This window comes from Castor canadensis, chromosome 6 (genome assembly GCF_047511655.1).
Source record: "Castor canadensis chromosome 6, mCasCan1.hap1v2, whole genome shotgun sequence".
NCBI classification, from domain to species: Eukaryota; Metazoa; Chordata; class Mammalia; order Rodentia; family Castoridae; genus Castor; species Castor canadensis.
The window spans coordinates 92945889-93090067 of NC_133391.1; positions in this window are offsets into that span (position 1 = coordinate 92945889).

Below are 144179 nucleotides of genomic sequence, written 5' to 3' on the forward strand. Positions count from 1 at the left end.
ATGTGTCACACTAAGGGGAGGCTGTTTAAGGGAGGGATAGGGCAAAGGAAGAAAACCAAAAACTTGAATGAAGTTTATGTACTCACTCTACAAGAATGAACACAGCAATTTTAAATTAGCCAGGGCCACCATAGAAAGAACTTCCTTCCATAGGGAGGACGGGAAGAAGTGAATCAACTGGAACTGCAATACACATATGCATGGGAAAAACACAAGAAAACTCCCTGTGATGCTTTCTTCAACTGAAACTAGCAAAACTTCATGTTTCTCATTTTATCTTTATCTTTTATGTTTTCTCTTCTATAAAATCAGAGACCAGGAGGGTGGAACAGGTTCTGCTGGGGGTAGGAGGGATGCATTTGGCACTGGTGGGAGGTGGTAGGGAAAGGAGTAAGAGGATGAACATGGTGCAAACAGTGTATACACATGTATGAAAATGCAAAAAATGAGACCTGCTGAAACTGCTCCAAAAATCAAGGGAAGGGAAAGGGGGAGAGAAGTGGAGGAGGGAATTTAAGTATGATATATTTGATATATTGTAAGAATCATTGTAAAAGCTGCAATGTATCCACACCCAGCACAGCAATAAAAAGAAAAAGAAAGAAAAGCTAAAAAAAATCAAATTTGCTAGCATTTTCTTTGATAAACATGATTTTATATCATATTTAAGAAATATTTGCATCCCACGTGAACTGTAAATAAACATGGCGGCCAGCAGGAGCAGCAGCACCACCCAGTAATCAGGAGCAGGAAAGCTTGTAAAAGTGGCGGTGGGAGGAAAACAGCACAGGAGAGGGGGGAAGACCCACCTCACACATGAACTGTAAATAAACACGCAGGCCTGACAATGCGGGGGCAGTGTCACCTTTCCCAGTGCATGGAAAGGGGAAAGCCTGTAGCAGAGGCTCCCGCACAGGAGAACTCTGAACAAACAAAGCCTGTGGGACAAGGTGAGTGCTAAGTCCACCCCAGAGATCTGCAAAAATAACACTGCAAGCTACTGCAGACTGAGAGCAGCAGGCAGACAAACCACAGTTGCAGATACCACGCTCAGAACTGTCTCCAGACTCTTTTTTTTTCTTTTTCTCCCTACCTTTGATGAGAGAACAACCAAATTACACCTGCAAGCTGAAAAACTTACTGAAACTCTATTGCATTTGAACTTGGGACACTAGGTGGGGCTTTTGTGTGTGTGTGTGTGTGTGTGTGTGTGTGCAGTTTCATTCTACTTTATGACTCCCCTTTGATGAGACAACTACAGAACAACATCTGAGACACCATCTCCAGGACTGGAGACTGAGACGGACACCCAAATTATTAAGACTGAAACTGCATTGCATATAAACTTGGAAGTTTTTTGTTTTTTTTTTTAATTTTCTATTTTTCATTTTATTTTAATTCATTTTTATATATAGATATTTCTTTCATTTACTTATTTTTTATTTTTTTATCTTTGATTTTCAATCCTCTCTCTGTCTCTCTAATGTCTGTTCAGCTTACTGTCAATTAGTACACTAACGCTCCCTGTTTAAACCTTTGAACTTTCTTATCTGAAACCTTGTTCTGCTTTCTCCCTCTTGTCTGTGTATTTGTTTTCCCCTTTTCTTTAACTTCTTGCTTTCCATCTCAGCTCACTCTTCCATTCTAAATATTACCATTGTTATTATTACAAGCTAGAAAATACTTAATTGCACACAGTACAGGGACAGTAACAACACCAAAGAAAATGATGGGAAGAAAGAAAAAAACAGGGAAACCAGTTTCCCCACAGCAAAAAATTAGTACAGGAACCAGAGGGGAATGAAGAGAACAGAAACTCAGATACAGACTCCAACAAAATGAAGATAAACTACACCAAAGGACCCAATGAAGCCCACAAGAATAATTTAAAAGAAGACATACTACAAGTACTCAATGAGAATTTTATAGAGATGATACTGGATAGGGTCAACCAAAATGTACAGGAGACACTCAAGAAATTCCAAGACAACAAAAATAGAGAATTTGAAAAAGCAAAAGAAGAAATAAAGGAAACCATAGAAGCACAGTATAAACACCAAACTGAAATAGAGAACACGATGAATAAACAGGTAAATGAACTCAGGACAAAAATAGACAACATTAAAGAGGAAAACTGCCAGGATATGGAAAACCTCAGAAAAAAGAACAAAACAAAACTGCAAAACAAAATGGAAGGCCAATCCAGCAGAATAGAACAAACAGAAGACAGAATCTCAGAACTTGAAGATGAAATGGTAATTAAAGAAAAAACCGAAGAACTATTAATTAAACAACTCAAAACCTGTGAAAAGAAAATGCAAGAACTCACTGACTCCATCAAAAGACCAAACTTGAGAATCATGGGCATTGAAGAAGGAGAAGAGGTGCAAGTGAAGGGAATGTGTAATATATTCAACAAAATAATAACGGAAAATTTCCCAAATCTAGAGAAAGATATTCCCATACAAATGCAAGAGGCCTCCAGGACACCAAACAGACCAGATCAAAATAGAACTACTCCACAACATATCATCATTAAAACAACAAGTTCAGAAACTAAGGAAAGAATATTGAAGGCTGTAAGAGAGAAAAAACAAGTAACATACAAAGGTAAACCCATCAAAATCACAGCAGACTTCTCAACAGAAACATTAAAAGCAAGAAGAGTGTGGGGTGAGATCTTCCAGGCACTGAATGAAAATAACTTCAACCCCAGGATACTCTACCCAGCAAAGCTATCATTCAAAATAGATGGAGCAATAAAAGTCTTCCATGATAAGCAGAAACTAAAACAATATGTGACCACAAAGCCACCACTACAAAAGATTCTGCAAGGGATTCTGCACACAGAAAGTGACACCCAACTTAACCATGAAAAGGCAGGCAGCACCAAACCACAGGAAAAGCAAAAGCAAGAAAGTAGAGAGTAATCTCAACTTAGGTACACACAATCAAACCTTCAAACAACTAAGATAACTAAATGACAGGAATACCACGTACCTATCAGTACTAACGCTTAATGTTAACGGACTTAATTCACCCATCAAAAGACACCGTTTGACAAAATGGATTAAAAAGGAAGATCCAACAATTTGTTGCTTATAGGAGACTCATCTCACTGACAGAAATGAGCATATGCTTAGGATGAAAGGCTGGAAGAAGATTTACCAAGCCAATGGCCCCCAAAAACAGGCAGGAGTAGCAATACTTATCTCTGACAAAGTAGACTTCAAACCTACATTGATCAAACGAGATAAAGAAGGACATTCCATACTAATAAAAGGGGAAATAGACCAAAAGGAAATAATAATCATCAATCTGTATGCACCCAATGTCAACGCACCCAATTTCATCAAACATACCCTGAAAGACCTGAAAGCATATATAAACGCCAACACAGTGGTTGTGGGAGACATTAACACCCCATTATCATCAATAGATAGGTCATCCAAACAAAAAATCAATAAAGAAATCCAAGATCTAAAATATGCAATAGATCAAATGGACCTAGTAGATGTCTACAGAATATTTCATCCAACCTCTACACAATACACATTCTTCTCAGCAGCCCATGGAACCTTCTCCAAAATAGATCATATCCTAGGGCACAAAGCAAGCCTCAGCAAATATAAGAAGATAGAAATTGTACCGTGCATACTATCTGATCACAATGCAGTAAAAGTAGAACTCAACAACAAAAGTAAAGACAAAAAACATGCAAACAGCTAGAAACTAAATAACTCATTAGTTAATGAAGAATGGATCATCAGTGAAATAAAAGAGGAAATTCAAAGGTTCCTGGAAGTCAATGAAAAGAAAACACAACCTACCGGAACCTATGGGACACATCTAAGGCAGTCCTGAGAGGAAAGTTTATAGCCATGAGTGCATATATTAAAAAGATTGAAAGATCCAAAATCAAAGACCTAATGATACATCTCAAACTCCTAGAGAAACAAGAACAAGCAAGTCCCAAAACAAATAGAAGGAGAGAAATAATAAAAATAAGAGCTGAAATCAATGAAATAGAAACCAAAAAGACATACAAAGAATTAATGAAACAAAAAGTTGGTTCTTTGAAAAAATAAACAAGATCGATAGACCCCTGGCAAACCTGACTAAAATGAGGAGAGAAAAAACCCAAATTAGTAGAATCAGGAATGCAAAAGGGGAGATAACAACAAACACCATGGAAGTCCAGGAAATCATCAGAGACTACTTTGAGAACTTATATTCAAATAAATTTGAAAATCTAAAAGAAATGGACAGATTTCTAGATACATATGATCATTGAAAACTGAACCAAGAGGAAATTAATCAACCTGAATAGACCTATAACACAAAATGAAATTGAAGCAGCAATCAAGAGTTTCCCCAAAAAGAAAAGTCCAGGACCTGATGGATTCTCTGCTGAATTCTCACAGACCTTTAAAGAAGAACTGATACCAACCCTCCTTAAACTGTTCCACGAAATAGAAAGGGAAGGAAAACTGCCAAACACATTTTATGAAGCCAGTATTACACTTATCCCAAAACCAGGCAAAGACACCTCCAAAAAGGAGAACTATAGGCCAATCTCCTTAATGAACATTGATGCAAAAATCCTCAACAAAATAATGGCAAATCGAATTCAGCAACACATCAAAAAGATTATTCACCACGACCAAGTAGGCTTCATCCCAGGGATGCAGGGGTGGTTCAACATACGAAAATCAATAAACATAATAAACCACATTAATAGAAGCAAATACAAAAGCTACTTGATCATCTCAATAGATGCAGAAAAAGCCTTTGATAAGATCCAACATCATTTCATGATAAAAGCTCTAAGAAAACTAGGAATAGAAGCAAAGTTCCTCAACATTATAAAAGCTATATATGACAAACCTACAGCCAGCATTATACTTAACAGAGAAAAACTGAAACCATTCCCTCTAAAATCAGGAACCAGACAAGGATGCCCAGTATCTCCACTCCTATTCAACATAGTACTGGAATTTCTAGCCAGAGCAATTAGGCAAGAAGAAGGAATAAAAGGAATACAAATAGGTAAAAAAAACTGTCAAAATATCCCTATTTGCAGACGACATGATCCTATACCTTAAAGACCCAAAAAACTCTACTCAGAAGCTTCTAGACATCATCAATAGCTATAGCAAGGCAGCAGGATATAAAATCAACATAGAAAAATCATTAGCATTTCTATACACTAACAATGAGCAAATGGAAAAAGAATGTATGAAAACAATTCCATATACAATAGCCTCAAAAATAATCAAATGACTAGGTGCTATACACTTCTGAAGAAAGAGATTGAGGAAGACTATAGAAAGTGGAGAGATCTCCCATGATCATGGATTGGTACAATCAACATAGTAAAAATGTCGATACTCTCAAAAGTAATCTACATGTTTAATGCAATTCCCATCAAAATTCAAATGATATTCATGAAAGACATTGAAAAATCTACTGTTAAGTTTATATGGAAACACAAGAGGCCACGAATAGCCAAGGCAATACTCAGTCAAAAGAACAATGCAGGACGTATCACAATCCCTGACTTCAAACTATATTCCAAAGCAATAACAATAAAAAGAGCATGGTACTGGCACAAAAACAGACATGAAGACCAGTGGAACAGAATAGAGGACCCAGATATGAAGCTACACAACTATAACCAACTTGTCTTTGACAAAGGAGCTAAAAATATACAATGGAGAAATAGCAGCCTCTTCAACAAAAACTGCTGGGAAAACTGGTTAGCAGTCTGCAAAAAACTGAAACTAGATCCATGTATATCACCCTATACCAAGATTAACTCAAAATGGATCAAGGATCTTAATATCAGACCACAAACTTTAAAGTTGATACAGGAAAGAGTAGGAAATACTCTGGTATTAGTAGGTATAGGTAAGAACTTTCTCAATGAAACCCCAGTAGCAAAGCAACTAAGAGATAGCATAGATAAATGGGACCTCATAAAGCTAAAAAGCTTCTGTTCATCAAAAGAAATGGTCTCTAAACTGAAGAGAACACCCACAGAGTGGGAGAAAATATTTGCCAACTATACATCAGACAAAGGACTGATAACCAGAATATGTAGGGAACTCAAAAAACTAAATTCTCCCAAAACTAATGAACCAATAAAGAAATGGGCAAGTGAACGAAACAGAACTTTCTCAAAAGAAGAAATTCAAATGGCCAAAAAGCACATGAAAAAATGCTCACCATCTCTAGCAATAAAGGAAATGCAAATTAAAACCACGCTAAGATTCCACCTCACCCCTGTTAGAATAGCCATCATCAGCAACACCACCAACAACAGGTGTTGGCAAGGATGCGGGGAAAAGGAACCTTCCTACACTGTTGGTGGGAATGTAGACTAGTATAACCACTCTGGAAAAAAAATTGGAGGCTACTTAAAAAGCTAGACATCGATCTACTATTTGATCCAGCAATACCACTCTTGGGGATATACCCAAAAGACTGTGACACAGGTTACTCCAGAAGCACCTGCACACCCATGTTTATTGCAGCACTATTCACAATAGCCAAGTTATGGAAACAGGCAAGATGCCCCACCACTGACGAGTGGATCAAGAAAATGTGGTATCTATACACTTGGAATTTTATGCAGCCATGAAGAAGAACGAAATGTTATCATTCGCTGGTAAATGGATGGAATTGGAGAATATCATTCTGAGTGAGTTAGCCTGCCCCAAAAGACCAAAAATCGTATGTTCTCCCTCATATGTGGACATTAGATCAAGGGCAAACACAACAATGGGATTGGACTATGAGCACATGATAAAAGCGAGAGCACACAAGTAAGGGGTGAGGATAGGCAAGACACCTAAAAAATTAGCTAGCATTTGTTGCCCTTAATGCAGAGAAACTAAAGCAGATACCTTAAAAGCAACTGAGGCCAATAGGAAAAGGGGAACAGGAACTAGAGAAAAGGTTAGATCAAAAAGAATTAACCTAGAAGGTAACACCCACGCAAAGGAAATCAATGTGAGTCAATGCCCTGTATAGTTATCCTTATCTCAACCAGCAAAAACCCTTGTTCCTTCTTATTATTGCTTATACTCTCTCTACAACAAAATTAGAAATAAGGGAAAATAGTTTCTGCTGGGTATTGGGGGGGGAGAGGGAGGGGGAGGAGTGAGTGGTAAGCGAGGGGGTGGGAGCAGGGGGGAGTAATGAACCAAGCCTTGTATGCACATATGAGTAATAATAAAAAAAAAGAAATATTTGCTTATGCCAAGATCATAAGACAGTTCTTCCATTTTTTTTCTAGAAGTGTAAAAACTTTAGGTTTTACTTTAAGTTTATAATACATTTTAAGTTAAGGTTTAAATATGGTATGAGTAATGGATTGAAATTTAGTTTTGTATATGTATTTCTAATTGTTCCAGTGTCATTGAAAAATTATTCCTTCCCACTGAATTATCTTTGCAGTTTTTTTTTAAACAAGCTTCCATATTTCCATGGATCTATTTCTGGACTATTATATTCCTCATACCAATTATTTAGTCTTTTGCTTAATACTAAACTGTCTTATCTACTGTAATTCTGTAACAACTCTCAAGGTCAGTAGTGTGTTCAGTTTCCAATTAATTAATCTTTTACAAAAACATTTTAGATAATCTAGGCTTCATACATTTTTATTGAATATTATGATCAGTTTGTGAATTTCTACTAGAAAGCTTTTGTATTGCTTTGATTGGATTTGTATGTTCAATCTGTAATTCACTTTGAAGAAATAACTGACATCTTAACAGTATTAGGTTATCCAGGAACATTATATACCTCTCCATTTATTCTGGTCTTCTATCTTTTAACATGTTCATTACTAAGTATTTCATACTTTTGATGCTACTTTAAATAATCAATCTTAAATTTTCAACTTACATTGATAGTGTATTCAATAAAATTAAGTTCTATATTCCAGATAGTATTAAACTCCATTATTATTTGTCATACCTTTTAAAAGATTCTATTGCATTTTGTGTATAAACAATGATACATTTTATGAATAAAGATAGTTTTGCTTCATTTACAAACTTGATACCTTTTTGTCAGTCTAATAAAGGGTATGAATGGAAAAACTACAGCTTTGTAAGTATTGTACACTTAAGGGTATGGTAATATTGTAATGTTGCTTTAGTCTTTGTGTTCAGAGTTACTGTATATTTTTAACTACCTCCATAGTAGCCATTGCTGGATAGAGACAAATTCTTTTTAAATTTTATTTCATTTCATTGTTGTGCTGGGTAGGGGTACAGTGTGGGCATTTAAAATAGTTCTTACAATATATTATACTTAAATTCACCCCCTCCACTATTCTCTCTTATCTTTCACTCCCCCATTTGAGAAATAGTGTCAACAGATAACTTTTTTCCAGTTACATTGATTCGTACACAGTATACCTTAAGTAGAAGAAAGGTACTTCTCCATTTCAATGAAACCACAAAAAAAGCCCATTTACTTTGCTCTTTCTATTTAGGGATTCTTGGACAATGTGGCAGCCAAATCGGTTAAAATCTGTGTTCTTCTATCTTCCTGTCCTTCTCTGCTTTGCCAGGCCTCATCAGTGAACAAATTCTAAACCACAGGACTACTTGGCTATCCTTGCTCTGTGGTGTTTTTGTTTGAACTCCATGTTCCTATATTGGATATATTCACACACTAAGAGCATACAGTTTTACTTCATGTTTCTTTTAGAGAGAAGTTCTGAAAATATATTTGACAGTGAACAATCTAGGGTTTTATCCAAATTTAATCTTCCAACATCTGTTTCCACTACCTCCTTTTCTACTTTGTTTCCTCTAAATTGTACATTGTCATATATGTGGAATGTATAAAGTTGAGCACATTTTAGGTAAAAACATGTTTTGCATATTTTTGGCATATTGTAATATGCATATACACTCTTCATCCTCTATATTTGTATTCATGTTACAATGTTCTATGAATTTGACCAAATGATACAAAGGACATTAGAATGTTAGAAACATTGTTTTATGTGAAGTTTTCTACCTGATATTTAATATACCATTTCTTGTTAAGGCATTAACTCACATTTTAGCTTGAACCATTATAGCTCGGTATTACATTCTACAAAGGAAAAAATAGAACTAGTAATTTTTAAGACTCCCAATAAAATCTTGTGTTTGTTTTGCTGATTTCATTTTTTTGGTGCTGGTGATTAAAACCATGGCCTCATGCACTGTAGGCACATGTTCTCCCAGTAAGTTATATCCTCAGCCCTAAAATTCTTTTGTGAAAAAAAGAAGTTTGAATGAGTTTATTTAAAAAATGTAATTAAGGGCATATTTTAATACTCCAAAATATGCTATGCCACCTATTGTGTGTATATGTGTTTGTATGTTTCATATTTGATATTCTGAAAAAGAAATTTATTTCAGTTTTGAAATCAGCCCCCTTGTTTGGAGCACACTAAAATAGATTTCTTGTCTTCAAAGTTTGATATGAATTATAGTTTTCTGCCTCTGAAGTTCTCAAAACTGCTCTAAAGTGTTTATTAAATTATGAACCCTTTCCACCTTTGGCATCCTTTATTATTCCTTTTACTTCAATTGAATTCTGAGATAATTGAAAATGTGCAATAACAAGGAAATGAGATATTAGACTGATTTGAACTAATATAAACAAATATTCAATATGCATCTCAAGCATAAAAATCCTTATGCAATCCTTGTTGGGCTCAATTCCTAATTAAATCTTAAAGCTCATTTTCCTATTACATCCCAACGATTTGAATGGCACTTGAGATGTCTCAATGCCATGGTATTTTATATCAATTAGCATTGTTGTTTTCTAATTTATTTTCTTTACTTATGAATTTATGAGTCTAGTGACTTCATATGTATCATATCCTCATATTACCAAATGGCTTTTGAATAAGTTTTCAAATTATTTTCTTTCTGCTTTATTTAATTGGCTACTACTGAAAGCATAAATTTGTGTATGTTACATATGCATGCAAAATTGTATTGTGCAGGTTTTTCTTAAGTAATAGTTGAGGTAATTTTTGATACTCAAGCTTTTTTGCAATTCCTTTATATCTTTTTACTGACTTTTATTGAAAAAAAGTCCTTATAATCAATAGTAAATGACAAATGTTAAATTCAGAAGATTTTATAAATTTATATTGTCCTATAAAATTATACCTAAAAATCATTAAACTTTGAAGAAATATGGAAACTTTAATACATAATGTAAAGTCAGTTAAACCCAAATATATACTAATTTGAGCTCAACAAAGTAGACAAAAATTAAAGATTAATATGAAGAGAAGGAACAGAACAAAAAATGGGGAATCTTAAGATTTACAGCAACAATCTGATCGTCAATATTTTGAAATCATTTTACTATTTTGATTACATCACATATTACCAAATTTTGCTTAATTAATTTTTTTTATGCCTCTGAGTTAATCAAACTTGTGTTAAACACTGTCTTTATCCCAGACATTTTTGTGGGTATGCAAAAAGGAGCCAACAGTGTAATAAGGTAGAAGTTGAGATGAATAACAACTCCACAGTCATGCATTAGAAATATTCCCTGCCTAACTTTTGATGAATCCCTAAGTTTCAGTCTACAAACTCTCTCCTTGAGTAATACTCCTGGTTCCAAACTGTATTAAGGGCCAATGCTAGGCAGTTTATTGACATTCTTTTCTTTCTTCATTGTATCACTTGCCGAACTTTACTATAAATCCTTATTTTAATATTAAAATCCATGATTCTGAGCTTTGAGAAGGCAAACATAAAGATATCTTGCTCACATTTATACATTTTATGCCTAGTACAATGCTTGTGATATGGTATGTGTTTAATATATACTAATTGAATAATGAAAAAAGGGAGAGGTAAACAATTTCATATATATATATATATATACATATATATAAAATAGATATATGTATATATATATATATATATATAAAGAGTGAGAGAGAGAAAGAGAGAGAAAGCAAACAAAGCAGGAATGTGGAAGAAAAGAAAAGAGAAAGACAGAAAAACTAATTTTGTATCAAACACCTCTCGAGGTTTGTTGTGGTTGCAATACTCAATTTCTTTTCAGATAATTCTAATTTATAGAAACAATGGGTGGGAAATAGAGAAGAAACTAAAAATGTTATTCCTCCAATTTAATATGGTGGCGTAAGACTCCTTGAGACAAACATAAATTTGATGTCTAAATCTAGTTTCAATATATTGCTAAGAGTTTGAAGAAGATTGCCAGTAAATCATATCTAAAAACATCTGTATCCATATGTGAGTCAAATAGTTATCTGAGCTGATAAACAAAGAAATTTCAAAATTTTATCTAAAGAAAGTTAAAAAAATAATATCTAGAAAGATTCAAGAATCATTTTAATGTAATAAATTCAATGAGAACATTTAAAATTAAATATTCCCAAGTCAGGAAAAATATATACACATATTTTTTGTGCAATGGTCATTTAATGTTAAAAAAGTAGTTTTAAGTTTTTTCTTTCCTTGGTGATTTTTCTCCTTGAGGCTATATTTTCATGTTTCCTAAGTGAATATATATTGAAATGTACGTTCTAGAAGGATTGCTTATTTCCTGATTTACATGCCACAACTGAATTTTATAATCTTTAAAGTATTTGTTAAATTTGATAGTAAATTTCACTTGTATTTTTGTGTGTTAATAACATGACTATTCTTTTATGTATTGAGTTGGGCATTTTTAATCAGTTTATTTTTAATTTTTATTCATATTGTTTATGTATTTATGTTTCATCAATGAGAATTACCTGTATGAAAAATATTTTCAAATTAAAACTAATCTATCACATTTACTCAGTAATACTTGAACCCATTATAACCATTATATAAAAGTATATGAGAATATTAATTTGATCCAGAAGGGGAAGATTTTGAACCCAACTCAACAAATTAATAAGTCAGCTATAAATAAACTATCTGGATTGCATTTCCATGCTGAACTTTTAATCATTAGTCTATGCTCAAACTATATCATTCTGTATTCAGTAGCTAGAGTATAGAAAATTAAAATAGGAAATTAACATGATAAAACCTATGCAAATAAATCTGTTATTTTTACTGCAAAACAGGGTAACCATTTATGGTGCTAAAAAAAGAGTTGCTTTCAAGCTCTAAGACACTTCTTTTGAAATAATATCTTTGCAATTACAGCAGTAAATGGTTCAAAGTGCACCTACTACATTCAGAGTTCACCAAGCTCTTTACATTTCCCATCTGACCCACATTATATTTATTGGGCTTTAATGACCATGGATCACAACAAATTCAGGCTACTTCAGGAAAGGCAAAATCTCTCCCATTAATAATGCAGCAGTAGAACATTGAACTACTGTCATATAGTTTATGCTGTGATAAAAGTGTTAAAAGTACATTGCTACACAACTGCAAGGGTACATTTGGCAATGATTGTCTTTTAGTACCAGAGGAATAAGAATAAGATGACAGCTCTCATGAAGACAAAACATGAGCTAACAAGTTATGAGTTATATATACATTCAACAGTGTTGTGTATGCACACAACAGTGTGTGTGTAGACATATGCACATGTATGCAGTATACATGTTCTGACTCCAGGTGTATTTATGTGTTTGGGTATGTGTGCATCCTGATGCAATAATGTGCTTATGAATGTATATACATAGATACAGGCCTAAGGAAGGCTTCTAAGTTTGCTAGCTTGCCATTAATGTGCTCATGACTTTCAGTCAGTGGGTAGAGAAGTATGGAAAGGTTATGAAAATTTCTGAGAAAAATATGGGGAGTAGCAAAACGTAAATGTCCAAAACCATTAGCAAACCTTTTAAGATCTACAGTAGTTTGTAGTTCAATGTTAATTTGCCTCAAAGAAATTATATACATTTTAACACAAAACACTGAGTTTTTGTATTAGTTTTTTATTGGTGTGTCACAGACAACCATATTTGGTGTCTCAAAATGGCTCACATTTATAATCTCACTGTTTCTGGTCATCAGGAGTTAAGACACAGCTTAACTGAGTAATTTACTTGGGGTCTCATAAGGCGACATTCAAGGCTTTGTCCAGATGCTTTAACATCATAAGCTTCCTTAGGGAAGACTGTGGTTGTAAGCATCTCCTTTCCATTGTGGAATTAAGCTGTTATTTTCTTTCTTCCTTCCTTGCTTTCTTTTTTATTATTTTAATTATTATTATTATTATCATCATCATTGTCATTATTTAGCAGTACTAGAGTTTGAACAAATCAGGGCCTTTGGCTTGCTAAGCAAATGTAGTACCACTTGAAGCAGACCCCCCAAACATTTTTGATTTAGTTATTTTTCAGGTAGAGTCTTGTTTTTTTTGCCTGGGCAGGGCTTGGACCATGATTCTCCTACGTTCTCCTCCCAAGTAGCTGGAATTACAGGCTCATGTTATCACACCAGCAAAGACTACTGTTTTCTAGTAAGCTGTTGGCAAGAGTAACTCAGTGCACAGTTGTAACCCACAATCTAGTGCCACATAGCCCTCACCATCGGCCAGTCACATGACTGCTTCTTTATTGCCAAGAGGAGAATCTCTCTAGTCTCAGAAACAGATCAGTTGCTCATTTCATTTATGGGCCCACTAAAGTAATCTCTCTGTTGATTACAACTCAACTGATTTGACTTGACTAAAATTCAACCTTAATTTCATCTGGAAATTCCAATTTGTCTTTGCTATAAAGTATAGACTAACCACAGGAGTTACATCATCTCATATTCACAGTTTCTACTGTACTCTGGGCTAGCATTATCCATGTTCTGAGCAGGTACAGCAACAGACTAGAATCTTGAATTCAGCTTACCTCACGGTCTAAGGTACTTTAGCATCCTGTGTTTAGCTTTACCCAATACTTTAAAACAATTTATTATCATAAAGTAATTGCATAAGGGGTTTCATTGTGACATATACAATGTGCATATAGTATAGTTTGATCGAATTCATTCCTCCAATTACCAAGATTGTAATCTGTTTAGGAAATGTTTCCAAATTTCATGTTATATTATCTCTTTCTAACCCTCTCACTTTATCCCCTTTTATCCTGATTTTCACTACATGAGGACTCTTAGGATTGAAAAGCTATTACATAGAATGGTTTTCTGTTGCTTATTTCTTCCAACAACCCCAGCCACTTTTGCACACTGAACCACAGAAGCAGGATGAAGAAAATAAGAATAAGTGCTTTGCCTACAGAGAGACTTGAGATTAAATCTATGTTATTTTATACTTTTAAGATTTGGGGAAAGTTTATTCACTCTTTTTGAGTCTCAGCATCCTTGTCTATCAAAAGAAATCATAGAATTTGCTTTGTGTTATAGCTTGAAGGAGAAATTATGTAATGCATACATAATATAGACTGGAATACATGATACAAGAAAGTGACCAATAAGTGGAAACCTTTGATTCAGGAAAACAAATCCTTTAGCACGGATTCTAGACCCCATACTGCTCAGGCTTTGCATAATTATAGCTTCTATATACTGATTACATATTATATATTACTCACAATTCACAATATATATTTCATGTCATATTACTTTTTTGTGACTACTGAAACAAATTACCACAGTTATTCTCTGAAAGCTCTAGAAGCAACAAGGCTAATGTCAAGGAATTAGGAGGGCTATACCTGCTTTGAAGATTTGGGGGGAGAAACCACTCCTTGCTTTTTCCTACTTGTAGTGGCTCTAGGAGTCCATCTCTGCATCCATGGTCACATAGTATGCTCCTTTTCTTTGTGTCTCTACTCTTTCTTTTATAAGGATACTTGGATTATAATTTTTAAAAAGTCCACCCAGATAATTCAGATAATGCAGGATGATGTCATCTTAAATTCCTTAATTTCATATGCAAATTTTTTTGTAAATAAGAAATCACACATTCTGGGGATTAGGACAAGGATATTGTACCTTTTTTAAGAGCCAATGTTCAGCCTGCTACCAATCACAATCTAAAATTTCAAGTACTACTATTTCAATTTCATAGGAGAAGGAAACATGTCTCCAAAGATCACACAAAGTTTAGTAGGGTGAGTGTGAGGAGGAGGGCTACACATAAATTTCTGACTTTAGCAAAGCTTTTACCAGGAACCTGTAGTTATGCATTAAACTCTGGTACACCCAGCAAATCCTAGAATGCTAGAGCAATCTCATCTTGAGGACATATTTTTCAGTAGACGAAGACAATTTTACTTTTTTTTTTTTCCTTATAAGAGCTTACCTGGCTTTCTGAAAATGTCAAAAATTATTTCTTCTAGCGAAAATTACCCTGAGTGTGGGAGTGAGACTTGAATTGCTCTCAGCTTAAGATGTCAAAGTGAGGGTCGAGTAGATGTCTATCTTGGTTCTTTAATTACAAATTCTCAGAATTTTGTACTAAGAATTATAAAGCAGGGTGAATCACTTCATCTTTGTGATGTTGAATGGTTTGTTCTTGACCCTTAAATACCACAGATTACAATGATCAGAGACAATTTGAAAAGGGAAATAAGTTTAGATGTTTTGAAGAAGTACATTCTTCCACACTTCCCCACCATTCCACTTTTGTCTTGCCTTTCCAACTAACCTGGACATCTCTCCCTTACATGAGGTTTCATTTGTAATTATAATAGTTGGCTAATAAGGCTCAGTTTATTCATATAGAGTTTTAACATCTCAAATCTGTAAATCCAACTGCTCCAAAACGCTAAACTTTTTTATTTCTCACATGATGTCACAAGTAGAATAATATACCTGACCTCAGGTGATAGATTGCAATCAAAACACAAGAGTGCTGAAAATATTGTATAAAATTACATTCAGGCTACACAATAAGGCATATATGAAACACAAGTGAATTTTGAAGAATTTTGAATTCAGACTTTGATTCCATCAGAAGATATCTCGTTATGTATATGAAGTTATTTTGAAAACTTTTTAAATTTGTGAAACACTTCTATTTCTAACTGTTTTGAATAAGGGATATGCAAGCTCTATCTTTGCTAATCAAAATAAATTCTGTTCCTGCTAAGACTATGAATCTTCCCCTCATCCCCAGCAACTAGAACTCATTCTTATTAGTTTGCATTTTATTTTTCATAGTGAATATAGAAATTAATGTACAAGAATTTCACAGCCTAAAACAAAAGTTGTTGAGGTAGGAAAATAACATATTTCTACTTTTAGTTCTGCACTTACTAATTGTGGGACCTCAAGTAAAGGCCAGTAGCTTTATGTGTAAAACGGAGGTGATTACTATTTTTTACTCAAAGCATTAATGCAAATCTAAAAGAACTTAAAAACAGATGTCAAAATATCTACTTTTGACAGAAAACAAAGAAGTGTGCTGTCTAACTAACAAAAAGGAAATAAAAGAATAAGGAAGCAATTGAAATAAGTAAATTTAAATCTATATATAAAATCTGGAGTTTTTCACTAAATCAGGAGGATTTCTACAGTTATTGTTATCTATTGTGAGACTTGGCATTCTCTGCTAATGGCATTGGCATTAGATTATCAAGATTTCAGAAGGATTTTAGTGCTGTTAATGAAACATAAATTTGGTTGCAATGAAAATATTTCATCCTTTAATGCCAGTTCTATGAATTCCAAGAAGTGTCTTTGGAATTTATTCTTACTCTAGACCTCCTTTCCCTTTGCCCTTAGTTTCCAGATGTGTTTCAACACTTACTCTATGTGATTGCTCATCAGCCAGCTCTAGAGAGTTTTAATTCTCAGTCCTTTACTTCAGTGGGTATGTGTTTAAATAGTAACCAAGTGTGCAGGCTTTCTGAGAAGATAGAGATATTTGTGGTGTGGATGTAAGGCAGTTTAAACTCAAATGATTAGTTGAGTTGTCCAGGGACAAAAGGGACTTCTGTTGAATGGATAGAAAAAAGATTGGCCTGCTGTTTTCCACAGATAGCTTGCATTTAAAACACAAAGTAATTAAGTGTTTTAATTTTGATCCCCATGATGATGCTCCTTTTCAGAGCACAGCAGGGAAGATGAACATAATTGGCACCACTTGAAAGGTTGAGTGCCTAAGGTTATAGCAAGTCATCTTTTACAGTTGAATAATGACATTCTTGGTTTAATACCTGCTATACTCAGCTATACTGTCATCTTCTTCTAATTTTGAAGCAGAGAGCATATGACTACTTCCCCTTCAAAAAAGCAGTCTCAAATGTCCAAAAACTGAGGTAAAATATGTATGTCATTTGAGAGACTAATATTGTATTTACCTGGGCAAACACTAAGGCTGAAAGTGTATCTGTATGTGTTTGTTTGTTTTGTTTTCTGAGATCATTTTGTAATTATATGTATAATTTTTATAGTTTTATTTTTCTTGAAAATGTATTAATGGTAAATATTCAAGATTATACGTGGTTTCTTTGATTTCTTAGCAAGCTAGATAATTGATTTAGGTTCCTAACAGAAAAAATTGGATAGCAGAATAAATCTTTTTTCAGTTAATATAGTTATGGTAAAGAAATAGAAAAGAAGACCATCTTCAAAAAAGCAGTCAGTTTACCACAGCACTGACACCTCATTCTAACGCATTGACTAAAAGTGTTTTAACATGCTCTTTATCAATATCTAGTGATTCAGTAGATGAATGAATCTTCTGCATCTTTATTTCTTATCATGTAATACAATATGGAAATTTCTAACCCTGTCCTAGGCTGTCTACCTTGGAGACAGGGTCTACATATTAAATGAGTTAGATTTAATGTTTATGTGAGTATAATTTTTTTGATATATCATCTCTGAATGATTGCTCTGAGTAGCAGTTAGAGTGGTATTAGACTTTAATAGCAAAGATCTGGATTTCAAATCTCACATTTGATTCATTTACCTCACATGCAAAATGGAGATCTTGGTGTTGTTCCTATTTACCCTACAGAAGAGTGATGTAAGTCGAAGAAAGAATGTGCACAGAGAGTCCAGTCAAAATAGCTGAATACAGGTATTCTGCATGTGACTCTGACAGGGCTACTAGTTTTTCAAGGAAAGTGATTGAGGGAGAACCCTGGAAATCAGTAAGGAAGAAAGCAATGGCAACCCTAAACAATACAGGCAGTTGGAAAGATCAAAGCAAATTGCAACTTCAACCCCAGCTCCCTTGCCAAGGGTAATGGGTATAAGGAACCCCACATTGATAGGTAAAGGTAAAGGCGAAAGTGTCAGCAGACCCAATCTCAGAACACACAGACCATTTTAACTGCAGGAGAATTCTACAATCCTTATAGCCTTCAAGTACAGCATTGGGAGTTGGCTGATCTAAGAGTGACTGCTCTGCTCCATGGACCTGCTCCAAAGCTCTGAACCCAAATCACTACAACAGCTACAGCTATACACCATTGTGCCTTAGAGGACACAGCTGACCTCCTGACATTGCCAGAAGTATTGTGCCTGTACACATATAACTGCACAGAAGACAAGTAACTTCAGAAACAGAAGCTACCTTTCCCTACAAGCCCAAGTCCCACAGTACTTGCACTGTCGGTGCTGAGGAAGGTCTCCTCCCCAGCACACAACATTGAGACTGTAGTTACTATTGTAAATTCCCACTGAGTTTCACCTGTCCATCTGTAACATAAAAAGTCTCCAACCATATCCAGGAACTTCAGGAAAGTGGCTACCAAGTGTCCTAACCCATAATACTCAACTGGAGCAACCAATGAAAGTCTCCTTCCTAGCCCATCGTCTTGAGGCTCCAGTTGCCAGTACAAAACCCCAAATATTTCCTGGTAACAAAGCTATAGGAGTTTATTTAGCCTGAAGATGCCCAGTAAGTAACTACTGGCCTAAACATGCCCAGTAAGTAAAAGCGGGATAAAAGCTGTGCACAGTAGCTCATGCCTATAATCCTACATACTCAGGAGGCAGAGAATAGTAAGACAGTGGATCAAGACCAGCTTGGCAAGAAATTTGTGATGCTTCATCTCAACCAGTAGATAGCTGGATGTAGTGGTGCACATCTGTCATTCCAGCTACGCAGGAAGCAGAAGTAGGAGGATCATGCTCCATGCCTGACTGGGGGTAAATATGAGACTGTATTAAAAAAAATAACTACAGCAAAAAGGGCTCAGGGTATGGCTCAAGTGGTAGAGTGCCTGCCTCGCAAACACGAGACTCTGAGTTCAGTTCCACCTCTGTACCACCAACAAAAAGAAAAAAAATAAGCAGGATAAAAGCTTGTCATCCCTGCCTTAATTTTTCATCTGTCTTGTTTATAACTCAATTCCTGCCCAACTCTGTGTTTAGACATGTTAATCATGTAAGGAATACTCATCTAACTCTGGTAATCATCCCCCTTCAAATCTGAAGATTCCAAGATTAAAAAAACAACAGATTGCCAACTGTCAGCTTTTACTGCCTCCTATTCTGGACCCCATGGAATGGTGCTTAAAAATCTCTAGTCATTGTTTTAAAACTTCCAGGAACAGTACAATCTTGCAAACAGATAATCCCATTGATGAGACTATCCCACTAAATAGAAACAATTAGCTCATGGGACTGAATTAACCCCTTCCAAGATCACAGGTCTGATAGATAAACATCCTGTGAAGCAAATGAAGAGTAACCCCTAAACAACCCCAAAGTGGCAATTTACTTGACACTGATAAGGCTGTGTGACTACAACTAAGATGATTAGTCAGAAGTACAGTTTGACAAGCATTGCTTAATTATTTATTTATCTCACCCTCTGCCCTAATTCTTCCTTTAGTTAAGTCAAAAACACATGTCAGTAACCCCAAAGATGGGAAATAAGATGTTGGTCTCCCTGTCTTCCCAGTATGACTATACTGAATATGAGATCACTTTCCTGCCTTTCATCATTAATTTTTCCATTTGAATTCTGAGATAAGTAGCCTGACTTGATACTTTGGGGACCACTCTGAGTCAGGGGTCCTAATGGATGAAGAGAATGTCCCATTTATGTCCTACAGCTCCAGGACTGTGGCTGTCAATATTACAAGCCTTGACCAACCCACCAGAGCTTACCCCACATGACATAAGGACATATACATCATGTCTTGTAGCTCCAAATCCACATATACCAGAACCACAAACCTCAGCACCAACCTACTTAACCTGTGGGATCTAGAAAAGCTCTCCTCTATGTCCCACACTTCCAGGAGTATGTATGCCAGCTCCACAAACCCAAACATGTACAGCGAACCTAGGTAAGGTCTTCCCCTCAGTCCACAGACTTAAATCACAGCTGTAAGTGCCAAAAGCCCTGGTACAGCATTTGTCTGTCCTTGAAACCTGGAGAATGCATCATCTGGGACCCACAGCTCCAGGGAAGAAATTAACAGTACTATATGCCCCAGAACCACCCACAATTATTCCATAAAATATAGGGTAGCCTCTTTTGTGTTCTACAGCTACTGATGTCACCAACACATTCTGTGACTCCAGAACTGGGTCAGATAGTTTCTATATTTGTCCTGGAAAAGACTCTGGATATCCTGTGTCTTAGGGTTAATGGATGCTTGGCATCATTGGTGCTTGCCTTGAGGCACCTTGGCACAGTCCACCCCATACCCTTTATCACTGAGCTCAGCCACCACCATAAGCCCCAGTGCCAGAAGTGATTGATTTGTGGAAGTCTATTGCAACTTCAAAGTCATGTACTTACATTTATAAACTATAGTCTATTCTTGGAGGCACTCACAGACACTTTTGGCATGGATTAAATATGAAGAAATCATATACAGACTACCCTGTTGAGCTCCCCTATAACTAAACACAAACCAAATACCCAAGTGATATCTCATATCCCATGTAAAGGAAAAAAAATTTCCCACAAAATCCACAGCATAAAATTAGAAGAGGCAAATGTTATAAGAACTGTGAAAACATAAAAGGGATACAAGAAACATGCAAAGAAAACATGATATGCTCAAAGGAAAACAAATTTGAAAGAAAGCTATGAAATACCTGAAAAAAAGATTTTAGACTAGTAATTCTAAGGAATTTTTGTGAGATGTAAGATAATACTGGTATAAACAATATAAAGAAAACCAATATATGAAAAATAATTCATAATATAAGTAAGAAATTAACCGAAGAGCCAGCTATCATAAACAAGAACCAATCAGAATGTTTGAATTTAAAAATTCAATCAATGAAATAAAAATGCAATACAGAGGTTCCAGAACAAACTTGATAAAAGGAAAGAAAGAATATCTGAACTTGAGGACAGATATTTTTAATTAACCCAGTCAGATAAAGAAAAAGAAGGATGAGGAGGAAGAGGAGGAGAAAGAAGAAGAGGAGGAGGAGGAGAAAAGATATAAAAGAAAAAACAATTAAAAGAACAAAGAAAACCTGTAAGATTTATGGGACACCTTTAAGTGTATGAGTATTCACATTATGGGAATTCCAGAATGTGAAACAAAAAAAAAAAAAAAGAAAGACATTAAAATATATTTCATTAGGCTACAGCCAAAAACTTCTCAAATCTTTAATGTGATGTGGATATCTATATATAAAAAGCTTAAAGAACTTCAACTATATTCAGCCAAAAAGGGCCATCAACAAAGTTTATTATAGTCAAATTGTCAAAAGTAAAAGACAAAGAAAGCATTCTAAAAATAGCAAAAGCATCAAGTCACAAATAAGGGAATTAGAAACCTTATAGTACCAAAGAGAATAGGATGATATATTAAAAGTTTCAAAAGAAAATATAATTCTTAATATGAATACTATGTCCTAATTTGTTATCCCCTCCATTTTTCTCCATTCTATGTTAGTCCCCTCCTTATAGTGATTTCAACAGGTTTAGAAATTCTATATTCATTCTCAAATAGAAAGTACATCAACTGTATTTGAGGATTTAATGCCTATACACATACAAGTGTCACAATGAAACACCCTGTATAGTTATCTTAAACAAACAAAAATGTCTTTTATCAAAAATGGAGAACAGGAACACAAGTCAGAGCCTGTCTGGGGGTTTGTACCAGTGGGAGGGGGAGGATATAAGGAAAGGGGGTAGGAGGTGAATATGGTAGAAATATTATGTACTCATGTAAGAAAACGGAAAAATGAGACCTGTTGAAATTATTCTAAAAATGGGGGGGGGGGGAATAAAGAATTATGAGGGGGTGAATTTAACTAAGATATGTTGTAAGTACTTTTGTAAATGTCACAATGCACTCCCAGTACAAAAAATAATATGATAAAATAAGTAAAGAAGTAAAACTTTTGATAGTTTAGGGTTTTTTTTTTTTTTTGGTGGTACTAGGGTTTGAACTCAGTGCCTTATGCTTTCTAAGCTGCAGCTCTACCACTCAAGCTACTCTGCCAGCCCAAAACTTGTTGAAATTAAAAAATATATATTACACCATACAAAATTAACCTTCAAAATGAAGGAAATAAGAGCTTTCCCAGACAAGCAGAAACTTAGGAAATTTATTACCACCAGACAACCCCTATAAGAAACTGTTAAGGAAGTCCTATACTAGAGGTGAAGGGATGATATAATCATGAAATCACATAAATATTTGAAACTCACTAGAATAGACATGTAAAAAAGAAAGAAAAGCAAATCTTAGCATGAAATAATTCTATCAAGTCATAAAAATAATTATAATAGTGGAAAGGAATGCAATTAACAAAATCATAGAAGGAATGTCATATCTATCAATAATAACCATGCATATAAATGGCTTAAATTCACCAGTCAAAAGATAAAGGCTAGCTGAATAGATTGTTTTAAAAGACTCATATCCATGCTACCTAGAAAATATCCACTTTACCATAAAAATATACATAAATTAATAGTGAATTATTGGGAAAAGATATAGCACCCAAATCAAAATGAAAAAAGAGCAAGAATACCTGTACTCCTGTCAGATAAAGCAGACTTTAAATCAGAAACTGTAAAAAGATATGAAGAGATGAAAGGTCATTGCTTATAGACAAAATGGATCAATTCAGCAAAAAGATGTAACAATTGTAAATATATATATATGCACCAAACAAGGAACCACACAAATATATGGAGAATATATTATTAGATATTAACTGGGAAATAGACTCTAGTGTAGTTAGAGTTGGAGTTTCAACACTCTACTTTTCTCAAGAAAAAGACCATCCAGACAAAAATATCAACCAAAAACCATCTCAATTGAGCCAAGATGTATAACATGTGGACCCAACAGATATTTATAAAACATTTGGATCAACTACAACAGAATATACCTTCTTCTAATGAGCACAATGGCTGTTCTTCTGGATAGGCCATATGTTAAGCTACAACCGTGATGCAATAAATTTTAAAAAATGAAATTGTTTCTTATATTTTCTCACATTACAATGGATTAAAACTACAAATCAACAAGAAGTGGAAAAATGGAATGAGCACAAATACATGGAAGTTAAGTAACATACTCCTAAGTAAACAAATAAGCAATGAAAGAAATTAAAAGGAAAGTATGAATTTTTAAAAACAATTGAAAATGCAGATACAAGGTATCAAAACTGGAAGAGTATAGCAGAAGCAGTCACAGGAGGGAAGTTTATAATAATAAATGTATATGCCGAAAATTTAAAAAGTAAATAGATCTCCAATACCCTAACAATGAAACTCAAGGCCTTAGAAAAGTGAAAAGAAAGAAAACACAAAATTTGTTGAAGGAAAGAAATAATACTTATCAGAGAATACATAAATAAAATCAAATGTAAAAAAAGCACAGTATAACAGAATAATGAAACCAAGTTGGTCTTTTAAAGAAATAAACAAAATTGACAGATCTTTAAACTAACCAAAAAAATTTAGACTACCCATATAAATAAATCAAAAAGTGAAAGTATACATTACAACTGAGTCCACAGAACACAAAGGATAATAAGAAATTGCTATGAGTAATTATATTCTAAAAACCTAGATAACCTAGAGGAAGAAATGGACAAATTTCCAAACACACACAATATACCAAAATTGAAAGAAAATAGAAAATATAAATAGGCCAATAAGGAATAATGACATTGAAACAGTATATTGGTTAGCTTTCTTTGTCTCTATGACAAAATACCTAAGAGAAATTATTTATTTATTTATTTATTTATTTGATTTTATTTATCTATATTTGTTTATCCACATAAGGGAAATAATTTAAAAGAGAAAGACCTATCTTGGCTAATGATTTTAGAGGACCCACGTTTTTTGTCCATCTTATGGTAGCCAACAAGAGACGCAAGAGAAAGAAAGGGGCTAGGCATAAGATTCAACCTTGAAATGTATGCTTTGAGTTGCCTACATCCTCAATCTACTAGCACATTCTTCAGTGAACACACCAGTGGGTTAACCCATTGATGAGGTTAGTGCTTTCATGATCCAATCATCTCCCAACAGTGCTACAATCAGGAAACCAATCACGTAAGTTTTTGAGGATATTTTATATTCAAACCACAGCAAATAGTAATTTAAACTGCATTCAATCACTTTACTGCTCAATTCTGCAAAACTTTTTTTTTTATTATTCATACATGCATACAATGCTTGGGTCATTTCTCCCTCCTGCCCCCACCCTCTCCCTTACCACTCACCCTACCCCCTCCCTCTAACCCCCCACCCCCTCGATACTCGGCAGAAACTATTTTGCCCTTATCTCTAATTTTGTTGAAGAGAGAGTAGAAGCAATAATAAGAAGGAACAAGGGTTTTTGTTAGTTGAGATAAGGGTAGCTATACAGGGAGTTGACTCACATTGATTTCCTGTGCATGTGTGTTACCTTCAAGGTTAATTCTTCTTATCTAACCTTTTCTCTAGTTCCTGGTCCCCTTCTCCTATTGGCCTCAGTTGCTTTTAAGGTATCTGCTTTAGTTTCTCTGCGTTAAGGGCAACAAATGCTAGCTATTTTTTTAGGTGTCTTACCTATCCTCACCTCTCCCTTGTGTGCTCTCTCTTTTATCATGTGCTCATAGTCCAATCCCATTGTTGTGTTTGCCCTTGACCTAATGTCCACATATGAGGGAGAACATACTATTTTTGGTCTTTTGGGCCAGGCTAACCTCACTCAGAATGATGTTCTTTTTAAACAGAACTAATTCCAATGCTTGTCATATTATTCAAAAAATTTTAAATGTAGAGAACTCTCATTTTTTTTATGAGACCAGCATCATCTTGACACCAAAACCAAAGAACCAACCAAAAAAGAAAACTATAAACTGATATCTCTAAGGACCATGGATACAAAAATCCTCACTAAAATACTAGTAAACTGACTGTGGCAGCATATTAAAAAGAACATACACCATGATTTAGTGGTGCTCATTACATTGATACAAGTATGGTTCAATACATGTAAATAATAACCATTATAGAACATATCAACAAAGTGAAGGTCAAAAAACATATGAGCATTTCAATAAAAAAATAAACATTCAGTAAGATTCAACATCGCTTCATGTTAAAAAAAATCTCAGCAAAGTAGGAACAGAAAGAACATACCTTAAAATACTGAATGCCGTATGTGAAAAATCCAATATCATATTGAATGAGGGAAAACTTATAGCATTTCCCCTAAGATTGGGAATAATAAGGCAAGGCTACCCACTTTTACCACTCTTATTTAATACAGAACTGGAAGTTTCAGCAAGATCAGTTAGCCAAGAGAAAGACAAAAAAGGCATCCAAATTGGAAAAGAAGAGGTTAAATTATTTAAGTTTACAGGTGACATGATTTTATACTCAGAAAAACCTAACCTTAAAAATAAATTTAGTGAAGTTGCAGAATGCAAAATCAACATACAAAAAATATACATCAATAATGAAATAAATGGGAAAAAGTAAGAAAGCAGTTCCATTTAAAATAGTTACAAAAAACAAAGTATTTAGAAATAAATTTAGCTAAGGAAGTAAGGATCTCAACAATTAAAATTACAAAATGCTGATAAAATACACAGGACACAAAGAAATAGAAAAATATCCCATGTTTATGAATGACATAAATGAACATACTACCCCAAACAATCTATGGATTCAATGTAATTCCTACCAAAGTTCCAATGACTTTATTCTCAGAAGTGTATAAAGTACAATCTTAAAATTCATAAACACCCAGAATACCCAAGGAAATCCTGAGCAAAACAAAACAAAAGCTGCAGTTACCACAGCATCTTACATCAAAATATACTACAACACTATGGTAAGCAAAGCATCATGGTACTGTCATGAAAACAAATGTGAAGACCAAAGGGAAGAACAGAGAGTCAAGAGAATCTATGCAATCATCTAATTTTTGGCTAAGATGTTTCTAAGAACAGATAGTGGATGAAAGACAGTCTCTTTGATAAGTGTTGCAGACAAAATTGAAAACACAATTCAGAAGAATTAAATTATATCCCAGCTTCTCACAGTATGCAAAAAAATCAATTAAAATGGATCACAGGCCTAAATTTAAAACCTGAAACTGAAATTCTACAATGGGAAACACACTTCAAGATATCAGTGTAGGCCATGATCTTTTACATAGCACAGATATTTAAAGGCACAGACATGGAAAGTAAAAATAAACAAGTGGGATTATATCAAATGAAGAAGCTTCTTCATGACAAAAGAAGTAATAAGCAGAATAGAGGTGATCTACAGAATTGTAGAAAATATTTACAAACTATTCACTAGACAAGGGATTATATCAAGAATATATAAGAAGGTTTTAAATTTATATACCACAAAACAAATAATCCAATTAAAGTGTATAAAAATAAATAGGCATTTCTCAAAAGAAGAAGTACAAATGCCTAAAAAGTGTATGAAAAAGTAATGCCCAGTCTCACTAATCACCCCACTTCCAAGCATATGTCCAAAGGAGGTCCAATCATTATACCAAAATGATACTTGTCCTCCCATTTATTGCAGCATTGTCCACAATAGTTAAAATACTTAAAATATGGGATAAGCCTAAATGCTCATCAATGGATGAATGGATAAAGAAATTATGGTAGTTATATATAATAGATATTATTCAGCCATGAAAAAGAATAGACTCTTGTTATTTCTGGCAACTTTTCCTGGGCTGGGCTGAGCTGTAAGTCATTCTGTAAGTGAAAAAGAAATTGTATAAAGACAAATACATACCGCATGACCTCACACATTTTTAAAAATGATAAGTCAATCTCATAAAAGAATTGAATGGAATAGAATACTGGTCACTAGAGACTGGGACAGAAGGAAGGTTAATTAAAGGCACCAGGACACAGAGAAAAGGAATAACTTCTGCTTTTACTATTACACAGGAGGGTAACTATTGGCTAAAACTACCTATAATATATTTCAAAATAACTAGAAGAATACCAAATTCTCAACATATTAAAATGATTAATGCTTAAAGAGATGGAATGCTTATTACCCTGATTAGGGTATTACATATTGCATATATGTATAGAATTACATACCATAATGTGCCCCATAAATATTACAATACTATCTCAATAATAATTCAAAAAATGTACATAGTCCTTCGAAATTCCAAAGATGCTATGCCTTCCAAATTATTTTTACCTTTGTTATTTTATTTTGTCATTTTTGCATTTACTTACATGTAACCAAATTTGAGATATTTTCCAGAATATATGATGAACATATTACTTAGATGAGTACCTCTAGCAATCAAAAATTAAAAAAAAAAACTATGTGAGAGTTGAAAACCAGAATATTCCAATGCTTATCTCTCATGTTAGATTGAATAGAACAAAGATGTATAAACATGCTACAATTTTTTTTACCCAGTTCTGGGGATTGAATGCAGGGCCTCACACACACTAGGCAAGAACTTTACCACTTGAACCACCAAGCCAGTCTTCAGTGCATGTACTTTCATTTTGAGATAAGGTTTCACTAATTTTGCCTGGCCTGGTCTGAAACTTATAATCCTCTTGCCTCAGTCTCTTGAATGGCTGGGATTACAGTTATGCATATCATACCCAGCTTGGAATAGTGTGTTTTTTATGACAGTATGTATGTAAACAAACCACCTATTATATGGTTTTCTAAACAGTAATACAAAGACTATGCTATTTAAATCAAATTGTTGAATACTGAATAGAGATGGGATTTGCCATAGTTGTTAATATTTCAATCAGTAACTATTTTTAATCACTTCCCTATATAATTCTTATGTGCTTTATTTATTAATAAGCTATTGTACATTATTGTGACCCCATTGTGATTGGATGGTAAATGATTAAACACAATAAGGCATTTTGCTGATTACCTTCTTCCAGGAGGAATCAATCTTTATGTGATATCTTAAAATTTGAAAGAAAAATATCCCAACTATATCATTCTAAAATGAAGATTAAAACATAAAATAAAAATACATAATTTTAGAAATAAGGAAACCAGGAATGCATAAAATCTGAAATTTATTACAACTAGTAATCTTCCAAAATAAAGTGGCTTCAGAAAAATTGAGACAAGGACATTACTTCATCATAAAAATAAATTTCCAGGAATATTTTTAGCTTAAAACATAGCATGGAGGGATCCAATGCTTAAAAAATATCTTCACTCTCTATCACTTGACACTGTGATAATCTGAATTTGTTTCATTCTCAGGAAGGAAACTTCTGAATGCCAAAAAGTCACTGTAAAACTTAGACTACTTCCAAAACCAAGCAACTGCAAGTTTGGCTTCTATCCATAATATCATCAAAAGCTTCAACCTTGGTGGCCATTTACTTTGAATGATCAAACTTGGTTCATGTGTGTGCTTCTGAAACAATCCTTATGGGGACGGGAAAGAGGGAAACAGATCATCATGTTTCCTGGAACACATGGAGGGAAGAATAAGGCTTATTCAAAGCAGATGAGTGGAAAGTCAAGGAAATGGACATGTACAAAAAAAAAGGCAATCAATGCTGGGCTAACAAAAATCAATAAATGTCCTCTGTTTAACGCAGTACTGTGCTGAGAGTTTTGGAAATGGAGTGTTTCAGAGAAGGAGTTTTTGCAAAGAAGGAATATATCACAACAAGAAAGTGTCATTATCTCCAGGAGAGCATCAAATCCTCCTATATAAGCAACAATTTACACCATATCACTGCAGATTAGGCACTGTCACTTACTGGGAAAATACTCAAAGGAAATATCAGAGAAGTAAAGTTGGCAAAACATTAAGCAAACATGGTTGAACACCTCTTTTCAACAGTTCTTAGGAATAACCTTTTAAGACTCTGGCATGAGAGTGTTTCATATGAATACTAACCTTATAGTTACAGTCATATTTGGCATGTGAATATTTAGTCAGTTCACCTGGAACCATGTAGCATTTAGGAAACTAGAACTAAAGGCAATCATGGGATTGGTTCTGGAGCCAAATTGTCTGAGTTTTAATCCTTCATCATCTATCTTTTCATTCTTTATGTGGCTATGTGGAAGCTAAATAAGCCCAGTGTGCCAAGGTTTTCATTTAAAAATGTACAAAATTTAGAACCTACTTCATGACACTGTGTTAAGAGCTGTTAAAAGCCTGAAAGTTTAATTTATACATAAGCTAACAAATTATTTTCACACAATTTTAATTATGCTTGTCTTGGGTCAGAGGCAAAGGACTTAACTATCCATTTTATATGTCTTTTCTTCTATCCCCTCAAAGTATTACCAGAGAAATGTGATGTGCAGGGGCCCAGATGAATTCTGTATAGCTGGTGAATAGAGTTACAAATAAAGAAAGGATAAAAAACATTAGGAAAGGGTAGGAAAACAAGCTTACATAATCACCTGTTGCCAAACCTATATGAAAATTTTCCTGAAGGGAGGTGTGATCATTAATGTATTGGACAAAATATGTCAGCCCTTTGTTCAAGAAGACATAATATGTATTTTCTAAACCTATTTCTATGCAATCAGTTTTCAAAAAATAATCAAGGACACATAATTAGTTATTGCTTTTGCTTGTGAGAAGAAAAGGAATACAAGAGACCCATAAAGAATTGTCTTCCATGTCGTCTGACAGGTCAATGAAAGTGAGTAAATGTATTATTGTTTCAAATAAGTTTTTATTCATTTTTGTCATATATTTTTCCATCTATTTAGCTTGAATATATAAGAAATACCATATGTGACTATAGTAATTAATATGAACAAGACAGAAATCAATTTATAACCTGAGACATGTAGACATCGAATTGGGTTAGTTCCACAATAGGTCTCTAACAAGTAATTATTAATTTAATTATTTGTTATTTTCTTAATATAGCTATCTCAGATTTGGAAATTTCCTGACTTTCAATTATTTTCCTTCTGCTGACTTGTATTTTCATGTAACATCTTATATTTAACAAATTTAATTTACTCTGTGCACATGCAAGAAATTACTATGTGTATCATAAAATAATCATGATGATAGCAATAACAATAATCTAGAACACTGCCATCCATGCAAGCTTAAATTGTGCCTGCTTAATAATTTTGTAGAAAACTTTATGGACAATTGCCTTAGTGCTAAATTAGAAATATTGGAGAAAAAAATTTAAGGAATATAATAACAAGGAAAGAATAAGTAGTAATATGAAAAGACATGGGGGTTTAACATTACAGTAGAAAGTCTAATAAATCAAAAATAGTTCACGATTACATTAAGTATTATAGTCAATTAGAATAAAATAACTTACATTAACTCACCATAAAACATGACTCATTAGTGTTAGTGGGTTTTTTCAGGCATAAAACTAATTTTTAAAAATCCAATATGTGTAGCCAAAATAAAACTGCATGTAATGAAGAACATACATATCAGAGTATTGCAGTCAAATAACTGTTAACCATTTACCAAGGGATATCCTTATGGTTGCCAACAAAACTATCAAATAAAGATTATAGGCCAAAAAATTGGCATGAATGTAAAAGGGAGACATTGCCAGGGTGGCACCAGAAGGAAGGGGAAGGGTAAAAATTGGGGTTTATGGAAGTTGTATATGTTGGACGTGCTTTATACATGCATGAAGATAGACCAAAGAAACCTACTACAATTGTTTAAAAGGGAAATATGAAAGGTTAATAGAGGGGGTAAATTTGCTCAAAGCATATCCATATATGAATAAATCACTAGGAAACCCGTTTGTGCAAATAAAATTCACTAATAAAAAGACTGAATTTTCTGCCAGATGACGAGATGTGCTCTGTTAAACTTAAAAACAAACACAATTTACCGAATTAGTTTGTGTACATTGGCATCTACAATTGTACCTCCATATCTACAGGGGATTTGTCTCAAGATTCCCAGTGGATACCAATTTGAGAGATAACGAAAATTACTGTAGTAATTGTCTGTTTCCTAAGTGCTTTATCATATCTAGATTGTTTAGCACACTTAATACCATGTAAATGCTAGTATAAAAGTTGACATAGTATAATGTTTGGGGAACAATGACAAGTTAAAAAGGCTGTATATGTTCAGTACAGATGCAAATATCAGGGGAATATTTTCTGTTTGTGGTTGGTTGAATCTGCAAGTGCAGAACCTGGGGATATGAAGGGCTGACTGTACTTTCAAAGGTGGAATAAATCAATATATATATTAAGAATTAATAGAACTGCCTGTAAAAGCAGAAACCTTGCAAAAGCAACTAAAAGGGTAGTATGTATGTATGTGTGTGCATAAATCTACTGAAAAATAATAACTTACAATTCCCAATAGAATTGTCAATGTAATGACCTAAAACAAGTTACTTTTATTACTATTATTCCATATTATTTAAGATATAAAAAGTCAAATTCATAAAGGTAAGTGAAATGATATCTAACTATAAATGATTCAGAACCAAAGAGGCATTAAACTAAAAATTTCTAGATACTCATTTATTTTAGAGAGTAGGAAAGATGCCCTTAATTGGAAACTTTCTTTAATTTTATTCAGAATTTGGTAAACAAGCAAGGTTGAATCAGAATTTTTTGCCCAGTTTTTATATCCAAATCTGTATATTATTGACATAATAAAGAGTCTCATTGCTAACCAATTTCATTTCATGAACTTGAGAAAAATCTGATTTATTTTGTAATAATATTTTTAGATTTTGGTAATAACTCCATGATCCCATTTTGCTATGACTATATAAAGTTACAAGGAGAAAATAGTTGATCACAACCAAGCATATCAACTTCAGTTGGAATTTATAAAACTCTACTTTGTTCAATTTTAAATTTCAATTGGCTTTTTAAATAATTTATAGCTTAAATTTTTAGTTCTGTATAACTGAATAATTCATAATTTAATAAACATATCATGGTGTAGTTTTGGGGAGAATGTGATGGAGAAAGAGTAAAATTGGATTGGAGAACATTTTAAATGCCTTTGAATTTACAGCTCCTTTAGCATACATTTTAAAACATTTCATGAATTATAGTTGTTGAATCTCCCCAATTCAATTTCCTTGTCCAAGAAGCTGCATTAAAAGAAGAGAGGAATTTTAAAAGTCTGAAACACAAAACCCTAAGACTGATTGAGGCAAACCAATGGTTGAAGTTTCAAGTATGAGGTCTGTCTGTCTCCATCCTTTGAATGAGCAGACCAATCTGTATACAGCCAGGCTCAGGATGAAAGGCTAAGAAGGCCTGATTATCACACTCGTCAGACCAGATTTTGAGAATGTATGTGAAGATGTTGGATATAGAAAGGCATGCAAATAGGTTAGTTACTTCTTTTCACTAAAACAATGTCTCCATAATTCCCCAAAGAATCTCCAAATCATAACCCTATGGTCAATATAAGCGCAAGAAATTTGGAGTCTTACTGAGCAATGAAACAGAGAGATAACTCATTTCTGGTTTCTGGTATCATGTTTTCATTAGATAAGCAGGTAAGAAGGTTCCAAGGTATCTGTTCTTCAACTCTGTCTTTTCTCACATCTAGATCCCAGGTTTTATGCTGACACCAAAAGTCATGTTCCTTTATGCAGTCACCTATATATTAATCAATCAATTAAACAAATATTTGCAGAATGTATGTAAAATGTCATCGTGGACAGATTTATAATAAAGATCAAAAATCTTTCCTCATGCAAATCACAGTCTTTAAAAATACTTATTAGTCTTTGCAAAGAATCCCTGCTGAGTCTTCTCATTTCTCTTTTGCGCTCCTTTATTTCATTTGATTGTCCCTTTTCTCTAAGTTAGAATATCTGTGTTCACATGACAGCAGTTGATAATTACGTGATGAGTTAACTACCCTGGTAATAATGGAATTGTAACTAGAATCTCCTACAGATTATTATTTTAACCCACTGTGAGAGACATAGTGGTCTCCCAGTGGAAGATAGTTAGGATCTGTCATAAATCAGGGTTTCTTCACATTTCCCTAAACTACTTAACTCATGATTCCTTTGAGGCTAAAATTTTATCTTTTACTCCTTCCTACATTTTAGAACAATGGCAGTGTTTGTTGAAACCAGATGAACTGTATTGCTATGCTAAAACACTCACTTCATACTGACTCTAGCCAAACTCTAAGCCATTTATAAACATGTGAAAAGTTGTCTGTTTTGAATTTCTGTTTCTGATTTGAGTTCTGTGGATACATTCTAGAAAAATCCTTAATTTGTATACAAAATCTTAAAAATTGCAGTTTATATATAGATGACAGTAGGAGTTTAGTTTGGTTTCCTGAGTTGTTTCTAATTATAGATAATTCTGATTCTAGAATATTAGACATTTTTCATGATATCATTTCTCTCAGAAAAAAATGAGTAGGTACAATAGAGTTAAATTGTTGGGAATTATTTGATTGCAGTAAATTATGATTTTCTTTCATCCTTAATTATTTGTCCACATGTGCCAACTGGTAAATATAAATCAAAAGGCATTTATAGTCAAAATTTATTATTCTTAATATCCAGGGTAGCTATCATTACCTTAAAGCAGCTTGTACAGAATCAGAAAAATAACTTTTACAAATTTGCTCTTATTTTATAAATCTTCTGTCTTTTACTATATTCCTTCTTTTACTGTATGTTTCCTGACATCTATGAATAAAATAATGGTATGAAGACAAGAATATAACAAACCATAGCTTCCAGATTGAAAAATGGTTTCTAGAATGTTTATTTTCAAATTATCTTACACTTCATATGGACATTTAATAAAACACATCCTGCCCACAGTTGAGAAAGCAGCACTAGAATTTTATTGCAAACTGAATTCTGCAAGGATACGTGTTTTTGTAAGTTCTCACACACGGTGTTTATACTTGTGCGTATGATTTTTTTCTTCTTTTACTAGATGTTACCTGACATCTCCCAGTTATTCATTGTTTTCAAAATAAATTTTATACAGCAGACTTAAAGAATTCTTACAAAATTAAACAAATGAGTGAAACAAAAAAGTGCACACTCATTTGTTAAAATTTTAGTGCTGCTTTGTGCCAGATACTAAGGTGGTTCAGGAGACATAATTGTCAACAAACAAACAAAACACAAAAATTCATTGTGCCTTCCTTCACAATACATATATATATGTATATACAGATATATACATATATATATTTAAAAGCATGGGTTAATTAAACATTTTATCAATACAACATTTCAGCTTTTGCCATTGTTGTGAAGAAGTGCCTAGAGCAGGACCACTGAAGTTGAGATGTTGAGGTTAAAAAACAAAGACTGAATTAGGCAAAAAAAGTGAGAGGGGGTATTCCATTTTGATTCTTAGAATCACCACTACCACATCATATTCACAAATATTTCCTATATGCCTCTATGCAGATAAACATTAATTCACACTCCAGGGACCTGGGAACAAAGCCAAAAGTTTCTCTCAAAAGAAAGTTTTATTTTCATTCCAGTGAGAATGGGTTAGGGTTGTCCCACTTTGTACTTGTAGTACTGGCTTAATTTTTAAAAAGGGAAGAATGCTAAGTGCTGGTGGCTCACACTTATAATCCTGGCTGTTCAGGAGAAAGAGATCAGGAGGATCAAGCTTAGAAGTCAGTCCTGGGCAAATAATTTGAGAGACCCTATCTTGGACTACATTTTCACAAGAAAGGACTGGTGAATGATTCAAGCGTAGGCCCGGAGTTCAAGCCCCACTACTGAAAAAAAAAAAAAGTGAAGTGTGGTTGTTAAGACCATAAATTATGCTGTTGCTACTTCATTAGACTCATATTTATCCTACATATTCATGGAAATATTTCTTTGTATGCCACATTAAACTTGTGTTATTATATAGTTAAAAATACAATGAGAAAAATATTGTTCAAGGGGAGCTTATTAGACAGAGTAACTGCAGTTGGAGTAAAAGAAATTTCAATTCATTAATTAAGCACATGATTCAAAACTGGTAATCACGAATAACAGCCTTACCTTTGGTAGTACCAACAGATAGAAGATGGAGACACAGTAGACCACTGTCAGAAGAAGTCTAGATATAGATATGGGGAGAGCAAGAACAAGATAATGCTTGCTATTGCTACTGAGTTTTAAGAATTGTGTATTTTTAACTTTCCACTTCATTTAAAAAACATTAATTTATTTCCTTATTCATTAAGCGAATATATGAGTGCCTACTGTATACTATATACTTTAGGCACAGTTCTGTTCAATGTGTTGGGAATATGGTAGGGAATCACAGAAAAAACTGTCCTTTTGCAACTTGCAACCTAGCATTTAAGTACTTTGATATTTAAGAATAACTTAGGAAAACAGTTGAAATGAAGGTTTAGGTTACTATGTATATGAAGATAGAATCAGTGTTCTTTAACACCCAGTTTATTATTTGTTAGTGACATTTAAGTTATCAGAAGATAGGAATGTTAATGTTATTTGAAGAATTCTATATCATCTTTCTATGTGATTATTATCACTGACTTGCCATCAGTTAAAAAGAGACACCAATGATTTGGCTGTCATACATCTATTCAATATGTTTTCCCAGAAAACATCACAGAAAGAGCATTAGTATCTAAGATTTAGAAATTTGTTTTCAATTCATAACTTATCAATGAGACGAGATGTGCAATACAATCATTTCCCTTTGTTTTTACAGCTTGGCCTACTTTCAGGAGAAAGAAAACTACTATAAGCACAAGTATAAATACTGAGTGTGAGAACTTATAGAAACATGTATCATTGCAGAATTCAGTTTGCAATAAAATTCTAGTGTTACTTTCTCAATTATGGGCAGGATGTGTTTTATTAAATGGTCATGTGAAGTGTAAGATAATTTGAGAGTAAACCTTCACAATGTTTTCCACAGCAAAACATTTAAAAACCTGCTTAGGGAGGAAGGAAATTGGGTAACAGTTTGTGTTCTTAAAAAGCCATCATCTCTGAATAGATATTATCCTCAAGAAAAGGAAATTGCATCTGAGCAGCTCAAACCGAACCCACTTTTGTTTACATCCTGCTGTTAAGCCTTCCTTAAATGGAGACCAGAAAAATCTTCTCAGTGCCCTACTTAGACTGTCCATAGGCCAGACTTATGTTTTATTCTGTAAAGGAAAAACTGGCACAAACAATTCTTAAGTATTATATCTGTATTTTTTCTGCTACATATAGACAACAGTTTAAGTGAAAACATTTCTCATTAGCATATCAAGAACCCATCAATGCATCAGAAGGCACACGTTTGCAGGGAAAGGTTCCCTGTTTGCCAAACTGCCTGATAAACACTATGGATGCTACAGACATGGCATGTGCTATCAGTACTATTATAATCAATATAGAAGATACTAATTTACTGAGTGTTTTCTTCTCTTCCTGGAGCTGAAGTAAACTCAACACTTAATTTTTGCCTTGAAACATAGATTATCATACTTATGTTATAACTAATGATACCAAATTCCAAGAGGTTAGATATCTCTCCTTAGTAGGTATATCTAATATGAAGCAGAACTGGGATTTAGAACTCTCAGATTCCAAAAGCAGATATTGTAACACTATGTAACAATTATATACATGTGTACCCAGTATTTGCATTATATTCACCTTACTATATTGTTGCCTCACCTCCTCCCCTCTCCTACTGGTACCAACCCCTCTCCAGGCAGAACGTGTTCTGCCTTCCTGTTCTCAGATTTTGTAAAAGAAAGAAAAAAATGGACACTTTTGCTTGTTTAAGATAGCTACACAGAGAGTTTCCTTGTGGCACTTCCATGTGTACGTGTATTATAGCCTGATTTGGTTCATCTCCTCTATTTTTGTTCTTTCTACCTTAGACCCTTCTTATGGTGGATTCAACCAGTTTAAAAATTCTAAAGTCATTCTTGTTTAGATAGCAGACCTGCTCTGCCCTCCTGTTCTCCAGTTTTATAGAAAAGAAAAGAAAAAGGAAAAAAAGAAAAAAATGACATTTTTACTTATTTGACATAAAGGTAGCTATACCAGGAGTTTCCTTGTGATATTTCCATGTAAATGTGTATTATAACCCCAATGGTTTTATCTCCTCTAATTTTCTTCATTTTTCTTTAGTCCTTTCTTATGGTGGCTTCAGCTGGTTTAATATTTCTATATTCATTCTTGTATAGAGGGTATGTCAACCATATTCATGTTCTTAACTTCTTTCTTTTACCCTCCCTCTCTCCTATATGACCTTCCTTTAGTGCGACCTGTTTTTCATAGTATTGCTGTATTTGTATTAGTTTTACATGCCACATATGAGAGAAAACGTGGCTTTTGGCTTTCTGAACCTGGCTAACTTCACTTCCAGTTCCATCCACTTATCTCCAAATAACAAAATTTCATTCTTTTTTGTAGCTGAATAAAATTCCATTGTGTATAAATAACACATTTTTTTAATCCATTCATCAGTTGTGGGACATCTTGGCTGTTTCCATAGCTTAGCTATTGTAAATAATGCTGCAATAAACATGGGTGTGCAGGAGCCTTTGTTGTAACCTGACTTACATTCCTTTCAATACACACCTAGGACTGGAATTGCTGGGTCATTTGGCAGCTCTATTTTTAGTTTTTTGAAGAGCTTCCATACCGTTTTCCATAGTGGTTTTATTAATTTACATTCCTACCAGCAGTATATGAGGGTTCCTTTTTCCCTGCATCCTTGTCAACATTTGTTCTTTGTTTTCCTGATGGTAGCCTTTCTAACAGTAGTCAAGTGGAATCTTCACATGGTTTTGATATACATTTCCTTTTTGGTCAGACATGTTGAGCATTTCCTCATGTGGTATTTTAGCCATTAGGACTTATTCCTTTGAGAAAGCCTTTCAGCTCTTTTGCTCATTTCTTCATTGGGTCATTGAATTTTGGGGAGTTTAGTTTTTAGAGCTCCCTGTATATTCTTGTTATCAATCCCTTTTCAGGTGTAAAGCTGACAAAGATTTCTCCCATTCTGTGGGTGGCCTCTTCAATTTAGAAATCATTTCTTTTGCTGTGCAGGAACTTTTCAATTTCATGTAGTCCTATTTGTCAATCCTTTCTCTTAATTGCTGAACTCTTTGAGTTCTATTGAAGAAGTCATTGCCTATGCCTATTAATTGCAGTTTTTACTCTATTCTTTCCTGCACTAGCTTCAGAGTTTTAGGTCTTATATTAAGATCTTTAATGCACTTTGAGTTGATACTTGTACAGGGTGACAGACATCCATGTACTTCCTGTTTTCTGCATGCAGCTATCCAGTTCTCCCAGCAGCATTTATTGAAGAAACTGTTTTTTCTCCATCATGTATTTTATCAATAATCAGGTTGGCGTTGCTGCATGGATCCATATCTGGGTCTTCTCTTCCACAGATTTTCATATCTGTTTTCTACATCATTATATTTAGATGAATGAATTTTTAATGACATTTTAATTTGATGAGTAATATATTTCAGATTCGATAATAATTACATTCCACTATTATTTAGTGATATTTGTGACCATCTGCTAAAGCAATTCCTTGAAAAGGATTTTTTTACTTGTATGAATTCAGAATGTACAGAAATTTAAGTAAATCCTAGTAGAAAGTTTTGTTGTAACTTTTCAGTATCCCAGTAATACTAGTATGTATATCAACTTTAGTGAACTTTTACTCACCAAAGATAATGCTTATAAATTAAAACTGTACTGTCCACTGACTACATCTATTGCTTTATAAGAAAACATCAAACATTTACTAAACCTTTTGAAAACCAGTGTGATAAGTCTAAGTTTAAAAGAAATATACTGATTCCCAATCTTCGGAATTTACATTGCCTGTTTTCCTCCAAGATGAATAGTTTAAATGTTTCTCAGTTGTTCGCAAAGGAGGGAGATAAGCATTATGCTAGTTTATATAGAACTGATAATTAAATGGATTAACTGAGAGAGGAATGTGTTTTTCTTACACAAAAATTATACGGTAAGAATTGACCAATTTGGCTGAATTCATTGATCATAAACTTCAATATGGACTACACTTGTAGAAGTCACTAAACTCATTTAAAAGTTTCTCAATATGTTTTTTTTTCCACAAAAATTAAAGCGAAGGCAGGTTATGGTGGTACATGCCTCTTGTTCCAGATATAGGGGAGGCATATGTAGGAAGATTATGATCCAAGATTGGCCCTGGGCAAAAAATCACAAGGCCCTATTTGGAAAAATAGTTAAGGCACAAAAGGGCCGAAGACAGCTCAAGTGGTAGAGCACCTGCCTAGCAAGTATTAGGCACTGAGTCTATTGTTATCAATTATCAGGATATTAGTTATCACACTATCATGATTAACCAAAAGATATTTGATACCTTCAACAATGATGGAAAAATTGTGCTAAAGGTATAGCCATACCTCTTTTTAAGAAAGCAACTATGGAACATGAGGCAGCATTGATTTTGGTAATAGGGATGCCTCTTTTAATAACTTAAGTAGAATTTGAATTTTTATTTAAAATTCATGTATGTGGCAAGTATAGTAATTTCTCATCAGCATACTCTATGGGCACTACATAAATCTGTTCAACTACATAAATACCCAGCCTCAGAGAGCTCTCACGAATTAAATAGCCTGTTTCCTGAAGAAAGGAAAGTGTAGAACAAAATTAATAGTACAGCTACTGTATCTCAATAGGGAACTACCCTCAAACCTGAATCATTGCAGAAGTGAAGTTAACAGAGCTGATTTTAGTGCACATGAAAGTAAAAATGCCTGTGAATGCAAGAGAGGAGTAGGGGAGTTGATTTGGTAGCATATTGTTAATTAGCTAACTTCACAGAAATGAAAGTCATGTAAAAAGCTAATTAAGTGAAATTGATGTGCATGATCATTGTCTTCACTTTTAAGACAATGATTGCCAAAGCAATCTCTGAGCCAGGGAATCCAGCTCCAGAGAGCATGCTTCCATGGGCTGGAAGCTGATAAGAAGGATTGATTCCAGCTGTTTTTAAAGGTGTGTTTTTTCATGCTCTGGTGATTTGCCAAGCCCAGCCATCCATGTCACTTCTGTCTTGAGAGACATCTGCTTTTTGTAAGATTGTTAGGCACCTGAAATATGTGAAAAAAATTAAGACTGGCCTCGTTTCACTATCTGTCTAATTATAACTCCCCGTGGCCTTAGTCAGCTGCATTGCTAACTCAGAAAGTGCTATGAGCTACCACTCTACACTGAGGGGAAAAATTCACAGTAAGGAATGTGACTATTATGCTGCATTTAAAACTCAGCCTACATGATATGTCTTCTTATTGAATTTAGACTGTGCTATTTCTGTGTCATCTCATTCATATATGAGTGCCTATAATCCATACAATTCATCTAAAAATTTAAAAATGTTTAGAATTATGGCAATATATATTAGCTTTCAGCAAATTTATTTGTAAGTAAATCAGAAAAATGAATAGAAAAATAGTGAGGGAAACATAAAATGTGTAGGCTTTGTATATTTCATCTTGTGAGGGTAACAGACTGAAACCCAAGGAATGTTCCAAGGAAACTAGGAATAACTATATGAATAAATTTTAAAAATAACAATAGTGACCACTGAAAGACTTCTATTTGTTAGTGAATATATAAGCATGAAGTTACCATTTTATTAAATCTTGATAAAAATTTTCTATGAAATAATGACTGTTTCATAGACAATTAATCTGAAGGCCAGAACATTTAAATAATTATCTGTGATCCCAGAATTAACAAAAGAAAAAAAAGGCCTCACACTCCAGACTATTTTAAAACTCCAGTCATTCAACCCTAAAAACATAGATGGCAAAATAAAAGAGCTCCTTTCTAGGGAACTTTTCCTAAGACACTCATTTGGCAAATTTCCTGATCCTATGTCTTCAATAATGCCCAAGCTACTGACATTGATCTCCGGTACAAAATATCCAGTATTCCAGTTATTGTTGCTTGTCTTTTAATAATTTTAATAACTAAATATATATTATTAATATTTTATACCTTATCCTAAGATAAGTGACTAAATGAAATATTTAAAAAGCCAAACCCCTTTTGTATCTTTTTCCCTAAGTATTTGCAAATGTACTCCCTACTTTATCAGATGTAACTGCTTATATACTGTCATTATGAAGCTCAATGATTGACAAAAGTACTTCTTATGAGATCAGAATTTACAGAATTTATCGGCTGAGTCAAATATGTTTAACCATATTATAAACGGACATGTCTGAGAGACTAATTGACAGAGACAGGCCAGAAGTATTTTTTTCATGAAATTCAAAGAACCCTCCAAGGCAATTATTTATCCTAAATGGACAACGCATAATTCTATGAGAAAGCTCTCCCAGAGCTATGAGAGGGATGGATAATTCAAATTATAGTGTGATATCAATCACTTAAATTTTTCCAGAGACCCATATAGTATGGGACTATAACTGAGTCACTGAGAAATTTTTGCTGACTTACAAAGAAAGCCTGGAAAGACACATTCCCTAAATGCTCAACAACATATGGCAGATACATGATGTCATACACAGTGAAAGGTGAGTAATTTATTCACATGCATAGCTTTAGTGTACTGGTTGCTCCAAATTATTCCAGGGGTATAATGTTGCTTTGACATATTGAGGAGGCATACCTGTAGTGGCACCAACAGATTCCAATGCCCGGGTGTGAGGGAGGTCAGTCCCTCACTAAGGAGAGGGGTCCTCAACAGAAGTAGTGTCTAGTGACTATTATTTGGAAGCACCGGGAATTCATGTCAGAGGTAACAAAAGTACCAGCTGCTTTTGAATTACATAGAAACCTCTCTGCAAATAGACCCCTGGCAAAGGACTCTCAACTATGGCACTGATGAACCATCTTCTTGAACATACTTAGTGGATTTTATTGAATGTGGAGAGAGTAGAAGAGTTGAGATAGAAAGGGTAGCTAATAACATGGGTCTTTATGAGGGAATAATCCCCCAGCCAGGAACTCAACCCCAAACTACAAGATATATTGAACAGAAGTATTACTGATAAAATGAATAGTTATGACCAAGAGATAATGTGTTTTAATTTAATTCATATCATAAAATTATAAAAGACTTGTAAGAAGAATACCAAAGGCAATTATTGACTTCCTTTGGCAAATGAAAGATAAGGACTCTTGGCCTCATAAAGGTGCATGTCTAAACCTAGAATGAAGTACAAGTTGTATTTGTGAAACAGACATTATTTAGTATAAAATATACATTGTACAAAGTATGTAAATGTATAGAATATTTTCCCTCTTTTTGAATTCTTGCTCCTTATTCAGAGTCATCTGATTAACTTTGTATCCTTAATTTCATTGTCCAGAATATTTTACATAAATCTACTCAGGCCTATGGTACAAAATGTAAGAACTGTATATTCTCCTGGTCATGCAAATGTTAAATGTCTTTACTGAATCTCCCTGGTGACAGCTCTGGAGGACATCCTGCCATGTTTCTGATTTAATTGGAATGTGTTTGAAATCTTATCATTAAGTATGATGCTTGCTACAGGTTTTTGAAAGATACTCATTTTGTGAACAAGAGCCTTTGAATTTTTAGTTTGCTACTTGTTTTTAAATTGACATTGAATTTAAATGATTGCTTCTCCTGCATGAATTAAAATGCAGTATGTCTATGATGTTGATTCATTGTTAAATTCCAGAGCTAACCTTATTTTCTGTGAAGCCCAATTCAAATATCACTTTTGGTCTGTCAACTAAAAACAATGCCTTTCCTTCCCCTCCAAATTGCTACAGCACTTTATTTACTTTTCTATAAACCTTAGCGTATTTTTATCTTATATGTAGATATGTACTTGTTATCTTACTCCATTTTACCTCATAATGAAAAGAATAACAGAGCAGAAGCTAGAGATATTGAAATGAATTCCAAGACTGCCACTTTAATATTTCTAAAGTTCAATTTTCTTTGATGTGAAATAAAGATCATAATGCATACCCTACCTGCATTATAGAATTTTTTGAAGTATTTAAATCGATATGTCAATCACAGTAGTCTGAATTTGTAGAAACCCTCATACATGTCACTTTGTTTACTGAGCCTCAAAAATTGTAGACATTTTACTCAGTATTGATTATGATTAAAGGTAAATATGACCTTATAGTGGTATCATATCTATTTATATTTTAGTGTCATATATATGTAGTAGACATAATCATGTTGAAGGATTATCAGTTATCCTTTCAGGTCCTATTAGTCAGATTACCTTTGACTACCACTCAATCTATGACATGCATTGTCTCCAAGAAATGAAAACTACAAGTGTAGCAAAGGAATAATTGATCTGCTTTAATCTCAAAGATAATTTTAATACCCTTATAGAGTAATGATCTTGAAAGGAAGAATCTGTGAAAAGTTTGAAAGGGGTATCTAAATTCTAAAAATGTCTTTCTACATATACAGAACAAGTCTGAACATCAACACATCAAATATAATAGGCAATGGGTATGGAAAACTCAGCAAATTTTATAAAGTAAGTAAAATAAAATAAAAACATTTAGCTTCTACAAGAAGAGGGATATCAATCTGAAGGGAAATCTCTTATACCTTATTACCAGTTACTATTTTTATGAGTCTATATGTTGAGTATGAAGTTTGACTGACCTCACCAGCATGTGCTTATATGTCTGAAGTTAACTGGAAGTCTTCAGTGGTGCCAATGCAGGGTGTTCTTGACTAAGCTGAATCAATTCTGATCCATATGGTTTCTCATCCTTCAGCAATTTACTTAAAGCTTACTTTCATGGTAAATACAGAGGGATAAACAGAACTAAACTACAAAATGTTTCTTAAAATCTTAGTTTAAGATTTTTCCTGGCATCACATCCGTTATCATTTTCTATTTGGTCAAAGCAAATCACATAGACCACCCCCAGTTCAAGTCTTCAGGAAATGGATGCCATCTACTGATAAGCAGAATTTTAAATTCACCTTCCAAAAATGGAAGTGTTTGACAAAAGTGCCAAAAACCAGGAGAGGTTGTTTTCCCTTTTATTTGATAATATGGTAGGTGACAATTACAGTGGTTCAATGTCAAATGGAAAGTTGTAAAGGAGCCTTGATTAGAATATTTGGATCTCACATTATTCTCAGGTATATAGAAGTAGTTCTTTTTAGAAGTTTCTGTGTGTCCTGCGGGAGGCAGAAGTCATGATCTTAATATTTATCGAGAATCAAGACCAGCTACATATAGCAAGGAACAAGCTACAGAAGCTTGGACTAAAAACTTAAACAGGGATTGTAGAAATAAGAGAATGCTGCTAATACAAAGAGAAGTTTCAAACATTTGTAAGAAATTAAGGGAAGAACTATTAGGCCCTGCCTGGGTGAAACACCAAGTTATATGTTCTCTAGGCTCTAGGGACAGAACAGTTAAAACACTGAAGTGGAGGCTAACAAAAATCACAAAACACCAATTAGATTACAAAGCAATGATATTTAAGTATTCAGAATAGAACATGCTGCTGCATAGAAAGGGTGTTTGAAGGGAAATTATCAATTTAAATAGGTCTTGGTAAGAAATATGTCTTCACACCTTTATGGACTGTGGTATCACACTGGCAGAAAAACCATAAGAACAGGTGACTGCAGCCCCAGGCCTGAGGGTTTCCTGGGGTTTGCAGAGATCACAGAAAGGCAGCTCCGTTGACTAGCCTCCAGAATGTCACCTCTGTCCAAGATTCTCCATTTTCAACATCATGTCACTCCACAAGAGGACCACTAACCTGCTTCCTAGATGTCTCCTCACCCTTCCACAGCATCTCCCTTCCATTGTAAGGATCTACTAGAACATTCAAATGCTCTGTTCTTCCTTACTGAGACCAAATCTCAGTCTCTTTTCCTTAAATGTTGTTCAGTCTTTCACAGTCCTAGTAGCCAAACTGTGTCCACAGCAAACTTTGTGAATTGAATTTAATACACCAATGTTCTGCCAAGGTACATAGACTAAGGTCATCTGCCATTAGACTTCCTTCATCATTCCCATATAGGCAACCAAATGGAACTGAGGTTTTCTGATTCCATTCTAATGTGACCTCATCATTAATAAACTGTTACCATTTCTTACAAGAGTCACTTGATTTTCTTATTTATATGGAATACAAGAAAGACAATTGAACTTTATTCTTGTATTTCACATGATTTTATCACATGTTGAGATTTTCATATAGCTTAACATTAAAAATAAAGTTTTAGGCTCCAGCTCCAAACTCTAGGAGTTCTACATGTCAGGTCCAGTCACTCACTCCTCCAAACACAAATAAAGAGATGAGTAATGGTGCTCACCTCAGCACATGGCACCAGCATCCATACAGTTGCTCAGGTCACAACTGGCAAGTGCCAGATGGAATGGGGGCTCCAGTGCCAATCTATATATTAAATATTAATAAAGCTTAATTTAAAAAAAAGGAGAGATTCCAAGATGGCGGCTAGAGGGAGGAAGCAGAAAGCAAGCCTCCTATAGTGAAATCTTGGAGAGATGCTGGAGACACACTTTGCAGGCAAAACCACTGGGAAGAGCCAAAACTTTGACCCCTCCACACCTCCAGCCTGTGCAGAGAATATCCATTTCACATTAAATGGAGAAACAAGGAGGGCCCCCAGGCCGCCAGTCGCCCAGGCCCAGACAGCTTGGGAAGACGCGGACAAGGTGAGCTTCGCAGTACCGCAGTACTCCCACAGACAACCCTGGGCCAGAGCAGCATAGCCCCCTGGACAGACTGACCTCCACCCGGGGAAAAAAGAGAAACTGACTAATAAGCGGTAAGAACAATAAAGACACATGTGAAAGAGGGTGGGGTGCACTGAGCGCCGAAGATTGGGGGAAGCGAATCCTTCCCGGAACTGTAAATAAACAAGCTGGGTGGGCCAGAGATGCTCCGGCGGGAGTGGGGGCACGCACCCAGCAACCAGGAGCAGGAAAGGTTGTGAGAGTGGCAGAGGGAGGAAAACTCCACAGGAGAGAGGGGAAGACCCACTTCCCACGTGAGCTGTAAACAAACATGGCAGCTGGCAGGAGCAGCAGCACCACCCAGTAATCAGGAGCAGGAACGCTTGTAAAAGTGGTGGTGGGAGGAAAACTCCACAGGAGAGAGGGGAAGACCCACTTCCCACATGAACTATAAATAAACACGCAGGCTTGAGAAAGCGGGTGCAGTGTCACCTTCTCCAGTGTGCTTGGAAAAGAGAAAGCATGTAGCAGAGGCGCAAAGGAAAACTCTGAGGAAACAAAACTTGCAGGGCCAGGTGAGTGCTAAGCTCACCCCAGAGATCTGCGTAAATAATGCCTCCAGCAACAGCAGGCTGACAGCAGTGGGCAGACAAGCCACAGCTGCAGATACCATTTATAGAGCTGTCTCCAGACCCTTTTTTTTTTTTTCTTTTTCTCCCTACCTTTGATGAGAGAACAACCAAATTACACCTGCATGCTGAAAAACTTACTGAAACTGTATTGCATTTGAACTTGGGACACTTGGTGGGGTTTTTGTGTGTGTGTGTGTGTGTGTGTGTGTGCGTGTGTGTGTAGTTTTGTTCTACTTTATGTGTCCCCTTTGATGAGACAATTACAGAACAACATCTGAGGCAACATCTCCAGAAATGGAGACTGAGACGGACACCCAAATTATTAAGACTGAAATACAATGCATTTGAACTTGGAGGTTTTTTGTTTTTTTTAAATTTGCTATTTTTCATTTTGTTTTATTTTTTATATATATATTTCTTTCATTTGTTTATTTTTTATTTTTATTCTTATCCTTATTCTTTTTATTTTTTATTTTCAATCCTCTCTCTGTCTCTCTACTGCCTGTACAACTTACTGTTGATTAGGACACTAATGCTCCCTGTTTATACCTTTGAAACTTACTTGTCTGATTCCTTGTTCTGTTTTCTGCTTAATGTCTGTATATTTGTTTTTCTCTTTTCTTTAACTTATTGCTTTCCATCTCAGCTCACTCTTCCATTCTAAATATTACCATTGTTATTATTACAAGCTAGAAAATACTTAATTGCACACAGTACAGGGACAGTAACAACACCAAAGAAAATGATGGGAAGACAGAAAAAACAGGGAAACCAGTTTCCCCACAGCAAAAAATTAGTACAGGAAACAGAGAGGAATGAAGAAAATGGATACTCAGATTCAGACTCCAACAAAATGAAGACAAACTATGCCAAAGGACCGAATGAAGCCCACAAGAATAATTTAAAAGAAGACATACTACAGGTACTCAATGAGAATTTTATAGAGATGATACTATATAGGATCAACTAAAATGTACAGGAGACACTCAAGAAATTCCAAGACAACAAAAATACAGAATTTGAAAAAGCAAAAGAAGAAATAAAGGAAACCATAGAAGCACTGTATAAACACCAAACTGAAACAGAGAACACGATGAATAAACAGATAAATGAACTCTGGACAAAAATAGAAAACATTAAAGAGGAAACCACCCAAGACATGGAAAACCATAGAAAAAAGAATGAAACAGAACTGCAAAACAAAACAGAAGGCCAATCCAGCAGAATAGAACAAACAGAAGACAGAATCTCAGAACTTGAAGATGAAATGGTAATTAAAGGAAAAACTGAAGAACTATTAATTAAACAACTCAAAACCTGTGAAAAGAAAATGCAAGAACTCACCGACTCCATCAAAAGACTAAACTTGAGAATCATGGGCATTGAAAAAGGAGAAGAGGTGCAAATGAGGGAATGCATAATATATTCTACAAAATAATAACGGAAAATTTCCCAAATCTAGAGAAAGATATTCCCATACAGATGCAAGAGGCCTCCAGGACACCAAACAGACCAGATCAAAATAGAACTACTCCACGACATATCATCATTAAAACAACAAGTTCAGAAAATAGGGAAAGAATATTGAAGGCTGTAAGAGAGAAAAAACATACAAAGGTAAACCCATCAAAATCACAGCAGACTTCTCAACAGAAACATTAAAAGCAAGAAGAGTGTGGGGTGAGATCTTCCGGGCACTGAATGAAAATAACTTCAACCCCAGAATACTCTACCCAGCAAAACTATCATTCAAAATAGATGGAGCAATAAAAGTCTACCATGATAAGCAGAAACTAAAACAATATGTGACCACAAAGCCACCACTACAAAAGATTCTGCAAGGGATTCTGCACACAGAAAGTGACACCCAACTTAACCATGAAAAGACAGGCAGCACCAAAACACAGGAAAAGAAAAAGCAAGAAAGTAGAGAGTAATCTCAACTTAGGTACACACAATCAAACCTTCAAACAACTAAGACAACTAAATGACAGGAATCACCACATACCTATCAGTACTAACGCTTAATGTTAATGGAGTTAATTCACCCATCAAAAGGCACCGCTTCATGAAATGGATTAAAGGAAGATCCAAAAATTTGTTGCTAGCAGGAGACCCATCTGACCGACAGAAATAAGCATAAGTTTAGGATGAAAGGGTGGAAAAAGATTTACCAAGCCAATTGCCCCCGAAAACAGGCAGGAGTAGCAATACTTATCTCTGACAAAGTAGACTTCAAACCTACATTGATCAAACGAGATAAAGAAGGACATTCCATACTAATAAAAGGGGAAATAGACCAAAAGGAAATAATAATCATCAATCTGTATGCACCCAATGTCAATGCACCCAATTTCATCAAACATACCATGAAAGACCTACAAACATATATAAACGCCAACACAGTGGTTGTGGGAGACTTTAACACCCCATTATCATCAATAGATAGGTCATCCAAACAAAAAATCAATAAAGAAATCCAAGATCTAAAATACACAATAGATCATATGGACCTAGTTGATGTCTACAGAACATTTCATCCAACTTCTACACAATATACATTCTTCTAGCAGCCCATGGAGCCTTCTCCAAAATAGATCATATCCCACTAATTCCAAAACCAGGCAAAGACACCTCCAAAAAGTAGGCCAATCTCCTTAATGAACATTGACGCAAAAATCTTCAACAAAATAATGGCAAACCGAATTCAACAACACATCAAAAGGATCATTCACCACGACCAAGTAGGCTTCATCCCAGGGATGCAGGGATGGTTCAACCTATGCAAATCGATAAACATAATAAACCACATGAACAGAAGCAAAGACAAAAACCACTTCATCATCTCAATAGATGCAGAAAAAGCCTTTGATAAGATCCAACACCATTTCATGATAAAAGCTCTAAGAAAACTAGGAATAGAAGCAAAGTTCCTCAACATTATAAAAGCTATATATGACAAACCTACAGCCAGCATTATACTTAACAGAGAAAAACTGAAACCATTCCCTCTAAAATCAGGAACCAGACAAGGATGCCCACTATCTCCACTCCTATTCAACATAGTACTGGAATTCCTAGCCAGAGCAATTAGGCAAGAAGAAGGAATAAAAGGAATACAAATAGGTAAAGAAACTGTCAAAATATCCCTATTTGCAGATGACATGATCCTATACCTTAAAGACCCAAAAAACTCTACTCAGAAGCTTCTAGACATCATCAATAGCTATAGCAAGGTAGCAGGATATAAAATCAACATAGAAAAATCATTAGCATTTCTATACACTAACAATGAGCAAACAGAAAAAGAATGTATGAAAACAATTCCATTTATAATAGCCTCAAAAAAAATCAAATACCTAGGTGTAAACCTAACAAAAGATGTGAATGACCTCTACAAAGAAAACTATAAACTTCTGAAGAAAGAGATTGAGGAAGACTATAGAAAGTGGAGAGATCTCCCATGATCATGGATTGGTACAATCAACATAGTAAAAATGTCTATACTCCTCAAAGTAATCTACATGTTTAATGCAATTCCCATCAAAATTCTAATGACATTCATTAAAGAGATTGAAAAATCTACTGTTAAATTTATATGGAAACACAAGAGGCCACAAATAGCCAAGGCAATACTCAGTCAAAAGAACAATGCAGGAGGTATCACAATACCTGACTTCAAACTATATTACAAAGCAATAACAATAAAAAGAGCATGGTACTGGCACAAAAACAGACATGAATACCAGTGGAACAGAATAGAGGACCCAGATATGAAGCCACACAACTATAACCAACTTGTCTTTGACAAAGGAGCTAAAAATATACAATGGAGAAATAGCAGCCTCTTCAACAAAAACTGCTGGGAAAACTGGTTAGCAGTCTGCAAAAAACTGAAACTAGATCCATGTATATCACCCTATACCAAGATTAACTCAAAATGGATCAAGGTCTTAATATCAGACCACAAACTCTAAAGTTGATATAGGAAAAAGTAGGAAATACTCTGGAATTAGTAGGTATAGGTAAAAACTTTCTCAACAAAACCCCAGCAGCACAGCAACTAAGATAGCATAGATAAATGGGACCTCATAAAACTAAAAAGGTTCTGTTCATCAAAACAAATGGGCTCCAAACTGAAGAGAACACCCACAGCGTGGGAAAAAATATTTGCCAGATACACATCAGACAAAGGACTAATAACCAGAATATATAGGGAACTTAAAAAACTAAATTCTCCCAAAACTAATGAACCAATAAAGAAGTGGGCAAGTGAACTAAACAGAACTTTCTCAAAAGAAGAAATTCAAATGGCCAAAAAACACATGAAAAAATGCTCACCATCTCTAGCAATAAAGGAAATGCAAATTAAAACCACACTAAGATCCACCTCACCCCTGTTAGAATAGCCATCATTAGCAACACCACCAACAACAGGTGTTGGCGAGGATGCGGGGGAAAGAAACCCTCTTACACTGTTGGTGGGAATGTAGACTAGTACAACCACTCTGGAAAAAAATTTGGAGGCTACTTAAAAAGCTAAACATTGATCTACCATTTGATTCAGCAATACCACTCTTGGGGATATACCCAAAAGACTGTGACACAGGTTACTCCAGAGGCACCTGCACACCCATGTTTATTGCGGCACTATTCACAATAGCCAAGTTATGGAAACAGCCAAGATGCCCCGCCACTGACGAATGGATTAAGAAAATGTGGTATCTATACACAATGAAATTTTATGCAGCCATGAAGAACAAAATGTTATCACTTGCTGGTAAATGGATGGAATTGGAGAACATCATTCTGAGTGAGGTTAGCCTGGCCCAAAAGACCAAAAATCATATGTTCTCCCTCATATGTGGACATTAGATCAAGGGCAAGCACAACAAGGGGATTGGACTTTGAGCACTTGATAAAAGCAAGAGCACCCAAGGGTGAGGACAGGTAAGACACCTAAAAAATTAGCTAGCATTTGTTGCCTTTAACACAGAGAAGTTAAATACCTTAAAAGCAACTGAGGCCAATAGGAAAAGGGGAACAGGAACTAGAGGAAAGGTTAGATCAAAAAGAATTAACCTAGAAGGTAACACACACGCATAGGAAATTAATGTGAGTCAACTCCCTGTATAGCTAGCCTTATCTCAACTGGCAAAAACCCTTGTTCCTTCCTATTATTGCTTATACTCTCTCTACAACAAAATTAGAAATAAGGGCAAAATAGTTTCTGCTGGGTATTGAGGGGGTGGGGGGAAGAGGGAGGGGGTGGAGTGGGTAGTAAGAGAGGGGGTGGGGCAGGGGGGAGAAATGACCCAAGTCTTGTATGCACATATGAATAATAAAACAATTTAAAAAAAGGAGCCTTTTTACATGATATGGGCACACTGTAGGAAAAGGCAAAGTATGTACTTCAGCACATCTTGCAGGGTATAGGCATGAGGTTTAAGTTTAAATGGAGAAAGAATTAGGGCAGAGTTTGAGGAATACTCATAGTTAAACAGCCCTGGTCACAGTGTGGCTTGGTTGATCATTATCTCAGTTCTGGTTCTTCCAGTGTTTCCTGAGAAGTTGTTATCAATGTCATCATCACTTGAGGGGAGAAACCTGGTTCCCAGGAGATGATTACCCTTGCTCTAGGTGCAGACTCACTATTATAGATAATTGTCCTTATGGTAGGGGTTCTGTCCTTCCAGGCTCTGCTGATGCTTTCCCTGGTCATAAAGATATTATTAATAGGTCCTGTTCTTCCTTGACTCCAAGGTAGCTGCAAGGTGAGAACTGCAGAGAGAATGGCTCAGAGCAAAGACAAAATGGAGGCAAAGATACCAAGCTCTTCTCCCACTAATTAATTAGTGGGCTCAAATAAGGATGAGTGCTTTTCAGCAAAGGCAGTTTCTGTGTACCTGTTACAGCATCATAATTTTATTTTCAAAGGATTATTCGAGAGGCCCCATTTAAAATTCAGGCTTCTCATTTTCCTTATATAGTTCCCATTTAATTAGATTTTTAGGATCACATTTCATAATTAAACATAATAAAAAGTAACAAGTTTTCAGATTCTCTAGTTGATTTTGAAATCTTGTCATATGTATTCTATCTTTTTTAATCTAATATTTCGTTGAACTGTGAAAGCCTACTCAAGTATTTGAAATGGTTTTGTAATATTTACCAGATATAATCTGAGATTTCAATCTGCCAGCACACCATGAACTCGTTCTTAGCTTTGGAAAGTTAAGAAAACAGACAGATGTGCAACATTTATGCTATGTTTTAAACTACTCCTTCTTATAATCTTTTCTGTTTCCTCTACCCTTAAGATATGATATGCTTCTCTGAAACTACTGTCTCCTAAAGTTAATTTCTTCTTTCTAAAGTTTCTGGATTAAGAGTTCCCTGCTCTGTGGCCCTCCCTTCTCCACTTTTCCCTGAACAGATTCAGTCATTGCCTTGGAGTTGGTCCAGTCCCCCAGAGGGATGAGTCTCCCATGAAGTTCATCTGCTTGAACTCTACTCTAGTCACTTCCCTGGAGAGTGCTCCCTGTCCTCTGCTCAGGAGTCACATCTATGTGTAGCCCTGCACATTCTCCCACAGTTCACAACAGTCTATGTCTCTACTAAGGCTCTGGTAAAAAGCACAGTGCCTGGGAGCCACCCCTAACCTTCACTTCTAAGAGGACATAAAAAGCTACCTTTTAGGCCTGGAGTACTGGTGCACTTACATAATCACGGTATTTGGAAGGCTGAGGCAGGAGGATTTGGAATTTGAGGCCAACCTGGGCACATATTGAATCTCTGCATCAGAGAAAAAAAAAACTCAAAAAGTCAGCTTCTTTGTAGCTTTCCACAAGGTCATAGATGGTTAAACTACAGTCAGAACAGCTTCAAGAGGAACAAATATAATCACAAATGTAATCTATAGTTAATCCTTTTATTCAAGGCAATAGCTACCAAAGGATCTGTTATCACAAGCTGAAAAAAATATTGTTCTCTTCTCTATAGAGTTTGCATTCTGCCTCAAGTTGCATGGAGCTCATGTCGTATGGCTCTATGCTCTCACTAGCTCATGTCACCTGGCTTATGTTGTCTGGCTCTAGACCCACTGTTGTCCCAACCAGCCTGGAATCCCTTCCCACTCACTTTCACTCCTCAAATGGACACAGCTTACTACATATTACCTATATTAAGTATAGTATTTGGTATACAGTTGATGTTTACTAAAAGTTTAAACTTCTTGTTCAATAAATTTAATCAAAAATAATTACTGTTAGTTGGGAATCTTCTATTCTTTAAAAATACCCTTGTGCATACTGAAGTTAAGGAAAGGAAGTAAATAAGCTCAAGTTACAGAAATGTTCAAAGAAATACGCTACAAGTGAAGGTTAACTCAGAAGTTCAACAATGCTGTAAAACACTAGTTTCTCTCTATTACTTTATTTTTGCTTTAGGTGGTTATGATCCATCTCCCCATCATAATTGATTGGCTGTTCTGTGATCAGTTTTGCAGGACCATATGCTTCATCCTTCATATCGAGTAGGGAGGGTAAAAAATCCTCACTCTTTTTAGAGATGAAATGATGACCTTAGGCTTTATTCTGATTAATTTGATTACAGCATGTCCACATCTAAAAGTGAAACAATGAATAACTTATATTTGGGTTACCAATTACTATTAGCAACATACTGGATTGAATGATTTGGACAAGTCTACTTCTAGAGGAGAGAATGAGTTTAATACCATTATCTTCTCCTGGTTGGCTCCCACACCATGGGATAAGTGGAGTAGAAGATTGAGAGACAACCACAATGTTGGTACACACACTTACAATACATATTTGTTGATGAACCTGGAAAGAAATAGATCTGAAAATATTTAATACATTTCAACGAATAGGCCAAACTTCATAATATCTATCACACACAGCTTCTTTATGAAGTCACACCTCTGAATGTACAGCCCATAAGTCACTCCTCAGTTATTTGGACTTAGGTAAGGCTTCTACTCCAACAGAGCAAATCTATGGGCTATAAAAGATGAAGAGAAACAACTGGACTGTATTCTTAACCTTTAAGGTAAGTAGACAGTGGTCAGCTGTTAGAGCTGAGGCTCCATGAAAACAAATGAGATACATCTGGGACCCGAGGTCAGGTCCAGTAATGTGTAACAAGATGCTTTGAGACAAAATATTTATACACATAAGAAAGAAAGGAATGCTAATCTGTGTAAGAGGAGATCAGAAGAAATAAAGGAAAAATATAAGAGGAAACACAGGAAACAGGGGCATGTCAAGAAGTCAAACCTATAGCCTCTGATCCTGAAAGTTTTCCAGCCTAGTTTCTATGAGAGCAGCCCACTTCTCATTCTGATTACTGGCTGCAGTTCTTGTTTCCTTTATTTTTTTTTAATCACATGCGCAATCACATGTGGTACTTTAAAAGGTAGCTTTCTAATAAATAATTCACTATGGGTTCTTAAAAAAAAATCTGCCATCTTGGTATATTAAGTTTTTACCCTAATAATTTACTTGACATGTGTAGAAGTAATTGTTTTAAAAGATGTATAGAAAAAGACAGGATTTAAAAAAATGTATTTATTTGAACTGTCTACCAGAATTTTGAAGCAAAAATAATAAATCTTTCCAAAAGGTACTCTTTATATAGCCCTGGGAAGATGATACCTGTAGTCTGGGAATATGTAACCTTATTACATATATGCTCCCTATCCTATTGGTTAAGTAAGTGAAAGTTGAAATGACTAAGACCATGTTAAACAAGACTATTATTAGACTTATTTGTTTGTTAAGTAAAGATGCAAACCATTTTTAATTTACAAAATATTTTTAAAGTCTTTAAGTGAAAAGCATTAAAGCCCTTCTAAATAACCATTATTGAGTAAGAGAGCTTAATATGTTTTTTTCACTCTGTTACTATTGTGATATATGGAACCACAATTATATTCTGAAAATGAATTGCAAAATCCGCCAGCACTTTTATCTGGAAATAAAATGTAAATTAATAAGGTCAACGTACTTCACCAACAGAACAGAGCCACTGACACAATTCTCTGAGTCAGCATGGAAATTTGCCCAGAAGCAGGGGTTCTGTTCCCCTAACTGATCTGCAAGTATGAAACCTTTTTCATGACTACTGTCAATTCCTACAGAACTGAAAATTCTGTCCATCCTGAGCTCACTCAGATACCATATTTAGTCTGAGACAAAGTAGTGTTCAAAGTAAAACCTCTTCCTGAGAGGGGGAAATATGGATTTTAATGGAAGAAGAAAGAATCAATAATTGTTGGATTCAAAATACTGGATTCAAAATATATCCCCGTATCTCTAAATTACCAAGGAAATTTTAATATTTATTTACATTCTCAGAGAGTAAACTTCGATTTCCATAAGCATCATCAGTGCTTGATCAATTAGGATGATAAATTAACTTGTAAGATTTTTAATGTATAAAAAATCAGCTACTTTACTTATTCATTTTATTACCATAGATTAATTGTATATAGAGGCTTCATTGTGACATTTTCATTTCATACGTGCATATAATGTGCTTTGATGAAATTCATCCTCTCTGTTACTTCTTAGTGAATTTTCAGGCTAACTCTCTCAGACACTGAGAAATTTCAAAGTTGTCTTCATGGTATGTTTGGTTAGCATACTCCTAGCTGCTGTGGCAGACATAATTGGTTGGCAACTGGCTATTTGTGGCTCCTCTTAATGCTAACACTGCCTTCATGGGCACCTGCATCAGAAACTCTTGAGGTCTTCAAGAATAAATGTGTTCTCCTCATTAAATGCCACAATGTACCCCTAACCCAGCACAACAATAGAAAACAGAAAAAAGCATGTTATGGGACTGGAGGTGTGGCTTAAGTTAGAATGCCTGCCTACAAATGTGAAACCCTGAGTTCAAATTTCAGAACTGCCAAAAAAAAAAGTAAATAAGAATGTTATGACTTAAATATCTCAGTTCCTTGTTTCATGTTCATTATGTATTACTATGTTAATATTTCTGCTGACAAGATTTGTAAAAAACATATGTGACATATTTTTCTTTTTGTTTACTACTAATAATAATTATTAATTATTAAAAATTAATAATAAGTTATATAAAGAATATTTTCCTTATCTGAGCCCAAGTCATCTTCCTTTCTTTTCTCCTTTCTTATGGGTATCTAGATACCTAGTTATATGAACATATCTCAAGGTTTACATTACAACCACAACTGGAACAGAGCAGAAGTTCTGTCTAAGAGCTAAATTTTGAGTGACTGGAGTCCTTGAGTACTAAGAATCACAGTAAGGACAGCACTACTTACTAAGGAGAGGAATTGTGATAAAAAAAAGTTCAGCATAACCATCAGACAAAAATTAATTAAACAATTATGAGAAGTAGAGGTTTACTTCAACAGTAAAGCACTTATCTATTGCGTACAAGGCTGTAGGTTTGATCTCTGGCACCACAATCATAGTGAGACATACCTCATACTAATAAGAATGGCTATTATCAAAGATAAAAACTGTAATTCCTGGTGAAAATGTGGGGAAAAAGAAACCCTTGCATTCTGCTGATGGGAATGTTAGTGAATGCAGCCATTTGGGAAAACAAAATGGAGGCTACTCAAAAACTTAAAAAACAGATCTAGCATATGATCCAGCAATCCCACTATTAGGTGTATCTCCAAGGAAAATAAAGTCAATATATCTGCAAAGCCATGCTTGTTACAGCACTATTTACAAAGCCAAGAAATGGAAACAACATAGGCATCCATCAACTGATGAGAAAAGGAAGTGTGGTACATGTACACAGTGGGATAGTATGAAGCCATGAACAGAATGGAACTCTCTTGTTTATGACAGGTTGGAAATGGAGATCATGTTAAAACAAACCAAGCACAGGAAGGCAAGTACTGCATGATTTCACTTGCATATAGCATGTTAAAAACTTGACACAATACATGTTGAGAGTAGAATGGTGATTATCAGAGACTGGGTAGAATAGTTGGGGAGGATAGAGAAAAGATGTTCAATGGGCACTAAGTTAAAGCTATCTTAGAGGCAAGAAGTTCTGGTGTGTTATTGCCTGGTTTTAGTGATTATAGACAACAAATATGTACTACATATTTCAAAAAGAAGAAGGGATTTCATATTAATTACCATAAAAAATAATGAGTGTTCAAAGCTGTGGATATGTTTAATCTGATTTAAACATCACACAATGTATACATGTATTAAAATATCGATTACACTCAACACATATGTATGTCTTTCAAGTTTTATATATCTTTTATAGTTAAAAAGGATGGCAATTAAAATAAAAAAGAAATGGTGGTCTTCTCTCACATTGGAAATCCCAAATTTATCCATGGGTTTCATGATTCCTTTTTATGGACCTAGGAAAAAAATAGGGTTTGGAATTACTTGAGTTCCCCAATGAATACAGAATATTTTCCTGTGATTGTGGACTCTCCTGTTGCCAATTGTTCCAGGTTAAACTATCAGATAAGGCTTAAAGGTCATCCATCTAGTAGATCAAAAAATGATTATAGTTTAATCCTGCCTGTGTGTGGATAACAGATTATATTTAAATTAAATGTTTCTTGACTTTGGGTAGATGTGGCAATATCTGTTCATTCTTTTCTTCTGCAGATAAACCACCTTGATTTTCCTCAGGGACACTGCTGTACACCATTCTCATACCAAGCAGCTATGGTAGCATTAATTCAACCTAGTAGTGCACAGGAGATTCACATCTGATCAATCAGAGCATGTGTGCCTCTAGTGACAGTGAGAAATGCATATGAATTCAGGGAAGAATAAATAATTATCCAAGGGCCTGCAGCATACTCTATTAGAAACTTCTCAAAGATTATAAAGGTAAAATCTTTCCTTTCTTCCTTTCCCTTCTCTCCTCTTCTTCTTTTCCTTCTTCTTTCTATCTCTCTATTCCTTCCCCTTTTTTTGCTTCCTTTATGAATATAAACCTATGAAATCATAAATCCAGATTGCTACCAGCCCAATTTCTACCCAAGTTAGAATTCTTTTTATAATAGAGTTGAGGTAGAGCAAGGCAGAGACTAGAGAAAAAGAAAACTTAGATGCTGATAACATTCTTTGAACATGTATATCCACTCATGCACAGAGTGGCTTTTATATTATTTAAATGAACACATTACTTTTGTGCTTAAACTGCTTAAGTATGTATTGTTTAACTTGAAACACTGAATCTTAATTTACAATGGTTACAAATAGGCTTATAATTTTAGGGACTGAAATGTGTATTATTTTTGGTTTTCTTATTACTATGATTTCTAACCTTTAGCCTCAGGAACATTTGCATCATATCCAGAAATAAAAATGTATTTATAACCTATAAAGCAGAACTGATTCAACTGCCATAAGAGTATATTATGGATTATTTCTGTCTGTAGATGAGCCAATGAAATTCTATTTTCCCCAGGAGCTAGAACACAAATAATTAGATATTTATGAAAAGTTATGCCAAGTCACCCCAATAAGCTACAAGACAACAGATAACCTCTCACAACTGCATCCATTAGCTATGCAGTGAGTGTTAAGCCAGAAGGGAGAGAGATGATGACTGAATTTTCCATCATTTTTAGTCTGCCAGTTACTATATGCACTGTTCAAAATAAATAGTATATTTGGGTTTTGGCAAGTGAATAAATACTTTAAGAATCTTGCCTTAAGTTGTAGGAAATATATGTATTTGGCAGAAATAACTTTGATTACTTTGCATTGAAACTAGTTGTGTTCATGTGAGATCTAGAAATCCCACTCAGAGGAGAGTTCATTGAATATATTTTTCACTCAGATGAACCATTACCATTAATGAAAACCTACAAATCTGTGTGCAATTCAAATGAAACCACACAAATGATTAGCTGCTGGACTTTACAGTACCTGCTTTGCAGGCTCCATGATTGGAACTCATATTTGGGAAAGAATAAAAAAAAAAGTTAGCCATCATGCCCACTATCGCAGATTAAACTTAATGTTAATATAGTGCACGTCAATGGATAGGGACCTTAGTTAGGTGACATTTATTTTGGCAAATGCCAGCAAGAAAAGCATAAGTCTATTTAACATGTTCCAACCTACACTGGAGACTAAACTAAGATACAGTTGCCCAGGAACCTCTTGGGGGAAAGTCTGTGACAGTTTTGTTACCAGTGTCTGAGAAACACCAGGGTTTGGGAAACTGCATATCTGTATACTTTTGTAGAGTCCGAAAAGGGCTTGCCTCCATTCCTTAGCTCTGTATTCATTATTTCCCAATTCCATTTTTTATTATATGTACATGTTTCTCTAATGCCATCATGAAAAGGCTTCAGATGATTTCTTAGAAAAAATAAATGTTTATAGTTACTTTAACATCAATGAGTTTAATTTATGCATAAAATACAATTGCAAAACTTTAATTGAATTAGATTTAGAGTCCAGGAGCAAAATGGAAGGAGACCTGTCACAGATTGTACATATAGGAAAAAAACACATAAAATTAGACAAAGAAGGGTCCCAGTTGGCTGGGATGCTGACAGAACTGATGCTTTCTTAGGGTTGACAAAAGGTATTTGAAAACATCCTTTTTTATTAGGCTCTCTTGATAGAAGATTTTTTTTAATATCCCTGAAGTCACAAAGTTTATACTATTTGCTGAGAGTTTGCATGATCAGATGGATAATATTTGTAGATAGGACTGGGGCCTACATCCAAAGTTTGATTTTGTCACAAGCACATTGTTTGGCTTATTTTAACTCTGTTTTTTCAATGTATAACCAGCTATACAATGAAGACATTAATTAATTTCTTAGTTAAGAGGAAAGTTATTATTTATATCCCATTACATTACATGCAAGTTATTTTGTTAGGTAATTTTAGGGCATGCAAGGATACTTAAACTTTGTATGTTTCCAAGTAAATGTTCCAGTTAGTAAACAAGACCTGGACATTGGGAAGAATAACAGTGTTTGCCACAGTGACGGAAGGTACCCCACATTTGAGTGCAAGAGCCACAATGCAAATGATGTTTCTATGCTGAGAAAAATACTTCATCCCTGAGATTTCTGAATATCTAACTGGAAATACAGTTTTAAAACCTGTTTATGATTATATGAACATGAGACTGCTTCTAGATATACTGTATAAGCAAACTACATTTGCCAGAATGAGTTTGTATTAAATTTTCTATTTTAATATAAAAACAAAAAGAAATCTGTACTTTTATTTTCTGGACTTTGCCAGGAATGGTTCATCTTTTCGGAAAAAAATAACTTCAAAGGCAAAAGTATGGCTACCCAAACTATATACCGTGTATCATTCTACATTTATACCTTTTGCATTTACAGATGTTTATGTATATCCTTATTTGAAAGTGTCCAATAATATGAGAAACTCTATAGATGTTATTTAAATTTTTGAAATTATGCTTTATAGTGTTGTACATAAATTCAAGTTGTAGCTCTCTGTCAAGATTTTTATTTCCTTCATGAACTAAAAGCAACACAACAAACAAAATTCACCAAATTTACATGACAACTTTACAATGAAATTTGGCTTGTATAATAAATTACATTTTCTCCAAGTCAGCAGTATATAATTTGTCTTTCCCTATTTATTATTTTTATAATTATTTTTCTGTTTACTGTCATACATCATTCTTTCTGATAAGGAAAATGAGTTCTAATACTTATTTCAGTATTAGTATTTCATAATATTTCTTCTCAGTGACTTTTCAATAGCTCATGTTCACAATGTATTTTTATCTTTACTTCTCTGAACTTAAAGCATAATTATTGTAAAGCAGTCACTAAATCTGACTCCTTCATTAAGCTATAATAGTATACATAAAAGTTTACATATTAAGATATTTTTCTTGTATTTCTTTTTTGTTTATCTTTAAATATGAGCATTACATTACTTTTATAAAAAGCCAGTGCATAATAATGTTGCTTTTTTCTGTGGATTCAACTTCAGGATGATAGGTGATTATCAAACAGGTGTTACAGGAAGACAACATTTTTGGATTTTAAAAGATCCACTGTCTAGGGATTTTGATGAAAGGTAAATGATATAGTATACATAAAGTGGTTTAGAAAATAATTGACATGTAAATTGTGCTCAGTAAATATGAAATCTCATAATAAGAAAATACTTGATCATTGATATTCTTCCAGGATGAAAATTGTCAAACACCATACAAACAAAACATTATAAGTAGAATATGAATTATGATTGTTTTTGTTAAGAACAGAGAAAGAACACTTACTTGGTGAGAAAAATGTTTGAAACAGTGTCTAAAGATATAGCAATACAAACCATAGTGTGTAAAATTTTCTTACATGAAAAGACAGAGTGATCTAATATTTGTAGTTTAAGTTAGTTATTCATAGATATAATAAACCACAAAAAATTAAGCCAATCATCCCAAGAAGATATCAGTAAAACAGATAAGACAAAGGTAGGAGTATGAATGTCAAGAAATTGGATAAATAAGGAAACTCTTTCCAGAGGAAGATTTAAAGAGTAGATGAGATTCTAGAAGTAGGTAAAAGTGCAAAGTACAGTATATACATATATAGAAAAATCACAATGAAACATCTTTGTACATTTAATATACACTAATGAATTTTTTGAAGTGTAGATGGGAAAGAAAGCTATATAAAATCCTTCCTCAAAAGATGGTATAAGTAGGTAAGTTTTATTCACAATATATGGTTACTTAGTCATGGGAAAAAGTCAATTAATGGCATTAGATAAGAGTAAGATAATTTTGGGAAGGCTCTGAAGCTGCTCCTAGAGAATAGACCACTGTTGTAGTCAGTGTACACTTGTAATTGACAATCTTTAGATTCAAATCTAGACTTCTATAGTCTCCTTTCCAATTTTTGAGCTGAAATGCCAGCCAAATAAAGAAAGAAAGTGAAGGGATATCAGTACTGGGATCAATGTGTTTTAATAGTAATATTTTTGGACATTGTTATAAAGTTTCAGGTAATAGGTGGATTATAGGTTAAAAGATGTCATAAACACTAAAGGATACTTAGCCCTTATCTAGAAACATACGATTCAAGAGTTTTCTATGGAATGATGGACTTCATATGCTTATATGAAAGAGAACAATGAAACTTCTTGCAATTGCTTGAAGTCGGGTGGGAGGAGGTTGATGGGGAGAGATGGTGGGAGCAATCTAACCAATGTACTATGTAAGCCTATTCAGAATTGTCACAATGAATCCCCCTGTACAAAATATATATCCTAATAAAAAATTAAAAATAAAAGGAATTTCCTGTGGAAGACGGATATTTTATTTCCAATTTCATGGATATTTTTGACCAGGGATATTCTATTAGTAGGAGTAATGACAAGGAACAAACTTTCATTAACCAGCTCAGAGGATTCGCTGTGAGAATTAATTCAAAAGTCTAAAATGGACTCTGAGTTCCTTAGGGATGATTTCACATTTGGATTGTTTGTGTGTGTATGTGTGTGTGTGCGCCCAAGCAAATATGTATGTATGTATGTATACATAATAAAATTTGCAGGGGATTCCAAGATGGTGGCTAGAGGTAGGAAGCAGAAAGCGAGCCTCCTATAGTGAAATCTTGGAGAGACACTGGAGACACACTTTGCAGGCATAATCACTGAGAAAAGGCATAACTTTGACCCCTCCACATATCCAGCTGGCACAGAGAATCTCCACCTCATGTTAAACAGAGAAACGAGGAGGGCCCCCAGGGCCGCCAGTGGCTGGTACCCAGACGGCTTGGGGAGATGCAGACCAGGTGAGCTTTGTGGTACTGTGGTACCCCCACAGACAAGCCTGGGCCAGAGCAGCATGGCCCCCTGGACAGACTGACCTCCGCCCAGGGAAAAAAAGAGAAACTGAGTAATAAACAATAAGAACAATTAAGACACGCTGGAAAGAGGGTGGGGTGCCCTGAGCGCTGAAGATTGGGGGAAGGGAACCCTTCCTGGGACTGTAAATAAACAAGCAGGGAAGGACGGAGAGCCTCTGGCGGGAGCGGGGCGTGCCCAGCAACCAGGAGCAGGAAAGCCTGTGAGAGTGGCAGAGGGAGAAAAACTCCACAGGAGAGGAGGGAAGACCCACTTCCCACGTGAACTGTAAATAAACATGGTGGCTGGCAGGTGCAGCAGCACCGCCCAGTAAGCAGGAGCAGGAAAGCTTGTAAAAGTGGCAGTGGGAGGAAAACTGTACAGGAGAGGGGGAAAGACCCACCTCCCACATGAACAGTAAATAAACACGCAGGCCTGACAATGTGGGGGCAGTGTCACCTTTCCCAGTGCTTGGAAAGGGGAAAGGCTGTAGCAGAGGCTCCTGCACAGGAGAACTCTGAACAAACAAAGCCTGTGGGACCAGGTGAGTGCTAAGCTCACCCTAGAGATCTGCATAAGTAATGCTGCCAGCTACAGCAGGCTGAGAGCAGCAGGCAGGCAAGCCACTGTTGCAAATACCACTCTCAGAACTGTCTCCAGACTCTTTTTTTTTTCTTTTTCTCCCTACCTTTGATGAGAGAACAACCGAATTACATCTGCAAGCCAAAAAACTTACTGAAACTCTATTGCATTTGAACTTGGGACACTTGGTGGGGCTTTTGTGTGTGTGTGTGTGTGTGTGTGTGTGTGTGTGTGTGTGAGTGTGTAGTTTTGTTCTACTTTATGCATCCCCTTTGATGAGACAACTACTGAACAACATCGGAGGCACTATCTCCAGGACTGGAGACTGAGACGGACACCCAAATTATTAAGACTGAAACTGCATTGCATATAAACTTGGAAGTTTTTTGTTTTTTTTTTTAATTTTTTATTTTCCATTTTATTTTAATTCATTTTTATATATAGATATTTCTTTCATTTACTTATTTTTATTTTTTTATCTTTGATTTTCAATCCTCTCTCTGTCTCTCTAATGTCTGTTCAGCTTACTGTCGATTAGTACACTAATGTTCCCTGTTTATACCTTTGAAACTTTCTTATCTGAAACCTTGTTCTGCTTTCTTCCTCTTGTCTGTGTATTTGTTTTCCCCTTTTTTTTAACTTCTTGCTTTCCATCTCAGCTCACCCTTCCATTCTAAATATTACCATTGTTATTATTACAAGCTAGAAAATACTTAATTGCACACAGTACAGGGAAAGTAACAACAACAAAGCAATGACGGGAAGACAGAAAAAACAGGGAAACCAGTTTCCCCACAGCAAAAAATTAGTACAGGAACCAGAGGGGAATGAAGAGAACAGAAACTCAGATCCAGAATCCAACAAAATGAAGATTAAACTATGCCAAAGGACCAAATAAAGCCCACAAGAATAATTTAAAAGAAGACATACTACAAGTACTCAATGAGAATTTTATAGAGATGATACTGGATAGGGTCAACCAAAATGTACAGGAGACACTCAAGAAATTCCAAGACAACAAAAATACAGAATATGAAAAAGCAAAAGAAGAAATAAAGGAAATCATAGAAGCACTGTATAAACACCAAAGTCAAAGAGAGAACACAATGAATAAATAGATAAATGAACTCAGGACAAAAATAGACAACATTAAAGAGGAAAACTGCCAAGATATGGAAAACCTCAGAAAAAGAACGAAACAGAACTGCAAAACAAAACAGAAGGCCAATCCAGCAGAATAGAACAAACAGAAGACAGAATCTCAGAACTTGAAGATGAAATGGTAATTAAAGGAAAAACTGGAGAACTATTAATTAAACAACTCAAGACCTGTGAAAAGAAAATGCAAGAACTCACTGACTCCATCAAAAGACCAAACTGAGAACCATGGGCATCGAAGAAGGAGAAGAGGTGCAAGCAAAGGGAATGCGTAATATATTCAACAAAATAATAATGGAAAATTTCCCAAATCTAGAGAAAGATATTCCCATACAAATGCAAGAGGCCTCCAGGACACAAAACAGACCAGATCAAAAAAGAACTACTCCATGACATATCATCATTAAAACAACAAGTTCAGAAACTAGGGAAAGAATATTGAAGGCTGTAAGAGAGAAAAAACAAGTAACATACAAAGGTAAACCCATCAAAATCACAGCAGACTTCTCAATAGAAATATTAAAAGCAAGAAGAGTTGGGGTGAGATCTTCCAGGCATTGAATGAAAATAACTTCAACCCCAGGATACACTACCCAGCAAAGCTATCATTCAAAATAGATGGAGCAATAAAAGTCTTCCATGATAAGCAGAAACTAAAACAATATGTGACCACAAAGCCACCACTACAAAAGATTCTGCAAGGGATTCTGCACACAGAAAGTGACACCCAACTTAACCATAAAAAGGCAGGCAGCACCAAAACACAGGAAAAGCAAAAGCAAGAAAGTAGAGAGTAACCTCAACTTAGGTACACACAATCAAACCTTCAACCAACTAAGACAACTAAATGACAGGAATACCACGTACCTATCAGTACTAACGCTTAATGTTAACGGACTTAATTCACCCATCAAAAGACACCATTTGACAAAATGGATTAAAAAGGAATATTCAACAATTTGTTGCTTATAGGAGACTCATCTCACTGACAGAAATAAGCATAGGCTTAGGATGAAAGGCTGGAAGAAGATTTACCAAGCCAATGTCCCCTGAAAACAGGCAGGAGTAGCAATACTTATCTCTGACAAAGTAGACTTCAAACCTACATTGATCAAACGAGATAAAGAAGGACATTCCATACTAATAAAAGGGGAAATAGACCAAAAGGAAATAATAATCATCAATCTGTATGCACCCAATGTCAACGCAACCAATTTCATCAAACATACCCTGAAAGACCTAAAAACATATATAAACGCCAACACAGTGGTTGTGGGAGACTTTAACACCCCATTATCATCAATAGATAGGTCATCCAAACAAAAAATCAATAAAGAAATCCAAGATCTAAAATATGCAATAGATCAAATGGACCTAGTAGATGTCTACAGAATATTTCATCCAACCTCTACACAATATACATTCTTCTCAGCAGCCCATGGAACCTTCTCCAAAATAGATCATATCCTAGGGCACAAAGCAAGCCTCAGCAAATATAAGAAGATAGAAATTGTACCGTGCATACTATCTGATCACAATGCAGTAAAAGTAGAACTCAACAACAAAAGTAAAGACAAAAAACATGCAAACAGCTGGAAACTAAATAACTCATTACTTAATGAAGAATGGATCATCGATGAAATAAAAGAGGAAATTAAAAAGTTCCTAGAAGTCAATGAAAATGAAAACACAACCTACGGGAACTTATGGGACACAGCTAAGGCAGTCCTGAGAGGAAAGTTTATGGCCATGAGTGCATATATTAAAAAGACTGAAAGATCCCAAATCAATGACCTAATGATACATCTCAAACTCCTAGAGAAACAAGAACAAGCAAAACCCAAAACAAATAGAAGGAGAGAAACAATAAAAATAAGAGCTGAAATCAACGAAATAGAAACCAAAAAAACCATACAAAGAATTAATGAAACAAAAAGTTGGTTCTTTGAAAAAATAAACAAGATCGATAGACCCCTGGCAAACCTGACTAAAATGAGGAGAGAAAAAACCCAAATTAGTAGAATCAGGAATGCAAAAGGGGAGATAACAACAAACACCATGGAAGTCCAGGAAATCATCAGAGACTACTTTGAGAACTTATATTCAAATAAATTTGAAAATCTAAAAGAAATGGACAGATTTCTAGATACATATGATCATCCAAAACTGAACCAAGAAGAAATTAATCACCTGAATAGACCTATAACACAAAATGAAATTGAAGCAGCAATCAAAAGTCTCCCCAAAAAGAAAAGTCCAGGACCTGATGGATTCTCTGCTGAATTCTCACAGACCTTTAAAGAAGAACTGATACCAACCCTCCTTAAACTGTTCCACGAAATAGAAAGGAAAGGAAAACTGCCAAACACATTTTATGAAGCCAGTATTACACTTATCCTAAAACCAGGCAAAGACACCTCCAAAAAGGAGAACTATAGGCCAATCTCCTTAATGAACATTGATGCAAAAATCCTCAACAAAATAATGGCAAATCGAATTCAGCAACACATCAAAAAGATTATTCACCACGACCAAGTAGGCTTCATCCCAGGGATGCAGGGGTGGTTCAACATATGAAAATCAATAAACGTAGTAAACCACATTAATAGAAGCAAAGACAAAAGCTACTTGATCATCTCAATAGATGCAGAAAAAGCCTTTGATAAGATCCAACACCATTTCATGATAAAAGCTCTAAGAAAACTAGGAATAGAAGGAAAGTACCTTAACATTATAAAAGCTATATATGACAAACCTACAGCCAGCGTTATACTTAACAGAGAAAAACTGAAACCATTCCCTGCAAAATCAGGAACGAGACAAGGATGCCCACTATCTCCACTCCTATTCAACATAGTACTGGAATTCCTAGCCAGAGCAATTAGGCAAGAAGAAGGAATAAAAGGAATACAAATAGGTAATGAAACTGTCAAAATATCCCTATTTGCAGATGACATGATCCTATACCTTAAAGACCCAAAAAACTCTACTCAGAAGCTTCTAGACATCATCAATACCTATAGCAATGGGTAGCAGGTATAAAATCAACATAGAAAAATCATTAGCATTTCTATACACTAACAATGAGCAAACGGAAAAAGAATGTATGAAAACAATTCCATACACAATAGCCTCAAAAAAAATCAAATACCTAGGTGTAAACCTAACAAAAGATGTGAATGACCTCTACAAGGAAAACTATACACTTCTGAAGAAAGAGATTGAGGAAGACTATAGAAAGTGGAGAGATCTCCCATGATCATGGATTGGTACAATCAACATAGTAAAAATGTCAATACTCCCAAAAGTAATCTACATGTTTAATGCAATTCCCATCTAAATTCCAATGACATTCATTAAAGAGATTGAAAAATCTACCATGAAATTTATATGGAAACACAAGAGGCCACTAATAGCCAAGGCAATACTTAGTCAAAAGAACAATTCAGGAGATATCACAATACCTGACTTCAAACTATATTACAAATCAGTAGCAATAAAAAGAGCATGGTACTGGCACAAAAACAGACAAGAATACCAGTGGAACAGAATAGAGGACCCAGATATGAAGCCACACAACTATAACCAACTTGTCTTTGACAAAGGAGCTAAAAATATATGATGGAGAAATAGCAGCCTCTTCAACAAAAACTGCTGGGAAAACTGGTTAGCAGTCTGCAAAAAACTGAAACTAGATCCATGTATATCACCCTATACCAAGATTAACTCAAAATGGATCAAGGATCTTAATATCAGACCCCAAACTCTTAAGTTGATACAGGAAAGAGTAGGAAATACTCTGGAGTTAGTAGGTATAGGTAAGAACTTTCTCAATGAAACCCCAGCAGCACAGCAACTAAGAGATAGCATAGATAAATAGGACCTCATAAAGCTAAAAAGCTTCTCTTCATCAAAAGAAATGGTCTCTAAACTGAAGAGAACACCCACAGAGTGGGAGAAAATATTTGCCAAGTATACATCAGAGAAAGGACTGATAACCAGAATATACAGGGAACTTAAAAAACTAAATTCTCCCAAAACTAATGAACCAATAAAGAAATGGGCAAGTGAACTAAACAGAACTTTCTCGAAAGAAGAAATTCAAATGGCCAAAAACCACATGAAAAAATGCTCACCATCTCTAGCATTAAAGGAAATGCAAATTAAAACCACACTAACATTCCACCTCACCCCTGTTAGAATAGCCATCATTAGCAACACCACCAACAACGGGTGTTGGCAAGGATGCGGGGAAAAAGGAACCCTCTTACACTGTTGGTGGGAATGTAGACTAGTACAACCACTCTGGAAAAAAATTTGGAGACTACTTAAAAAGCTAAACATCGATCTACCATTTGATCCAGCAATACCACTCTTGGGGATATACCCAAAAGACTGTGACACAGGTTACTCCAGAGGCACCTGCACACCCATGTTTATTGCAGCACTATTCACAATAGCCAAGTTATGGAAACAGCCAAGATGCCCCACTTCTGACAAATGGATTAAGAAAATGTGGTATCTATACACAATGGAATTTTATGTAGCCATGAAGAAGAATGAAATGTTATCATTCGCTGGTAAATGGATGGAATTGGAGAACATCATTCTAAGTGAGGTTAGCCTGGCCCAAAAGACCAAAAATCATATGTTCTCCCTCATATGTGGACATTAGATCAAGTGCAAACACAACAATGGGATTAGACTATGAGCACATGATAAAAGCAAGAGCACACAAGGGAGGGGTGAGGATAGGTAAGACACCTAAAAAACTAGCTAGTATTTTTTGCCCGTAATGCAGAGAAACTAAAGCAGATACCTTAAAAGCAACTGAGGCTAATAGGAATAGGGGAACAGGTACTAGAGAAAGGTTAGATCAAAAAGAATTAACCTAGAAGGTAACACCCACGCACAGGAAATCAATGTGAGTCAATGCCCTGTATAGCTATCCTTATCTCAACCAGCAAAAACCCTTGTCACTTCCTGTTATTGCTTATACTCTCTCTACAACAAAATTAGAAATAAGGGCAAAATAGTTTCTGCTGGGTATTGAGGTGGGGGGAGAGGGAGGGGGTGGAGTGGGTGGTAAGGGAGGGGGTGGGGGCAGGGGGGAGAAATGAACCAAGCCTTGTATGCACATATGAATAATAAAAGAAAAAGGAAAAAAAAAAGAAAGAGCATGAGATGAAAGAAGTCATCTGAAATTAAGGATAGTAGGTAGATGGAATTGAAAACTTGAGCAAAAAGGAGAACATTTAGAATACCTGCAGTTAAAAAGCAGGAGAAATAGCTGACTAAATATCTGTATAATTCATTGGATTTCATTTACTTTAAAAATAAGCAAAGCAAAAGTAGCAAAAAAAAAAAAAGAAAAAAAAGTAAAAAAAAAAACTTTGCAATAATAATATAACCCATGAACATGATTCACCAGTAAATTTCAGCTACAGGAAAAATGTGTATTTCCATAGATAACCCTGAAAAAACTTTAAACAATTCTATAGGACCTTCCCATTTCTAATTTCTACAGTAACAGTTGTACAGTAGTGAGTAACACTTTAGTTATAGGTTTGCAGACATGATTAGCAACCAAGAAGCATTTGCTTGAATCCCTATGTTGAATCCCAAAGTGTTTCTGTAAATGTTACTTTGAATTCCTATATGAGTATATGCATTGCAGCATTAGCCACACCAGTGAAAACTGAAGTAACATAGTGTCTATCATAATAGTAATTGGAGTATTATAGAATACAATATAAGTGCTTAAACTCATGCCACAGGTTGTGTCTATTAATTTTGCTCTGAAAATGTCAATTCTCTCTAGTCACTTAAAAATCAGTTTGTATGTATGTGTATAAGTGTATATGTCTAGAAAGAGTGGGTATGTATATTTGTAAAAATAGAAAATCTACATAAAGTATTCTTTTTGGTATAGTGAATATATAATATACATTATTTCTGTTTGTGTAATCATTTAAAAATAATATTGTAAGAACCTCTGTAAATGCCACAATGTTCCCCTACCCAGCACAACAAAAAACCAAAAAAAAATAGTAACAGTGTCATAAGCATGTCACTGCCCACTATCTAGTGTTAACTTACCTTAGATTTTGCCATAGTTGTTTCAGATATGTTTTGTTTTAAACAAATAAAATATTCCATTGCAATTGAAGTCTATATTTCCTTCTTCAGTTTCTTTCCTTTCTCTTTCTCAGTCTTACCCAAACCTAATCTCTACCTTAAACTTGACTTTTATTTTTTATTAAATTTTTAAAAATTAAATAATCTGATGACATATAGGTTCATTAACAATATAATTGTTTTCTGCTTGTTTTTAATAATTCAGTACTTGGTATCATTATATTTATCATTTTCAACATTTTTTTTATTCATATTGTGTTTTAGAGACATATGAACATTTTCATGAGATTTCATCATCATCAAAAAAGAAATAAAGCAAACTGGATAAGATTGAGGACTGAGACCAAATGAGATTAAAATCCTAGCTTTGATATTTATTAAATGTTTGTCACCTTGGATAAGGTATTCAATCTTCTTATACTTTGTTTTTCTCACTATAAGATTAAATATTTAACAGTTTTTAATTTGAGAGAATTATGATAAATGCTACATATAACGTTTGTATAGCACCTAGAGCAGCAATAATTGAAGGGTTTTCTAAAGATATGACCTTGTGTATATTCCATTTTATGAAATGTAATTATCGCAGTTTATTGAATATTTAGATATTTCTACATTTTGCATACATTGTGTTGTAGGCCACTGTTTATAGCAGATCTTTGATGTGGGTTCTGTGTACTAGTTGACAATGTCTCTAATGTGTGTGTGTGTGTGTGTGTGTGTGTGTGTGTGTGTGTGTGTGATATGGAATTGCTGCATCACAGATTCTTCCGATTCTCAGCCTCTCTGGATATTGCTATTATACTCAAGATTGCTGTGTCTCATGTACAGTTGAGGATGCCTTTGTGGTTAGACAAAAATTAAATTTTAATGAAATTAAATGTATTGTTTTTCTCCTAAAATTTAATTTGCTATCATTTTATGGTTTTATTAATAAAGTATTTCATATCCAGGAATTTCAAAGACATGTGATAGGAGTCTATTTTTCACATATGTATAACTGATTTGCACTATTTATTGCGTAGGTAATAAAAATGGAATAGTTTTATTTTCTTGTTTAAGCTATCCTTTGTTTGCTATATCTTATTATTATAATTACTGATATAAACATATCTTAAGTCTTTAAAAATAGTACAAATTTCCATTGACATAACAACAAAACTGAATCTTTGTACATCTCAGTGTCCCCATTGCAATAACTATAAGGAGTCAGAGAGAAGAAACCCAAAATAAGTTGTGCCAGGCTCTATTTTTTCTTTCTTTTCTTTTTTTATTAGTACATTAATATGTACTAATTAGTCAAACGAAGAAGTGAGATTCAGACCTGGGGGCATGGCCCAAATGGTAAAGTACCTGCCTAGCAAGCGCAGGCCATGAATTCAAATCCTATGCCAGAAAAAAGTGAGTTTTGTTATGCCCTTTTCATATTTGTATGTAATGTACTTTAATGACATTCACCACATCCCCCCATTACCTTCTTGTGTCTTCTCTACTCCACTAAATGGTCTCCTTTTTCTCAAATACACAAAAAATTTTATTAACTGACTTCTATGAAGTAAACATTTAGAAGTACACATCACTCTCCATTTCCTGTGTTAATCACATTGACTTGCTTCCAGAGCACTCAGAATAGTATACATTTCTCTTTTAACCAATCATTCAATTAGCTAATCAACCACATGATCTGATAACATCACATAGGTAACTTTATACTGTATATCACATGATTTAATCTCTTTATGATTCTTGTGAGGTAGCTACAAGTTCAACATTTTTATATTAAACCAGTGCTAAGAAAAGTTACAAAACTTGTCCATTTATGTTCAAGTTAAATGGTGGCAATATTGAGATTTGAGTTCAGGTGGGAACAAATCCAAAGGCAGTTTCCTTATTAAATGTCATCAGTTAATTACATTTGTTTCTAGATATGGCATAATGATGGAATCAAAATGACTTTGAATTTACTCACAATTTTGATCCAAAGTACTAACTCTTAGTGAATTGATATTTTCTACTCTCATTTTTAGTGAGCTTTGGAGTCGCCCTCTAAATTCTATGACTCACTTGAGAATGTAAATGCTTGGTGTCACAAAAGAAAGATGGAGTATTTGATTGGACTATTATCAACCCAGAGTTGATTATGAATATATTCTGTATAAGAATCTGTTGTATTCAAAAAGTAAGATTTATCAAAAAGAAAACATTAGGAGTCCAACATAAATAAAAGTTTAGTCACCATTTATTTTTATTTTCTTCAAAAAATTGACTTTGTTCCGTGTTTAGACATAGCTCTCCAAACTTTTGGAGTATATTTTTAATCTAGTAATTTCTAGCATTGATATAGCCAAATAAAAGAAATACTAGAAAGTATTTTGAAAACTAAAATGCACTAGATTTCACAATACTCAGCCACATCCTGAAGCATGCTTAAATGAGTAAAACAAACAGACGTATCCTTTCTGATGTGGAAATCCTGTCAGCCACTAGCCTAGCTATAGTGTGTAGTTCTTCATTAGCTTTCACACTTCATCTTCTGTTTTGTTTTGTTGCATGTTTAATTGTCTGACTCTCTGTGCTAATATTATTCATTTCGTGGTTATGGATATACAGTTAACTTATAAACATCAGTTACAACTGTGTTTCATGGGTTATCTAGTAACACTGTCTACTATCTATAATTCAATCATTTACCATACATGAACTGCTTTATATTCTTTCTTTTATCTAATTTTTAAACAAAGTCAAAGATATCCTGGTAACCTATAAAGAGCACATTCTTAAGGCATGAGGAAGAATTTTTTCTGAGTCCCCATTGCTGAGAATTTGATACAGATATTTTCTGAAATGTAACAACACCTAGATTCATAGATAAAGTTTAAGATATCAAAGACATTAGCTCTTTCTCTGCAACAACAAAAATATTTCATATAAAAATCTTCCTTTAATAAATTCCATACTTTCTTTGATATCTTTGCATAGTTCTTAATATGTATTTAAATCTATTTTAACAAAACAATTGTTTTGTACTTTTTAAAAAATTCCTTCACTTGTATATCTTTGCCAATTGTCTTTAAAAATCAATTTTTTCTTATAGTATTGATGTAAAAACCTAGCACAGTGTGCTAGATATATATCTGGATTCTTAAGTCAAATTGCTAGGTTCAAATATTGACTCTGTTTTTACTAAATGGGTAACTTAGTGCTCCACTTTCCTCATTTGTTAAATAAAAAAAGGGCAGATTTCATAACTTCAGTAAAAATTAAATGAACTAACATATGAAATATGCCTAGTATAATAGGCAGAACTCATACACTTGACAAATATCAGCTCTAATTATTTTAGCCATGTCAGTTCTTTCTGAAGTGCATACACATGTGAAGTATTGGTTAAGCTTGATTCACTGTACCATTCTATAAATGCACCTTTTGTTTCTGGTTATTTTATTTTTACATTTTATTGTTTATATTGTTAAAAATCAAACACAATTATCAAATTCTCATTCTGTGTTTGTTGGATTATTTTGCCTATAAATGTATATACTTCTTTCAGCCAAGTAACTAAATGTCATTTGTTATGCAGAATGAAAAGGCTATATGGAAAAAATAAAATTGTCTTAGAAGAGGAAGCAAAAATTGATGAATTGTGCCAAATACAAGGTCATAAAAAACACACAGCCTGTGCTGTCCATGATTGCCTCCTCTTTTGACAATCAAAATTGAAATATTTTCATTGCCACATATAACATAATTTAATGTTTTTTTAAAATCAAGTCATTAAATTTTCAAGGTCATATCTAAGGTTTTAGTTCCAGAAAGGACCTAATGACTTCAAAAATGATTAAAAATTTAGCAGCTTACACAGAAAAACATTGAACTAATATTTACTTGGTACATATTCTGTGCCACGTCTTGGCCTAGGTGCTTTAAGATCATTACAGGAGACAGAGGGCAAGGGACAAAAAACAAAAAAAAGAAAAAAAAGGTTGGAACTGATAATTTTGGAGTTACTGCTGTGTTTCTGTGACCAAAAAAATATCATAATCTATAAGAAATAGATAATGTTGTTCTCTTCAAGGAAAATTGAAGGTGACACTTAACTCTCATTCTTTTGGGATATATGTGCCAGGAAATTTAAGTTCACTTATGCATCTAGGATGTGTCTTTATCCTCCAGGAATATGTATACATATAATAGATCTATATTAGCAAATACACACACACACTCCTACTCCCTGAAGAATGTGCTTTAGTTGATGGAGTAGTCCCATTCAGGAAGGTGGTTCTGCAGCTTTTGAGTGGAGATTGAGGCTTCTGGTAACAGGTTTCAGTCTTTCTAGGTGTGCAGTGTAGACACAGTCCTTCAAGGCTGTTCCATCTTTCCTAGAATGAAGAAGAGTTCACACCAATCTCAGAAACTCAGTTAGCTTCTTTGCCTCTTTGGGAACACATCTGTCTCTTTCATTTTCTTTTTTGCACAACTTTCACTTGCTTCACTTCACTCTTTTACAGTAATCTTTTTTAAGGAACTCAGCCTTATGAAAACTAAAGGCAACTGGTAAATGGCTTAAAATTACCTGTTAGCCTGCAATATTCTTCTTAATTTAGAAAGCACAAAAGCCTAGCTAACAGCACAATAAAGGGAAAGGGAAAGAAGAAAGAGAAAAATCCAGGGCATAAATGTAAATAGCGATTTATTTTAATTTTTCAATTGCAATAAAAATAAAATAGCAATTAATCTTTCAATAATTTTTTTCTTAATGTATTCCAGATGTTTTACATGATTTGCATAACAATCCAATCTTACAAAGGAAAAAACTGGCTCAGCCTAGCTAAACTCCAATAACATAACTTCAAGAACTGGGCAAGATGAGGTCACATGTGAAGGTCAAGTCCTCTCACTGTACCAGTCTAGTGGGAAATAAGAAGCTCTTGAAGAAAATACAGCTATCATGAACAGTTTTGGAGATCTACGCAAACAAGAGCAATGATAATAATCACAACATAGATTTGTCTATTGAGCATATGAAAAGGCTGCAAATCACCAGTGCCTGTGGCTTGCTTTAGATATCTCCTTGTGTTTTGCAACTATTGTCACTATGAAAATAAGAGTTTATCACAGACCTTAAAACTCTGGGCTAGGTACATCATATTGGAGGAGCCAATATTCTGCTCTAGCTTACAAAAAGGGTGAGAAAATTTTTATATGGCACTTTTAGTTTCAATAACATAGGCACCTTTCCTAACTAACGGTCATAAAGTATAGAAATCTAGAAATATTGGAAGGGGTTCATATGTGAGTTGGCCAAAATGAAACAAAAGTGTAAACTATTTTGAATAAAATACAGTTTAGTTACCATAACTCTAAGAAAAACAGTAGCTTTATTTTGTGAAAAGGTCTGAAAGTGAAATGTATTCATTCACTTCACAGTGTCAGCTAACTGAGTGGCTTTCAGGAAAATCATTCTTAAATGCACTGGGCTGCTTCTTGCTTGCAGAACAGAAATCACTATTGGTTGAAATGTCATGTGAATTAATTTTCAGCCTCATTTCTTCTCTAGCTAAGCAGAAAGGCAATTTCAAAGGAAGAAAAACAGCCCAATACGTGTTGCCACAAATCTTTTGTGAAATGACAAATATCAGCTCCTAATACAATTTAATTCCAGATTCAAACAACTATCACTGTTGTAGTTAACAGTTCTGGATGTGAACTTTGAAGACTCAGAGAAAATTACTATTATTTCAGTTATTTCTTTTAGTATTTAATTATTTACAATTGCTCCAGTAAAAGAAGACATTCAATTCACCCCTGGTATACCTTCCCACTATGTGTTACTTTATGAACCATTAATTATTTTTTCTAGTTGTCTCTGCTTCACTCTTAGGAGAATAGTTTGTTGTTGACTGTTGGTTATTTTTGTTATTTTCCATGACTACCAGATAATAAGCAATAGTTTCTTTACTTAAAATTATGTCACTAGATAAGGTATTGTTTATGAAGAGTCAACAATGTCTAGGAATCTGGATGAAGCAGATATACTAACTTTAGCTACTGAAAATGGATAAAAAGTGACATGTCAGTGACAACCTCTGCATATTTCAAATAAGCCTCTACTCACGGACTAAATCAGCATACATTTGTTTTTGGGTTATTGCATGCTGGTAAATTATGGATAGAAAATATATCTGAAACAAAGGTGATATTTACCATTTGTAGTCAAAGCAGAATCCTGAGTAGAATAGTTTTGCTTGCATCCTAATTTTTTATATCATTGAAGTTCAGATGAGTAATTGCTTTAATCTCAACTTTAGTTTCAACCTCAAAGAACAAAACCCCATTTTTTTATTGTAATGGTAGAACATTTTACGTGAACTTTTGTTCTTTAATGTACTTTGCAGTGGAGAAATGAAACGATTAAAAAACGATATGGAAAAAATCATTAACTAGACAAGTAGAAAAACTATTAAATGGTATTCTTTAAGTCGTTTTTGTCTATCTCTAAGTTGGTGTCTATAATGATCCTCTTATTTTTTTCAAAAAAATTGAGGACAATAAATTGTTTTCACAGTCACTCTTTTCTTTTTTTGCAGTACTGGAGCTTGAATTCAGGGCCTTCACCTTGAGCCACTCCATCAGCCCAATAGTTTGTGCAGGGTCTTTCAATATAGGGTCTTGCGAACTTTTTTGCCCGGGCTGTTTTCAAACTGTGATCCTCCTGATCTCTGCCTCCTGAGTAGCTAGGATTACAGGTGTGAGCCATTGGAGCTCAGCCACAGTCATTTTTTATTATTAGAGCTCTTAGAATTCTTGAGAGATAATTGCAATATTCCCCTAAATTCATGTATGGCCCTGAGATCATAATTTAACACATAATTTTTAAGTATTTTCGATGGGATTCTAGTTTGTGCTGACTGAGGCATGATTGATCGTGTCTAATCATCCTTTAAGCATGATAATCATTTTAAGTAAGTTTTCTTATTTATTTTTTAAAGATACACATTACACCACACACCCCTAGTCTCTGTGGTCAGTACTCTGACTAATGAATAATGTGTGAAAATGATGAGTAAAATTTCCATACCTCAAGTCATCTCTTGAGCTTGGCAGTGAAGGACACAGGGAAACACCTGCTTCTAATACACAAATGTAGAGGATGCCGCTGCCTCAGAGGCCAAGCATGATTCTGGGTACTCATACTTCATCACAATGAAAGATTCTTTCTGTAGAAAATAGGTTTTTTTTCCTAATAAAATTTATTTTGTGGAAAATATCAAAGTATACACTATTATGATATAAACATAATTTCAAAGGTTTTTAAATTTTTTGTTTTTGTTTTTTTTTTTTTTAGCCAACACTGGCCTCAAACTCTAGATCATCCTGTCTTATCCACTAGAAAGGTGGGATTACAGGCATGTACCTCTGTGTACAACATGCAAAGCTCTATAGTCCTTTTGATTTCAAATTTATTTTATTGTTGTGCTGGGCAGGGATAAACTGTGGCATTTACAAAAGTTCTTTCAATGTATCAAATATCCCTGTCCATCTTTTTCCACCTCCCTCCATTCCTGGAATGGTTTCAACAGGTATCATTTTGCATTTACACATATATGTACACAGTTTTTACACCATATTCACCCTCCTACTCCCTGGCACTCCCCTTCCCACTGGTACCAACCCCCAATATTTTGTAAAAAGATTATCTCACACCCCAAACAAGGACTTGATACCTTCTCTTACTTGTATTCTATAGTTATAAATGAATTTTCTGGAGATTCCTTCCTTTGACCAACATGAAGTATCAGGGACTTAGAGAAACAACAAAAAATAGAAAAAGTTTATGATAAAATAATATTCAAGACATTGGACATTAGGCAGTGAAGATGAAATCTTTTTGTTTTTCCTTAGAGACAGGAAAAAAAAGAGACTCACTTTTAAGTATCCTAGTTAAACAGGCCAAAACCTGAGGAAGGGAGTTCCAGATGGGTTCCATCAGACTCTGTGAGCTGAAGCAAAACAAGTGACAGTCTAGGAAGGCCAAGGTGGCTGAATTCCCAGGATGAAGTACTGGACAGGAAAAAGGTCCACCAACAGAACTCTCCAGACAGGTGTTGAGTATTCAGCAGAGTATTTGTTAGCAAATATGTGCAAGGAAACTATCTGAGACTGACAGAAAATGTGCTCATAAGATTACAAGTAACAATGCCCGGTGCTGACTGGCAGTACTGCATTTCCCCCAGTCAGAATAGAAAGACGTAATTCACAGGACACTGGGCAGTATACCCAGGGCATTTCGTTCAATATTGGGATATTAAGTCTACACTAAGCATTTCCAGACTTACCAAACAAATATTAAAAGCAAGACTTGAAAGGGAAAACAAGTATCTTAAGTACTTAACTATATCCTAGAGTAAAGTTCTGGAATATTCATAGAATTACAAAAATAAAGGTGGCCATGAGTCAAAGATCCCAAGTAGAATAAATGGGTAATGTGCATGTAAGAAAAGTTCACAATAAAGGTGAATTCCTCCTCATCCATTTAAATCTCACAATTTCAATATGTTTTTCCACTTTCAGATATGACTTTCTAAATGGCTGTTAACTTATTAGTAGTTTTTTATTTTATAAAATCTATTTAAAGGATATTTCAGGTGCATTTCATAAGTTCATATTATATTTGGCAAAAAGTTTAATTGTGATAGTGAACAAAACAGACATGATTCCTAACCACATGTTTCTTAACAGAGGAAACCAGATATTTACAAAATGATATTTTTTAAATGTGTAATAAGTGCATCGATTGTCATCCTATTTCACCATGTACACTTGAACAATTATATTTTTATGTTGGTCTATGTTTTCCTGAAAGCTTGTAAGCTTACTTATTATGCTTTCAAAAGTAAGACACCTGGAAAATGGTAAATATGAAAACGAAATGTTTCTCACTTATACTGAAAAGATATGCACAACAGAGTTTTATGCTCAAAATAGCAGATCTAAGTGCAGGAACACATAGCTTTTCCTTCTTCCTGTGTCTAATATTGTGAACATACAATATCAAGACTATGGCTGTAAAAATGACAGTTATGGCCATAAGAAACAACTGCCCTGAAGCTTGCACTGAAAGAAGGCAGGGACAAAGTAGTTTGACCTTCTGTTAGTCAACTTTCCATCACTATGAACAAAATATTGGAGAAAAATCAACTTAAAAGGATATTTTCTAAGGCTTTGGTCCATGATCACTTGGCTCTGCTATTTTTGGGTTTGTAGGGAGGCAAAAGATCATGGTGGGGAGAATATGGTAGAGCAGAGCTGCTCACTTCATAGCAACCAGGAAACAGAAAGGGAGAGGAATGCACCAGGGTCATATCTCCCTATAGGGCATTCCCTAAATGACCTCACCTTCTTCCTCTTAAAAGTTCAACCATCTCCTAATCACACTGCAAGTTACTGACAAAACCTTCAACATATGGACTTGAGGGGCTATAACAGGCCTATACTTGCTTTATATGCTTTGCAAGATAGTATAATTGTGTATTGCGCAATGCTAAGGGAAGCAATCACAGCAAGCATATTCAGTGCATGGCTTTCATGAATCTAAATAGTAGACCCAAGTAGATTTCTTTGTAAATTGCTGCTTCAAAGGTCAAGAAAAGGATCTAACAGAATTCGTCTCTCAGACCCACACCATGCAGTAGTAGAAAATAGACCAAGATCTACTGACATACCAAAGCAGGGTTCCAGGACTTGTCAAAGAGCTAAGCTTTTTCTGTACACACGAAAGAGAAGTTTCAAAAACTAGATCTGCCATTTGACTCAGCAATACCACTCCTAGGGATATACCTGAACTAATATAAGTCAGGTTATAATAAAGGCATCTGCACACCCATATTTATTGCAGCATTGCTCACAATACATAAGCGATGGAAACAGCCAAGATGCCACACTACTAATGAATGGATGAAAAAAATGTGGTATCTACAAACAATGGAATTTTATTCAGCCACAAAGAAGAATGAAATACTGCCATTTGCAGGTAAATGGATGGAACTGGAGAATGTCATCTTAAGTGAAATTAGCCAGGTTCAGAAAGCCAAAGACTGCATGTTTTCTCTCATAGGTGGAGTATAAAGCCAATACAAGTACAGGAAATGTTATGTAAAACAGTCACCCTAAAGGAAGGTCACATACAAGGGAGGGAGGGTAAAAAAAAGGAAGTTAAGAAGGTGAATATGGGTGCTGTACTTCCTTTATAAGAATGAACATAGAATTTTTAAACCTGTTGAAATCACCTTACAAAGGGAACTAAGGTAGAAAGGAGAAAAATAGAGGGGAAATGTCACAAGGAAACTCCCTGTATACCTATCTTAAACAAACAAATAAACTCTGAAAAGATGTTAACTGTACATATGGCAATTAACAGAAAAATAATTCATTTAATCACTATTACTTTCTCTCACAATTCCCTGGGTTCGGCATTATGAAGAATAATTTTGCTTCTGTCTTAAATAGAACTGAAAAAAAAAGAGCACTTCTCAATAAGTTTGAGAGAGCCCCTGGTACAGTTGTGACAAAAACCTTGAAAACGTTCCATTATATTTAAATTTACATCATCCAAGAATTGTTCTGGCATATGGTGTGTTCTTAATAGGTACCTGTATATATCTTCAATGGGTAATAATTTTGGAGGAACCTAACAAAATCATTTAATATCAAATAATGCACCACGATTACTAACCTCGTACAAATAAAAGCAGAGCAAAACTTATTTACACAGGTCTTACTGACCTGATCCTTTTAGAAAATAATTAGTTTAATCAATGATAATCTTTGCACTTTATGTAGCCCAATTCAATTGTGCTAAAAGATGTCTTCCCAGGGAAAATTATGAAGGTTATCAGGGAATACTGCTGAAAAGATATAACAACTGACAGAAATTCTAATTTCCACTGTGTCAGATACAATGCTTTTAAACTATGATTCATAAATACTATTTAAACTGACCTAGGAGAGTCTGGAAATTTGATTTTTCTCCAATGTTTTTAAACACCATACCTATATTCATTTCCTTATTCATTTCATAGGTATCATTTGAGGTCTTTTATACATTTGAAGTACTATGCTGGCTGAAAATGAAAGGATGAACAAACACAGATCTGAAATCAGAAAATTAAAATTAACCTTTTTTTTTAACATACAATGTATTTTCTATAAAGCTAAATTGGGGAGTAATTAGTAATGATTTCAACTTGTTGAAAGGGCAAAACACTGTCTGAAAACATAAGACAAAGGGAAAAGAAGGTGAAACCATAAGGGTTTTTTAAATTTTCTCAAATTGTTTTTACATTTGTTCATATGTGTATTCATTGTTTGGGCCACTTCTACCCCCTGTCCCCCACCCTTCTCCTCCCCACCTTCCCTCACTTCCAGGCAGAACCTGTTCTACCCTCTTGTTCTCCAATTTTGTTGAAGAGAAAACATTAAATAAAACATAGCATTTTTGCTAGCTTGAGCTAAAGATAGCTATACAGAGAGATTCCTAGTGTTGCTTTCATGCACATGTGTATTACAACCTATATTGGGGTTTAAGAGAGAAATTTATTCTAAAATCTGTTTGTTTATTTATTTATTTACTTATTTTTTGTTCATTTATTCACATATGCATACATTGTTTGGGTCATTTCTCCACCCTGCTCCCCTCCCCCACCCATACCCCCTTCCCCTCCTCAGTTTCAGGCAGGTCCCCCATTCTGCCCTTGTGACTGATTTTGTTGAAGAAAAGACATAAGTATAATAAGAAAGACAAAGCATTTTTGTTAGTTGAGTTAAGGATAGCTATACAGAGAGATTCCTACTATTGCTCTCATGTACCCATGTGTTACGACCCATGTTGATTCAACTCTAACTGATCTTTACATTGCTTCCTGATCCCCTGCTAGTGATAAGCTGTCATTTTAAGGTTTCTGTATTAGTTCCTCTAAAATCTGTTTCTAATGATGTCCTAAGTGTGTGGAATAAAGTAGTGATCTCTTCTGATTTTACTAAGCAAAATGCTAAAATACAAATAAATTTTTCTTTAAAAATCAGTATTTTGACATTGAGCCTAGATGTGCATTTCAACATCTTAATTCACTGTATTCATTATAGTAGTAAAGTTTCACCAAACATTATAGCATTGTAACAAAAATAGTCTAATTATAGTCTGGATTTGCAATCATAGTATAAGCTTTAAGTGTGGTGAAAAAATATATATATAGGCAGAAAGAAGGAAAATAAATATTCATACAAGGGTGTCAAAAATAAACTTATTAGATACGATATACATAAAGTAGCATGTTTACCTATCAAATATTACAAAGAGTTCATACTCCATTTTTCTACATTTAATACATATAGGAAACTGCATAAATGTCATGAATCTGAATGGTGGAGCTAATAAAGAATATTTCTTTCCTACTTCACAAAAAGAAATAATACTTGGAAATTCCATGGATGAACATTGCTAAAAAAATAAATAAGCAAACAGAAAACATGAAGAATTGAGCAGTGAAAAGAGCAGATTCATTTGTAATTAATCTCTGCCTGGAAGTAGTCAGCCTCCCCAGTTTAATCTTAGGAATTTGGCTACTGTTAACTTTTTATTCTTTTTTGGTGATAGGGACTTGAATCCAGAGGTTACTGCATGTTAACTGCACACTCTACTACTGAGCTATACCCTCAGTCTTTCTGGTTATCTTTGGTACCACATTTGAACTATTGGTGCATTCCATTCTTAATGTCTAGTACTATGTCTAGGAGTCACATAAAATCTAGGCTAAAATTTATGGACTACAATGCTCATCGAGAAGCATGGAAAAGCAAATTATTTTAAGTGTTCATACATATAAAGTAAAATAGCTCTTGTCTGGTTCATCTTTTAGAATTTCTTATTCTTAGAAGTCTATATAACTATTAGAAAAACACAGTTCTAGTGGTATTGTTAACTACTAGAAGGTCAATACAGGTATCTCAATTCTTTCTTCCAAAGAGAGAAAGACACAAAACACAGTAAAAGTGATAGTAAAGTTTATTAGGAAAAGAAGATACTTTCCACAGGCCAAAAGCTGTTCATTAAGGAGTGGATGACAATATTAGCCTTTGGGGTGTGAATACTTACTGAGATTTTTCCATAAGAAATTCCTAGCCCCAGATCCAGCCTATAGGACTGAGGTCACCATGAGCAACAGGGTCACTAGGCTAGGAGAGATTTACAGAATTGCAAAGTACATATGATTATTTGGTCCACCTGACCCTGGATTTGGTTCATAGGCCTGGGTCTTTGTTTTGTTATATTGAAGTTCTACTGTGCTTGAATAAATCCTTTCATTAATCTTTAGGTTGGTGGGAGACACAAAAACATCTTGTGAAATCCCATGACCTTGGTAAGCTATTTTGATCTTAGCAGAGGCTTGTCACCTGTGAGTTGGAAAGTTTAATTATAATGTTTACTCTCAGAGACCTTGTGGTCTCCCCTCCCAAGGTCACAGCTCATGTCTGCCTGTTACATAATATTTTTCCCCCTAAGGACTTGAAACCTGAAAGAAACCTCCATTTTAGGTCTTTCTATATATCACCATTGCTCATGGCTAACTTCTAAACCTTCAGAATGGGTCAGACTCTCAAGTGACAATTTTCCTAGGCCTCTTTAGAAGCAGGTAAGATAACTAAAAGATGTGTTTTTGTATGTCACAAAGGCTGACATGGACAAGGTGAAAAGGAACATTTGTGCTTTAGAATGTTCTACATTTCTTCACAAAGGTCAACTATTTCATGCAGATTTGGGGAAGGCATCAAATTGTCAGATATCCTAAGTTTTAGTAGATATACATGAGCACATAATTTGGCTCCTGTATCCTATTAAACATTCATTGAAATATTGTTCCTGTCATTTTTATGGTGTTTGTGTGATGAGAACCTATTTCTTATTAGTCTGTGTAGTTGAGTCATAGTGAGTGAATGGTAAACAATACAACTTATAAAATTTCCAAGATGGCAACTGTGTAAGATCATTTGGTGATCTCACCTCACAGACAAGCAAAGTTCAAAGACTATTTTCCACCAAATTGTGAACACAGGAGCAAAGGAAAACATCTGAGAGAACATGGTGACTGCTTTATCATAATAAAGTGAAAACAGGCATTATAGAAGGCAGGAATGAAAGAACTGTATTTGTCACCCTTCCCCCAAATTGAAGCAGCCCAGTGCAGAGAAGTGCCTCTCACTTGGGAGAAGGAGAGAGAAATAAATTCAGGCCATAGATTTAAAAGTGGAATCCCAGGCTGAGCAGCTGGAATTGCATTCAGCCAGTGACAAAGAGACAGTATCTGTTACATTAACTCCAACCTCCAGCCACTGAACAATGAGCAGGACTCCACACAGAGGGAGCAGTGCTGAAAACCCATGAGTTTATGGGACAGAACAAAGTTTTGGCCCCATCAGTTCCAGCCTGGAATTGGATTAGGGAACAAAAGTCCTTTCTATGAGGCTTTGCAACACATTGCAGCTGTGACATTCAGGTACAGGCCAGAATAGCAGCTATCTTGCTAGTCAGGAGACAAATGTACTTTTGCTTTTCAAAAGAGGTACAAATGGCCAATAATACAGGAAAACATGTTCAAATCTTCAGCCATGAGGGAAATGCAAATAATCAAAATGACATTGAGATTCCATCTCACTTCAGTCAAAATGGCTTTACAAAGAAAACAAAAAATAATAGCTGCTGTCAAATATCTGGGAGAAAACAAACCCTTTTATGGTAATGGTGAGAATGTAAATAAGTCCAAATACTATGAAAATCATTATGAAGTTTCCTCAATAATCTAAAGCTAGAACTGCCATATGATCCAGCTACCACACGTAGGTTTATACCTAAAGGAATGTAAGTCAGCATAAAATAAAGGTATCTGTATACTTTTGCTTATTGTGCAACTTTTCACCATAACCACGTTATGTAATCAGCACAGGGACCCAGAAATAGATGAATAGATGAAGAAAATGTGGTATAACTTCACAATGGAATAGCTAAAAAAGAAGAATGAAATTCTGTCATTGGCAGGAAAATGGATCACATTGAACAAGATTATGTTAAGCAAAATAAGGAAGACTCAGAAAGATAAATAGTTTTTTATTCTGTCATATGTGAAATGTAGACTTTTTTAAAGACATGAAAGTAGAAAGGATAGTACTTAGAAACAGTAAGGGGAATGAGAGGAGGGGGAGTAGGGATGGAAAACATGTTAATTCAGGGGTTAATGTGATCTAATACATTCTAAGTACATATAAAATGTTATGATGAAACCATTATTTTATACAATTAACATATACCAATTAAAAATCTTTAAGGATAAAAATATTGTAGAAGGGAACATAAGACACAAATAATAGTAATAAACTAATAATAATCTCATTTTAAAAATTAAAACAATAACATCAACACTAATAACAATAGAAAAGAAAGGAGCAAAAAGTCCTATCAGAAAAAGTGAGCAGCTCCTCATAGATGCTGAGTAGGTGCATGGCCACAGAGATACAACTTTGTGCCATTTGAGAGAAATTGTACCCTAATCTACTCATGAGCATTGTACATTGGAAGATAGTTCAGTTTAAAGAATAGTGGATAAAAGCCCCAGCAATTACCTGGTCATAAGTAGGTATGACTGGAGGTGCTTAAAATTTCCTTCTGGTCATTCATCCCATAGCAACAGCAGACATTATAGACATTGAACTATAAGGGAACTTAGCATAGGCTGCCCCTATGCCCTTTTAATGAACATTGTTTTGAAGACTGGAGAAGTAGTCACAGAGTGTACTCCCCATGTACAATGTTGTCCCTCTGTCTGAATTTCCAGAGGGATCTCACTAGTGTGAGACCTACAGGCTCAATGTCAAAACTCATTAATTACAGCTAAGAAGTCACAGGTAAAAAACAGTGAAAAGTCCATTTATAGTTAAACTCAAAACTACACACATACACACACACCAATATCCAGGGCACAACATAAAGTAGAGGCTGTTCCCTAAGAAGGTGCTCACATAAAAGCAACAGATGTGCAAACTTCAACAAAGAGAAGAAATGTGAAAAAGCAAGACAACACATTGTCCAAATATTCTTATCTCTCTAGTAACTGAGGGTAAAGATATCAAATGGAATGTATTTCTGGATAAAAAGTTGAAAAAAAATTTAAAGAGTGCAATGAATTCAAAGCATATATGAATAGATTGCTGAATCACTAAGGAAAACAAAGGAAGCTGAAAGAAAACAATTCAATAACGGGAGAGAAATTCTGCAAAATTTTCAGACAGAAAGAGTGTATTGGAAATGAAGACCTCAGTAAGTCAAAACACTCAGTGGAAAATCTTACCAATAGACTAGACTGATCAGAAGGAAGAACTTCAGGGCTTCAAGACAAGATTAAATGAACTATCACATTTAGACAACAGTAATGAAGAAAAAAAAGTAAGAAGGAACAGAACATACAGGAATTTTTAGAAACCATCAAAAGACCAAACTACATTTAATCTGAAAAGGTGAGGTTGAAGCACTATAGGCTAAAGCCAGAGAAAATTTATTCAGCGAAATAATAGCAGAGAAATTCCCAAATCTTAGGATATGGGAACTCAGGTTCAGGAAGCATTTATAACCCTAAATAGACATGACCAGAAAAGAACCTCTCCAAATCACAGTACAGTTTATCTGTCAAAAGTTCAGAATATACATGAGCGCTGGTGGCTCACACCAAATCTCAACTCTTTGGGAACTGAGATTGAGAAGATCTCAGTCTGAGGACAGCCTGGGCAAACAGTTTATGACATTCTCATCTCCAAAATAAAATAGATTGGAGTCACAGCTGAAGCAGTAGAGCATGTGATTTGCAAGCATAAAGCCCTGAGCTCAAATCCCAATCCCACCAAATAAAAGTACAGAGTAAAGAAAGAATATTAAAAGCTGCCATAGAAAAGTTCTAAGTCATATATAAATCAGAATCATCAGAATAATAGCAGATTTCTCAACAAAAACTCTAAAGGCCATGATGGCAGGGGATGATATATTTGAAATTCTAAAAGAAAAGAAGTACCAACCAAGATTACTATATTAAGCAAAGCTATCCTTCAATATAGAGGGAGAGGCTGGGTACAGATAACACAGATTTGTAATACTAGTTAGTTGGGAGCTTAGATCAGGAGGATGGTGGTTTGAGGCCAGCCCAGGAAATACTTTTCAAGATTCCATCTCTAAAATGCCCAGAACAAAATACACTGCAGTTGTGGCTCAGGCTTCACAAATGCCTGCTTTATAAATACAAAGTCCTGAATTCAAACTCCAGTCCTACCTAACCAAAACAAAAGAAAAAATTGGGGGTGAACTAAAGATCTCTCAAGGTAATATAAACTAAGTGAACTCATGACCACCAATCAGCAACATATACTTAATGGAATCATAAACACAGAAGATGAAGCAAGGCAAATACAAGTGCACAAAAAGAATAACATCACTAGAAAAGTAGATAAGCAAACAAGAATTAGGAAAGCTTCAAAAACAGAAATAATTAGGAAAGCTTCAAACAACACTAGCTCAGTAGATCATCAACTCTCCAAGATGAATAAAGGAGAAATAAATTGACATAGATTATGCAAAACAATCAGAAAAAAATCACAAGAAATAATATATACCTTCCAGTAATAATTCTAAATGTAAATAGTCTCAAATCATGAATTAAAAGAGAATGATTGATTGAATGGATTCAAAACAAGACCTAAGTCTATAAGAAATCTTACTGACAAAGATGTGCATAAACTGAAAGTAACAGAATGGACAATGATATTTCAAACAAACAAAATGCAAAGTAAGCAGGAATCACTACACATCATGACCAAGACAGATCAGTTATAAGAAACAAAGAAGGTTACTAAATATTAATAAAGGGAAAACATCAATCAAAACATATAACAATGTTGAGAATATATGCACTGAACACCTGTTCTTTGATAAAACAGTCATTACTTGGCATAATGGGAGAAATGGGAGTAATACACTAATAGTAGATAATGCCATGGTCTCACCAACAGACAAAGAAAGAAAACATCAAAGAAACATCAGAATTAAGTTACACTATAGAGAAAACAGATTTAACAGATATCTGTGAAATGTTCTGTCCAAATTCTGTATGAAACACATGCCTTTCATGAGTTCATGGGAATTTTTCTAAAAAAAATCATATTTTAGACCATAAAGTAAATCTAAAGGTATAAAAATTCTAGTGAAAGTTTCCTTCATCTTACCAAATTATAATGAAATGAGACTAGAAGTCAGCAGCAAGAGACACCACAGAAAATATACAAGCACATGAACATTGAACAATATACCTTAGAATGAATGATTGATCATTAAAGAAGTATAAGGGGAATTTTAAAATTCCATGAATCAAATAAAAATGAAAGCAAAACAAATCAGAATCTGTGAAGACAGAGAAAGCAGTAATCAGATGGAAGGTTGTATATAAGTACCTACCTTAAAAATCACATATGTTGAAAATGAGTAACCTAGGAGAGGTGTTAGTGGCTTATCCCTGCAATCCTAGCTGCTTAGGAGGCAGATCAGGAAGATCACAGTTCAAAGATAGCCCAGACAAATAGTTCATAAGACCCTATCTTGAGAATACATAGCACAAAATAGGGTTGGTGGAGTGGCTCAGGTGGTAAAGCACCTGCCTTGCAAGAATGAGGCTCTGAGTACTCCAGTACTGCCAAAATAAAAGAATATAGTGATGAATTTCCAGGGCTTAGAAAAGCAAGAAAACTCCAAGGCACAAACCAATAGAAAGAAATAAATAGAAAAAATTAGCGCAGAAATAAATGAAATACACACTAAAAGAAAAATATAAATGATCAAAGGAACAAAGACTAGGGTCTCTTTGAAAAGATAAACAAAATCAACAAAGTTTTAGCCAAGCTAATGAGAAGAAAGAGAAAAGTCAAATAAATAAAATTAGAGATGAAAATTGTGATATGGCAACACACATCCTGGAAATCCAGAGGCTCATTAGGGTATATTTTGAAAAACTACACCTCAATAAAATGGTAAACCTATGATAAATAAGCAAGTTTCTATATATACATATATGATCTACCAAAAAGATATAAAAAAATCCTTAACACATTGATAAAAAACAATTAGATTGAAGCAGCATTAGGAAGCCTCCCAACAAAGACAAGCTGGGCATAATACAGATTCAATGCTGAATTTTATGAGAATTTTTAGAAACTAATACTATTAATTACTATTAGCCCCTCAAGCTATCCTATAAAATGCAAAGGGAAGCAACACCTTAATTCTCATTCTATAGAGCCAGCATTATCTGTAAGAGCATGCATACACAAAAGAAATCTTTAGATCAATATGCTTGATGAACATAGATGCCAAAGTCCTCCAAAAAATGCTTGAAAACCAAATTCAGCAACACATTAGAAATCATGCAGCCTGACCAAATGATTCCATTCCAGGGATATAAGGGTGATTCAACATATGCAAATCAATAAATGCAACATAGAATTAAAGATAAAAATCACATGATCATCTCAATAAATACCAAAAACAGCTTTGATAAAATTCAAAATCCATTAATGAAAAATTTCCAAAATAAACTATATATAAAAGGATCATGCATCAACATAATTAAGACTGTATTTAAAAAACCTGTAGCCAACATCATACTGAATGAGGGAAAATGTAAAGCACTTCTTCTAATTTCAGGAAGGAAACACTGACTCTTATTCAATGTAGCACTTAAATTTTTAAACAAATCAGTAGAAAGAAATAAAAGGGACAGAATTGGAAAGGAGAAATTCAAGTTATCCCTGTTTTCAGATGATATGAATTACACTTAGAAGACCCTAAAGATGCCACCAAAATATTCTGCACTGATCAGCAAATTCAGCAAAGTAGCAGGATGCAAAATTAACCAGAAAATACTCTTTCACACTGAAGATGAAGATAAACATAGCTGTGAAAAGACAGGAATAATCAAGTCTCAGGAGATGAGAAGAAAAGCGGTCATATAGTAGCAAAGAATCAACTGTGCACACACATGTACACACATACACACACACCAAAAGTAACAAAATGGGAGGAATTACCACATTCCTCCTAATATTAACACTGAGTGTTAATCATCTCAACTTCCCCATCAAAAGACATAGATTAGCTAATTGGATTAAAAAGGAAGATCCTGACAATTCATTGTTTACAAGAAACCCATCTCACTGACAGAAACAAGAATCAGTTTAGAGTGAAAGGGTAGAAAAAGATATTTTCTAAGCAAATGGACCCTGAAAACAGGCAGGAATAGCTATATTTATACCTTGTAAAGTAGACTAAAATGTAAATTTGAAAGAAGAGACCAAGAAGGTCACTCCATACTAAGAAAAGGAAAATACATCAAGAGGAAATAACAATTCTTAACTTGTATGTGCCCAGTGTTAGTGCACCTAACTTATTAAACAAGCACTACTAGATTTACAAGCACAGATTGCCCCCAACAAATGATAGCTGAAAACTTCAATACTCCACTACCATCCATAGATAAGATATGCAGACAAAAAAAATCAACAAAGAAATTTCAAAATTAGATGTCACCATACACCAAATGGATTTAACAGACATCTACAGAGCATAATAGCAGCAGCATAATACACATTCTTCTCAGAAACTATGGCACTTTCACCAAACAGATCATATCATATGACACAAAATAAGTCTTAACAAATATAAGAAAAATTGAAATGACCCCCGGCATACTGTCTGACCACAACAGAATAAAACTAAACAAGAAAAGAAACAGCAAAAATATTTAAACATCTGAAGAATGGTGGCTATGCAACCTGTGGGTTATCAAAGAAATAAGGGAGGAAATCAAAGAGTTCCTGGAATCTAAGAAAATGAAAACACAACTACCAGAAGCTATGAGATACAACAAAGGTAGTGCTAAGGGGAAAGTTTATAGTATTGAGTGCCTGCCTACATTAAAAGCCACAGAGGGATTGCAAATAAGTGACCGAATGCTGCATCTCAAGCACCTAGAAAAACAAGAACAAGCTAAAGTCAAAACCAGCAGAAGAGGGTTAATAAAAAAATAAGGGCCCAAATCAACAAAATAGAGACCAATAAAAAATGCAAAGAATGAGCAAAACAAAAAGTTGTTTCTTTGGAAAAATACTTACGATTGGTAAACCCTTAACAATCTGACTACAAGGAAGAGGAAAAAGATCCAAACTAACAAAATCAGAGGGGAAAATGGGGATATCATGATAAATACCAATGAAATCCAGAGGATCATTATAGAAGGCTTCAAAAATGTATACTCAAATACATTTTTAAAAACTCAGAAAAATAGATAAATTTCTAGTTGCATATAACCAACTGAAATTGCACCAAAAGGATGTAAACCACCCAAGCATATATGGAACAAGCAGTGAAATTTGAATATCAATAGTGTCCCCCTAAAAAGCACAGAACCCTATAGATTTACTGCCAAATTCTATCATACCTTTAACGAACAACTAATACCAGAACTCTTCAAAATTTCCATGAAGTAGAGAGGTAAGGAACACTATCACACTCATTCTGTTTAGTATTACACTCAACCTTAAACCAGACAAGGACAAAACATTAAAAAAGAGAATTATAGGCCATAACTGTATATAATTATTATATAATTATAATGAATTATAATATTCATTATATTCCTTAAAGAATACACAAGTAAAATATCTCATTAAAATCCTGGTAAACTGAATCCAACAACATATAAAAAGATCATACATGATGATCAAGTCAGTTTCATTCCAGGGATACAGGCATGGTTCAACATACACAAGTAAATAAGTGTAATACAGCACATAAATAGAAGGAAGGACAAAAATAAATAATGATCTCAATAAATGCAGAGAAAACCTTTGACATAATTTAACTTCCTTTCTTGATAAAAGCTGTGATGAATAATAAAAACTGATGAACAATACAGAATACAGATTAGGGGAAGAAGTGTAAGGAAGAGTAATAGAGAGGGATAGACTGATTAAAATATATTTACACAAAAAATATCAAGCCAAAATCCCACTGAACAATGAACAGACTACCTAAGTGATGAAGGATAGGAATATAAAACAGAACATGTTAGAAAGGGGGTAATAGAAAGAGGGAGAGGGTAAATGAAGAGAGTAAAGGAGGGTGAGTATGGTGAAGGTTATATGTATGAATATGGAAACCTGTTGAAATGATTTTAAGAAGGGGAGAGAGGGAATAAGGAGAATAATGGAGAGGATGAATCAATCTGTAGTACAATACATGTATGTGGATATGTCACAATGAAACCCCCTGTATAGCTATCATCTAGTATTAGAAATATTTAAAAAAACTAAAATTAGAGAAAAAAGAAAAAATAATCTTAAATTCATACAGAAACCTAAAAGGCCCAAATCCTGAACAAAATGAGCAATGTTGGTTGGCATCACAATATCTGATTTGATAATATATTCTAGGGTCACAATAACAAAGACAGCAGAGTATTGAAAGAAAAAAAAAAACACAGATGAATGGAAAGAGCAGGATTCCCCAAAAAAACATTCCCATGCTCATATAGCCATCTGATTCTCTACACTGGTGCCAAAAACACATTGGAGAAGTGACAGTGTCTTCAACAAATGATGTTAGGAAAATGGAATAAGTATGTGTGGAAGAATGAAAGCAGATACCTGTATTTCTCCCTGTATAAAAAAAAAAACACTAATTAGATCAAAGACTTCGACGTGGTATCAAAAGTTTGAAATTATCCGAGAAAAATGTAAGGAAAACCCTCAAGATACTGGCACAATGATTTCCTCACTAGCAATGCTAAATATGATTGCATTGCATTAAAAATATTTTTTACAACAAAGGAAACAATCAACAGTAAAAAGATAACCTATGAAATTGAAAAACATTTTTGCAAGATATCTCACAGAGAATGAATATCCAGATTATATAAAGAACTCAAAAAAGTTAAGAAAGAAAAGGTAATCTAATCAATAAATAGGCTAAAATTATGATCAGCCAATTCTAAGAAGAAATACAAATGACCAATATATATTTGAAAAAATACTCAAAAATTTTAGTCATCAGGGAAATGCAAATCAAAATTACATGGTTTTGGGTATGGTGGTATACATCTGTAATCCCAGCTATTCAGGAAGCAGACATAGGAAGATTGTGTTCATAAATCAGTCCAACCAAAGATAGCACAAGACCCTATCTGAAGAACAAACTAAAAGCCAAAGGACCAGGGCTATGATTTAAATGGTAGAGTACTTGCCTAGCAAACGACATGATGCCCTGAGTTAGATTCCAGTATGCCCCCAAAAATAAATATATATAAACACCTTAATACATATATTGCAGTAAAAATAATTAATCTGTACAGTTATAAATAAATGTTCAATATTTTTAATGGTTTAAAAGTCTCTATACTTATAGGATTTAGAGTCTCATGAGACAGTATCACAAATCTTTAGGTCTTCATTGACTAAAAAATGGTTCCAGAAAGAGAAACAGAAAAGATATATGCTCTTTGTCCATTTGTTCATAGCTTTCCACCATTCCCTAAAAGATAATAGCATGGTCCTCAAAACAGGGCACAATTAAACTATTATTGTTTTCCTTAGATTTGGTTTATACTAGTGAGTAATGATCATAAAAATAAACCCTTTCAATAAAGTCCCAAAGAATGGAAATGTAGTCAAAATAATTGCAAGATTGCATTATTGCATAATTATACTGAAAGAAACTGTTGAGGACCTTGGACATGTGTTCTGTCACAGTGCAATATGACTCTGATGACACAGGGCAGTGTTTGACTCATGATCTATAATGTGGAAATAACACCTCATGCTATCTAAATCTATCCATGGGATTAGCATCCTCTGACTCATCAGAGAGTTACCAGAGTTTTAGGGCAAAAGCCCCAGCTCCAGGAGTCCCATAAAGCCAGGCTTGGTCACTGGCCCCAATGATCCATTTAAAGAGATAAGTAATAGGGAAGGGCAGAGAAAGGAGGTTTAATCAGCATGACCATGAGAGGAATAGAAAAAGGAATTAAGTGACCCCAAGTAACTCTTTAAAGTACTGACATGAGTTGTAGGTTTAAATAGAGGAAGAATTGGGGCAGGGTGCAAGAGGTATACATAAATAAGAAGCTTAGTCAGAATGTGGTTGGGTAACTTATTATCTCAGTTCTGGTTCTGCAAGGTTTACTGTTGCTTGGGAGGGTAGTTTCAGCCCCTTATCATCAATTCTGTCATTCCCAGAATCCAAGATTTAGGCCAGGTTCACAGCAATGACTGGAGACATTCATGTGCCTCCTTTTGGGGGTCTGAAACAGGACATTTTACAACTGACAGTAGGATACCTCTGTTACTCTTGTCTTTGTGCCTTCAGCCTTCAAGGGGAAGAGATTGGTGAGGTGTCACAAGTTTGTAGATTGAGGTTCCTTGAGTGATTATCATGTTATGTAGAGTTAAACAGGAGTGTGACCCAAAGTTTAAGACAAAGGAGACAGATACAAAACCAAGTCAGGGATTCCAGGCTTTCGTTCAGTTTTAATAACTTTGTAGACAAAGTCAGGAGTCAGTGTTTTTTAACAAAAGCAGTTTCTAAGCAGCTGTTATGAGAAAACTGTCCTCTTCTGCAAGAGAGAACTCTTTTAACTCTGGAAGTTTCACTAAGTTTTATACTAATTAGTCTATGTCCACATAATTACCTATTCCATAATTGATTTTGATAAAACATTTACATGGGTACAGACTGAATATTGTATTCTTGAACTTCAAAAAATCATTAGGTACATCTTCAAAAAAATAAAAAGACCTCCTGTAGTGAAATCACCTATTTTGGTAAGAAATGGCAATGTCATCTTGACCAAATTAGACTCCCATCAAAACTAGACTAATGGAAATCAAGTTTGTTCAAACTTGCTTTAAATTGAAAATTTGTAAGAAAAGGGTTTTGATTTAATATTTTTATATGGTCTAAATAACTGTGAATCAAAGTATATGTATGCAGTCTTGAGGTAGGATAGATAGGATAAAGTGGCAGGGAAATTAGAAAACATCTGAAAATAAGCCCGAGTCAGGAAAAGCTAAAAGAAATCACTAAAAAATTTATTTAAATGTTTCATATATAAACCAATGTCACACTATAGCAGTTGTCACTCCTTTGTGAATTGTCCTTGGCAGAGTGATTTTTGTTTCTCTTCTCCTTTGCTGGGCAGTCTAAATTAAGATGTTGATTGCTAAATGATCTTTCTTTTATAGCAGCAATAGTTAAATGAATCCTTTTAAAGAAAGCATATGCATCCATCACACCCCTTTGTTTCAGATGTTATGTTATAATTTCCTTGGGTGAGTCCTGGTTCAGGAATGCTTTGCCCAGAAAGGAATGTTCAAATCATAACAAGCACATTCCCATGTCATAAGTACCTTTATAAAGCCCACCCTACAGCCATTATCTCCATGTTTGGGTAATAACCTCTCACCAGTGACTTAGAAAAATGATTCAAGTTTTTCCAGGTGGCTACTTATCAAGATAAAGTTTAAGCTGAAACCTTCTAGTTTAGAAGGTAAAAATATATTCCAGGAATGAAAACTGCCCATTTGAGATCCCAGCTCCACCTTCTTCATGTCAGAGAGCATCACTCTTTCCTCTTCATTTCTCCTTGTTTCACTCTACTTTACTAGTAAATCTTTGCTTAGATCTTTACTCTTTCATGAATCTCTTCAAAACTCTTTTTATCATTGTATTTAAAACCTAGAAACTGGAAGGTAATTGTAGAGCTGAGAGGATACCCTCTCTTATAGGGAATGCCTTCTATCCCTAAACCCTTCTGCAGTAACAATTTTATAAATACAAAAATAAATACTTGTAATAACTACCAGACCAGAGTAAAAAGCTTGTTGTATAATTTTATTTTACTTTTTTTTCTTCTACCCACTAGGGGCACTGAATTTTGTGGTAGAGAGTAAGGACTCAGCTCTGTGTGCGTGTCATTCCAGGAGCATGAACCGAGAATGAGTCAAATAACATGGTTTTGATAAGGCAGAGTGAGACTATTGTACACACTATTGAATTGTAAAGAGAAGCTTGTTAGTGTTTTAATGCAAGTCAAGGAGAAACTCTAGTAGAAATTATGCCATTAGTGAGTTATATAAATTTAAAGTAATTACTGATTACTCTTGTCCTTGTTCTCACATAAGGGATTTTAAAGGGTTGGATGAGATGTTTTCTCTGGTTTGTAAAAAAACAATAATACCATTATATCATTCTATGACTTAATCATTTGAGATGCATCAAACAAGTATGTGCCAGTGTGATTTAATGAAAAATATATTTGAATTTCATCCATTTTCCTGGGATACAACCACAAAAATCCTTGGAATTTTCAAAGTGATAAATATATTTTTGTATGCTAATGAGTTGACTGATGGCTGCCAGCCCCCAGGTAGCTTCAGAATTGGGGCTGGTCATCAGAAAGACAAAAGTGGGATTATACAGTTGGTCATTTCACCTTACTCTCAGTTTCTAAGGAGGATAAATGTGCTAAAGGTTAAGATGATAATGAATGCCGCATAACTTAATCAATAATGCCTGCATAATGGAGTTTCCCTACCAACCTGAAAGGGCAGGATTCAAAGAGCTTTAGAATAGTTAAGTGCTTGGAGGCTCCTAGAAAGTGGTGTGCCAGAAGCAATGGAAACTTGTGTGCTCTTTCCCACATATTTTGATCTAAATACCTCCTCATCCCTATCTTTGTAATATCCTTTATATAATAAACCAGCAAATATAATTGTTGACCTGCATTCTATGAGCCACTCTAGCAAATCAGTCAAAGCTAAGGAGAGTGTTACAGGAACCTTGACTTGTAGCTAGTCAGTCAGAACACAGGTAAAACAACCTGAGGCATGCACCTGCCATCTAAAGAGGAGGTGGTCGTCTTGGTGACTAAACCCTCAACCTCTGGGCCCGATACTATCACCAGGTTGTGTCAGAAATGAATTGACTTAGAGGATACCTAACTGTTGTTCACTACTATTGCTTTGCTTTCTTGGTTGGTAAAGAAAAAAAAAACATATATTTAAAGCATGGTGTTGAAGTATATTGTGAGAATATTGTAAGATCAACTGACTTCAGTTTTGTACTTTTGCACTTATCACATTGTTAAATAATTAAAAACAGCTTGGAGGTTTTATCTTATTTGATTAAATAAGAAAAGTAAATGAGAAATATGAACATCAGTCAAGAAAAAGCAAAATAAATAACATCAGACAAAATATTTACAAAAATGGAAAATCAAGAAAAATATGTATATTTCATAGGTCTATAAAGAACCAAACTAATTTTCCATACATCACCAATAACAAAATAATGTCTTCTTTTACACCAAAGAATATAATAAGAGGATCAATTTAAGCAGAACTATGTACACATTTATGAGGAAATTTCTTGAACATTGTAAAATGATATTGAAAGATGAAAAAATGTAAAGTAATATATCATTTCTGAATGGGAAAAACTTTAACAATTTTAAGACAATTCTGTTAGGAAAATCTATACATTTATTGCATTTAATGTAAATAAAAAAATTCAAAAGCATTTGGAAAAGACTAGTAGACTGAGGTAAACTATGTGGAGGTACCAAAATGTACTCTAAAGCTAAAATAATTAAATCGTATACCCTGAGCATAAGAATGATAGAACATTCAAGGAAACAGAATGAAACCCAAAAATAAGACTGTAGTCAGTATACAGAATTCTGTAAAAGTTAATTCTGACAATTATTTTGCCAGTTTTTTCAATGCTTTTATGGAAAACATAATTCTGGCATTCATTCGTTGAGTCACATTTTCCTAAATATGATTCTTTGAGTTTAATTTAAAGTTAGATTTACAAATGTGGATATTATCTATGGAAGTCAATAGAGTGGCAATTTAGAAGCTTTGCAGACCACATTTATTCTAAAATTTATTCAGAATATTTAGTTAAAACTTAGATATCTTTTATCCAAAAAAATTCTGAGCTTCTTATACTTTCTACATTTCAACTATAACCTGTTTTGCTCAGTGTTGTTGTATTTATTCATAACAAAAACTTATGAAAAATTTTGTGATTCTTTAAAGACAATATGACAGTGGATATGAAACTCACTGGAAAATGTACATGTCCTCTAAAATGGAAGACTTCCCATTCATTTTTATGGTGTCTGACTATTAAATACCAAATGACAGTTTTCCAGAGGGGTAGAATGCAATGCCCAAATCTCAAGCAAAATTAGTTTTTGCTTCAGCTTTATTTTGATATTAACCACTCAGAAATAGAGATGTTTTACATACATTTATATAAAACTAATATTCACTTTAAATCTGAGGAAATACACGTAAATGGAAGGGGAAAGATGATTTATAGCAACCTTACATCTGTATGATTGCTTACATGTTTATTATATAATACCATAAAAGCAATAGCATGATAATTCAGCAGTTTGAAATTCTCATATATGTGTCAGGAGACTTGAGAAAGAAAGGGATTGATTTTGAAAATATCTGCAGATAATTTTTAAGTAAAAATATTTCAACTATAACATCATGACCCGATTACTAATGTGTCATTTGCAAAACTGTAACATTTCCTTAGGAAAAATAATCTGCTAGAATTTTACTACATTTTCTCTCACAAAAATAATCTAAAAAATTATTAAACAGCAACTGTAAAATCAAACTCACCATATGTACAATAAAATGATTGTATCTACCCAATATATAATATCATGGAGCCACATACATCTATAAAACAATGGCAAACTAAATTCAGATAACCTATTGACACATGCCACATTAATAATCAGTAGCAGTTACAGAATATAGCAGTTTTATAGGTCAAAGATTTGGAAAAGATTATTGACTTTATAGGCTACTACAATATCTATTTATAATAAGAAAAACTCATGGATGAAACAAGAAGGCAGGCTTAAGTTTCTGAATGTGACCTAGAATTGTGGCACTGGATGCCATGCAATTTCCCACTCTGTTCCTACTCTAACCCTAGAAAGCACAAGATGGAAAGAATAATTCTTTGCTTGAATGAAGAAAAAGAAGGTAGTTGCTCAGTTATATAGACTTGGGACCAAGCCCTCCAAGGTGAAGCCAAAAGCTAGGCAGAATTTCTGGTGCCTGTTTAAGGACTAGTGACTATGGATGAAGATTCTAGACCTGGCCTACACTGTACCCAGGGATCTTTTAAGACCAGATGTTCCTTTGTGGAGTAGTACTCTCCCAGTCCATTCTAAACAACACACCAATCTGTAGATTTGTGACAAACCTGGACTAGTGACATACTCTTAGGCTGAAATATTAACAACACATTAACAGCAGACTTATGGTGAACCTGGATTTATGGTGCCATGTATTTTTTGTTTGTTTGTTTTTCTTTTATCATTTTTACATTTACTTACAAGTAGATACATTGTTTGGGCCATCTCTCTCCTCCTATCCCCTCCCCCCCAGCTTTCTGGGCCATCTAGTTCTTAAATAGCAAAACTTTTCATTGAATCAGAGAAAATAAACGGTCTGCCTAAAATTGTTGGGACAAATAGAGTTAGATTAGGAAGACTTGAAGAATCACACAATACTCAGATAGTATTCTACATTAAGTATCACAAACTCTCAGGGAACCATTACATCAACTAACATAAAATAGATTAAGAAACCAAAAATGGAGCAAATGATATGGGTGACCTCTCAGAAGGAGAACTCCAAAGAGCTGTTTTAAAGGAAGCTCAATAAGATTCAAAAAAACAGGGAAAATTTCACTATGCTACCAGAGAAATTTCACAGTGATATTGAAGCAATTAAACAAAAAACAGAAATCATTGAGCTGAAAAGTATATGAAATGAAATTAAAAGGAGATAGAAAGCAGTAGAAAAAAATAGATCAAAAGAAGAAAGAATAAGTGCATTTGAAGACAGACTGTTTGAAAATACACAAATGAAGCAGAAAATGAAAGAAAGGATGAAGGGGAATAAAAAAACTCACAAAAACTTTGAAACATATATTAAAGAGCAAATATTCACATTGACTTTCAAGAGGGGCTTGAGAATGCCATAGAGGTAGAATGATTACTCAAAGAGATAATAACAGAAAACTCCCCAAACCTAAAGAAGCATACAAATATTCAGGTGCAGGAAGACCAAAAATAATAACTAAACAAAATAGACTATGGGCCATGGTTCAAGTGGTAGAGTGCCTGCTTAGCAAATGTGAGGCCCTAAGTTCAAATTATAGGACTTCAAAAAAAAAAGAAGACAAAAGAAAAAGGAGGTTAATAATAAAAGAACTTTGAAAACCACACAAATGTTTAAAAATTAAACAACTGACTATGGTGTGGTCAATAGACTAAGAAAGACATTGAAGTTATTTAAAACTTTTTAAAACCAAATGCAAATGCAAACACATGGTACCAAAAGTTAAGGGACACAGCAAAAGCAGTAATAAGAAGAGAATGTATAGCAGTCACTGCTAGCATTAATAAAGAAGAAAGATCCCATATAAACAAGCTGTTTATATATTTTAAGGAACTAGAAAATAAGACTCCCACACCATCAAAAAAATAAATAAATAAAATAAACAGGGAGAAATAAAGATCAGAACAAAAATAAGGGAAACACAGACTTAAAAACAATTAAAAAATCAACAAAATAAAAACTTTTTTAAAAAAAAAAATAAAAACCCTTAGCTACACTACCTTGGGGAATGATAAAAACAGACCTAAAAAATAAAATCAGAGATAAAGTAAACATCACAAGTAAACCTAGAAATACAAAGGATAACTAGACATTGTTATGAACAAATACATGCAACATATTTGATTATCTTGAAAGAATGTTAAGAATGAATTATGAAGAAAGAAAAGGCTAAAAAAAACAGTGAGTTGAGATTAATTCAATAAAAAAAAGTCTCATATCAAAGAAAAGCCCAAGAACAGATGGTTTCACTGCAGAGTTCTACCAAACACTTAAAAACAGAATTAATTACCAATTCTACTTAAATTATTTTTAAAAATTGAAGAGAGGGGAATTTTTTCCTTCACATGCTATAGACCAGCATTACCCTGATAAAGTCAGGCAAAGACACAACACACACACACACACACACACACACACACACACACACACACATACACACACACACAACTGTCAGGAAGCATTCTTGATGAATACAGATGCAAATGTATTTAAAAGAATATTCGCAAACTGTCTTCAGCATGTTGAAAAGATTACTCACCATACCAAGTAGGAATCAAGGATCAGTCAATGTAAAAAATAAAATAAGTCAAAATATAAAATGAAGACAAAAACCACATGACTACCATAGTATATACAGAAAAGAGATTTGATAAATTCAACACCTTTCATAATTAAAAATGCTGAACAAATTAGGTATAATAGGAACATAGTAGAGGCCACCCATAACAAATCCACAACTAAGTCCATACTAAATGGAGAAATACAGAAAGCTTTCTAAGACATAAAAGAAGACAAAAATGTCTACTACCAAAACTATCATCAGCATAATTTTGGAAATTCTAGGCAGAATAATCATGCAAAAGAAAGAACGAAATGACATCCATATTGGAAAGGAAGAAACAAAATTGTCACTGTGTGCAGAAGACATGCTCTGTGTTATTTCACCCAAACATTATTGGGAGTAATAAATGAAATAAAAAAAGTTGCAACACACAAAATCAACATACAAAATCAATAATGCTGCTATATGCCAATAATGAATAGCTGAATTAATGAATGGAAGTAAAATCTTATTTTTAATAGGAGTAAATTTAGCCAAAGAAGTAAAAGGAATCTACAATGCGAATTACAAATCATGAATAAAAAATTTGAAGAGGAAACAAAAAAGTGGAAAGATATCTCTTGCTCATCTTGGAATAATCAGTATTACTGAAATGCCCATACACCCAAATGATGTAGTGATTCAATATAATCCCCATCAAAAATACTAATGACATGGTTCATAGAACTAGAAAAACAATCTTAAAATTTATATTTAACTATAAGATGATACCCCCTCCCCCCAAAAAAAGAATCAAGCAAGAGGAATCGCATTACCTGCTTTCAAAGTATACTGCAAAACTGTAGCAATCAAAACAGCATGGCATTGTCATAAAAACAACTACATAGACCAACAGAACATAATAGAGAGCCAAGAAGTAAATTAGTAAAGCTACAGACAACTTATTTTCAACAACTTGCTCAGAACAGACCATGGAGAAAGGATAGCTTTTTCTATAAATGATTCTGGGGAAATTTGAATTCACTTGCAGAATGAAACTAGACTCCTATCTTCCACACATTTAAAAAGAATCTTAAAATGGATTAAAGACTTCAATATAAGACCAAAAACCATGTAACTACCAGAAGAAAATACAGATTAAATCACTTAAGACATTTATTTGAATAGGCAAAGACGTTTTGGATAATAACTCAAAAGAACAGGAAAAAACAAAAATTGATTAATCAAAATAAAAAGCTTCGGTACAACAAAGGAAATAATCAACAAAGTAAAGAGACAGAAATGGAAGAAATATTTGCAAACTATACTTGTCAGAAAGGGTCATGATCAAGAGAGATAAGGTACTGGAACAGCACAATAATAACTAAATAATAAATAATAATTCAAATAAAAGTGAGCAATCGATATAAATAGATACACCTGAAAAGAAGACATATAGATAAAAAATGCCTAATATCACTAATTATCAGAAAAATGCAAATAAAAGTCAAAATGGTATATCACCTCACTTCAGTGAGGAAGGCTATTATCGCAAAAGACTGAAGATAATAAGTGCTGAAGAGGATTGAAGAATGTAAAGTAAACCCTGCATACTGTTGGTGGGAGGGAATACAAGTAAGTACAGCTATTTTTTATTTTAAATCACATTGAGCATCTTCAAAACATTAAAAGCAGAACTACACCATATGATTCAGTAATTTCACCCTGGATATTCAATGGAAATGAAATCAGTATGTTGAAAAACCATCTGTACTCATGTGTTCATATGACAGTACTCATAGCCAAGAAATAGAAACAACCTCTTCTTAATTAATGAATGGATAACAAAATGGGGCACATAAGACACAACAGAATAGCATTTTTGATACTTTATAAAGGGTGAAATCTTGTTACTTTTAAATATATGGATGGAGCTAGAGGTCCTTCTGTTAAGTGAAATAAGTATGCATGGAAAGACAAGTATCACATAGTGTAGTTCATATGTGGAATCTAAAAATGTTGATTTCACTGAAAAGACTGCCCACAGAGTTGGAGAAAATATTCACTGGCCATACATGAGACAAAGGACTGATAACCATGATATATAGGCAGCTCAAAAAACTAAACTCCCCCCAAATCAACAAACCAATAAAGAAGTTGACAACTCAACTAAACAGAACTTTTTCAAAGAAAGAAATCCAAATGGCCCAAAAACACATGAAAAAATGCTCACTATCCCTGGCTATAAAGGAAATGCAAATCAAAACCACGCTAAGATTCTGCCTCACTTCTGTTAGAATGACTATCATCAAAAACACAACCAACAACAAATGTTAGTGAGGATGCGGGGAAAAGGAACACTCATACACTGCTGGTGGGAATGTAAGCTAGTACAACCACTTTGAAAACAATATGGAGGGTTCTTAAAAACCTAGACATAGATCTGCCATATGATCCAGCCATCCCACTCCTGGGGATATACCCAAACACATGTGAGTCAAATTATTCCAAAGGCACCTGCACATGAGTCACACACTAAGGGGAGAATGCATACAGGAGGAATAGGGAAAGGGAAGGAAACCTAAAACTTGAAATTGACGTGCTTACTGTAGAGGAGCAAATAAGGTAATCTTAAACTGACAGAGCCTTCGCTATGGGAAGGTGACCAGGAAGTAGTGAAGAGGTCTGGTAGAGATGAGCCTATTTGGGTTGTAATACACATATGCATGGAAGCAATGCTAGGAATCTCTCTGTATAGTTATCTTTATCTCAAACTAGCAAAAATGCTATGTCTTTCTTATTATCGCTTATGTTTTCTGTTCAATAAAATTGGAGAAAAGGTCAGAACAGGTTGGGCCTGGAAATGAGTGGGGTGGGGGGAATGCAAGGAAGTGGGGACAAGGGAGAGATGGCCCAAACAATGTATGCACATGTGAATAAATAAATAAACAATAAAAATAAAAATAAAGATGTGGATCTCATTGAAATCAAAAGTACAATGGTGGTTACCAGAGACTAGGGAGAGAAGAATGGAGGGAAGAATGAGGAAATGTTGGTCAAAAGTAACTAAGTTACAATTAAGTAGGAGGGAGAATTTTGTGGGGTTTATTGTGCGCGATAGGATAACAATAAAGATAAAGCACTATATATTTTTTAAAGATAGGGCAAATATATTGGAATGTTTTCATCATAGGAAATGTTTGAAGTGATAGATATGTTAAATCTGATTTGAACACTATACAATGTATCTGTGCTTTGAAATGCTACATAATACCCCATAAATATGTAAATGTTATGTACCTGTTAAAAATAAATAAAAAGACAAAATCTGATAATTTTAATTTTCTTCTTAAGTAAAAACTTCCATTTATCATTTTCCTTTTTGTGCCTTATCTAGAAATATCATCTGCCATATCAGAATCAAACACTATAAAGTCAACATTTCTTAGTGACTTGAGACACTTGGCAAATTAGACAACTTTAGTTCATATAGCACTCAAATACACATATCCTGAAAAGTTTGCTTCAGTATAGAAAAAGAGAAGTGTAAAGAATAGGGCTGGCAATCTGATAGCCTGTAAATATTATTAGGAAGAAATTCCAGTGATCTGTGTTTTAATCCCATTTTAATAACGATTATGAAGTTGGGAAATTCTGGTAATATCTGTATAAAACTATTGGATTAAATAATATATCATGATAATCAAGAATAAAATGTAGTAGCTATAGAACTGTAAGAGTTGTAGAGTTTGCCAAGTGTTTTAGTCAGTATTATCTTATCATCTAAGATCTCTACCAGGTATCAGTTCTATAAGGTAAAACTTCAAAATGATGATAATAAATGTGAAACACTTAAGGAACTTTAGAAGGAATAAAATAAATATTTTCTTATAGAAGTTATCTTCTTGCAAGGCTGTAGAGCTCTCCTTCAGTCACAACAAACATAACTTCTTTTTCAAGTAAGAAATGCATCCTTTTCACGGGGTCACCATTAGAATTTCAAAAGATAAATAGAATAGATTCACGAATTAAGTTGTTGAAAACTTATGGTTCCACTACATTTTAGAAGGTCTATGTCTTTTGGATCACATGATTGTAGTCTCTAAGTAGACATCTGCAACAAGAGATTCAGTTGACTACATGGAACTCTGGGATAGAATACCTTGGAACAACCTATACAGACCTAAGTGGATTTTCTCTTTCTCTTTTTCTCCAAGGGCAAAACACTGTGATGTGCTGAGGTTGACATAATTAGCAGAAGAGAGAAAATTGTGCCCATGTCTTCCCAATTTCAGGTAATAACATCATATTGTAACTCCAAATCAATCACGGTAAGAGTACTAATATCCTAGAAATTAGTAAATACTTAATCAGACCTTTTTTTCATGGTAAAAAAGTATTATGGAAGCAAAAATATTTGCCAGTCATTATAGTTACCAGACAACTCCCTGCAAATTCTGGTTTCAAAGAAAAGGGACTGAAAACCAACATTACACATGTGAACAAAGAAAAAGAGCCAATATTTTCTGCTTTTGAAACTAATTCTACTCAGGTACCTCACTTTGAAGTGAGTCTCTAACTGCCAAGTTCTCAAAGGGAAGCATTATTTCTCTTTCTAAGTGACAAAGGAGACAATCTTAAGAGATTGGATCCTGAGAAAGAGATAGACAGACAGACAGACTGAAGCTCATTGAATTTTCTTGCCCTTGAGGAATTTTACTAGCTAAGTATTGGAGGCTGGCGACTCCCTCCTTTCTCCCTGTTACCCTCCCCTAGGTGATGAGCTGAGGCTGACTCAGGAGTTTTCTGCCTCTTTGGGTTTATCGTGAGCATTTTTAAGTAGTAGCTTAATTGCCTCCATATGTAGATGCTGGAGTAAGATGGAGATAGAATAGAAGAGAAAGAAATTAATTGACTTTAACTATTAATTGATTGTTGTTAATAATAATAATTAAGCTATTTGACTTTGAAGGTCTTCTCAAGTTGCCTGAGGGCTTATCATTGCAGCAGTTATAATTTCACTGTTCTTTACTTTATGAATACAGTATCAGATTTGCTAAAATGGCTTCTACCCTCTGAATATGCATGAGACTTTATTTTTTATTTATTTTTATAGAAGACTGTAAAACAGGCTATCAGTGATATCTGATATGGGCAGAAAGGGTGGTCACTACTTTAATATCCTCATATGCACTGGATGCACTGGACAAAAGGCAAAAGTGGAACAAAACTTAAAGAGGCCAGTGCTATACTTTGTCCTGTAAATTTCCTCCAAAGGCCAATAGGTTAGAAATTGTTTCCCAGTATAAAGCTATGGAAGATGATGGGCCTCTAAAAGGTGGTGTTTAGTGGGAAGATTTTAGGCCATTGACAGTGTGCCCTTCGAGGTAATATAGACCATCAGCCATATTCTCACTGTTTCTGCTCCATGACCATAAGGTGAGTGGGTTTGCTTCAACACATTCTCCTTCCATGATATACTGCCTTGCCTAAAGCAGTGGAGTCAAATAGTCATAGGCTGGAACCTCTAAAACTGCGAGCCAAAATAAGCCTTTTCTATTTATAAGTGAGTTATCGCAGGTATTTTTAGTAGTGATGGAAATTTTCTAATACAATCAGATAATACTCTATATTTGCTTTATTTTCAAATTTTTTTCTTTCCCATATACTGCCTCTGGGCAACAGTATCAATATTATATTAATCCAGAAAAGTGTAATTTAGATTAAAGTCATATAAATATAAAATAACCTTGTAAAAACTCTTTCTCTTTAGTTGTTTTCTGTATATGATGTTCAAATGAAAATTACAGTCATCACAAGACCCCTTAAGAAATAGGAATTTATAATGTCACAGAAGGTAAGAAATTCTGGAGCTTTAAAACCTATTCATTCAAAACAACCCATGGCCAGTTGTCCAGTGTTCACCCTTGAGGAATCTGAGAAGGTTGTGGAATTAAACTGGCTAAAAAAATAGCAACCTAAAAGAATGCAAGAGGAGGAAAGAGTCAATTAAGAATCTTCTCTTTAATAATCTTAATGCTAATCATATTTGTTCACTCAAAAGCAAAGAGATGGTAAATACTCGACAAATAAGACCTTATTTTAATGAAAAAAAGAAATACATCACACACTTGCATTTGCTAAACAGCGCCATCGAAAGTGTCATTGAATTCAGATTTTCACAGAATTCAAATTTAATAGGTATTGAATAAAATATTTTTTTGATTTCTGCTGTTAAAACATTCAGAATGTAATTTATTAGATTAGCTGAATTTGAATCTAAGCGTAATACTAAAAGACATGAATGTGACAGATTTCTTTGAAGGAACTTACAGATTCTGCCTTGGGATCTTAGAGACTGAGTCTTATAAGGTTTATTATAGTTATAGCTTATAGGCATTAGAGATATGAGCTCCAAAATTGTCTACACTTTAAGAAAAACTGAGTAAAGAGAAAAATCAATGGGGTGTGTAGATGAAGCTGAAGGGAGCTAAGCAAGAGATGCTATGTTCCCTAAAAGTTAAAATAGCCAGTTTTGAGAATTTAGTAATGAGTGTACAGAAATGCTATAAAGTGAACATTCAGGTGACTTTGAGAAAAAAATTTCACTCTTAAACTTAGAGGAAATTAAAAAGGAACATAACATTCAGGCAAAAAATTCTGTGCTTCCTTAGATAAAAACTGAATCTAAGAAATGGCAATAGTGCCTGAGAAAAAGTATATTGATGACCTACCTGAAAAGGACACATGGAGGAACTTGGGTTTAGGGGGGAGTTGAGGCACATGATCCAGAGCTGTGAGTACCAGGAGAGTGGCAAACTGAAACAATGCTTTAACTAGGGTCAAACTGACCTGAGGAACTAAGATTTTATGCCCTCATATTTCACCTATCTTCATTGAGATTATAACTCAAGATTCTATTCCATTTTTATTAGTTTTCTCCTTGTGTTAAGTATGTATGAAGTTCAGCGTGGAGGATCACGGGGTGAGGGATAATGAAGAAACCAAAACTCAGTAAGTTCCCACCATATTTACCTTCTGCTTCAGAGCCTGTCTTGACCGGTCCCTTTATGTGACCTGGCCTCAGTGGCTCTGCTGGCATTATGGATATCTAAGGAACAAATATATTTAATTTGCATGCAAATTTAAAGTTCTTGGTAGGTACTTCTATTTATAGGTAGGTTGTTGCTTGTCTGGGTATCAAGATAACATCCAGAATATGCCAGCACCTTTATGGCCATGAAGTGAAGGAGCAGAATCCAACATAAAACACACAACCCTCACTCTAATGAACAGTTGAATTCTAATGGGTGAATTAGCATCATCACGACAACACTTAATCTTAGTCATTTCTCAAGACAATGCAAAATATCAGGGATCTTATAGTCCATGTATGAAATAAACTTGATAGGGATTTGTACAAATTTTTTAATGTTTTTTCCAAATTTACATTTATATTATTGCAGATATAATTTTGAGTGGCCTTTCTAAATTTAAGGTGACATTATCTTCAATTATCTCTAAGGACAATAATGTTATAAATTATTGGCAAATAATGAGACCATTGAAAATCATCTAACTGAAAACACAAGAAAACATTGTATTAAAAAAGTAAAGTGGTTAGTTAATAAAATATATTGGTTTGTGCACTGCATTTAGTGTGGCTTGAGTTACAGAGCATACATAGTGACCCTCAGATCTCTCTGCATAACACAACCCATCGTTTGTCATTCATGCAGCTTCTGGGAGTGCTCTGCTTGGCTCACAGAATTGACCAGCCTGACGTCAGTGGCACTGCTCAGAATTGTGGCTCCTTCAGAGGGTGGTACAAATCCAAATAACCTCACTAGTAGGGTACAAAATCCTTCTCTCTTGCCCCTTTCATGACGTAGAGATAAAGCCAAAGGGCCCTTCTAGTTCCAGAGGTCCCAGGGGACTCTGCCATAGCCTCTGTTGCAGCTGCACACATTTCAAGGTCTCTTCCTTTCCTCCTTCCTGACTGTTAATCCTTTGTATAGTCTTCCCATTTTTTTCCTACACCATTGAAATCAAGGTAATTTCATTTAAGGCAGTGATACAGTTAATTTGTCATAGTTCATGATTTTTAAAATTCTGGAATTTTTTATTCTAACGATACTAAACTTCTTACCTAATTTTTTATCCGGGACTTTGCCTCCTTGTTCTTAAAGATTGCTCTCTCCAAGTTGCATAAGCTCCAGGACCCCAAAAGCCTGATTTTGATCCTCTCTCATTCAAGCAGAAAATCCCAGTGATTGTTCCTGCAATTGATGGCAGGAAAAAAAATATTCCATTCACAGCAGTGACTGGTTACAAAGCTTTCTGAATGAGGAAGGGTTGCGACCATAGTGTGATCACCATCAACTCCTGTGCTGATCTTTCTTCTAATTACATCACAGCTGAGTCATATTTATACATCACAGCTGAGTCATGTTCATACTATCTGGTTTCACACTCCATAATGTTGACATTATTCAAAAATATTTTCTAATTTTCATAATCAAGTACATCTAGTTATGCCCCAAATATATTTATAACCCCTTCTTGTCTATTTGGAATTTAAACAAACCAGATAGTACATTTTATGATTATAATGTCTCTTTATTCCTTTTTAATAACAAAAGTTATTTTCCCTTAGGCCTTTTATTTTCCTTTAGGACACTGATATTTTTGAAGAGTTTAGTCTGCTTGTAAGATGTCTACAATTCTAGATTTTTATACTTAGGACAATTTTGTTGTAGGATATTTAGCAATCTCTATTTGTCCAATTGTTTTCTTGTGTTTAATTTCAAATTCTTTGGTAGGAATACGAGGTAGATGATAATGGGATTTGCCCTTTGCACCACATTCTTGCAAGTGAAGAGTCAGCGTGTCAATTTATCTCATTGTTCATGGTGTTAAGATAGATTGCTTTGTTATCTGAATGAATGTTGTCCTGGTTTCCTTCATTAAGACTGATGTGTGTGTGTACATATATGAGGTGATACCTTGAAACCTTGAGAATATCCCTGCACTGATTTCTTCATACTCATAAGTTCTCAAACCTTGCCTAGCTTCTCATTATATTCTAAGTACTCATTAACTACTCATTAAGGAAGCTAGAGAAAATGACTATAAAAAATCCAAATTACAAAGTAGGAGTCTACATATTGTCCACCAATAAAATAATCAGAGCTCAGGTGCTCCTGTTTACATAGAATTGGGATTTACTAATTCCATGTGTAGGTTCCTGTGCCAGGGTCTGCCATGGCTGATGAGACCGACCATATGATCCATCTAATACTGGCCATTAGATCTAATGTTTTAACCTATGTGGTCACTAGTTACAGATTTGTGCATTGCTTCTGGACTAAATCTGCTCCTTTTTACCTAATTGTGTGTATCCATGTTTTCTAGGAAAAAGCCTGTACCCCTTACTGAATTCTTGGTGCCAGCATTCCAGGATGTTTCCAAAGCACATCAGCTGCCCAGGGCTGCCATGGCAACTGGTGCCACATCCCACCCTCCTCCTAACCTCACTGACAGTCGCTATAGGATAATACAGCATTTCACTCTTGACCTGAAACTCTAGCTGTCTCAATTTTTTATTAGGTTCCGTTCTAGAAGCACTCATTTAACATGAGAAAACCATCGCTTTTCCTTTTTCAAAGATTTTAGGAACTCCCAGTAGTAGCAATTTTAAAACAAAATTTCTCTCAGTATAGTGAATTAGTACACTCTAAGATATAAGATGTTATCTTTTACTATACCTACTAGCAAACTGCATAAAAACAATGGTCAAAAGTCTAATGTATTACTTCTGCTTAATGTTAATTCTTATTCAACAAGTAAAAATATAATCTATAATTTTATAGCAAATGTAACATATTTTCCCTATCACAACTTTCTTACACTAAACATGATTTCTTTACAATTTTAAAAAAAAAAAAAGCCAAGGACAGTAAATGTATCTAGAACATGTCCCAGGATTTCCAAACATTAATTTATGAACATATTCCCACTTAGATTTTCTGACTCACCATTATTCACAGTACTGTTCTGTTTCCAAGAAAGGCTATGTAAAACATATTAAATGCTGGAGACAAGCTGAACATTCAAACGAAATAAGCCATTTAGTTTAGCAATCCAATGGTGAATAACAAAATAATCAATCTGCATTAACCTTTTTTCGTAACACAACAGCTAACTTGAACAGTGGTCACAGCAATGGCTTTACATTGTCTATGAGAAGCAGTGATTTTCTATCTGTCTTCGATATTCTCTCTGTATCATGAGTAAATAGAACAAATATAAAAATTTATCAGGAGGAATCCAGAGGAAACCTCAGTTAATTGCACTAACTCTCCTTTTTATGTGCTATATGTCAATATACAAACCCTAGAGATTTCAAAAGATAGTATCAATGTTTTCAAAACTATCCTTCAGTTTTGCAAGGAGCTTTGTGAAAATTTACTAATGCTTATATTATTTGTGTCATACTCAATCTTTTAAAATCGTTTATTTATTTTGTGAGGCTTAGGCTAGTCAAACTAGATAATGTAATAAATAAATACACTTAGGTACTATATATAAACAGCTGATAGATTGTAGTTTGCTTTAAGAATGAGTGATAGAGTTAAGGACATTCCCTCAATGCTGTGGACCCAACCCTTCCCTCAGAATTCCTTGCACCTGGTAAAAGCCCCTGTCTAATACACAGACCAAGTGAGGGATTTAGTATCAATCCATATGTTACTTTCAACATTCCCTCAATGCTGTGGACCCAACCCTTCCCTCAGAATTCCTTGCACCTGGTAAAAGCCCCTGTCTAATACACAGACCAAGTGAGGGATTCAGTATCAATCCATATGTTACTTTCAACAAATTAATTAAATCTCTGCCTTCAAAGTGCACTGTGAGAAAAACATTGAATATGGAAAAAGTTGATTTCCTTCACCTGTACATTTTTTAAGCAGCAAATGAAAATATATACATCCCCCCAAAAAAGATAGTATCAATATCTTCTTTTTTATTTTCATATCTGGCCCTTTACCATCATTTTAGTTATTATGTTAGCTTCTCTATATATGTTTTATATATAAATAATTTGTATGTGCAGTGTAAATAATTCATAATGCATTCACATGGTTTGTAATTTATGAATATTTGTAATACATGTTAATTTAATTATGTAATATAATGATAAATCACACATATACATATTATATATGTATAAACAAGACATATTTCTATATGTATCTAGGATAAATTGTATATATCTGTCTTTATGCAATATGACAAGTCTCAATAGCTGCAGGGTGAGTTGGTAACTTAGAGACCCAAGGGGAGTAATGCATGGACCAACAGCCTCAAGACCCTGAAAGAGGAGATGTTTCATTTCTGGTCTGAAGCCAAAAATAAGATGATGTTCCACTTTAAGGACTATTAAGCAAGAAGACATTTGAAGACTTTTCTCCTAATATGAAAAATCTTATTATATTCACATATTATACTGTTTAGATGAACAATTTGCTTTACTCATCTAACAACTTAAATTTCAATACCATCCAAACACACTCCTTCAGACACATCCAAAATTTGCTTGTCCAGATATCTGGGCATCCCATGGCCCCAAAAAGTTGGCACATATAATTAATCATCACCACCATTTATCCTCTCTGAGGACATGTCATCCAAATGTTTATTTTCCAAAATACTCACCTTTTGACTTACTACTGTTTTACTCTCACTGCCAAATTATGTATGAAGTGTGACTTGATTTGCACGCTTTGGATGGTTACAAATCAATTCAACCATCTAACAGATATAACGTAAAAGTATTACTAATGGCTGGACTTGTGATGCATGATAATACATTTTTTATCAAATATCTCATATTTTTTCACATAGGGTTCTGTTTTTTACTGATATGTAAAGTTAGAATTCAATTCATCTAACCTATACCTTTTAATAATCAGTAGAAGAGTGACAGTAGTAACTTTTCCTCATCCATTTTAAGGTTTTGGTTAAGACATGGGAGTCTTCAGAAAAGAACAAAGAAACAGAATAAAACTGTGACTTCATGGACAATCACATGATTGGAAGACAAAATAATCTAATGGTAATAACTGAAGGACAACTTGGCAAGACCTTCTTGAGCAGGTCCTTCACAGAGTGTGTGCCTGCATTTATTTTCTCTGGGTATAGAGAGGGCCCTTCTGGGATGAGGGCTTAGGATTTACTGTGGAAGAAGGTGAGAGAATTATTTTACGACCTGCCTCAGAGGTGAATGGCAGAAAAATGTCAGAAAGACCGTGTTTCTGCTGTTTTCACAAATGCTTTCAGCTTAAATACTCAGCATGCCAAGGTAACATATTTTGGGGAGAGCATGTCTTGAATCTCATCACATTGGCTCCAGTTCCTGAGCAAGGATAGCTATAGTTTAAATGTTTGACATTCTAGAAGAAAAAAAAACTCAAAAAGTATTTGAAATATAGCCAAGTCCTTCATTAATTTTATAGATTAAAAAATCTGAAGTATGAAAAAAAGAAATGTCTTGCTGATAGGAAACTATGAGTCAAAATCAAATCTCTTTATTCTAAGACCTTTGTATCCTTCACTCTACTATACTTTGTCCTATGCTGTAAGGACATGCCAGACAAAAACTCCACAAAAACAAAAACAAAAAAAGAAACCTCACAGTAACCTGGATAATCATATTTAGGGTTTGCCCTAACCTGGTTAATCATATTTAGGGTTTACCATTATTTTCCTCCAAATTATTAATGAAAAATATCAATAAACTAAGCCAACAACCTTTCAATAAACAGTTGCTTATTACATAATACATAAGGTGACCAGTACTAGTAGAATTAATCCTTCCACAGTATATAATAATAGAAGTTTTCCTGTGCAATATTTTAAAATTACGTTGCTGTTATCTCCAGGAAAGAAATGCAAAATAACCCATAAAAGGGATATATGAATACCATAAATAATCACAGTGTCTGCTTAGGCAGTATCTCTTTTTCATAGTAACAGGGGAACCAGACCTAGCAGAAAAGAAAACGCAATAATGACAAGGGTAACATCAGAGATGCCCTTTGTTTTCATGGTGACTTTTTAAAATTTAAGAGACAAGGAAAATGAAAGAGAGAATACAATGAAGAAAGTATTTTAACTTTCGGGATTAATTCTACTATTTTCTCAAACCTATTTACTTGAAAAAAGCAGCAGCTGTGAAGGAAACGGATAAACAGCCATGCCAGTGAGCAGCAAAGCTGCATGAAAGATTTCCCCTCACTTGAATTCTCCTTACTTTCCTCTAAGGACTCAAGTGCACTCATTGTAAGTGGCAGCTTTTCTGCCTGTCTTAGCTGAAGAGAGTCACTTCTTGGCTGCTAAATGTTGGTTGCAGGACAGATGAAAGCAGAAGTGTCAGAGGAGGAGGGATGGGCGAAGTGCAGTGACTGGGACTTGTTCTCTCAGGGTCAGCAGTGGACTTTCTTGGAGGACTAGCATCAAGTAACCAAGCATTGAGAATATGCAGACCAGGAGAGAGAACAAAACAGGTAGCCTTGCTGTTATGCAAACTTCTTAGATTGTTTGCATATAGTTCATCTTAAGACCTTCAGTTCTGTAACAAACACATAAGTGACAAGACTATCATCATCTTAAGATGGAAAGCCATTTTTTTCTTTTATTTTTAACTGGCCATGAGTATTACTTAAAAACGGTCTGAGAATAAGGGCACTTACCTTGATGTACAGAGTAAACATATTCTGGCTTCACTTGGTTTGAAAAATAAGCCTTAGTTTAATTTCACGTTAAAGTGGTTTGGAATTGGCACACAGTTTTATTATTCATACAAAGGTCTTGAAGAGAGATACAAAAAGGAGATTTTTTAAAAAATATGATCCAACAGATAATCCAAATCCTAAGGATGATAGATCTTGGCCTTCCTAAGCCTACAAAATTAAAAATAATACACCAAAAATTATATTAAGTGTCTAGAAAGATACTAAAACCAATCCATCCCTCATTATGTTAGCTGTTCAAATTTGTATGATTGGGTAAAGATAAAAATAATAATTAGGAGTAGATACATCAAAATTTGAAAAACTCATTTAATTCGTTATTATCTATATTTTGCTGAGTGTGAATGTTATAAAATTGGCTTTGCTTTTTAAGAAACCATTGTAAAACAAAAGCACATGTACTCCCCAAGACAGAAAGTATACAAACAGTTGAATAAGAGGGAAATAGCAGTTCATATAAATTATCCTTAAAATTGTAGTTAGAAACATTGTTTTTTAAAACAAAAGTCTAAAGTAGTAGTTTGCCCATACTGGAAACTTAGTATCATTTCCTGCTCAGTTAACAGTAAAAATGAGAAAATGATCACCTATATTCAGAATAATATTTACATGCTTGTTTAATGACCAATCTAATCAATCCCAAGTAAACTAACATGCATAAAAAATGGCTAAAATTTAATGGTTTTTTATTAACAAATTAAGGGAAACTGGGAGTGGTGGTACATGCTAGTAATCCCAGCACTTGGGGTGGTTGAGGAAACAGGATTAAAAACTTTGAGGCTAACCTGGGCTATATACTCTGTCTCATCCTAAAAAAAGTAAATTAAATATGCCTGGCATTCAAAGATATAGCCTAAAGTTCAAAACCATTCCATAATTTTTCCTCAGCCTGAAAATTGCACCAGTCTACTGGACTTGTTTCACATATTCAATCTTATGCTAACAAATTATTGCTTGGGTTGTTTTTATTTTTCTTCTTCCAGTCTGAGTACGCTAATCTAATCTCTACTGTCACAATCCTAGAATTTTTCAAGCCCCATTGTAAAAAAAGGCTGTCTCATAAAGAAATTTTTAATCTTGATTCCTTCAATTAACTAAAAGCCAAATTTGTATCCTCTCCCCTTTTAACTTTCATTCCATCAACATGAGGATAGGAACAACAGACTGAATGACAAAGACTCTTAGGAAAAGATTTGCAGTTAGTTAATTTTTCTAAAAAATTTATTGACACTCACATTTTCATGTGACTTTCTTTCCAAGTCACTTAATCATTCTACAATTTGCTGAGTATTTATTTTGAGGCAAACACTGAACTATCACCTAAAAATGGAAAGATGGATTAAAACATAGTACTTACCTTCAAAAGTTCCAAGGATTGGAACATTGCTAGACAGCAAAAGTCAAAAAGAAGCAGGCCAATAGCACATTTTTGTAAGTTTCTATATGTCTCATTTATTCAAGATTCAGATTGTTAAGCTCAGTATTTTCTCATGTCATCTATCACTGAAGATACAAATTAGTCAGCTAGAAACAAAAAATAATAAATACACACACTCACAAAACCCCATAACATAAAAATCTGATTAGTTGCCCTGGGCATCTGAATTTGTTCTTTAGTTTCAGATTTCACATTTCATGTTTCATTTAGCCCCTCTCAGTCAGGTAAAACTTTAAAAACCTATTCTTGTCTACTTAATTGCATATGTGTGTGTTTTATATGCATGGAATTTTCAGATTAAATTTCTTATCATGTTGAGAATGTACAAATACTTTGAAACATTTTTTTCTATGATTCAATCAATATAAATATATTTTTGTGTTGCACATACAAAATGTTCAGGTATGCCAAAGAATAGACAAAATGTGCACTTAGAATAAAATTTAATAGGTCTTAAAATCAGTTTGGAATCTATACAATATTTGCTTATTTCATGAAAAAAGGCAAAATATATAAAAGTTTATAGTGGAATTTTAGAGGCATTATTAGGCCTCCACACTGGGGAGTTGAAATAATGGCTGTATTTCTCAGTGAAGAGTGACCAACTACAAACTATGTAACCTGGAATCAAACAGTCAATTTCTTTGTACTATCTACTACTCATCTGTAAGAATGCGATGAATATTCTTTCCCTTCCAAGTACTAACCAGGCTCAGCTTCTGAAATAGGATGAGATCAGACACCATTCAGTGTGGTATGGCTGCAGATGAGATGAATATTCTTTCTTACTTGAAAAAGTTTATTATGTATTATACCCTTTAAATAGTAAATGTTTTTGAAAATTCCATAGTCACACATTTTTCAAGTATCAATAATTGGTTTAAAACATAGATAAACTAAAGCTATAATTGTTGGAAATGATCATACATATGCATAAAAAAGTCTGATATTTTTCCCCTTTAATGAATTGTTCCCAATCTCAGAATATTAAGAATTCAAATATAAAATGACACTTCTTGTGGTAAACTTACGGGGTTTATTAGCTGCTTTGCACATAAGCCCACTATAAGTGGTCTTGTCACTGTAGCTGACACAAAGAAAGTTCTGAGGCAACTGACTTTTAAACAGCTCATATTATGATCTTCTCCAACACTTTGAGATTATAATAGACCCAAATGCAAATCCTTCCCTAAAAGAGAAAGTTATTTCATTAATTCATTAATGATTTATAAATGCCCTATGGTCAAGTGACCAGGTAGTGTGCAGCACAGGTTTGGGAGAGGCATCACCGATTTCAAACCCAGTTCTGTTCAGAAAGAACCCATGTGGATAAGGCAGCAGGCACAGGCCCTTGAAAATCTGGGTGGGAAACCTGCCAAAAGGTAGTTTAACTTGCTCAGCATCTCAAGTCAGGAAGATGTTTTATTTAACTCTAGGGTTTTCTATGGAGTGCCTGGGTCAGAAAAGTTGCTAAAATAGAATTGGTTTCTTTTCTAGTCTGAAACCATCTTTTTGTTTTTGAGGGAGAAAGTACTGGGAATCAAACCCATAGTCTTGTTTGGAATAGTTTCTGTGGGAAAACATAACACAGCATGAAATTTTGAAAAAAAACCAGATTGATAGAAGATAAATACATGGATACAGATAAACCGAAAGATGATAGTTAGATGGATGGATAGATAGATATAGATGGAGGTATGTTACTGCTTTCCATAACCTCAATTAAAAATGAAATGAGCATAATGATATAAAATACAATATTTAAAAATAATTGAGTGGTGACATATAGCAGTGGTAAAGCATATAATAGAAATTGTATGATACCTCTAAACATCACATTATATTATCACAATGGAGATTTAAGTTACTACAATCTGGCTAGTCAAGTAAAGTAATCTCTGAGATCTTTCCAACAGATCAATTTTTCATATATATAGTTTTTTCAGAGCTGGGCACCGAACCTAAGGCTTCACATATGCTATACAAGTACTTTTAAGCATTCCATCACTGAGCCTCATCTGTAGCCATAGATCAGCTGTTTCAACACCTTCAGAAATTCCAATTGTACTAAATTATTTTATTGCTTTGTTCTTGGAATTCATACAAAAATAAGCCAGGTAATGGATACCTAATCTAAATATGAATGCATGCTTCTCTTACCTTTTATTTCATTCACCTATTTGCTAAATATAAACATATATTAAAATATATTTTTCTAGAATATAATCAGAAAAATAAATGTATATATACAGATGGTATATAATAACAAACTGGTTTGGTACTTGTTTATGACAAGTTCAAATTTCCAAAATACTTCTGTACTGCAAGAGATAAATAAGAAAGATTCTGATGGGCAAAGGCATTAAAGAGCATGGAAGAAGAGTAGAAGAGAAAAAAGACTAGCCCTGTTTTCTGAATTTGAATATAAATAAGACTTGTTTTATAAATAGCCTGGTATATGTGTTATTTAATAAATCTTCAGGCCAAGTAAAAAGGCATTGAAAACTGAAGGTAGAATGACAAAATTTGAACAGCGAAGTCATTTAGAGAGTTGATAGAAGCCTATGATGGATAGTAATATCTTATGTTAATATGTAGTAAAATAGTAAATGATGATAAAATACAGTAATTTAAGGAAACTGTGGAAAAGTCAAGAAACTTCAATGTGTCTTATCTTCATGTCTTTGAAAGGCAAGTCCCCTAATGTAGTAGTTCATATATTCTAGAATGGCAAAATTACAATGAGCTACATTGTATCACCAAATCAAATTGTTCTTTTTAGTACCTCTCTAATTGCTAATCACTTCATTCAGTCCATCTTCATTTTCCATCCTGGATGCTATAACAATTTACTAAATGTTTTTGTTTTGTTTTGTTTTCTTGGTTCATCTAAACTGTATCTGACTTAGAACCTAGGTTTTATTCCTCTATTGAAAATGTTATCATCTCACCTACTAAACTCAGTAAGAGGGGTCAGAAAATATAATGTAAAGAATTTCTGAGACTAAACTATATCACACACTTCTATGACTACTTCCTATTCTTATTTCTTAGTTCCTCAAACACATCATATCTCCTCAGGTCTTCAGTGCCTCACATGAGCCATATTCTACTCCAGTAATATCCTCCCTATCTTTGACTGGCTAACTCTTCATTCATTGAAGATAGGGAGACTGTGATCCCATCCCTGGGTTGTGAGGTTATCTCATGTGCTTCCAAGTCATCTATCATTTACCTCACTGAAGAACAGGAATTTTCAAGACTAGAGACTAAACCATCTTCAGTGCTTCAAGTGTTATATTTCAACACATTAAATAGCATAAGAAATATTTCATTGTAATTGTCAAAGACATAAATTAATAAATTATAACATGTAACATAGCTAGATTATAATTAAACATTATTTTAACTGCTATATATTAAATAGCTATTTCAGTATCCAAGAAATATTTACATTAATAAATTACATCTCATATCAAATAAAAAGCCTTAATAAATTCCTGGAAGAAAATATATGGGCTATATTTCCTGACCAAAAGTACCATAAAATCATGAACAAAAAATAATCAGAAGTAATCTAACCATTTAAAAATTTTTAAACACTGTTTTAAAAATCTCTTAGGTGAAAGAGGTTTTGAAAACCTAGAAAGAGATCTCTGTGGTTGAAGTGAGGACTCTGCATAACTGAAGAAGTAGATTTGTATTCATCTTTCCATGAGAACTTTTCCTCTTTTATGAAGGTTAGAATAGAACTAGCCTACTGAGGTCCTCACCTACCACAGTTAACTTCCTCTTCACCATCTCCAACAACATCCACTGGCCCATGGGGGTTTTGTAATCAGGGTCAGGGCTGCTGAGACAGGGACATTCTGGACTCAAGTTCCCAGATTATGGTAGCAAAGACACACTAGAGTGATGAGTGCTTACTGGTTCCACTGATGTCTTATCCCAAGGGCAAGCGTGCAGCATGGGACAAAGATAGTCTCACTAAGATTATAAAAAAAATCAGGATACTCTGAGGAATAATAACAGTAAAAAATAAATTGTAAATTAGGCATACATTTGGCCCAGAGTGTTAGAGAAAGGCTCTCCAAGAAAATAATCATTATCTCCAAGAAAATAATCATTACTCTAAGATCAAATGAGTATAGGCTTTAGGTATAAGAATGTGAATGGGAATTTTAGGAAGAATGAGTATATGAACAAGACCCTGAGACAACTTAGAATCTTCTCAGAACTTGTAATCTTCAAATAACTAAAAGAAAGTCAGTGTAACTTTTCAGTATTGATAAGAGAGATAGGCAAAGGCCATGTCATTCACGGAAATACAGACCAAGTGAAGACATTTTGATTTGACTCTAAATTCAAGGAAAAGCCCTGGAAAAAGTTTAAAGCAGGGATTTGCAATAATTTTAAAGTTATTATTCTAGCTGTATTATGGAAAATAGACAGGAGGTCTATATGATGTTGGAAAGATGTTTCAGAAATTATATCAATAGGATAAAAGAGAATGATAGCTTATATAATTATGGTGGAGGTGAGGAAAGAATAGATGGATTTCAGATATATATTGTTATGATAATCAGTAGGATTTCATAATGGATTGTTATCAAAAAATGAGAGAAAGAGAATTCCTGAAAAGTAAACCCCTGGTCACTGGCTTGAAGAGCCTGAAAAGGTAAGGATGTCATTCTACTAGATTATGAAATATGAGAAAACACACTTTTGTTGGAGATAAACAATGTGCTTATACTTACAGATACCATATTTCAGATGCCTATGAGACATACAACTAGATTATGATCAGAAAGGAGCCCAGGTTTTAAGAAATATACTCAAGAAATCTCCAGGTATACATTGAACCTAAGCCATGAGAGTGGAGGAAGACAGCTAGTAGAAATTAGGAAAAACAATAAAATAAGAATATCACACCTTAGGTCTAACTTCTGAGTTATTATAATATGCAGAAGGCAGAAGAAAAGGATTAGGAGAAATAGAGTAAAACAAGCAGGGATATTAGAACTAGAGTTTGGATCATGGGTGACAAAAAGAAAAAAGAGAATTAAGAGAGAAAGTTAGTTAGAAAAATTTTGATGCTTCAGAAAGATCAAAAATATCAGAATTTGAAAGATTGCCAATCTAGTGATGTCCTGAGCAAGAACAATTTCAGTACAGAAGAGAAAGAAGATCTAAAAGAAATAACAGATTTGTAGATTAAGGCAGTACTCTGAGAAGATTTTGATTTGAATTGGTATTATTTTCTTTATTGAAAGTCCTTACCAGACTCATCTACTGTGTTGAGGTCATAGACATCAGACTTGGTCATGTGATTTTTTTGGCCAATAAAACCTGAGAGCATGTGAAAAAATTCATTTTCAAGCAGACTTTAGGAGTTACCAGATCTTTCCAGTATAATTTTGTTGCCCTGCTACTAACCTAATATTCAATATGGGCTCAGGTTCTACCATTATTCTGGGTCACAGAGAGAGAGAAAGCCAACCCAAGATAGATGTCTGACAGGAGATTCCATTATAAATTATTTAAGAGATTCCATTATAAATTAATTAAATATAAGTAAAAGACTAAGCTTTTGACCTTGCTATCTTGATATAAACTTGATATGAAATCTTATTTCTGCCTTTTCCAACAGAGTGAAAAACTAATGTATTATAAGAGATATAGGGCTGGGATGTAGCTCGGTAGTACAGTGCTTTCCTAGCATGCGTGAGGTCCTGAGTTCAATCCCAGCACCAAAAAAAAAAAAAAGAAGAGATATAAATGATCTTTAAACATGTAGAGTGGTAATTTTAATGTAGAACCATCTAAAAGAGGTAATATCAACATGTTCAAACAAGATTATATAAAATATGAAATATACCTTAAACATAACAATCCAACATAATTTAAACTATTTGTAAGAAGCTCTGTGAAAATCATTTAATGAAATGATTCACATACATTTTTCTGAACTAGTCTTCTTCTAATTTCTTCTATTAAACTTTTTTATTACTCTATCAACAGACAATGAGGATCTTAAAAGATTCAGAACATGGCCAGTTATGGTGGCTGCCGTCTGTAATCCCAACTACTGGTTCAAATCCAGACAGGAAAAAAATTAGGGAGACCTTATCCTAATTAATAAGCATTAATAAACTGGGTATGGTGATACACAACTGTGATCCTAGTTGCCAGTCCAAACAAAAAGCACAAGACCCTACCTAATCTTGTGTTACTCTTAAATCAGATCCTAATCTGAAAAATGACTAAACATAAAAGGGCTGGAGCCAGTGCTCAAGTGACTTGCTAGCAAGTACAAGGAATTGAGTTCAAACCCCATCACTGCCAAAAAAAATTATTCAGAGGATTAAATTTTATTTACTACATAATTTGGAATATGTTAATTTAATCATTTATAAATTTATCTAAATAGGAAATAGGAAATTATTTTCAAGAAAAGCAAAGATTTCTTAATTTCTTTGTTCACTCTCAATAAGTGGTTTCTTCTCACTAAAAATTATAATTATTGGAACCTAACATTTGCAACAAAATTTGACTACGGCTATTTCTAGTCCTTGATCTCTTGTTATTTTTTTTAATGTATCAAATACCATTCATTGGAAGTATCATTAAAGAGAAAATTACATTATATTCAAAACTTCTTTACCTGTAACTTTCTTTAAATGTTTTGTGTGACCTGCTTTTTCCTTTTTATAGCACAGTATGTCCAATTATGTAGCTCTATAAAGCAACTACAACTTAGAACTTCAGTTTCCTTCCCCATCAGTAACTTTCCTATTATACTCACTCAGTTACCAAGTTCCTTCTTTTAAAATAATGTAGTCAGAAGTGCAAGCTTAACCACTTATTTGAAAATCAAGTTATGTGCTTCCAGTTCATACATCATAACCAGCCCTAAAAATCTTGAGACCAGTATATTGCTGGCAGCATTTTGACACTGCATTATGTAGAAAAAAATTCAATTTGCTTTTTGGGAAGTTCACAGCTCAGCATTGATGATAATAATGCAATTGTTTTTTCCTTCTGTGAAATAAGAAGACCTGATTTCTAGGGCTTACCAGGCTGAAATGCACAGGGAAAGAATGCCATTTTCAGTTTGAAAGGGAATTTTTTCTGATCACAGTTCTACTTTCCAAGTAATGTACTTGTTTCAAAGACATTATAACTTTCAATGCTGTTAGTAGTCATGGAGAATTTTGGCTTATAAAGGCAATTAGTCTATACGGATTATATGTGTGAATTCCAAATTTCAGTCTTTTCACTATAATTGATCAATTATAATTGATCACAAATGATAAGTAGGACAAGTCTTTCTGTGCCCATCATTTACTTTTATTTTTTTATTTCTCTTTTTACCTGTGGCTGCAAAATCTTTCATTGTTGCTGTTGTTTAGAGGAATAATGTCTTGAAATCTGCTCACATTAGCAAGAAAATATTTCAGGAGGTTGCTACAAGAAAGTCTTTATGGTTTAACACTTCTCACGTTGCCCCAAGGATAGCATCAGTACATGAGTTATGCAGTGAGAGGAGGAGAACCATAGGACAGAGAGTAGTAGGAGAGAATACAAGGAGAAATTAGACAGAAGAAAGGAGGTATTGGAGTTCGGCCTTGAATTTGTTCACATGAAAAGTAACCAACAGAAAGTGAATGGTTTGCCTAAATTTTGGGAATTAATATCTACTGAAAATTCACATGTAACAAGATTGTTTTCTGGTCTACCATCTTTTCATTTTTGGTATAAATATTGTTTTTATGTTGACATAATGGAAGAGTTTCATATGTAAGCAAGCTAAATGCCCAGAATGATGAATTAAGAACATTCTCCTGTTCTGCTTCAGCATTCACAAACTGGGACAGTCTCTGACACAAATACACAGATTTGCAAGAACAGGGTGGCATGCGAATATATACTCATGCCTTAAAAACAATTTAGAAATTGAATCTAAATATGGGTCACAATTAGATATGTGAATCACTAGAGAACTCTGAAAACCTCTAAATATCTTTTGTGGAAACCACCATGTCCTTAATGGAGAAAAGAATATAAACAATTTCCTTTCATAGCTTGCCACACCCCGAGGACATTTTCAGAAATAAATGATGTGTGCATGCCTGTGTGTGGGTCTGTAGGGGTGTGTGTGTGTGTGTGCATGTGTGTGTGTGTGTGCTGCCTAATGCAATACTTGTAAAAAGAAAGTGCTTTAAAAAACAGCTACAATTATTTCTTTATAAAGCAAGACACCCAGAGTATGGGGGTTTTAATATGCATTATTTTCCTATGATTATATTGATAAATGATAATTTTTCACATATTTAAGTAGACTAATACATTGAGTTGAGAAAATAATGCTTCCCTGAAAATATCCTATGGACATCCACATATGTCTATGAGGGTTATACACTGTACCAAGACACTCATTTGAGAAAAGTGAGGAAGGGCTAAAATCCAACACATCCTATGTTGTGAGCTGAGTTGTCTTAAATATCAATTAAGTTGTCTTAAAGACTAATGTGGAAACCTTTATGAAAACATCATTTTAAAATTTAATTATCTAGACTTCTCTAGTAAACACAAAAATCACATTTCTCCTGCAATGAATAAGAACCAGGAAAATCCTAGATTTATGTGTGAACAAAATTTTTAAATGTAAAATTTTAGGTGATTATTTTGTATGGTTCTTTTTTAAAAATACCTTAAAGCAACTGAGGCCAATAGGAAAAGGGGAACAGGTACTAGAGAAAAGGTTAGATGAAAAAGAATTAACCTAGAAGGTAACACCCACGCACAGGAAATCAATGTGAGTCAATGCCCTGTATAGCTATCCTTATCTCAACCAGCAAAACCCCTTGTTCCTTCCTATTATTGCTTATACTCTCTCTACAACAAAATTAGAGATAAGGGCAAAATAGTTTCTGCTGGGTATTGGGGGGGGAGCGGGTGGTAAGGGAGGGGGTGCGGGCAGGGGGGAGAAATGAACCAAGCCTTGTATGCACATATGAATAATAAAAGAAAAATGAAAAAAAAATAAATAAATAAACTTTGAAGAAAAAAAAATAAAAATACTAATCATTATCTTGAAATATGATTTACTTTTATCTATATGTGGAGAGAAAAAGAAAAAATATAGCAGTCAATTTAATTAGTTATATGAAGACACAGGGTACCATTTTGGGAGTTTTCTTAGCATATGAAGTTTTTAATGTGTTAGTCAGCTATTATTTTACTCACTTTTCTCCTTAAGAAGCTCATGATCATTAATTTTATTCAGAAAACAATGTTTTTTGTAGAATGTAATAATGTATCTAAGCAACACAAGCATCTGATTGATGTGCATCTAGTCAAGGAAAATCCTTGGATCATGATCATCCTTAAGGAGCAATTTCTTACTTGTCCATTTCCTCCAACAAATAATAGAGCTGGATCTATCATGACTCCTTGTGGTGAAAATAACAGTTCCTTGGCTTAGTGTACATTGATGTGTCATATTTGGTTCTTTTCTCCTTTTACTCTGTTTTATTTTCTGGGCCCAATTAATAGTACACAGCATTTTATGCACGTATGTCTTTGACTTCTTTTGCCTCTTGCTACTCCCTGCTTGGTACTCCACTCTTGTCAGCCAAACATGGATAATCCTGTATGCTCCTTCTTCAACAAATCACTAATATGTCTTTATCTTTCTCTTATTAGGCCAACTTTTCCCAATAAATGTACTTGAAGTTTCATTTAAAATTGTGGTTTTGTGTAAAATTGTGATGTTGTGAAAGGACAATCTTTTAGTAAATAGTACTAGGGAAATTGGATATCCCATGCAAAACAATGAAACTAGATCACTGTCTCTCACTAGTTATACAACAGAATGTGGATTATAGACTTAAATGAAAGACTGGAAATTATGAAACTACTAAAAGAAGAAAGAATAAATGTTTCAGTACATTGGAATTGGCAATGGCTTTTTGGACAAGATTCCAGAAACACAGAAAATAAAAGTGTAAATGGGCAGATGAGATTATATGAAACCAAAAAGCTTAGCACAGTGAAGGAAACAATAAGCAGAGTGAAAAGACAACTTGAAGAATGGGGGGGAAATACTTTCAAACTCTGCATCTGACAAGAGTTTAATATTCAGAAGACGTAAATAACTCCCAGATCTCAATATAAATGATACTACTAATAATATAACCTGATTTAAAATAAGCAACAGACTTAAGTAGATACCTCTCAAAAGAAGACATACAAATGGCCAGTAGGTTTAAGAAAAAAATGCTCAAAACTACTATTAATCATTGGGAAAATGTAAATCAAACTCAAAATCAGATATCATTTTGAAAGGTTATTATTAAAAAGAATAAAGTTAATAAATTCTGGCAAGTATGTGAAGAAAAGGGAACCCTGAATACACTGTTGGTGAGAATGGAACTTAGTAAATCCATTAAGGAAAACCATATGGAGGTAGAAATAAATTCAAGAAAAATAAAGTTAAAAATAGAACTACCATGTGATCCAATTATCCCATTTCTTGGAATGTACCCAAAGTAAATAAAATCAGTATGTTGAAGAAACATCTGTACTCACATAATCATAACAGCCAAGAAATGGGAGCAAACTAACTTCCATCAGCTGATGAATGGGTAAAAAACTAAGGGATACTATTCACCTCTATAAAAGGATGAAATCCCAGTATTTTATCAACATAGATATATCTTGAGATCATCATAGTAAGGAAAATAACCCAGGCACAGAAAGACAATTGCTTCATTATGTCACTTATATGTGGAATCTAAAGAAGCTGGTGTCTTAGAAGTTGAAAGTTGGTGGTTACCAGGGACTGGAAAGAGTAGGGAAAGGTTGATCAATGGTATTAAGTTACACAGAAATAAAAGCAAACAGTTCTGGTGTACCATTTACTCCAGAGAAGGGTGACTTTTCAAAAAGCTAGATGAAAGGTTTTTGATTAGCTTTACCATTACAGAATGATAATGTTTGAGGAGCTTATGTTTACCGTGATTAGACGATACATAATGTATACATGTATTGAAACATCACCAGTCCCTCACTAATGTGCACATTGTAATATTTTTATGAATCAATTAATGATAAATTTAATTGGTGCCAGGCATGAGGATGAACACATGTAATCCTAGTCACTTCTGGGTTAGAGACAGGAGGATCATGGTTTGAGACCAGTCCAGGCAAAAATTAGAGCTCCTATCTGAAGAAAACCTAAAAACAAAAGGACTGAGGGCACGGCTCAAGTAGTAGAGCAATTTGCCTACCCAATGCCTTGAGTTTGACCCCCAGTAATGCAAAAACATAAATAAAAATGAATTTAAAATAGAATAAAAAAAAGAAATTTCAGCTCATCATGATTGTGCACAGCTATAATTCCAGCACTTAGAAAGGCTGTGGTATGAATATCAACAGGTCAAGTCAGTCCGAGCTACATAGCAAGAGCATATCAAAAAGAAGAAAGAAAGAGAAAGGAGAAAACAGGAAAAAAAGGAAATGGAAAAAAGTGCCTTGTTAAAATAGGATTATTTTCCATTATGAGCTAAGTAGTAATTTCTTTTTGTATTTAGCAGGGCAACTTTTATTTTGTTTTTTTTTTATTAGTGTACAGATATGTGTTAGACACTGCATATAGTTGTGTTGGATGCAAAGTTTTGGCAAAAGTTAAGATTTTAAAAATCCTAAGTACAACTCCTGAATATAATAATGTGTACTGAATTTATTTGGAAAAATAATGAAAGAAAAGTAGTCTGAAAAACCCCAACAATCACCAACAATTCTATTTCTGCTCTACATAGTTTATAGTTTAAATGTGAAAAAATACTGAGATAATCAAGCCCAAAGACAAGAAATATACTTTGGTTACAGAGTTGGATTTTGAATGGGTGAATATCTCGGGGAGTTACAACATAGTAAATATTTTATATTTTCTTAAACTTGAATCCTAACTCTTTTTTTGTCAAAATTTACATTTCTTTTAATTTTGTTTCTTTGTTTTTTATTATTTTTAATTTTTACTTTTTAAATTTATTAACATATTACAATCGTACCAGAGGTACATTATGACATTTTTAAAGTACTTACAGTATATCTTGGTTACATTCACCTCCTCCATCATTCTCCTTTATTGCCCTTCTCCCTTTTCTTAGAACAGTTTCAACAGTCTCATTGCTCAAACATACTTCCACCATTTTCACCAATCTTCATCCTTTCCTTTTACACTCTAAACTCCCACTGGTACCAACCCCCAAAGAGGGTTTATTTTACCTTCTTGTCCTTCAATTTTTTAAAAAAAGACATTTTAGTTTATGATCCTTACATAGGGAGTTTCACTGTGATATTTCCTTTTATATGTGTATCATAACCTGAATTGGTTCATTCCCTCCATTATTCTTCTTTCTATCTTAGTCCTCTTCTTATAGTGATTTCAACAAGATTGAATGTCCTATATTCAAATTTTCATAGAAAGTACATCAACCATAATCACTTCTTTATTTATTTCATTTCTCACTCCCCCATTTAGTGCCCTTTCCTTAGTGTGACCTGTTTTATATTCTTGTCTGTTGTTTAGCATTCTGCTCATTGTTCAGTGGAACATTTGCCTTGGTATTATACCTGTGCATGCATTGTGCATAAGATGATATAAACCCCGTCTAGTGTACTTTGTCACCTTTTCCCCCCATCCCGTGTCATTCAACAGTTTTCAGTGTGTCTTATTGTATCTTGTTCCTACACAGATATGATGTATTTCATTATTGTTCATTATCTTTCTTTCCTTCTTTTCCTCTTCACTAAGTCTCCTTGACCAGTCCCACTTCTGGGTAAATGTTATGCATATATTTACATGTATATATGATATTGCTTGTCTTTCTCTTGGGTCTATATACCTCATATGAAAGAGAACATATGGACTTTGACTTTCTGAACCTGGTTAACTTTGCTTAAGATGATGTTCTCCAGTTCCATCCATTTGCCAGAAAATGACAAAATTTCATTCTTCTTTATGGCTGAGTAAATACTATATTTTCTAACTCCTTTCTCATTTTTTTCCTCTCTTTAAATTAAAAGAAGCAACTAATTTCTCTCCCAAACACCTAGCAGGTAAATTTTTGCTGTGTTGCCTATACTCAGGATATTATACAATTTTTAAATGTCTCAGTTTTATTGACATAAAACTGATAAATCAAAACTATGTATATATAACATATTCAATGATGATTTGATATGCATATGCATTGTGAAATGATTAACATTACCAAGGTAATTAACATATCTGTCATCTCACATAGGGGCATGTGTGTGTGTGTGTGTGTATGTGTGTGTGTGTGTGTGTATGAGTGTGTGTGATGAGGAAAATGCTAAGATTGCTAAGAGAGATCCACTCAAGTAACAATGCAATGTACTACACTTGACATGCTGTTCATTAATTAGATCTCCAGGACCTACTCATTCTGTATAACTGAAACTTGAACCCTTTGATCAATATATCATTTCCTCCAACTGCAGTCCCTGATATTCTACTCTGTTCTTCCCTGATTCTCTGTGACCTTTAAAAATTTCACAAGTGAGTTGATGTAGTGTGTGTCCTTTGTGCCTGACTTGTTCCATTTTGTGTAATGTCCTCTAGGTTCATCCGTGCTTTTGTAGATGACAGGAGTTCTTAAGTCTATAAAATATTCAATTCACCTGTGTGTATGTGTGTCTGTGTGTGTGTGTGTATGTGTGTGTGTGTATGTATATCACAAGTTTATCAACACATCCATCATTGGACGTTTAAGTTGCTTCCATTTCTTGATATTGTGAATAATTCTCCAATGAATATGTGTGTGTTGACATCTTTATAAGTTGGTAGTTTCATTTCCTTTGAATATGTCACTCAAAAAGAGAGATTTGGGGATCATAAGGTAGTTCTATTTAAAATCTTTTGAGGAACTTCCACATTATTTTTCATGGCTGTACAGAATTATTCCCAACAGTGTACAAAGGCTCCTTCGCCTAATATCCTCCTCAACAGTCATGTTTTGTTTATTGATAATAGCCATCCCAACAGGTGTATGGTAATGGTTCATTGCAGTTTTATTTGTATTTCCCTAAAGATTATCAATGCTAAACATTTTTTCAAATACCTGTTCATCATTTGTATGTCTTCTTTTGAAAAGGCTTATTCATGACTTTTGCCCATTTTAAAAATCAGGTTATTTGTTTAATTGCTACTGAGCTTTTTGAGTATTTTATATACTTTGGATAGTGTTCCCTTAACAGATATATAGTTTGCTAATATTTTCTTCTACTCTATAAACTGTCTCATTATTCTGTTGATTTTTTTTTCCTGTGCAGAAGTTTAGTAGTTTGTAGAAATTCCATTTGCCTGGCTTTTTTTTTTTTTTTTTTTTTTTTTTTGCCTAGGCTTTTGACAATTACTTTAAATATTTAACCTTGAATAAATAATTTAATAGAATAAGGAAATTTATGATAACTTCTCAGAGGCCATGGTTGAGACAAGAGTAATCAGGTATGCTTGCAGATATCTAGCACTGATGGTACCAGAGGAGCATCCTGGATGGATCCTAATTGTGGCAGGATCTTTGTTGTCTCATCTCTGAGCTTCTGTCTGAGTCTCTGGGAGCTTTACAATATTCTGGAACCTCTGAGTCTCCCCAAAATTTATACCAATACACAAACTTGAAATGAATTATTTTGTTACTAGGGTTACTCTTACTTCCATTGTTATTATTAAAACCTTGACTGCAAAGTTAGTTCTCATATCATGTTAACGTGGATAGGCAATGAAAGAGCACCATTTTAATGCTGGAAACTTAACTACCACATTTGTCATTGAAATTTTTAGTCAGGATTTCATAATCTAGTAATTTTAGCCTTTCTAATCCAGGAAGAAGATTTCAAATTTTGAAATACTATCAGTATTTGTTGCTTTGTAACATAGTAAAACAATAAAGTAAGACCATAAAGAAATAGATGTCAATAAGTGATAGTCAATTCAGCTTGCCTCAAACAACTTTTCAAGGATACCTGTTCATGTTTATTATTGGGCTAAAATATGAAGAATTCCTCACAAATTTTACAGAGTTCACAACACACACATATGTGATAATACGCCTAATAAAATGCAAAAGGAGTCAATTGAGGTCAGGGAGCAAAGTTTAGGGATAATATCAAAGAGCAAACAGAAATATTTTCTTCTGTCCAAATTGCAAAGCAATGTGAGACATTGAGAGGGGCAATGTCTGTTAATAGCTTTAACAGACATGCTACAGCAAAGGTCAAAATTTTGAGAGTATGCATTTATATTTTATATCTTTTGTATATTATGATAAAACCAGCATTTTCAACATTTCTCTAGCACTACATAAAGCCAACCAAGATGCCAGCAGAAACTGGATAGGATTGTATATGCAGGCAGCAGGAATAAAAGACACACACACACATGCCACCAGTGCCACACTGACTAGTTTCTCAACATTATCGGTGCTTTAGCAATCATTTTTCTGCACACTGTGAGCAATACTTCCCTAGTGCTATACTCTTGATTGTGTAAGCACTGCTATTAGTTGTCACACAGAGACACAGAAGCATCTAGCTCCGGAGTGACAGCCAAGCTTCATGCTCTTCAGCAGGTTGGGAGAGCATTTTTTGTTTGTTTACATACAGGAAGCAGTGCAGATTGCCAAATACATTTTAAGGATAAAAGTTGAAGCAGAAGGAAAGCAACTACTGAATGCACAAAAATGATTGTCAGATTTCTTAAATTTGTGATCACACAAGGTCTACTGAGATTTTACTACCCTTTCCTTTTATGTTCAATAATATTTGTTTTCTAAATAGTTTCTCACTGTTTCAAAATCTTAGGCAAAATTTATGAGGTCTTTTGAAGCTACATAAAAGAATAATATGCACTATATACAATATGCATAATGGTTCAATGAAATGAATCTTGTTTGAAATACAACTAAAAGAATTTTCAGTGGACAAGTTTGATGTTCACTTGAGTTGGGTAAACCTCATTCTAGGAGGTAACAAAAGCTGATGAATAAAGCTAGAGAAATAATTATAAATGAACTATCTGAATTTTTCTAGAAATACCTATCTAAACATAACAGCAACAAATATAATAATAGTCATTACATGATCTTTCATACCATATATATTTATTGTCACATATGGCTGAGAAATTCCTGCAAGTAATAATTTTGTTAGCTTGTTTTGAATTATGGCATGTACATTATATGAGAAAATTGGTGTTTACTTTAAATTACTACAGACAGCATTTTTATTTAACAATTTAATTAACTTCTAGATGTTGTGAATTATTATTTCATTATAAATTCTGTGTGTTTTCTTACCTGCTCCTCAACCATCATCTAGAACATATTTGAACTATCTATGAGTCTCCAATATTCTGATAAGTATTTTCTTACAGTGAAATTAAATTTCCTGTGGAAAACATCAAGCAACACCTTTCCTAGTTTCCTGTATCAACCAAATCACCAGGGCATATTTTATTTCTTAGGATATCAGTGGTTACTGTCAGTTATTAGTTGTGAAGATGAAAGAACAGCTTGATTTTTAAGTGAATATTGAACTCCCACACTATCAGAAAAAATCATTTTAATTTATGCAATGAGTATATTTGTTATGTTAGACAGATGGAGGAAGAGAAAACAAAAAGTAGCAGAATGTTATCTTGAGAAGTTCTTTTTTGACCAAGACCACACAAAAACCCTCCTCAGAGTATCATTGTGAAATTAAAAATATATGCTGTTGATTCTTGATAAGAAAGAAAATTGAAATTTAATGACTCTCACATGTTTCTGTTCTTTGCACTGGATTTGTTTTGCTATTATGATCTGAAGTAGATTTCCCTGTCTAGGGACTGCTAACCACAGTGTTGGGTACAGGTTATGTCTTCAGTCTTCACCTAAATCACATCCAATTAATTTGCTCTAGTGTTGTGAATGCGCTGGATATGTCCTCATTTGCTATGTCCCCAGAGCACTTGAAATCACCCCTTAACTTTAGCCGTAAAACCTGAAACATGAACATGTCTGCATTAGATGCTTATTGCTGCTGTATCAAATTACTACAAACTCAGTGACATAAAACAACACAAACTTAGTATCTAAGAGTTCTGGAGGTCAAAGTATGAAATGGACATAGATTTTGCAGTACTAAAATCAAACTTCTAAAGGCCACCTACATTCCTTGACTCATTGTCTTTTCTTCCTCCTAAAAGCCAGTGGTAATGGAACATTTTAAAACCTCTCTATGACTGTGTCTATCTGTCTGTCTCAAACACACACAAAATGATGTGTCTACACTTCTTCTTGATGCTCTTGCCTCATCCTTATTAACATACTTGTGATTAAATTTATACAGATAACTGAGAAAGGAAAATTAAAATAGTAATGGCAAATGATAAAGAAGTTTCTATACAATTTTCCTTCAGTATTTAAAATATATTACCATGAGTTTTTCATAATATACAGTTTCTCTTTATCATTTTACATGATTTGCTCATCTTCTTAATGATCTCCTTATTCGTATTTTTCACTTCTATAAACAGTTTGAATATTATAGAGTCACATGCAATAAATAGAAATATTATAATATTTTCCTGCCCTATAATTTGTCTTTTGATATTTTTCTGGGAGTCTTCTTGACAACTGTCTTAATGTTTATTCATTCATTTAGTCACTCATCCATTTGTTCATAATTTTCCTATTCAGTAAAGGAGAAAAAAAGAACATTCAAAAGAACACATGTTGAATGAAGGTGAAGTTAAGTAAAGAATTAGCTAAGTCTAAAAGTATATAATCTTGTTTCATCCTACAACAACCTACAAGTGCAGAGAAAAGCTTTTCAATTTTGTAGCTTAATAAATGGAGGCTCAGAGTTTAAGTAATGTCACTAGGATTTAAAACAATATCTGAGTGGCTTAAAAAGCTTTTTCATTAAACCTTGCACCAAATGTGGTGATATTGCTACAAATCTGTTCAATTTTATTCTTTGAGTCTTTTATCCAACATAATCCAATTTAGTTGACCTGTCATATTTTATAAATAGTGAAAGAAGTAACCTAAGAAAATATACATTATGAAGTACACAACCTTATTATTTTAGATAAAATGCACACACCCACATAGATACACACATTTTCTGATCTTCATTTTCACAGATATTAGATGATTTAAAAACACACAAAATGTTCAATGTGGCACTAGAGGGCATTTTCAGTAACAATTTTTTTTTTTCCCAGTGGTCTAGGGAATACTAGCTTTTTCCCTCTTAGTACAAGATTTGCTGCATTTTGTACCTCCTGTCACTATGAACAACTTGCTGGGTCACCCAGTGGATGCCAACTACTTGTTCAGCTTTTACTTTAAACTGGCAGATCCCAATAAAATATCTAACTATTCAGGGAAGAGTATATTTAAGAAAAGAATTTCAAATTTCAAAATTTTGAAATTCTAAATATTAATCACACAGTTGCCTTTATCTTGAAAAGCAAGATAAAGTGATCTCCACAAATAAGAAATTCCCTGAAACTGCAAAGAGGAAAGTTTAGGAGAGAAACTTGGGAAGTATAATAAGAAGTCAGTAAAAGGTGGATAAAAATAATCTTAAACCATGAGTAAAGTGTCAGTTTAGGTCAAAACCATACGTTTAAAATGAACTCTACTAGCATGTTTTCATTACTCCCTCAGTAACATACAGTAGAGTCATAGCAGAAGGAAAGATGAGACATGCTAGGTATTAGCAATGGGATTCCAGGGAAGGATGGAAATGAAAAGGAGCGAAACAGGGGGAGTGGAGTTGGAATGATTTGAGTTAAACTTAATATAAATTAAATTATTATCATTAACACACAAAAAAAACTGCATGGGTTTTGAGCATAATTCTGTACATCTTTAGTGGAAAATTAAGGCTTGTAAGGTTAAAAAACAACTTTGAGGAAATCCTAAAATTTTTTTCAGTAGCTTTATTGTTAGTAAAAGAATTAATTAGCTTTAAAATGATATAAAACCAGAGTTTTATATTCCTTATTATTTTGAGTTAGACTTGTCAATATGAACTGATAGTTTTTAAGGCCCTGAAATATCTAGACCTGTCACTGGTAATGAGTACTCCTAAACTCAGAAATCCAGATAGGAGTATCTATGTACTCAGCTAAAATAAATCAGGTCTCTTGGATGTAATCCCAGATTAAAGCAGCAAAAGCACAACGTGAGACTGGGATGTTTCTTGTTCAAGAAAACAAAGATGTCTAATGGAGAAGGTTGTCCAAAAGAAAATCCAGTTGGAAAGGATGCTTGCTGATGAAGATTAGAATAATTAAAACATCATAAATAGGAGCACTTGAAGGAGAAATGTTTATGAATAAAATATATGAATCTATGGTAACATGAAAAAGACAGGAGATGAGAAGAATTTATATCTCAAACAGAAAAGATCTCAAAATAGCTAAACTGTTGAACACTGTCAGTGTTGAATAAATGTGAGTTTACATATTACTTACATTAAAAAATAAGTGATTTCTAAAATAGATTTATCAGTTTTCTGATAAATATAAGGGTCTTTACTTGTCATATTTTTTATTTTGCTGAAAAAGAAAGGTTATAAACTTTGATATTGTAAGGACCTGCCAAAGACAGACCACGCCACATGTAGAAAAGAAAGATTTATTGGAAGCACAGACTGCTGGACTGACCCTCGGGTTCAGGGTGCAGCAGCTTGGCTGGAATGGGTAAGGGGCTTTATAGGAGGGGCCACACTGTGAGGGAGGGAGGGTGTTCCTCCCAGAGAATAGCTGGGAGGCTGGCCTCCATTTATTTGTGATCACCAGATGCAACGGGCTAGTTGAGAAATGGGAAGTGCCTGCGGTTTTGCAAGCAGGGAAACAGCAGGAGAGTTTTGCAAGCAGTCATAAATCAGGGGGCGTCTGGTTTTGGTGCTAGCCTCAGGACCCTCCTCCCACACCAAGAATGCCAGGGACCTAACAGATATCTGAATTATAAAAAGTTTGCCAATAATTATAGGTCAAATTCAAAATTACTTATGTATTTTCTACTAGTACAAAATCCTATCACTATAAAGGAAGATGAGTTAAATGTGTATAACTTAGTAAAATATTGTCAATGGGTACTACAAAACATTATAATATCTTAATAAAGTTACTTGTATTATAGTTAATACTATACTAATAAGTAATTTAATATAAAGCTAAGAAAATCACTATTTCTATCATACCAGAAATATATCTTAAAAAATGTTGTTCAAAAACAATTTCAGAAGGATATTTTCAAAGATTTTTCATTCTTGTTAAATTTGCTTACTTCTAATAAACAATGCAACCAGAAATGCTGAACTCATGGCAAATTAAAATCTCTTTTATTCTGGGAGGCAGACGTCATAAATCCAGACCCCTGACATGAAAGAACGCATGAGACTCTACAGAGTTTATTTAGCTGTAAAAGTCAAGATGATGATCTTTAAATAATTTAAGTGTCTGGGTGGTTGCTTAGGAAGCTGCAAATATGCCACTTAAAATCTTTGCTATGGATATCACATAGTTTATTCTGGAAAATGCCTTGATTTCCTGTGAGAGTTTTCTTTTTAAACATAACTTAATGATTTCAGATTACGATACTTTGATGAAATTCCTTTTTCCATGGCTTCTTTTAAAAGTAAAATATATATACATACACTTGTAATTTCATGAAATCCCATTCAAGAATTATGTGTTCTTTTCCAATGGTTTATGGACACTGTTTAGCAAAATTGTAGAGATGACAAAGAGATCCTTGCTAAGGTTACATGTGAAAGGAAAGCAAATCCTTGGCAATTCTGAATATAGGAGGCAAAGAAGACAGATTAATGGGGATAATACAGCTTTCTTTTAGGAATTTAGATGTGCTGCCATATGTAAAACATTTCAAAAGATCTAATGAATAAATAATAATACAAATTTGTAAATCTATGACAGGTTTCACAATAGGAAAGAATGAAGTGTTTGTGCTATGTTTGCATATGTGGGAGTGGGGCACACATGAGTGTTGTGGGAGGGAGATTTCCTCCTCTGGAACTATTATTTCTTCATTGTCAATGGTATGCAGATCTTTGTTTATTGTCTTAAATGCATGGATCTCATGGACATAAGTATATGTGGCTAAACAGAATAAAGTATATTCAAATAATCACAAAAGTACACCTACATAACTTTCCAACAACTGAAGAATATTTTTAAGCACATATCAAATATATATTGTTTCTAAGAATATACATTAATACAGAGGAGCTAATACAGAAACCTGAAAGTGACAGAGATTATCATGAGAGGGGGGATCAGTAACCAGTGTAAAAATTAGTTAGAGATGAATTAACATGGGTCATAACACGTGTACACCAAAGCAATGCTAGGAATATTTCTGTGTAGCTATTTTCAACCCAACTAGCAAAAACATTTTGTCTTCCTTATTAGGCTTGTATCTTTTCTTCAACAGAATTAGTGATAAAGGCAGAACAGGACCTGCCTGGAACTAAAGGGGGGAGGGGGGAGAGAGTAAGGAAGTGGGGCAGGGGGAAGAAATGACCCAAACAATGTATGCACACATGAACAAATGAATAATTTAAAAATATATATATACATTAATATGTTTAGCTAGTGGGATGTTCTTTTGGACAGAAACAAGTTTTCAATTCAGTATTTCTCATTTGGGAATTTTATTCTTTTATTTCTTGGTTGTAAATTGACCCTGGTTTATGTTCCAGACTCCTTAATTAGGAGTTCAAGATAAAATAAATCTTGGAATTCACCTGAATTAAGTACAAATTCCTGAACTGGTGCTAAGAAGGGAGGAGATATACAATTAAAATAAATAAGCAAACACATAAGCTAATTTTAGACTGAGCTTAAGTACAGCAAATGGACTATACATGACATGATAATAGGAGGTACCTGGGCTAGCTGATGGGTAAAAATGAGTAGTGTAGACTGTGGAAAAGTGACATTTAAATTGGACATAAATGAAAAATGGATCTGACTAGCTATGTAAAGAAACAGATGAGTTTCTCTGGCGTGACTGAAGTAACTTGCATAAGACCAATCATCATTGAAGCCTTAACTCAAACAGGTTTTTTCGCAATAAGCTTACTCTTCATGGCACGAAATGTTTCAATGAAAATAATTGCATCCTGTTCAAAAGTTTCAGATTCCTTTTCCTCCCTCTGCTCTTTCACCCTTTAGTGTTGGGAGAGTTCCAAGACCACTATTTGAAACTTCTTTCTCCTCTGCACAACACTTACTCTCTTGGCAGTCATGCTTCATCTCATGCTTTAAATAGACTTGTAGCCTCTTAATTTCTCTCTTCATTCTTAACCTCCCTCTGACCTCCAGAACTATTCATTGCTCACTCACTAATATTTATTTCTAATAGATATATCAAACCTAACATTTCATGAAGTGAAACACAGGAAGTCCACCTTCAAGCCAACTATATCTCATTTAAAAGCAATTCTTGTCTTGCCATTGGCTAAAACAAAATAATTTGGAGTTATTTTTGGGTCCCCTCTTTCTTTTATGAATGATCTCAAATTCTTTTATTATTATTATTATTCATTTATTCACATGTGCATACACTGTTTGGGTCATTTCTCCCCCACCATCCTCCACATACACCCTCTCCCAGCCAAATTCTTAAGCAAACCCTGTTTGCTATACTTTCAAAATATGTCCTAAATGTTGTTTTTCGCAACTAAGTAAAAAACAGTATTGCTTACCCAGTACATTTTCCAGTTTTAGACAGATATATTTTCCAATTTAACATATTCCTTATTTTCTAGTTCAAAAGTGCATTTTTTCACTTCTATAAGATGCATTTTTCTTTCAAATTTGCGTATGCATTTCAATTAATCATTTTACTTCTTATTCATCTTTGTGATTTCTTCTTTTTACTATTTTACACAAACCCTCCAAAGTCATTTTTTTTTCATTTTTCTTTTATTATCTATATGTGCATAAAAGGCTTGGTTCATTTCTCCCCCCTGCCCCACCCCCTCCCTTACCACCCACTCCACCCCCTCCCTCTCCCCCCCCCCCCGTCAATACCCAGCAGAAACTATTTTGCCCTTATTTCTAATTTTGTTGTAGAGAGAGTATAAGCAATAATAGGAAGGAACTAGGGTTTTTGCTGGTTGAGATAAGGATAGCTATACAGGGCATTGACTCACATTGATTTCCTATGCATGGGTGTTACCTTCTAGGTTAATTCTTTTTGATCTAACCTTTTCTCTAGTACCTATTCCCCTTTTCCTATTGGCCTCAGTTGCTTTAAGGTATCTGCTTTAGTTTCTCTGCATTAAGGGCAACAAATGCTAGCTAGTTTTTTAGGTGTCTTACCTATCCTCACCCCTCCCTTGTGTGCTCTGGCTTTTATCATGTGCTCATAGTCCAATCCCATTGTTGTGTTTGCCCTTGATCTAATGTCCACATATGAGGGAGAACATACGATTTTTGGTTTTTTGAGCCAGGCTAACCTCACTCAGAATGATGTTCTCCAATTCCATCCATTTACCAGCGAATGATAACATTTCATTCTTCTTCATGGCTGCATAGAATTCCATTGTGTATAGATACCACATTGTCTTAATCCATTCGTCAGTGCTGGGGCATCTTGGCTGTTTCCATAACTTGGCTATTGTGAATAGTGCTGCAATAAACATGGATATGCAGGTGCCTCTGGAGTAACAGTCTTTTGGGTATATCCCCAAGAGTGGTATTGCTGGATCAAATGGTAGATTGATGTCCAGCTTTTTAAGTAGCCTCCAAATTTTTTTCCAGAGTGGTTGTACTAGTCTACATTCCCACCAACAGTGTAAGAGGGTTCCTTTTTCCCCGCATCCTTGCCAACACCTGTTGTTGGTGGTGTTGCTGATGATGGCTATTCTAACAGGGGTGAGGTGGAATCTTAGCGTGGTTTTAATTTGCATTTCCTTTATTGCTAGAGATGGTGAGCATTTTTTCATGTGTTTTCTGGCCATTTGAATTTCTTCTTTTGAGAAAGTTCTGTTTAGTTCACGTGCCCATTTCTTTATTGGTTCATTAGTTTTGGGAGAATTTAGTTTTTTAAGTTCCCTGTATATTCTGGTTATCAGTCCTTTCTCTGATGTATACTTGGCAAGTATTTTCTCCCACTCTGTGGGTGTTCTCTTCAGTTTAGAGACCATTTCTTTTGATGAACAGAAGCTTTTTAGTTTTATGAGGTCCCATTTATCTATGCTATCTCTTAGTTGCTGTGCTGCTGGGGTTTCATTGAGAAAATTCTTACCTATACCTACTAACTCCAGAGTACTTCCTACTCTTTCTTGTATCAACTTAAGACTTTGGGGTCTGATTAAGATCCTTGATCCATTTTGAGTTAATCTTGGTATAGGGTGATATACATGGATCTAGTTTCAGTTTTTTGCAGACTGCTAACCAGTTTTCCCAGCAGTTTTTGTTGAAGAGGCTGCTATTTCTCCATTGTATATTTTTAGCTCCTTTGTCAAAGATAAGTTGCTTATAGTTGTGTGGCTTCATATCTGGGTCCTCTATTCTGTTCCACTGGTCTTCATGTCTGTTTTTGTGCCAGTACCATGCTGTTTTTATTGTTATTGCTTTGTAATATAGTTTGAAGTCAGGTATTGTGATACCTCCTGCATTGTTCTTTTGACTGAGTGTTGCCTTGGCTATTCGTGGCCTCTTGTGTTTCCATATAAACTTAACAGTAGATTTTTCAATCTCTTTAATGAATGTCATTGGAATTTTGATGGGAATTGCATTAAACATGTAGATTGCTTTGGGGAGTATCGACATTTTTACTATGTTGATTCTACCAATCCATGAGCATGGGAGATCTCTCCACTTTCTATAGTCTTCCTCAATCTCTTTCTTCAGAAGTGTATAGTTTTCCTTGTAGAGGTCATTCACATCTTTTGTTAGGTTTACACCTAGGTATTTGATTTTGTTTGAGGCTATTGTAAATGGAATTGTTTTCATACATTCTTTTTCCGTTTGCTCATTGTTAGTGTATAGAAATGCTAATGATTTTTCTATGTTGATTTTATATCCTGCTACTTTGCTATAGCTATTGATGATGTCTAGAAGCTTCTGAGTAGAGTTTTTTGGGTCTTTAAGGTATAGGATCATGTCATCTGCAAATAGGGATATTTTGACAGTTTCTTTACCTATTTGTATTCCTTTTATTCCTTCTTCTTGCCTAATTGCTCTGGCTAGGAATTCCAGTACTATGTTGAATAGGAGTGGAGATAGTGGGCATCCTTGTCTGGTTCCTGATTTTAGAGGGAATGGTTTCAGTTTTTCTCTGTTAAGTATAATGCTGGCTGTAGGTTTGTCATATATAGCTTTTATAATGTTGAGGAACTTTGCTTCTAGTCCTAGTTTTCTTAGAGCTTTTATCATGAAATGATGTTGGATCTTATCAAAGGCTTTTTCTGCATCTATTGAGATGATCAAGTGGTTTTTGTCTTTGCTTCTGTTAATGTGGTTTATTATGTTTATTGATTTTCGTATGTTGAACCACCCCTGCATCCCTGGGATGAACCCTACTTGGTCGTGGTGAATAATCTTTTTGATGTGTTGCTGAATTTGATTTGCCATTATTTTGTTGAGGATTTTTGCATCAATGTTCATTAAGGAGATTGGCCTATAGTTCTCCTTTTTGGAGGTGTCTTTGCCTGGTTTTGGGATAAGTGTAATACGGGCTTCATAAAATGTGTTTCGCAGTTTTCCTTCCCTTTCTATTTTGTGGAACAATTTAAGGAGGGTTGGTATCAGTTCTTCTTTAAAGGTCTGATAGAATTCAGCAGAGAATCCATCAGGTCCTGGACTTTTCTTTTTGGGGAGGCTCTTGATTGCTACTTCAATTTCATTTTGTGTTATAGGTCTATTCAGGTGATTAATTTCCTCTTGGTTCAGTTTTGGATGATCATATTTATCTAGAAATCTGTCCATTTCTGTTAGATTTTCAAATTTATTTGAATATAGGTTC